Source organism: Buteo buteo, chromosome 9 (assembly GCF_964188355.1).
Source record: "Buteo buteo chromosome 9, bButBut1.hap1.1, whole genome shotgun sequence".
In the NCBI taxonomy this organism is placed as follows: Eukaryota; Metazoa; Chordata; class Aves; order Accipitriformes; family Accipitridae; genus Buteo; species Buteo buteo.
In genome coordinates, this window is record NC_134179.1 from 25,788,006 (window position 1) to 25,932,184 (window position 144,179).

A 144,179-nucleotide genomic window follows, 5' to 3' on the forward strand; every position below is an offset into this window, starting at 1 on the left:
GTTGGGTTTTGGTTTTGTTGTTTTTTGTTTTTTTTTTTTAAATTATCAAATTCAATGAGTTTTTGTTAAGTTCAGAATGCAAAAACGTTTTTTGTCAAAAAGAACTAAATTCATTTTAAAAGCCCACTGTTGACACAATTCCATGACACAATAGCTGTTTTTTAAAACAGATGTTTTGAAGTTATATAAAACATTAGAAATAGCCCAACTGTCCAGCATTTAATTTTAAGGATTTTCTTTTCTCCCTAGAACACATTTAGCATTACCAATTTATTACTACTTAGATCAACCACAACCCAACAGCCAAGAAAATGAAAGCTTAATTAGAATACCTCTGACATCTCACATTTGTTTTTCAAAATACCCAATGGTTAAACAAGCTTTCTGTTTGAAATATTGTTAAAATTATGCTGTGTGACAGTTATCAGCCGAATCCTGATAGACCACATTTTGGAACACTCCCAATCCATCCTTACATAAAATACCTTTTTTTTTTTTTACACATAAACTGAGCAAAAATTAATTTTGGCTTTCATCATTTAGTGCTGGCTAATATCAGCTGGGCAACAACAGTCCATTTTGAACTGACGGCATTATATTCCTTGCCTAACAGGTGTTGCTCCTTGCTCTCTGACCTACTGATCGCTTGTCTAGAGAAGGGATTTTGCTTTTCTTGGAGTCCAAGCTAATTTCGTTAGTAAAATCCCCCATTCTGAATCCACATTTTCTCTTGGGCAGGAGATTGAGTGTGATGTCAATGGAGGATGAGCACTTGCCTGCATTTCTGAGGGAAAAGCAATCCTCAAAAGATGCGAGTCAAACACCTTCTCCTGCACCCAAGACCCGAGAGGAAGGACCAACACTCCTAGCAAGCAATCGGGCTGCCGAGGTCACACAGCCACCCCTGTCCAAACGATCATAAATGGCCTATTTCCAGTCCCCAGCCAGTGCTTGCAAACGGCAAGAGGCAATTTCAAGTTCACCCTGTGGGAGAGCCAGCACAGCTGTAGGTTTTATCTCTTGCAGGGTGCTGGAGACTGTCTGACGATAGCCCGGCAGGCGTGAGGCAGCCTGCTGAGCATCTCTGCTACTCGAAGCACTCACAGAATTGTTTTTCCCTCTTGTGCCCCACGTTTATGCCTCTCCCCACAGATGATCAAGGACATAAGCTCCTCTGGGAAGCAACTGCTTGTAGAGAACTCACAAGAAATGAAGGTTTCCTGGGGTACCCACCCACTTCTGTTGGTCTCCTGTCAGGTACAGGCTGGTGTGTTTTGAGGCACTGTATGACTGTTCAGTGTGTCCCACAGTAATTTCAGATGTGAACGAGTCAGTATCTAATTATAGGTATAGTAGTATTTTTAATATCTTTCCTGTACTCAACAAGCTTTTTTTTTTTGTTAAAACCATCAGTTGTGATTTCTAGACTCATTTACCTGCCTACAGATTTAGCTGAACAGAGGAAGTCATTCAGCATAATCATCTACATCTTTCACACAGAAGTTACAAAAGACTGCCTCAGAAATGGCGTTAAAGTCAGTAACGTGCACAGATGGATCCAAGGGACAGTGCGGTGTCGCTGACGTTCAAGGGAATGGCCAGCACACTTTGATGAGATCAGGAGGAGCCTGACCATCGCCTGGGCTGGAGGAGAAGCTAGCTCTCGGTCTTGTTGGAGCTACTGCCAGTTGCTTTAGACTCAGAGAGCTGAACAGGTCTACTTCTGTGCCTGTCTGCTACCTTCTTACAGCGAGAAAAAGCCCTGTCAGCAATGACACATGCCTCAGCCTTCTCAAGGCACAGTTTTCAGTGCCTTTCAGTGGCTTCTGAGCCACATCCTGTACATTACTATTTTGACTACAGTACCCCTGAAGAGCAAGATATTGATGCACTTTCAGAAAAGGCAAGGAAAGCCAAGAGAAGTGAAGCCTTTTGCAAACCAGCTGCAATAATCAATACTAGCTCACCTGCTCCCTCCAGCCTTTAAGAAACTAGTAGGAAATAGATTAACCCCTTTCATCTAAGAGCTGTAATACCCGCTCGTGTGTGTTCTTACACACAGAGTGTGATTAAGCTCAAACACATAAATCTTGTTAGCAGAATGTAAGATCCTTTCACCTCCTGAAGCAGCATTCTTCTCTTACTTCTCTTTGGACAGATCCCTGTCTCATCACAGAAAAGGGAGTGGGAAACAGAAGGCTGAAAAATAGCTAAGCTATCAGGTGAGATTTAACTCAAGGTGCTGGGGTATAAAGAAGGGAAGAAGAGACTACAGTCTTCCTCCTGTCCCTTCATTGACCTTAAAATACTCTTGCAGTAGCCAGGCAGACAGGAGAAGTCACCTATTTTCCACAAGAAAGAGATATAGTTTATTTAATCTCTTCATATGTAAACTATCCCATACCTCCAGTCCTACAACTTGTTTTCTTTTGTCTGATTTAACTAGTTTTACTGTACTGTTTTCAAGATAGGATGAGCAGTGGATAAAAACCTGCAAGTTACTGGTACACCAAGTATAAAGCACAGATCTGTACATCACTTAAACACAGCTCTCCAGTAAAACCTCATTTTTATCTAGAGATGGTCCAGGCTTCCAGAATTCAGGCTCTTATAAAGCTAAGCTTCTTAAAATACAGGAGCTCTTGTTTGGCTCATAAAGGGTGATTTTTTTCTCTCTTAGCTATTAATCCTATGGTTGTAGATATTTAACACCACTTCTTGGAGAAAAATCAGTCAGCAGAAATCAATCTGTACAAGCCACAGCTATAAAACCAAAGATAAACTGGAACCACACATGCACAAATGACTTGAGTAATCCTAACCACTTGCTTCTCTTGGAATTAAGACTATAAAGGCCACTAGAGAAGGGTAAGGTTATCATCTACAGTGGTGAACCTGAACGTTCGCATGGGGAACTGCAACACACATCTAAGTTTTGGACTTTAATCACAAATCCCAACAGCATTCGAAGCTTCTCTACAGAATGAGCTACTTCCTTTAACCATTTCCATTCCTAATTAACAGGCAAAAAGAATTTGTCAAGTTGTGGAAATCATAAGCAAAGCCAAGCACTAGGGTACAGATCGCAGCATTGTCTGAAACAGTCCGGCATGAGATTGGAAATTGGAGATGAAAAGATAAGGATGAGCCTTTAGACTACATGAACGTGACACTCCTTCATATACTGTAGTTCTCCTTATGCCAATATCCCTTTTTATTTATTTCTATGTTAGATTTACTCTTCTCTCCTTGACAATGGCAGAGAGCCAGGAAATACCACGTAAAACCACCAAGCTCAGCCCTCCCATATACTTCCACTCTTATTACTGAAGCTTAATGCCTTCTCTGGTAAACACACAGATTATCGCCACCAAAATGCAATTCGATCCTGCTGAGTATATAGACACATACTAGATAATACAAAATACTACATGCACAAAATTGTCAAGTTTTCAGAGGGTTCAAAAATCATTGTATTTTACAATATTTTTCCCCACTGTTCTTCTCATCTCTACCGTTGCACGAACACATTTTTTTCTTCTTTGAATCATTTAGCTAATCAAAGACAATTGTCTGTGAGTTCTTACTGCATTTGGGTAACATACAGCCATCATTTCAAGTGCAATCTATAAACTTCCCAGGACACAGACATCATGGAGTATATCCACAAGGCGATTAGCCTATTTATTATGTGCACACTGCATGCCTTACACATGAAATAATCTGATACCTCAGTATGCTATTTAACACTTCAGCTAATACTTACCGGCTGTGTCTGTGCAATAGATCAGCCTCTTCCCAGATCCAAAGTGTACCTTAAATCACCTTGTGTCAATACCAAAACAACTCAGCACTGCTCAACTTGAAGCCATGCAATTCACTTCTGTCCTTCACAAATTATGACTGGTGCTCAAACACTATGTATTCATGCAGGAATAAAAGTGGTTATTCAGGCTTTGTTTCTATTAAAATAAGCTGAGCAAGTTGCTTCTGCTGGCCCAGTTTTCAGGGGGAGTGAATTGCAGACAGCACTCTCCCACCTCCCCTCGAATCCAGGAGCAGCATCCACACACGGACCTCAAGTTTTAGAGCCCTGGGTGTACGCTGACCTCAGGAAGCCTTCTCAAGGATTCACTGTGGGTATGCAAGGAGGAAAGGAAGTGGATTATTAGTGCTGGTATATTGCCTGCCTTCTGGATGGTTTTAACATGATAAAATATGTCTGGGCATCAATGTGGTCCCTGAACTCCAGCTCAATGGCTTAACTTCAAAGCCTATACTGTGACCCTTTTTATCCTTTTATTCTGTATTTCCCAGAACAACATCTTGATCACAAGGGATGTTTCGTACATTTCAGTGCTCTAGTAACTGTGAAAGAAAACATACTGAAATTTGCTTAAAGGGAGGCCTGAAGCTACTTCTTAAAATGTAGATCTATTTATTAGGAAAAATATGATCAAATGGAAGATGAAAGAAAAGCAAATTAAAGCAGGTGTGTCAACGCAGACCAAGCAACTTATGCAACTATTAGAAAACATGAAAAGGGGGAAATTTGCAAGGTCGCATCATAAGAAATGTAGTTGCTATAGCCATATACCAACTCCAGTAGGATCTAAGGCTATGTCTGCATTAGCAAGTAATGCAACCCACTACGAGCAGGTCTGTTACATGAAAATGTCAGTATTGAGAAAAACTTGTCTACGCTATTCACATTTCAGGTTTTTTCTTTTTAATACTGGATTAGCTTTACTTGCATTAGATATTCTGATGAAGCACATCTTCCAGGGCAGCTTCATCCAGAAGAAATCCAGTTCCAAGACTGTGTCACAATACAGACAAAAGCACACTAAGAGAAATGATTGAGAGATTTGTTTCAAAATCACATGCCTTACCTGAACAAACACCGTAAGCATGCCTTAAATATATCAGAATTCTTCTATTTTTGCAGTACAGCATTCAGGCTCATTTCCTTTTCCTCAGAGTAAGTATATATTGCAGTATCCATTGCATTCTTTCTTCTGTATAGATCTATAAGACAGAGACTGGACTCTGTGGGCCAGAAGTTTAAAGGTTTCTCTAACTGCAGAAGAATGTGGTTAGGGAAACCTCCACTAAGAACACAGGGCAGAATTTAAGATGGAGATTCGTAAATTAACATTCTACTACTTCCAAAATTCAGGATGTTCCTTCCTATCCTTATGGGTTTCTTGCAAAAATTGCTAAACTCTCCCATGTGGTAAAGAGGAACATGCTACATTTCTTGAACGTGTTGATTAAACAATTAATTTTCCATTTTGTGTTTTCTGTGCTTCTTCATTTGTTGTAGAGTACAGATTTTTAAACAGTGAGTGAAACACCAATTTATAAAAATCCCACTGAAGTGCAGTGACAAGTGAAATCTTTGTCCTGTGCAAAGCCAGGTAATGCCCAAATAGCATGTTAGGTGGGCACAGATCATTAGAGAGCAGTGCCCTAGAACAGAATGCAGTCAGAGACTGCTGAAACAGTAGATGTAATCCACTAAGGATAAAATTGTACCCACTAACACACCACAGTGAAAACAAAAGGTGTTTTGCTTCATGTTTTGCAAAGGTCCAGCTATAAGTTAGCCTTTCAATGCTGCTGCCACAGAGTTCAGAAAGGAACTGAACAAGAGATCCCAAAGGGACGGGCACAGCACAGATCCTGTAAGATGTTAGAATTTGAGTCTGTGAAGTCCTGCTGTAAGACTGCTTTCCATGGCACTTGGGTCCTGGTATAATCCGTTCTTATTCTAGCACCAGATCAAGCACTCAGGGCAACCACAGTATTTTCAGGACTGCATCGGCTCCCAGCTGGCAACCCAGGCTTCTTCTGTTGGAAGAAAGTACCCCAAAGGGACTCCTCTACCTATCACTTCACTTTGGAGAAATGAGCAGGAGCAGTGCTATGACAGTTCTGCACCTCATATATTTTTTTCCATTGTTAGCAAAATACTGCTAGGCTGAATTAAACCAACTTTTATGCAGTCTCACACTGAAAGAGGTGAAAATGGAAGCTCTAAGCCTTCGGTGAAAGGCACAGCTGTCCCTTCCATGCTGGTATTGCTGACTGTCAACAAAAACCTGAAATTATGTCCAGCTAAAGCCTCAGGAATGTGCAAACAGATTCCCTTCTCCTTGAACAACCATTAGACAAAACCAACATAAGCCCCTTGACACTTTTCTAAACCTTCTTTGGAATCAAAACCAGTAGTAGTCAGATTTTAATTTTTTTTAAAGGGCAACTGAATGCCAGTTATACAGATTTTCCAAAACACTTGCATCAGCGAACTTAAATAAGATGAAAACGACATGGACAGTTACCTAAAGAGAAGCTGGCATTGGTACTCCTGAAAGTCACGCAAAATCACTGATGCATAAGAGTAGTTTGTCAAAAGAGTTAACTGAGACACAGTACTTGGTGCTACTCAAGAACATTCAGGGTATGAAGAACACTCCTTACCACCGGCCAGCTCCCACAGGATCTGGGAGTTTTGCTGTGGATTTAAATGGGAGCAGACTCTATCCTTACACACTTGGTTTTGGAGGCAACATTTGCAGCAGAGAACAAGAGCACAAAGATGGCGTAGGTTCCTCAGAAGATCTGCTGAGCTCTGCAATGCCTTGCTCGGTTTTATACTCGAGGGATATAAAAAAAGAAATCGCGTGTGATGCTTTTAACAGCAGCAGGGGACCCACCACGCACACCCATTCAACAGCTATGGTTTACAAGCTCATTCCCACTGGATACCATCCCTGCCCGTGCCGGAGGCAGTTTGCCATTTGAGCTGCTCCCACAGCCCACTCCAGCTGCCACCTTCCCTGCTCCCTCTGCCTCCTTTGTGCTTGGATATGTGGCTGTCACGGCAGGAGTGCTCCAGTCTACAGGTGGGAAAAGGGAACGGGAGCCACTCCAGATACTGGCACACGAGCTGAGCATCTCTGCCAAAAACCCCATCCTGCCTTTTGTGTTAATCGGTCCCTCGACTGCTCAGGTAGGACTCTGGCGCATGGTGGCCGTCAAGCACAAAGGAAGACAGAAACACCAAAGACACCTGGGGAATTACCCCGATGAGTATAGCAAGGACTGTCTCAAGAGCACGCTATCAACTTAAGACCTGAAAGTAAATTAACATGCGCCTTTGTAAAACCCAATTCCAGCGTTAACTACGGAGAAAGGAAAAAGAGGAAGCAACATTACAGAACTACCCAGTCCTCTCCCTCCAGTTCAGCACCGGAGGCCAGAAACACGAACGCTAAATGAAGGCACCGCCGTCTAACACGAACGGCACACCGCGCCCCGGCCCCGGCCCCGGCCCCGGCCCGACCGGCGGCGGCAGGAGCCGCCTCCCGCCCGGGCCGCCTGCGCGGACTCCGGCCGCACGCAGGCAGAGGGAGCACGGCACGGCTCGGCACGGCTCGGCACGGCTCGGCACGGCACAGCACGGCTCGGCACGGCTCGGCACGGCTCGGCGGGCCGGGCCAGCCCTGCCTGCCCCGGCCGTCCGCCGTGCCAGGACAACCGAGCGCGGAGACGACCCCCAGGGACCCGCGGCGCGGGGGGCCCGGCTCCCAACCCCCTGCCCGGGAGGGACGCGCATCCCCCGCGGGGCCGGGACAGAGACCGGGGCCGTGACCGGCGGGCAGCGCCGCCACCTACCTGCGTGCGCCGCGGGGGGCGGCGGCAGGAGCGGCAGGAGCAGCGGCAGGACCGGCAGCCAGGCCGCCCCCCGCCGCGGCCAGCCGGCCCCCATGGGGGCTCACATCCCCCGGCCCGGGCTCGCCCCGCTCGCCAGCGCCGCCGCGCAGGTGGAAGGAGCCGAGCGGCGGGCGGGGCGCGCAGGGGAGGGGAGGAGGAGCCGGGGGGGTGGGGGGGGTGTGTGCGGCTACATCTTGGGGAGGGGGGGAGGAGCCGGGCGGGGTTAGATGCCTGACTTTTCCCATTACTTTGCGTTAAATAGTGCGTTTGAACGCGGGACAGAGGGGTCTCCAGCCTTGGAGAGACTCAAAATCCACTGAGCACCCTGCTTCACCCCACCCTGGTTGGACTAGAGGGTCTGCAGAGGTGCGTTCCCACCTCAGCAGCTCCGGCAGTGTGAGAAATAACACGCTTCTGCTGCGAGCAGAGCTCTCGCTGAGTTCGTGCGCAGCTGCTCGGTGCAACTGTCAGTGAGAGCAGGAGGAGGTGAGGGAACCCGGGGGGAGCGCGCTGTGCTCCTGGGGTGCTGCAGGCTGAATGCTTGGGGGGGCTCCAGCAGGTACAAGGGCTGGGGCATGAGCCCTTCTCCTTCCCTCAGAGGGACCCCTGCCAGCTCCTCTCCTGCCACCTGACCTGATTCGCTGTCCTCCCGGTTGATTCGTTCCCTTCCACCTTATCTCCTCCATCCTGGCACCCTTTTGCCGGTTTTTGGCTTCTCAGTCCTTTCATCGCCATTTCCCTCCCTGCCATTTCCCTCTCAGGCTTTTCTGCGTAAAAGGAAGATCACGCAAGCAAGAGCTGATACCTGACTGCTGCGTATCAATCCACTTCGAAGTGACGGTCAGTATGGATTGTGTTGACTAGTAAAATGAGAGGCTGTGTCTGGAAATTAATGTCTTGCTTGTTTATCTAATTCCACTTTGCAGAGGAAGATTAGAAACTAAAAACCTGCATACATTAAATGTATGACACCTGTTAGTCTAGTGGAGCTCCTGATGGACCTCTCTCCCCAGTTGCCGTTTCCATGTGTTCCACACTAGTTTCTGTCCCAATTAGCTGTCTCTGTTGCTCCGTGTCTCCTCCCTCCAGCTCCTGCGGGTTTGCCCCCTGTGCCATCTGCATGAGAAACAGGGCACTTGGTGCCCTTGTCCAGATACAAAGGCCCACTCTGTGGGTGTGCTGAGAAAATGAGGTTTCTAGCCTCAATTCTGGCTCCGTGGACAAAAAATAGCTTCCCAAACTTCAAAGCCACGGTCACAAGGCAAGTAATCCTGCTCACTCATGGGCTTAAATATACACGCAGTGATGAGAGGACCTGTAGCGAGTTCAGGTACTCAAATGGGCAATGTCTGTCCTGTCAATGAATTTTCGCCAGATTTTTCACAGAGATCAAAAAGGTACTTTGATGAAAGATCACGCTGCTTTCTCTAACTGGAAAGTTTTCCGCATTCAGTTGAAACTTCTTGAACTCTGTGGGTAAACATTGTCGGCATTTTAAGCAGAAGTGGGGGGAGGAGACCTTCTGGTGTTTTTTTATTCCCCCACCCCTGTTCTTGGAAATGTCCCAGCTGACTTGGCTTAAAGCCTGAGGAAGACTTAAGCCTGGCTTCTAGACTGCAAACCTTGTCACAAGTGGTTAAAGTATGTCAGTGTTATAAAGAGTGAAACTAGCCCCTCAATTTCAGTGTCTCCTTTTCCATTTTCTTTTTTTTCTTGAAGAAAAAAAAACCCAACACATTTGCATATCTTTCCTTCCTGCCAGAATTTGGCACTGCCCATATGCTTTGCTATCACCTCTAATCTAATCTCTAAGAATCTAATTTTAGTGGGACAGGATCTCTCTCATTTACATGACAGCAAATTTGCATTAGCTCTTAACTTCTGTAGATTTACTCCAGATTGATTGTATAAGAGAGTGGTTAAGAGCAGAATTTAACTGCTATCCAAAGCGGCTAAAAGACTGATTTGGTTGAATAATTTTTTCTTTATTATAAAACATAGTTCAAGAAGTGAAGTTGTACATACAATGGAAAAAGTCAGAATACCATTTACAATTATGTTAATTTTGCAAAAAAATCCAATCCTTGATAAGTTGATTTATACTCCTTTTTAGCTGTTGGGGCTATGAGATGGTGTCAGGATTAGCTCCTGCCTTTGTCAAACAAGCCTGGGAAAGAGATGATAATCTTTCCTGATAAGATGCTGTGTGGCAAGTATTAAGGAGCAACTTGCTTCTCCAGGGAACTTGCTGGCAGGCTTGGGCTATTCCTTTGCTTCTTCACCCAACCTCCTTAGGCCCAGAAGCCCAGTAGAAGGGAGGGGATGCTAAGCGTGACAGGGTTGGGGCTGTTAACTGGCTCAGATGCACCAGTTTGGGACTGCAAGGGTCCTTTTTTATTTTTTACCTTTCCTTGACCATGAGAGATGCAGTTGAAATCAAGTCATAGTCATGCTTTTCAGCCATCTCCCTCTCATTCTGAGTACTGCTCATGTTTCTAAGAAATATGTTTACTTTATGGAACAGTGCACATGTATGCTTGTATCCATGAATGCACACAGCTTTTAGCTTCAACACTATCTGTAATCCTATGCTCCTTTCTCAGTCTAAGTTGCTGTTGACTTCTGGTGGAAATTCTCCTGAGTGAGGCATGCAGTGTTTATGCCCAACGATGGTGGTACATTGACTACACTTGGGTGGTGACTATTATTGGGTGTGTTAACGGACGAAAAGTGAGTTAGGTGGACTGCATAGATATTACTGCAGATCATGCTTATTGTCCACAAGCAATAAAAAACCCTGTTTGGACAAAACGGAATTTGATTTTAGTTTAGAACATCAGGCTGCTGACACATTCCCCCTGAATCTGTGCCTGCTATTAGTGAAGACAAAAACTTTTCTGATACTTTTACTCCCACCAATAAAGAGAGCAATTGCCTCAGAAAATGATAGCCTATACTTTCCTCTGTAAATAGTTTAAATCAGGAGTGTAAATAAAAGACTCATTTCAATGCAGATAGTATCAGACATTGCCGAATGTATTCGTAAAGAACGATGTAAACATGAGGAGGGAACTGGGAAGTTCAGAGATGTGGCCATGATCCAATACAGCTTTGCAAAACTGATCCTTCTATGGAAATACTTAAATGGTTGTAATTAAACATGCAGGGAGCCTGCCCTGGGCAATTTTTAAATTATAGATGGAAAAGACAAACTTACACTGTTACTCAGAAAACATTTCAGGAAATTTTTGCCTTTGCATTAATTCAATAAAACAGTAGCAGCTTAATATTCTTCAGTGGAACTTCAACAAAAAGTGCTTGAAAATATTAAAAGATGCTATCAGACTTACGTTTTGAAATCCAGATGTAGAATGAGAAAGGTGTTGTTTGTGTTTTGTGCTCACTATAGGAACAGACCTGTGTGCCTTGTGTATCCTGAATGCCAGCCACCTTGCAGTCATGAGCAAGAATTTTTTTGGTTTAACCAATTGATTTAGGGTTAGATCGGGATGCTTTTGTTTTGGTAATGTACAGCCTTCTGCCTTTCATGTTTGCAGCCTCCTTTGCATACTCATCAGTTCTGTGCTGTTGAACCTTTATTCTGCCAGCCAGGTTAAAACTCAGGTGCAGGCTGCTAGGTTTTGCCAGTGCAATCAAGAGGCAATGGTCTTGCTGTTCAGCTCAGTAGAAGATAGATGGGAAATAAGTGCATACTGTCCACATCAACGGGAAGACTGCCCGACTTTGCTATGCTCCATGCTGTTATTTAAAAAATTGTAACATGACAGTATCCAAAGGAAAATACAAACAGAACTCATTCATTTGTGATTCTTCCTTTCTGGTTATGAAATTCAGTCACATTTTGAAAACAAAAGAAATACAACAATAAGTTCAATAGCATTTTTTCCTTATCTGATATGTGAATCTGTCCAAGCTTTCAAAGAGAAAGCTGAGGAGGGCAAAATAAAATTGTTTTGAGTAGTAGTGAAAAGAGTTTTGATTAATGACTCATGTTCCTCCAGACAGAGTTTATAGGTTATTCCTCATGCTACTAGTTTCAATGTAACAACAGTTATTCATCTTCCCCATAAAGTACCTCTTGTGAAAGAGCTTCTTCATCACCTTGTTTCCTAAGATATTTTTGTCATTTACTATAAAAGACTGTATAAATGTTCATGATTTCCAAGGTATGCAAAATGGCAGTTATTTTCAGTCATAAGCTGAAAACAAAGGATCAGATGTTTTATTTCACTAAGAGCTTCGGTAAGAGATCAACAGCTCGTTTAAACAGTGCTCTTCTCCAGAACTTCAGAAAAAGAAACATCTCAGAAAGTTCTGCTATTGCTCACAGTGAACTGAAACACCTTAAAAATTGCTTGTTGCATCTTCCATTGTTCTTTGTAGATTGATTGACTGAACAAAACAAGTAATCTTAAACTCATAAGTAAAACAAATCAGCATCAATCAAAAATCATTCATACACACAGCCGTAATTAGAAATACACCTTTACAGAGCATTCCCTAAAGCACAAGTTCAGGTGAATAAGTACATATTCTAAACCCTGAAGGTCATTAAACTGTGGATCTTTTGCAAATGCTTTGCCTCTTGCCTCTTACAAGCTGTTGCTAAAAAATGCAAAATTGACCAAGGACAAAGTTCTGATATCCAAGCTCCAGCATGTGTGTGGATCCTTTGCATATAGGTTCTCTTCAGTGAAAAGGGTGGAAATGGAGATAGACCTCCTTGTCCACCCCACCCTCTTCCACAGCAGCCAGAGTGGCAGTACTATCTGTGCCAGATACATGTGCCAGATCTCTGTGCCAAATCTCCGTGCCACTAGCTGTCCCACCTGCAGCTGACCCTCATGTCCCCCACGTCATGGCTGAGTTGAAGCAAGTCTTCCTCAGGAGACTCTCTTCACTGTTGCCGGCCAGTGCATACATAGCTATACACACACTCTGCTCTGGATTTTATCAATAAGGAAATTCCAAAGTAAGTGGTCTTGTCCCAGCAAAATGCCTCAGACTGCTGAATCTACCATGCTGCCAATAATCACTCTAAAAATAAACTGCTTATTGTAAGAACTAAGAGCAGGAAAGCATGGTAAGCCTCCCAGTGACCACTCTTGTTAGTACCTTTACCAGAGTTGTTCCCTGTCTCTAATTCAACTAAGACTAATTATGATTCACCGTCATATTACATCAGGTGTTATATGTAGGAGAATACGGCATGTGGTCTTGATTTGACTCCACCTACTGATATTACCAAAACCTGTAAAGTTAAACATTGCAATAAGGGAAGTGAAAATCATTCTTCCACCCTCAAAAGTCACAGCTGCAGAGCTATTTTGAATGGTGTATTTACAAATCCTGATTTGCATAGTCCATACAGCAGGCCCAAGCACTGCCTACAGCTAAGAGCACTCCTCCTGTTTCGTAAAACCAAATCCAATGTGAGTTCACCGAGACGGAAAAATCTAACCTAGACAGAGAAGTAATAATCATAACAACACTATCCCCAGCTAAGCTTGACCCAGGGCACTCACTGAAGCACAAAGAGCTCTGAGAAGTGTTTGAGGCCAACAGTGTGCAATATGAAGTGTGCCTCTGCATGAAGATCCTCTGCTGGTGGAAATCAGTTAATGCCTCCTCAAGAGAAAAACAACTGACATCCTTCCTGAAGAGACTTAATTTATCCTGTCCTCAGAAAACAACACCCAGAATATCAGAAGGTTTCACCCAAGGATTAAGTGGGGCAGCCTGAATGGATTGACCAGGAATTGCCTATCACTCTGCTGTCTTTTGGGGAAGGGTTAGCAGAGGAAAATAATGATTCAGTAAGTCATTTGTATGTGTAGGTCTCACTGAGCTGGTCAAGCCATTTTCTGTCTTTCATCCCCTTCTCTTTATTAATTTATTGGATAGCTAAGCAGTATGGTGAGACATAGCAAGAGAAATCCTGCTGTGCAAAGGAGAAAGGATCTGACGTGACTCCCAGGAGGTCTCTCATGAACCTTCAGAAAACCAGGATCATGGTATGCTAAAAAAATGTGCCTGTCCTGCAAACCAGACTTCTTAACTTGTTTATCAGAAACATTTATAACCTTAAGATACAGCCCTGTAGAACAGAAATGTGTCTAGGAAACACCTGAAACAGGAGGGAAACATATTCCTGCCTGGGTCCCCAGAGTAAAGCCTGCCCTTCATACTACAGCACCTGGCCCAGAAACTGCGGTCAGGTGTCTCGGTTATGTCCCCTGCTGCTATATGTATCATTCCTGGCCTGAGAAGTAGTATAATGATGCAATCTCAGCTGGGTTTAGGTCAGACATCTGTATTTGTGCGTGTGCTGACCAATGATTTTTGAGCAGCTGCAGGTTTTTTAAGGCTGGTTGGTGGAGGCACTACCATATTTGGATGGCTAACATGCCTTTAAAAAGTCTGATTTTAAGTCACCTGTTCAAGTGTTCATGTTTTGACAACACCACCTATTTTAGGTGTCTTCCTAAAATGGAGGCCTCCAATTCACTTTGGAAGGTCTTGTTGTTATTAGTGCCCTTGCTCGGGTGGCTAGAAAGCCACACATAATTATTAATGTAGGTGTCCAGAGTCAGTCATATCTTAAGAATCGGAGAAGCCTGAATCTGGATAACTTATATTGTCAGGGCTCTTCATTGCATGTGCAATAAGGCTGGAGCCACCACGCACAGGGCAGGGTTCACTGCAGACACGTAGATCGAATGGCCATCACACAGGTAGGCATGGCACGTCCAGAATTGTACTTAAAGTGTGCTTGCTGTGGAGATCACCTTTCAGACTGTGGCCTAACTTGGCCTGGTTAGCACAGGGAGCACTGCCATCTAGAAATTACATGTGCAAAAATATGGGCATACGCAAGAAACCATGAATAAAGAAGCCATGAATTTAAAGGTTTTGCCATAATGTAATCAATGCAGATGTTATATTGCTCTGTTACATCCCCTTAGGAACTGATATGTTATGGTAATGTAACAAAGAAAAAGAAAAACTTTGCAAATACTTAATAAATCATAAGAGACAGTTGAAACAGTCATTCAAATGAATGGAGAAGGCTTAGTTCCATATAAATAATGAATGGCTTCCCTTGTTTTGAACTCCTGAAAGAGATGGCATGTATGTAAGAGGGAGTGGTGACACTGTAGCAGAGTTTTGTTAAGGAAGGAGAGATGCCCGAAGGCAGGGGTTTTGTCCTAATGGTGGGAAAAAGTGCTTCCAAGTGGAGCAGGAGCACGCACGGCTGATGTGACATGGTACTTCCCATCAGCTGCTTTGAGCTGCAGCACGCCCCTGAAATGCAGTTGTTGGCATTAAAGGGTAGCTGGATGCTCTTTGCTAGAGGACGTGCCATGGCTGGCCGCTGCACAGCACCTGACCTGAGTCAGTGGGGTTTGGTGGTTTGTGGTAAAAGTCTGAGGGTGCCTGAGACTCAGTAGAGGCAGAAGATCTTTGGCACTGCAATACTGAGGGCTGCCGTACCACAGCGAGCAGTTCAGGAGGGTGGATGTCCCCCCAGGTCCCTTCGTCCCCTCTGAGTGAGTGGCAGTGTGGCGAGTACCCCAGCTGAGGTTCACAGCAGCTGGAGAGGGCCCTAGGAGGTGGGCTGATGGGTTTGCCATGGATGCTGAGTGCCTCTGCACCACGAGTCTGGCCTCTCTCAGGGTTAGGGGTGAGCTGTGCATCTCCACTCTACAGGTGCAGTGAGGCCAGACCCTCCGGGGTAATGGTCAATACAACATTGACCGTCGAAACATACACATCCTGCTAAGAGCCTTTGGCACCTGCACAGACATTCGTTCCTGGGTAAAGGAGTTTAAGTCCCTCACGTCTTAAGTGGATACGGTCCTTCCAGGATCAAGTGGTAAAGGTGGTTATTGCCACCATTTCCATGTTTAATTGAACTCCGCATGGAGTGTCACAGAATCAGAAGTGTTGGTTAGAAGAGTTAGATCATAGAATCATAGGATCGTTTAGGTTGGAAAAGACCCTTGAGACCGTTGAGTCCAACCGTAAACCTAACACTGCCAAGTCCACCACTAAACCATGTAATCAAACCGCCTGCCTTGGCATGGTCCAACCTCCCAGGTTTGGCATGGTTTGAACACCCTTTGTTGCTCCTCCTAAGCACACCTTCCCAAGAGTCTTGGGTAAGAAACGTGCGCTTGGGCGTCACCTGTCAGCAAAGGCAGGGATAGAACTGGACAGCTTCAAATGTCTTGTCATCCTGTGCAAGTCAGGCTGACTTGTTTTTCTGATTTGTTTTCCTGAATATATGCTGCTCCTTGGTCACCAGGTGGGAGTTTTGGCTGGCCTGTGGACAGCTGTAGTTGGAAGTAAGTACTAACAAACATCTGCAGAGGAAATGGGAGTAGGTCATTCATGAGGAGCAGCAGTAAAAAGGAAAGATTAAAAAGGATGTTGGAATACAGTCCTTGGCTGGAACAGGGTTACCAGGAGAAGGGTTTCCTGCATTGCTGCAGCAAAAAGGAACCAGGGAGACTCTGAGGTCTCTCAGCATCATCTGGAGGATGTAAAAGAACAGATAACAATGTGTTTTGTGCTGGTTCCTGCAAAGTGTGATACAAAGCCAAGTACCCTGATGGCTACCTCTCCTGCAATGTAGACTTTCTGACATTACTAAGTCCAGCCTGTATTTGCTGTGTCTGGAGGTAATGGGAGGGTAGGGCATTCAAAGTAACTGGATGAGTGCTAATTGGCCTAGAGTTTTAATAAAATAATTCCTTGGATTTTTCTTTCATTATTTTTTTTCTTTCCTGTCAAACTCCCCGACTGCAATAAGGCTTTGCTTCCAATATTCCAGTAATGCTTTGGATCCCTTTTAAGGAGATGATTTGCTCTTTCATCTGGTGAAATCCCTCGTGAACCCTGCGGGTGGATGTCTCAAGCCAGTCACACCTATGACTATGTCTCTTAGGAACAGGACATGACACACTACTTCTTGAAGACAGCTGCTAATTTGCAAAGATATTGGCAATGATCATAGGCATCTTACTGTGGACAAACAAGGGAATTAGAATAAATTAATAGATTAATTAATAGTCTGTATCCTACTGCCACTGCATGCAATAATTTTTACTATGATGCAAGCAAGTCCCTTGAAACCCGTGGAAGTGGAGAGTGATTTTAAAGCTCACAGAAGCAGCAGCACAGTGAAAGTATGCATATGGAGAAGTTTAACACTGCAAGAGTTTAATGAGGCTACCCATTAGAAATTAGGTATATGAATCACAGCCTTGTTTTTCAGAGGCTAGAGGATAAGTTTGTGTCTGTAGTAGTAACAGCAATAACCTAAACAGAATTTTAGCTTCCATTAGAGTTGTTCAGAAAATGAGCAGTTATCATAGCTTCTTATTAAAGTTTCTGTTGATTTTATCCTCTCTGCTAACTTCAGTATCAGACTGCTAACCCTTGAAATGAAGTTTTTACAAGTATTTTGTTGCTGTAGGAAATTGAAAAAAAATGAATAGCCTATGAAGAAGCCATAATGGTATAATTTTGAAAGCATTGGCTGTAACTCAGACTGTTAACTTCTGCAGGAAACAAGCATAATTCCTACTCTATTTCCATACAGTGGTAAAGAAATCAATATGACCACACAAATGCCTGATAGCATGAATCCTTTTTCATTATACATTCTATTAAATCTGATTTTTAAAATGTCGACAATTCACTCTCTGCAGGAAACTGCAACTTCTGCATTACATTTATCAACATCAGTGTCATATAAAACACATTAGAGCATCTTAGCTTTAGAAAAATAAGTGCTGAATTTTTATTTGCTACAAAAATCTCAAAGACTTTAAAGATAAATTTTATTTGTGTTTGCTCACTATACCAGCTGTAATTAAAAAAATGAATAGAAGAATATCTGTCTTCATTGCCCTAGAGTGGTGTTATTTAGGGAAGTTGTACTCAAAAGACATCATCTTACATTGAAAATGAAATACTAAGCAAAGAGGAAGTACACAGCCAAAGTTGAAGTTGCAACTCTGACTAAGATTAGTCTCAAAAATCAATGTCCAATTAGCCAACTGATGAGGATGTGCAAGCCCTTTGCAGGTCTCAGTAGTGTCCTGACAAATAGATGGCAACATTCATCTCACTGAAAAGCAAGAATTACCTAAATGTAGAGAATGGATTTGTGGTCTAAGTTGGCTTCTCTTCTTTGCTGTTATGATATGAAGAACTACCCTTTCATTTGTTTATTTCTTTTTTCTTTTCCACATAAAGGGTCCTTTGGTTTGTGAGTAATAAGCCTCCTGCTCTTAAGAGCTTACACCCCAGTTTGAGAGGTATTCCTGATTTCTGCTGGACTTGCCAAAAGCCAGTTAATATTGTTGAGTTCACATCTGCCTTAATGTGTGCATTTGACTTTATAACGAAACGGTTTTTACCTGTTACCCACTCTGCCACCATAGGCAATTTCTAGGCTTCTGCAGCTGTTTGGCGCTCAGTTCATGTAGAGTTGGCTCACATGGCTCTTTAGTCCATGAAGAGGTGTTGAAAGTCCTCCTGATGATCCCCCATTATGCTGTTTTATCGGTTATTTTCATCCCATAAAATATTTATTCAGCTGAAAGTGGAAATGTAGTTAAAAATCTTTTATAAGGGCACAGCAGGACTCCATCATTTGCTTTTTCTTTAGGAGGCTCATGCCATGACATTTCCTCCACATGTACTTTTTTCTGGGATGGAATCACTTTCTCAGCCAGAAGGAGTCTTAGAGTAAAGGTTGGAGTCTCTTACCTCGCTTAGATAGATATGTCTTCTCAGGATGGGCTTCTAGTATACAAAGTTTTTTCTCTATCATACACTTGCTTCTTTCCCTCTCTTTCTGAAATGTCCAAATGAACTGAAAAAATTTACCTGACTAGCAACTGGATGTCACCGTTTTTCTCACAATATCCACTGCACCTTTTGACTGTAATGTTGTAACTCTTGTGGATGGCCAACAAACCCATAATGTGAGCTTCAAGTCAAGGCAGACTGAGATACTGCATCTCCAGCAATGAGGTCCTTGGGGACTCACTTTGAAATTAAACTAAAGTAATTTTCAATATGGAATTGTTTTATTGTGTGGGTGCATCTGCACATAAACTTTACATTGGGTTCTGAGCAGCATATAAAGGCTTGCAAGAGATAAATTAGTCTAAGTAAAGCACTCATCATTAATCAGGGTACTAAACAAGCATGAGCGCTAGAGAATGAACACAGCTGCCACTTCATTTATCTTGCTGTCAGAAGGTAACTCTCCTACAGAGAGAAGCTCAGAAGTGGTGGCTTAGGGTCTTTTGTGTCTCTCAGCTTGCAGAGAATAGATATGCTTATACATAATAAATACATATCTACATTACAGGCGTATATGTTTTTATATACACAGACAAATACACCATATATAAGAACGTTTTTTACTGGTGTGTGTATACTGAGGTATGTGTTCTCAATAGTCCTAAACTCTAGTTTTGAGCTGAAAAGTGAGAGGTATGGCTGTTTATTTCAAAGGAAAAAAATTACTGCTTATTTCTGTTCACACTGAGTGTTCTGACTCAATAACAGAAATCTTGGCTACAGTCTTACTGTAGAGTTATCTTCTGTGATAACTTTCATCAATATCCCCCCTCATGAAGATGTGATCTGTGTGTAACTGATAGTAAATCAGAAAGTCTTAGCTTTCATTTCAGAGTGAATATGTGATGCTGGAATGTAATAAAACCTATTTCATCATTTGCTCTGGGGGAAAAACAGATAAGCAAAGTACAAGTTACTGGAAGTCTCCAAGTGTTATTTTTATAGTAACTTCTCCATGTCAAAGGATATTTTGAAGACAAGCTAACCAATGGCTTGTCAGATACTAAGTTTATAGGGGAACAGACTCCAGTGGCTGGTCTTCCTTAATCTGACCTCTTGCATGAAAGCAATAAATCAGCTAGCCTTCCATGTCTCGTATTGTCCCGAGCTCTTGGGAAAAGGATGATTGAATAGGAAGAATTAGTGCTGCTGCATAGGGTTTAGCATAATGGATAGATCATTAAGCTTTTAAGTCTGGTATCCTGGCTTCTGCACTGGCCTGCCATGGCTGCTTCAAGTAAGCAAAAATCTCCATACATAGCAGGGATAGTTTGTGCAGGGAAGGGGAAAGAGTACCTGGACCAGAATCATGAGAACGGATTGTCTGTGAGGCCGGGTGGCACTGCAGCTGCAGCGGGACAGCAGTATAAAGTACACAGGCCTCAGGAACAGACAGAGGGGCATGACACATGTATGTCCTCAGTGCAGTGGCTTACTCCACACTGCATAACCAGAGCTATGCACTCACTGTGACCAGGGTTGTGCTATCCCATGGTGGTATCTAGACCTATATCTGAGGTATCTGAGATACCTATAGCAATGTGCCTATGGGAATATGGAGCTCTGTCTGAGCTGCAGTACTCAGGTGGTTAGGTTTTGGGGGCATTTTCATGACTACCCTGCTAACAGCATCCAAACTAGCTAGTTTGAAGTCAGCGTAGGAGTGGACACCTAAACACTGATGCAGAACCTGCACTCATTTTGATGGCAGTGTTGACTGCGGTCTCCAGTTGATTTGAACAAAGATGTGTGCTTCAGGTGTGTAATTTGCTGTACCTCAGCCAAGAACCTGCAGGAGAAAAATACATCACCACTTAAGAGGACAGAGGTATTAATATGCAACACTCTGGTAGCTGATAACTTTAGATACTCAGGTTATCGTGCCCTTGAGTATCCAGGTACAGGTAGATATGACACGTGTTATAGGGAGACGTGAAGTCTCTTTTGCAGTGGTGGCTGAAGGCCAGGCAGGGTACCCTCAGTGCCTAAAATGTACTTGCTGCCCTGATTTAGGTAACTACATCCTGCCCCAGATGTATGTTTTCAGTGGAGTCCTATTAAAATTGGAATGAAATGTCAGAATTAAATGAAACTTGTAGTCTCCTGTGTGATGTTTGGTCTGGAAGAGGCTGCTCAATGGTACAACTTCAACTCCATTTGATTTGAACTTACCTCATAGGATGTGTTTCAACACTTGAAAACCTATGTCAGAGGACTCAGCTTGACAGGACTTCCCACAAGAGAAAAGATCTAGAGGTAGACAAAGCTAGATGGGTGACACATAATCAGATCAACCCCAAAAGTACCCATTAGCTAAGCATAATCTTCATTTCTGGTAATTTTGATGAAACCACACTGAAAGCATGTGTCCATAATGTAGTTCATCTCTATAAAATCTTAGACGTTATGGGCCAGGAGCTTTAATTCATGTTTAGCAACACCCCACACTGATCATTACAATGCTTTGTATGTCATCTTGCCATCTGCCTACAGAAAGAAATTACAGTCCCATTGCATTATACTGTTGGGACCATGCTAAAATGTAAGAAAATACCTGAGGATTTTTCTGCTTGATTGATGCTGTGATGTCTTGTCAAATAACAATAAAGGTAGTGAGCATGTCAGTTTGAGCTGACTTACTCCTCACATTCACAATCTCAAGGAAATCTTGTTGTTGCAATATTTTGTACTTCCTCCTATCTTACTGCGTGTTACTGACAAGTGGCAATAGCACAAGAGGTCGGAGGGACAGGGTGACCTTAAAGGAACTGAGAATAGATGTAAACTTGTTTCCAGCTGCGGCGACACCTCCTTCCAGCAAATCACATGGCAAAGTGGGGAATTTACAGAGGGACCAAAGCTGGAGACTGCCTACTTCAGAGGTGATCAAGTATCCAGTCAGCTACTTGGTTGCCTGGATTGTGTGCTTGTTCACAAACCTCTGTAAAAAAACTCTAGGCATACATTAGATGGAGGTTTCTCTTTAAAAAATTGGCTTATTCACATCTAAACCTGCCCTCCTGGTGTTTTATTATTATTGCTTCTATATGGTCCCCTGAGCTTCGTTATCATCAAACAGCAGGTATACTGTCACTTGCCTGTTGCCTCACAAATCTCACCTCAAGAAACCTTCAGTGATAGGTACTATTTCTGTACTACACTCAAGTCATGTGCTTAATGGTCGGGTTTTGCTGCTGTGGAAATTTTTTTATCATTTTTACTAATAGCGTAAAACCAAATCGTTTAAATAGCAATGAACATCTTAAGCATCCGAGTTTCTACAAGTTATCTTCTGTCACCGGCATATGTACTCATAGTGTAAGAGGTTTCACCCTTGGGAAATCAGATTTTCAGCTTCTACACCTGCTTTGTGGACTGTTAGTGTCAGTGTAGCTGGGGGGGAGTCAAGGACCCATGTTCGTCACATAAATAAAACTGAAAAAAAAATCAGAGTGTAGCTATATGAGGAAACTTGACAGGTTTAAAATTCACAGGTCACCCACTGAAACTTCCTCGCATGGGCAAGGTATGAGTGTCAAGAAACCAGAGGACTGTCCCATTTGTCACACCCCAAGGTCTGCAGTCAGCCAGGCAGGGGGGATGTCCGCTGTAGTCCCCCTTCCCAGGAGATGCAGAAGTTCAAGAGGAAAGTGAGGCTTTCTACCTTTTGGGGTTTCTTTGGAAAGATCATGGGTACTGTATCTAATGGCCAGATTTGAATGCTCACTGAATTTTCAAAGCGGGTTCTCATTTTCAAGTGATATGTTTTTCAAGGCTAACACTTAAATGTAGCCATACCGCAAATTGCAAGATGCTCTTAGGTGGTCTGCTTTAGAGCAATGGGGGGTGTGTTGTCTCCCCTGGGGACACCTAGCCTCCTCCTGTCTGCCTCCTGCAGAGGATTGCTAGTCAGCACAAGGCTTGTGTAAGCCTTTATCTAAAAAAAAATCTTCTGCACTTTTGCCAGGGCTCCATGGGGTAGGGACACAAATAGGATTAATGCATTGCAACATTCAGCATTGTAATACTTAATTTCTAGGCATCGTGCCTAGCACAGTGCACAATCTCAGGCGAAGTGCCCGACTTGCTGGGGCGAAGTCTCGCTGCTGTTACCATCTCTTTCTTATTGCCATACTCCCATGCTGGAATTTTTCTGTGTCTTGCCTCTCTTGTAATCTGGCCTGTTGATACTCCCTGAGTGCTGCATTCTTGCCCTGCCCTTGCCTCCCTGGTGTGCTGGAGAGCCTGGATGGAGCTTGAGGCTGTCCCTGCTGCAAGCTGTTGAGAAGGAAAGGCAGCAGCGCAGGGCCCTCATCTCACCCCTGCGGTCTGCAGGGCCAAGAGTCCATGGATGCTGCTCGGATGCTGCTGCTCCCCTATGGGTGCAGGCTTTAGCACAGCCGGAGAGGAGCTGCTGCACTGCTGACTGCTCATCCCTCCGTGGCTACTTGGGAGGTAAAGATGGGTGTCATCGAAATCAGGCTACTGGCACCGTGGTGTGTGCCGGGTGGGCTGCCCTGGTCCCTGCTGGGCTCCCCCAGGGAGCAGCTCACACATGCAGCATTTGAATGCGCTCCTCTGCGACGTGTGAGATTGGGCTGTGCTCACCAGGGAGCCATATGTTGCTTGGGAGGGCTTTCACTAGTCTCTGCAGTAACATAAAATACCAAAATAATTACTAGTGCAAGGGAGCGGAGCACTGCATGAGCAGCAGAAGCACTGGGCTGTGAAATAGCTTTCTTCAACTTTTTCGTCTCTGGCCAAGGAAGTTGTAAGTATATTAAAGAAATACTGATTTAAACCTTCTCACCTCAGGTGTACTTTGAGTGTTTTACAGGTAATGCCTTTTATTTTTCTTGTGAGTAAGCTTCAAGCCATTTGCTATTTATGCTGTATTTATGCTGACAACTGACATTTATGCCAGGACAGAAAGGAGAATTATACATGAGGCAGTGGTAGGGATGTGAAAGAACTTTGTCAGGTGCCAGCAGCCATAGAAAAATTATTCCTTTTACTATAGGTAATAATACTACATGTGGTTCACTTTCAGAAAACATTTCCCCAATAAGCAGAACAGGCATTGCCTGCTCATTTCTGTAGACTGCAGTTTTCTAACAGAAAGTCACAGCTCTTCTGTAGCCATACGCTTCTCTGTGCCCGAGGACCCAAATACTGTGCGAGGTAACAGTGAATAACAAAGCTAAAATCGCTTCGACATAAAGTTCAGCAGAGTAAAAACTGCTGCTGCTTCATGCAATTAATTTACTATATAATAGTGCCATTGGTAGGAATCTGTTTTTAATTACAACAGAGGTTAAAAGGTCAGGACATAGTGGTTAAAACATCTCAAGCTGTAGATTAAGAATCCACATTTTTGTTGACCTGAGAAGCAAATGAGTGGGCATTATCTGCTGAAGGAGAAAACACACTTTTTTGTTCAGTGAAAATGTTTTGCTGCTTGTTTAATATTTTCTTCTAAGTAGCAAAAAAAAAAAAAGGGATGCATCTTTAGTCATTCAGGGTGGACTCAGAGGAGGGAGCGTCATTTCTGGTGCTGAGCCAGCCATTCTGTAGTTTTCTGCTTCTGAAATGCAGCATGCCAGAATGGGTATTTCCCCTTAAAATGACTTCACACTTACAATTCAGGCTGACCTTTAACCACTGAGTCTGTTGACTGTGATATAAACTCCATCATTATCTTTATTGCAGAGGAAGACTTTTTTTCAAATTTGGCATTCATATATTACTTTTTGATAATTATTTTTGAGTGATAGGCAGTGTCACTAGACTAGCAGTCTAGTATTTGAGATCCTCAGACCAGAGAAAACAAGGTCCAGTTCCTTGCACTGCCCATAATCTTTCCGTGTAATCTTAGCAAATCCCTTCGTTCAAAGGTGGTTGGGTGCCTGTGTATCTTTACAAACACCTCTGAATCTCTTTATAGATCAGATTAGAACCCTTCCCTATTTCACTGGTATACTGCAAAGATAAATACATTAAAGGCTTTAAGATACTTTGAAACTAGGGGTATTTACATAATTCCTGTTGAAGTCAATGGTCTGTGAGTAGTGTCCTTCACGGCAACATGTTTCCTTTTACCAGAAGCTCTGCTAGCTGGCTTGCTGTTTAAATGGCTGTGGTCCCTGTGGTCATACAAAGAGGCTCCATGTTTGAAACTTTTCTCATAACCCAGAAAGAGAGTTACAACTGTTACTGTGCACCAAGTAACTACAGAAGTCTTCCAGGTTGTGCAGCTGATGGCTGGTAGAACTGTGGTTGGTCAGCCCTGGTTCACATCACACTTTACCTGCCCTACCACAACTGTTCTCTGGTTAGGATGAGTTGTAGCTCTCTGGCACTAAGTCTGATTCTCCTAACTCCATGGATTGAAAGGCTTCCTAAGCCCACGCTAGAGGAAAAAATTAGTACCAGAAGTCATTAGAGGGAGGTGACAGTATTTTATTATGAATGGCCTAGGGCATTTGCTGGGAAGACAAAGGGGGAGGTCCACCCAGTGATGAAATTACATTGGGAAAGAGAGGTACACAGTGACCATGCTCACAATATGTTTTCTGATTCGAAAAGGCTAAAATTGTTAAAACTGCGATTCTGAGCTCTGCAGGCTGGGGAGGTCCTGCCTGACTGCCTGTCACCATGGTCAAGAGGACTTTCAGTCCAGATGGCTTATTCATTGCCACAATTCTGGGAATTATTTTGTCTGTACTCTTTCCCCCCCCCAAAATGTCATGGCTCAGGGCACAGCTTGTGCCTGAACTTTTTTCCCAAAGCACCAATGATATGGGAAAGATTATTCAACTGAGTCAGGGATAATTTTTTTTTAAAACAAATAGCTTTCTGGCTGGCTGAAAGCTCAGAGGTTGGAAGCCTCCAAATGCACATCTGCAGCTGTAGGGGGTGTAGGGTTTTCTGCTCTGTCTTCAAAGACAGGGAGGCAATCTTCTCTGCCTCTCTGTAACTGGACGAGACTTTTCACTATGAGAAGATGTCGAAACGACTCAGTTGTTCCAGATACCATGGCTGGAAGCATTGGAAGGATCCAGTCACAAGGTCTTGCTTATATATTTTCTCAGGTTCCCTGTCCCTGTCCTCAGTCTGGGACTGAAGACCCCGGACTTCTCTTTGCTCGTCAACCAAGAGGGAGAGGAGTAGCAGAGTAGTTTATGGTCACAGAAGTGATTAAGGCATTGCATTACTTGTGTCTTACCACAATATGTCAGTATAATCCCATGTATGGTTCAGCCAGACTGTTTATAGTTCCCTGGTTTATTTAGAAAATATTGCCTTGGGATTTGGGATTTTGCTGTTCTTTTCAGCTTTGGTTGTTTTTTTTTCCATCTGTGGAGAAATAGCTGTGTGCACTGAGTAGAAATGTACATCTTCTGAGACAATAAAAGCAGATCTGTTTCAGGAACAAAAACCCTACTTGAATTTGTCTCATTCTCAGTGGTTTTTTTAATGCTTTTCTTTAAACAAATAAAGGGAGTGCAAACATTCCTTAAAGCCTCAGTTCTGAAATGCACTTTTCCAGGCACAGCTCATGCCATGATATATAAGCTTTGCAAATACAAAGAACTTATACCTATGACTGTGGTTTGATTTTTTTTTTTTCCTTTTATTTTTGAAATTGGGATTCTCTTTATCAAGAAATTCTGATTTTTCTATAGCAGTGAAACATTCACATCTGGTGTTTTTATGCAGACCATGGCTAAGATGCTGTCTCTAAGCAAGCGCATGCAGATGGCCTGTGTCACAGTGTGAAGTTAGTCATCGGGTTGTGAAAGCTGGTTCAGATTTTGGCACAGCCTATAGCAAGTGAAGAGTCTGTCCCCAGTTGTGCTCCGCAGCCTCTCTGCAATAGCTGCAATACCACCCCAGACTTACAGTCATCCACACCCATTACATCCAGTACCACTGACTAGTACCTGCTCAGTCCTTACCTAGAAGCTGTTCTTGCCACATGAATAAATTGCTCACAAGGGTTAAGTACGCAGCCCCCTGAGTAATGACAGCGAATGCAAGATGGCCAAGAGGGAAGAGTGAACCTCTCACTCTTTTTTGCTCTTGGCCATTAGGAAACTGTAAATAGCTCCAGGGAATTCTGTGTTCTCCATACCCCAAGGATGGCCTAGGACTTGCACTTACTGGACTGGCTGACCCTCTGTCAGTGAGCTTGTCCCTGTTCTTCTACAGCTAATCAAAATGCTTCAAGGCTGGTAGGAACATAATCTGCAGAAGGCCTTGATAAGTGTCTCAAAACCCTTTTCTACTTAAGAACTATCACTATTAATATAGTATATTCATTAATACAAGCAGCTAGTTTCTGTGTTCTGTTGTGCCTGCTTGTAGGTTGCCCTAGGGATATGGATTTAACAACTTCCAGTCCCTTCATTTGGCCCACTGCCTGGTCTGACTTTACTCTTCATCTTGGTCAAGTCTTGAAATTCATTAGAAATACTAACAGTGGCATTTGGATTGTAAATATGTCATGGTTTAGCCCCAGCCAGCAACTAAGCACCACGCAGCTGCTCACTCACTCCTCCCCATCCAGTGGGATGGGGGAGAAAATCGGGAAAAGAAGTAAAACTCGTGGGTTGAGATAAGAATGGTTTAATAGAACAGAAAAGAAGAAACTAATAATGATAATGATAACACTAATAAAATGACAACAGTAGTAATAAAAGGATTGGAATGTACAAATGATGCGCAGGGCAATTGCTCACCACCCGCCGACCGACACCCAGCCAGTCCCCGAGCGGCGATTCCCTGCCCCCACTTCCCAGTTCCTAAACTAGATGGGACCTCACATGGTATGGAATACACCGTTGGCCAGTTTGGGTCAGGTGCCCTGGCTGGGCATGAGAAGCTGAAAAATCCTTGACTATAGTCTAAACACTACTGAGCAACAACTGAAAACATCAGTGTTATCAACATTCTTCTCATACTGAACCCAAAACATAGCACTGTACCAGCTACTAGGAAGACAGTTAACTCTATCCCAGCTGAAACCAGGACAAAATACTAAAAAGATTATTTTAATCTTGCTTGTTTATGGAGGCGCACCCTGTTCTGCATTATTCACCAGCTAAAATGAAATGCAGAGTGGTGAGTTAATACTCAGTTTGCTACACGTAAACCTCAGTAAGCTGCCTGGACCCCTGTGATTACACAGCAGAAGTTTCTTGGGCATTGTTTATGCTGTTTTCTTCTTTTCTAGCCAGTGCAGCAAGGCAACGAGGTGTTGTGAGGTATAATTTGTGAAACTTGCACGAAGTGAGCAGGAGCAGAGCCCCTGTAGCAGAGAAGAGGCCTGAACCGAGGTGGGGGAGATTCTTTGGTTTTATGTCAATGTAATGCTGATAGGCCAGTCTCTATTAGTGAAATCACAGGGGTGTCATTAATAAGAAGCAGAGGGTAATTGGAGCAACCTCAACTTCTGACACGAGCGTTCCTCTTAGGATTGAAGGCTGTGGAGAGCAATGTCCTTTTTCTTTCCTCCTGCCTCAGGTCATGGGTGTATTCTGTATTCCAGGAAGGGTTATTGAATCGTTCTGCTTTCAGAGAAATAGCACCTCTCCGAAAGCATTCCCAAAGGTTACTGATTGCAGTATGAGCTCTGACTTGATGTGTTAAATAAAGACTGATCAGAGTTGTCAAGGAAAAATTTCCATTCCTCTCTGTCATGGTTTAGCCCCAGCCGGCAACTAAGCACCACGCAGCCACTCAGTCATTCCCCCCTGGTGGGATGGGGGAGAGAATCAGAAGAGTAAAAGTGAGAAAACTTGTGAGCTGAGATAAAGACAGTTTAATAGGTAAAGCAAAAGTCATGCGTGCAAGCAAAGTAAAACAAGGGATTCATTGAGCAGTTCCCATGGGCAGGCAGGTGTTCAGCCATCTCCAGGACAGCAGGGCTCCATCACACATAACGGTGACTTGGGAACAAAAACACCATCACTCCGAACGTCCCCCGTTCCCTCTTCTTCCCCCAGCTGTATATGCTGAGCAAGACATCATATGGCATGGAATATCCCTTTGGTCAGCTGTCCCAGCTGTGTCCCCTCCCAACCTCTTGTGCCCTCCCCAGCCTCCTCACTGGTGGGGTGGGGTGAGAGGCAGAAAAGCCCTTGGCTCTGGGTAAGCGCTGCTCAGCAGTACCGAAAACATCTTGGCATTACCAACACTGCTTCCAGCACAAATCCAGAGCATAGCCCTATACTAGCTACTGTGAAGAAAATTAACTATATCCCAGCCAAAACCAGCACACTGTCCTACTCCAGGAAATTGAGACTGGGATTAGAAATCCTAAAGCCTAGAAAATGAAGGACATGGGTTTTTTGCCACAAAGAATTTTTTTTTTTCACTAGAAAAACATAATGTTATGAAAGATATTTCAATAAGTTTTTTTTTCTTTCAGTAAAATCCAATTTTTTCATTAGAAACATTTGTCTGGAAGTGTTTTGATTGATTCTATTCACATGCCGTGCGGGGTCTTACAGAAAACCAGCTGAAGCTTCTCTGCTATTCAGTTTGCCATCCCTTGTTTGGTTCATTTCCCCACCTTACCCCGTAACATGACTGACTATCATTGGACCCTGAGAGGTCATGTTTCCGGACACAGCTCACCAGGTCTTGGGTTCACTGATGCACAGCTCTTTCCTTTGATCATGTTGATGGCCTAGCTCCAAAATGTTACATTCGCTACTTCATCTGGAAGTAGCAGGATGGGTTTTGCTGTACTTGTCAGTCATGGTAAAATGAACAACATAATGTTCCATTAGATGGCTCCTGGTAATATGAGTTGCGGCTTTCAACTGTCTTTAATATACAGCTGGTGTAAAAATTAGGAAAAAAAAACCCCTTTCCCAGTCTAAGCCATTTTTGCCAGCTTTACTCCAGCGTACCACAGGTACTGTGTCTGCACATGCTAAAGGTTTACACAGCTGCAGTAGCTCTCCCTTGTTTGTGGCTCTTTGCTTCTTTTTCATGGTGGTAGCACAGCCTGCAGAGCAAGGAGTTGCGTGCGTGGAACATATACAATAATATACAATATACAATAATAGATCTCCCTATGTCTCCGAGTTGGAATTCCTAGTCTTGGGGACGTCCTGCTCAGCACTTCCTATTGTTTCTGCTTGATCCCAGCCTCTTTTGTTTCAAAATTTGAGGACTCAAAGTACAGTATGCTTTATGTCATTGTGCCTCCTGTTCTTTCTAGAAATACACCTTTTTGTGGCCAACACCATTAAGGAACAACTTGGCAAGAGATGGTGGCCTTGTGCTCTCAGGGATGGCATTATACAAATACATCTTGTTGTGCAGCTGAAAAGTTTTAAGTTATTTAATCCTTTTCTGTACTTTTTGCATGATTTTGGGGGGTATTTATTGGAGTGGAGCAATATTTCAGCAGGTGAGAGAATCAGCTTCAAGAAGGTATTCAGAATGAACCTGCAATAAAGAGTACCAAACTGGGATCTCATTCAATTTCTGCAGTCTCTTCACATTCACTTTTCAGAGTTTCATTCTTCATACTCCATTTTCCACAAGATCATTCAAATGTAAAAGTGATCATTCAAATGTAAAAGTAATCATTCAAATGCAAATGGAAGGCCTTTGGCATTATTACAAAGGTGAAGGCACCCAAGGCACCCTGCAACTCCAATGTACACACCAAGATTTTCTCATCTGTGTTCCATCCCCATAACCAGATTTCCTCTTCAGATTTCTTAGTGTAACCCTATGAATCATATAAACATGACTTCAGGGTCCAGTTTATAGCTGGTAACTATCCCATTAGTACGTTACTGTAGCATTTCAGTGACTGGGGTAGAGCTTCAGTCACCTGAGCATAAATGTCTAGTGCCTGTCTGTGGAATGTCCCCTCATGGCTTCAGCTGCCACCCCGGGGAGGTGTAGGTCTCCTGCAGATCTCTTGCTGCACCTGCCAACCATGTGCAAATATTCTGGAAACTCAGAGGTATATTAAATGGCACTACACACCTGTGTTGAGGTGATTGAGTCCCACTGTGTGCCTATGCTTGTTTCTTGAACAGTTGCAATGAATAAGCCTTTCCAGTAATTGGTGCTGCTTCTTCCACTGATAGATTTCTCTGTCCAGGTTTTGAAATTCTCTTGGTAGTAGCTGTTGGCTTCTAAGATTGCTGCTGAAATAGTTGAAATGGCCTCTCTGAGCAGAATATATAAACATTGTGCCCTTATAGGTATATCCTCTCCTTGGCTATGGACATGTATAAAATAGTTGTGCTCCATATATATTTAGCAGTCCTTTTCCAAGGCAGAAACTACTTAGTGTCTGTGCCAGCAGCTATACTGTGTTGCTTATTTTGTAAGATTGTTGAAATATACATTTCTGCTCTGATGCTGCAGGTTCTTTTCTTCCCAGCCCCTCTCTGTGCATACTTTGTCTTCTATCCTTGTATTGGTCACCCTGCTGCTCTGCAGACCCCTTCTAATTCTTCACAGCTTATATCAGCCTTTTCCAGCTGTTTTTTCCCCAGGTTTATCTCCCTGATTCTCATTCCACTTGGGGCACAATTAGTGACTTCATGGACTCTGAAAGCGTTTAAGTTTCATTTAACAGAATCAACTCTATTGTTTTTGTTCTTACTGATATCTCTAGGAGCTATATTCTTTCCAATATAAAAAATTATAAGAAGAATTTAGCTCAGAAATAAGAGCTTAGCCCAAGCCTATAACAATCATGTGCTTGCCAGCTCTTAAAAAAACCCAGTGTCCCATAACAAGCAAAGTTAAAAAATACTTGCTCATCTGTTATTACAAAATGAAAAGCAAGAACTTATGGCTGTTTCTTGGAAATCAGTATGATTTATATGCTTTTTTTTTACCAAAAAAAAAAAAAAAAAAAGACTGTGCTGTGTCAGAATGACATTGCCTGAAAGAAATTAATTTAATGACAAATTTCCAATTGCTCTTTTGCAGGTACAGCAATTAGCACAATGGCTTTTCATTGTCACCCTATTCTTGTGCTCAAAAGTAAGGACATCTCTGAAGAGCCTGGTCCTCAGAATGTGAAACTATTGGGCTGCATTTTATCAGTATTGAAGGTATTTTAGGTATCAGTGTTGAGTCCCCACGGCCTTAGAAAAGAGCACAACATTAAAAAAATTAAAGTTGTTAGTGGTCTTCACTACTTACTTCAGATGATGGAGCCTTTTCAGGAATTCCCTTTTTGAACTTTCCTTGAAAGTGTCAGAGCTTCCCATTTTTCCCCATCTCAAGCCAAAATTCTGGCAGCAATGACTTCTTGAGCTGGGCCTTCAGTGGACTCAACATGTAAGACTTGCAGTAACACAGCCAGCGATTTCATCATTTGGGGAACTAAATTTTCAAGCGTTTTTTTTCCTTGGAAGCACTTCATAAACTTTATAAAAGATTCTGAAAGCAAGTTGCAAAGGAAACCGTAACTTCCCTGACGATGAACACTGGTGTAATTTCTTTCCCTCTGCTTCTCTGAAGAAGTACCCTGGTTTTGTGTTGTGTCCTTTGTGGCAAACTAACTCTCAGGAGTTTGGGTTTTATTTTCTTCTTTCTTCTTTTTTTTCTTATCAGGCAGATTTTACAGATTAATGTCTTTGATCATTGTAGCAACCACTGAAATCCATAGGAAATCCACTGAAAAATCACCTATTTATGGTAAATCCCCTGCAGTTCAGAATACTTGAGAACATCTGATAGATCTGTGGCAAAAGCCAAAGTCATTTCACAACAGCACCCCACCCCTGGGCCACAAGAGCTGTTCGTAGCTGAGATCAAGTAAATAAACCCCAAGACCATATCTGATTAGAACAGATATATGGGAGGTATGAACAGGACTGGCCAGATGCTAAACCATATGATAAACACTGAGGATCATGGCATCATATAAAACTGGGCATTTATATGGTACAGCTGGCTATGCATAATCTTCTCCTAATTTATAAGGCTGAAGCATCTGGTCCATTGCTGTTGCTCTATCAGCTTTTCCAGAGCCCTGTTCTTGAATTTCTGGTAGTTGGGTACTGCTTTTCCCAGTGCTGGTAAAACAGAAAGTTAAAGCCATTTACAGCGGGAGATAAGCTCTTACTCCATCCCACAGATAAGATAATGTTCAGCCACCGTCATGAAAGAAAGAAGGGTAGGCCCTCGTGGGATGGGCTCCACTTCACACGAAGATCAGTAACTGCAAACTCTAAAAGACATAATATCTCTTTCTCAGTGGCAGGACCCTCAGCTGCGACACAAGGACTTGGCCAGACGAGGCCACTGTGACAGGCTGTGCTCATGACTGCAGCCATCCCCTGGTGCTGCGAAGGCGAGGGCTTACGGAATAGGTTGCACAAGTCCTGCTTTTGTTACACTGCTTAGTCTTCCCCACCCAATGTTATACCCCTAGAAACCAGCATTTTTTTCTCTTTCCCAAAACAGAAGCTGGCATTTGGCACATTGTTAGAAAATGCTCTGTAAGTAACTAAAAAACCAAGACAAGGGTGTTTTCAGCTGGGCCTTGCAAACTTACGGCTGGAAAGAGTCAAACTGACAATGTAAAGGCGTCCTGCAGTGAGTGGTGTGCATGGGTGCTAACCACCATGGAGCCACGTGCCACCCCAGGCAGCTCTGGAGAGGTGGACACACAGCAGATGCTGTCCCAGCTTTGGCTGGGATAGAGTTAATTGTCTGCCTAGTAGCTGGTACAGTGCTATTGTTTTGAGTTCAGTATGAGAAGAATGTTGATAACACATTGATGTTTTCGGTTGTTGCTAAGTAACATCTAGTCTAAAGTCAAGGATTTTTCAGCTTCTGATGCCCAGCCAGCGAGAAGGCTGGAGGGGTACAAGAACTTGGGAGGGGACGCAGCCAGGACACCTGACCCAAACTGGCCAAAGGGGTATTCCATACCATGGGATGTCATGTCCAGTATGTAAACTGGGGGGATCACCACTCGGGAAGTAACTGGGCATTGGTCGGCAGGTGGTGAGCAATTGCATTGTCTATCACTTGTATATTCCAATCCTTCTATTATTCTTAATGTCATTTTATTATTGTTACCATTATCATTATTAGTTTCTTCTTTTCTCTTTTATTAAACTGTTCTTATCTCAACCCATGAGTTTTACTTTTCCAATTCTCTCCCCCATCCCTCTGGGGGGCGTGGAGCGAGCGAGCGTCTGTGTGGTGCTTAGTTACTGGTTGGGGTTAAACCACAGCAGATGGTCTCTTTGTGTCCACAAGGAGGAAGGGGAAGGAGGGCCAGAGCTCACTTTTCCAGGTATTTCCAAACGGCAAGGAAGCCCCAGCTGTAGTTCAGAGCCTGGCAGAACTGTTCCTCCATTCCCCCCCTCCCTCATGGAGATCTAAACAGCAGTGCAGCATACAGGCTAAGGCACCAGCAAAGTTGTTTTTAAAAACTACAGCATTACCAACACTATCTAGAAGCTGTGGGTGCAGGTCACCCAACTGGTATGCGCTACAGCAAAGTACCTCTCCCTGCAGGAGTCCCATCCTGCGAGCCCAGTGGAGCATGTCTCAGGAACGTGCCACTACCTCTGTGGAGAAAAAATACAGCACCAGTCGTTTTAACAAACCCTTCCCCAGTAAAATTACATGTCAGAGCAGAGCTGAAAGGAAATTTGCATTTCAAATGGAAAGAGAAAATTAGCTTTTGCAGAACATCATGAGGTTGGCAATAATAAATCCTGGTACCATCAGAATGGAAGGGGGTTGTTTCCTGCAACTCTTGCACTGCTTTCTGTAAGCCTGCGTGGTTGCTGAGGAAGTGAAACCTGGTTAGCAAACCTAACAGTGCAAGACTTCTTCAGATCTTTTATTGTTTTTCCCAGTATAAGTGCTACATATTTTGTATAATTTTATTAAATTAAATTGAAAAACTTCCAGGTTTCCAATGTTTCCATAGATCCATAGCATGGCTGTATTTCTAGCCAGGTCTGAACACTTCAGGCACACCTGTGGCTCTGCTGCTTCTTTTTTTTAATGTCTTCTTTAAGATTTGAGAGCCCTAAACAGTTTCATCCACTGCATCTGACATAGGTACAGTATCCAGCATTTTTGGAGTCTGTTGCCTGACTAGGGTTAGTAGCTGTTACCTTAATAAAGCTTTATCTTTGTGTAACAACGGCAACGTGCATTGCCCTAAGGAAAGAAGTGAATTTGAGAAAGAGCTTGAATTACTGCAGATACTGTTTTCAGGCTGCAGATTAAGTCACCACTGCTGAACTATAAGACAAGGCTATTTCTTAATTGTTTGCCTGGATGGTTTTACTGGGGTTCTGCCCAGCGCAAGAGGGGTGGCGGGGCAATGCTGATCTGAGACTTGTCATGGCTCTAGGTACTAATGCTGATCTGAGACTTGTCATGGCACTAGGTACTATACAGAGATTTAATAAGTCCCAAAGAAACTTGCCTAAATTAAGAAACTGTGCGATAGGGGTGGGGGAAAACAAGTGGAAGAAATGGAAGAGGAGCAAAAAAGGAAGTGTGGTTTTATGGACTAGATATGTCAAGGCAGCTAGATCCCTGCAAATCTAGTCATTCAAATATACCATGTGTTAGAATCAGATAGTGAAAATATTTATTGTGTAATGCTCTTTTTCATTTTGGTGAAGGTGAGAGAGACAAGCATTCACTTAAGCACAGCCTCCTCCCAGATGCCTACTGCCAGCAGCCTGATGCTGTGCTCAGCGGTGCTGCCTCCAGGTCAGGTGTTAGTGACAGGCTGTGAAAAATGCTTTGGATGTGGCTTAAATGAACTCAAGGTCTGTTACTTAAACTGAACCAATCCACCTTTGTGTATGTGAATTAAGGGAAAAATGGATAGTGATTATGTAGCAGGGAGCTTCATTTTTTCCCAGGGCTTGCTTTGCCCTCTTGTGTCTGGCCCACTCTTACCTCCTCTCATTTAAGTTGCAATAACAGAATGCAGTTAAGTATTAAGATTCATTAGTTACAGACCTTGCAGATGTGGAAAAGCCACTTCATCTCTCCATCCTGGGGTGGCTTAGTGGATATCTACCCAGACCTCACCCAGGAAATCTTTTCACTTACGAGATGAAGACTTGTAGAAGTAAAATCATTAGGAAGTCACAGGTTAGAGTCAGCATCCATTCATCATTTACTGTGAAATGGGTGAAATAGAGGTCTTTTTCATTTAACTGTCTGTCACTGACTGAAAGCAAGCATCTTTTCTATTTCAGTTTAAATGAGTTCCTGCCTAATCACATACTTGTTTCACTGTCGGAAATATTATGTTGAGGACACTATGAAGACATCGTGAGTGTGGGGTATGCTCCTGGACTACACAGTTCTTATTTTAAAGAAAGGACACTTTTCTCATCTTCTGTTGCAACTTTTGTTGTAGAAGAAAAAAAATATCTCAAACTTCTATTTTATAAATTGTATTTTAATTCCAAGGTTTAAAATAGAACACCCCTAGAAACAATCTTAAGGATATTTTCACAAGTGCTTTTGCCTTCTTTTTTTTTATTGCAGTACATGACTATTTCCTTTCTAAATGCAAATATATACCATTTAAAATTGTAATATAGGACATACAAAGCATCCTTGGCCTTTGTGTAGCATAAAATGATTATGATGAACCAAATCATTGAATGCAGCAAAGGATAATTTAAAAAGTATCCAAGTATGTATTCCAGACATAGACCACAGATGTTGATTTACAGCTGGATCTGTGATGGGAGGCATCTTCCACCATTATTCCTGTAACTGGGAAGAGAAAGAGGATTGCCGCTGGACTGCGTGTTTAAGGTGGATGGTATTCAATTTAACCGAAAATGCAACACATGCCATTTGACTGCATCCCTCCTGTACCTCTGCAGGTTGTTCAGCAGTCCAGCTCTGACCTGAGCTTCCAGCCTTTTGCAGTACTGGAAAGCAACCAAAAATGCAGGAAAATCACCTAGAAACTGACTCCTTCCTTAGCCTAAACCTGCTGACTAAGTTTCATGAGAGACCAGTGTTATGCATCATATTATGAAGCAGAAGAAAGAAAATCTTTCGCAGCTAGGGTACCAAGCTGAGAACAGACGCACAGGTTCAAATAATGATGCTTTGCCGGTTTTCCCCTGCTACCCCTAGAAAGGACCCAAATCTGAGTTTGCTAAGGCCAACAACACAGAAATCAGCTATGGCGTAGGTCTTTGTACACTCTGTGCCTTGGTACCTGCAAGGCAGGTTTGATAGTAAATCTCCCTGCTGGGCGTATGATATGTGAAGATAGTCTAATGATTGAGGTAAGTAAACAAACAGATTTTTCAGACCACCTGATTGAGCTAACTCTTGCATTTTGGCCCATGGAAACTCATACATTTGATAACTGATTTATTTCTAAACACATTACACCTGAAGAATGGCCATGAAAAGGACAGGTCCATTTGAATTAAATACATCACATAAATCCCTGAACAGAATTGCAGAGCTTGCAGCAGAATTGCAGAGCTTGCAGCAGAATTGCATGTTAATAATGTTGGAGATCACTCATTTTCCTAGTTAATTATTACTTGACAGTGATAAAAACTGATGAAAGCAATACTATGTATAACTGCCTAAAGAAAGGGAAGAGGGATATGTTTCTGAGGACCGTGCCAGCATACAAATAACTATCCACACCATTCCTCTAATCTCCTTAGCCATATCATTCCTACCTGGTGTGAAACTAGCTGAGACGATATAAGAACTCTGGCTAATATTGTCATATGGGATGGCAGTTTTTTGCCACTTTTTTTCTCCTTTTAGAGAGTATCTGCCTTTGATGAGGGGATAGTTCTTGACTTCCAGAGTCATCTCCAATTTCAGCTGGTGACTTACCTGTCTCAGAGGCGCAGCCCTGTCACTGCAGCACAGTGCATTGCCTGCTGCTGTAGGCGCTGCTGCGGTCCAGCATTGGCACGTACGTTTTAGCCACGACGCAGTAGCTGACTCCGGGCCTCAAATTTTCTATTTTAATAACCTTGTCTTTTCCTTCATACACCGGGACTCTGTGTTGCTTCAGACAGAGTGGAATAAAAACAGCCAGTCAAGCACATTGCCCTAGCAAGTGTGTCTGTGACTAAAGTTTGATAAGAACAGAGGATGCAGAGCAGCTCATGGACTTGCACAAAGCCAACAACATCAATAATTTATTTATGATTTTAAAAGAAAATTGCCTCCAAAATTCCCCTCCTGTCCTTTTTTTCTTTTATCTAGGCCTTAGTGTTTGAAATACTAAGTTGATGGGAAAGATAAAGGGAGGATTTACAACTCAATTCAAATTTGATTCCTGAAAAATAGGCCTACTTTGTTTTCAAATACTTACCCAGTTATTGACACCCTCACAATCCCAGAAGACAACTTCAACTGTAAAACAAGAATAGTGTGCCCATACTTTCCTGGTCTTTCAATGGTAAATGTTCATCTTCGAGTGTGCACTTACCTCGTCTAGCAAGTTGTTAATTATGAAGACCTGGTATAGCAGATCATAATAATTTGTCATCGGTATCTGGCTGCCTCTCTTCCTTTTATAAGGAGAACGTGGAGCCTGGAGCTTTAGTATTATGGATTTGTTGCTATGAATCACAATTACCGTCGGAGGTCCTATCATAGCTAAGGAAAAAACCCAAAGCTGTAAACACAATTGTGGTTTATTAATAAAGTTTCACAGAATGCGGTTTGAATCCATTCAACAATTTAATGTTCTTGTTTCCAACAATATATTATGCTGTATTTACTTTTAAATTGCCACTTTGTAAATCCTTACTTCTTGGTGTTATTACTTGGGTCATTTTGGGGGTGACATTTCCTGTGTTTGTAAATCTGTTTTTGAGCCAAACTTTCTGAAATCTCACAGACCTGCATGTTGCTGACTGCAGGCTAATCAAGCAAAATGCTTTGGATTCTTTGCTCCAATTTTTTTTCCGCCCCCATATGTTTGGACTGCATAAAACAGCTATTTGAACCATTTCTGTTATGCCAAGGACACAGCTTCAATCATTACTTTCAAATTTTTTGCAATCTGCTTGGTTAAACACAGCTAAGGGTTCAAGACAGTGCCTGCATATCTGTGCGTGCAGCCCCCGAGATGTGGGGAGACAGGACAGCAGCTGCCCCACGTGTCTCTCCAGGAGGAGGAGGTGGCACGTGGCAAGATGGGCTGTTGGTGCTGCAAGGTACTGCTTTATGTCAAAGCTTGTGGTTTCATCTGTACAGGAGGCTCAAGGTAGTTTGCACTTCAGGGCTGTGGAGTGACCTGCACTGACGTTCACTATTCAATTTTGCATTGACCAGTAAGTGAAAACTGATTAATTCATGGGAAACTTACTGGTAGGTACACTGGTACTGTTCAGTGTTTTGACAGTCCTCCAATTTCTAACATACTATGGCATTATGATGACTGTACTAACTAAAAGCTTTGCTCATGTCCTCTCTAAATACACTGCAGCCAGGAAAACACATAAAAGCGAGAAGAATGGTGGCCACACAGTTCTCAGCTCTCTTCTCCCTTTTCCCCCCAAGCAGAGAACATTTCCTTCTTTTCCACCTTGTGTTCAGTCCTTCCAGCAGCTCCGAAAAAAGCTGAAAATAATTTGTGTAGTTCCATGCCTTGAGGAAGAGGTTGAGTTAGAGGGAGCCAGGAACTTCTGATCTCCTAATTATTGATAAGTGGTCCGTAACTGGTTGTCTTTCAAGCGTGGGGAAAATTATTTTATCACAACCCTTCACCTGAGAGCTATTGACTGGCAACTTCTTTTGGTACAGCTTTGTGGCTAGAAAAAGATTACTCATGTTTGCAAATTGTGAGCAGAAATGATGTATTCCATGCCACAGAAAATCCAATTCCTTTCTCAGAGACCCATATGTTTGCACTTACTTTCTCGCCAGGGAGTGAATCTGCAGCTGAGGCTCCAGTCGGAATAGATGCCAGCTGACACGGCTTTCACTCTGCCGTAGTAAGGCTCCTGGATGTCAGAGGTCTCAGTTGTTAGGTCACAGACATAGTTTTGAATCCCCCAGCAGTCGTCTTTGTTTTGCCACGTGCTCTGCCCATACCTATGAAGAAAGAGGAGGAAGGATGTAAGCTTTAGCTATCGGCAGCTGGGTCCGTACAGATTTTTAACTTGTCTGTTTTAACTCGGTAGTAGTGACAAGTGTTCTGCTGTGGAATTTAACTCCCTTCAATTTGATGACAGGGAAGATTGATTTCATGGGCATTTGGGAGCTACAGGTTTCTGTCTTTTCTGAAAGAAGCCTAAAGCAGAGAAATGGGTCACCAGCCCTGTAGGAAGCCACCACATACTTGCCCCTTGGGAGAGGCAGGAGAGCTTTGGCTTAGCCAGTGTGTTCAACGACAGGCAGAATGCTGGCTTCTACCAGCTAATTTCTCAAAGGCAATAGTGATTTCAGGTGCTCACCAGGTGTGCCAGGGTCAGTAGCGTACCTCTTCTGAGGACCAGCCCCCAGTGCTGCCTCCAGTTTGCCATGTGAGGCACCCTATGGCGCTGTCGTGGGGAAGGTGGGCCACCAAAATACATTAAATGTCCTATTGCAGAAGTACCTGACCTAGGTGGACCTGCTTCAGGCGGGCAGTTGGACCCGGTGACCTCCAGAGGTCCCCTGCAAAGTACATTTTTCTGCAACTCCATGGTGCAATGAGGGTGCACAGCGCACTGCTGGAAGTGCTTGTTCCCTGCCTGCCTCGGGCTGTTCAGCTGCACCTTACGGGCTATTGCTAAGTGCAGCAACAACGGAGAGCTGGCAGCTGAGCAGGACATGGCAGTTCCCCAGCTGTGGGGAGAATATTCCGTGTCACCTGAGAAATCCCTTTGATGCCAAGCAGATGGGAGGCTGGAGTTCCCCTGGTACTTACACTTTATACTGCACAAAGTAGACTGCGTCTCTTGCCTCTCTGGCCCTCCCAGGCTGCCAATGCAAAGTGCTGTTGAAGTTTAACGAACGAAACTCTACCTTCTGCGGCTTAATTGAATCTTGCAGGTCTTGTTTTCCTAAAACTAAAATCGCTGCAAATAATAAAGAATGGTAACATAACGTATTTGTCAGAGACACTCCTCTGTATCGAAATGGGGGAGTATTGCTACAGCTCATTTGGTTTCACGACTAGCAGACTGCAGGCAAATTAACTTTCATGGATCTCATGTTCAAAACTTTCCAAGTCACAGTGACTAGAATTAGCAGTTACAGAATAAACACATTTAGTATTATGAAAGGAACACTTTTATGTGGTTTGGTTGTGGTTGGTTTGTTGGGTTTTTTCCTTAGTGAGTTTACTGCTGTGAAAGATGCCTGATGAACACCGCAGGAAACAAACCCTTCAGATCAATTCACAAAGCCTGCAGTAAGCAGCCCCATCGGTAGTTAAAGTTGAGTGCTCTTTCCTCCGCATCTCAGCTTTAACATGCAGAGATTATAGCTGTTTTAACTGTTGTCCCAGCTGTGTTTATCAGCTCTTGTCTAATAAAAAATAACGTGAGATTCACTGCTTTTCTGATCTGCACTACTGGAAAAAGCTGACTGACAATTTTCAAGATAATCTGTTTTCAAACTGTGATAGTTACTGATGGCAGAATCAGTTAATAACCTCTCCGAAGCACACAAATCCTAACATTTTTCTGGGTTTCGTGACCCAGATGACTGCAGCTTTATCCCTGGCATATCAGAGTCAGGTTAAGACTTGCACTAGTTGAACTGAAACTGGCAATACAGCCATGAATAAATTCAATGGGCAACATGCTTGTTTTATCTGCATTTCAGAACCTTGAAGGACAAAATAACAGACTAATTTGGAATTGACTGGACTTTTGAAACCTACCAAAAGATCCAGAGATTTCTTGACTCATCCAGAGATTCAATAACAGACCCAGTGCCACCCCCCCCCCCGCCCCCAGGAAAAGAGCAGAATGCCTTTACTTACTAGTTATCTCATCCTGAAGCAGGTGCATCAGTAAGCAGAGGGAGGAAAGCATGATCCCCCTCATGCTTAGGAGAGCAGCTCCATGACTGAAGAGCATTTCTCTTCCTCTTGGGCATGTCTTATGAGGAAGTAATTGTTAAACACTCCAGAGTTCCCCTTACTTTCAGCAGCTTCCAAAATCCCCGGTTTGGCTTTGGTTTAACTTAGCTGAAAACATATGAGTTGCTCTAAACTAATCATAAGCAATTGTTCTTACTTGGCAGCTGTGGTAACTCTGAAGTTTGGAACTAATTATGAAGCAAACCAACATGAAAAAGGTTCTTTTTTTTTAAGGCACTAATTCCCAAATGGTGTCTGGCAGTACTGCTTTATCCCATGAATTTGTCACACAAGCTTGCTTGCTTGCCATGCTAAGATTTTTATTTGTTTGTTTGTTTTTCAGCTCACTAGTCACTTAGAACTGAAGAACACAAGAAATTTTGCTGCAAACACGTAAAAGACCTACCCATGGGATGTCATCTGATTTGGTGGCCTGTCTTCGGGTCGAATGCAAGCGGACAGAGTTTGCAGGTGTGTTTGCGGCAGGATGTCATCTAGGAATACATCATCAGAGGAACAAGGGGCCGTGAAATCGCTGCCAGCCACGCTGCTGGGCAGCGCATCCACATCACGCTGGCTGCTGGAGAGATGCTGGGAGGCTGGGGCAGCTGCAGCACTGCCAGCCTCTGGGCAGGGAACAGGGAGGTGAGCCCAGCCCATCGGGCCAAAGTGCCACTCTGGGGTGGACTTTCAGACCGCCAGGAGTCATATGCCCCGACCGGTGCGGGTGTGCCACGATGCTGTATGCACAAACATTGGCGTCTGTTGCTGCTGTCTTCCAAATCCTGCCTTTCCAATAAGCGCATCCCTGCGAGCCTGACCCCAGCGCTAGGGGTGCTGGGGGTCCCCACCCAAAGCGATCTCTCTGCATGTTTCTAAATACTTTAATGCCATGTGTGCGCCTGCCCGGTGGGAGCCAGGTTTTGTGCTCCTGGGATGTATGCGAAGCTCAGCTGAGCCAGTCGCTGGTGGCGAATGTGGTGCCACTGGAGGCAGCTGGGAGCCTGCTGGCCCTCCTGCCCAGCCTTGCCCCTCACTCTTCCCTCCCCGAAAGCTCCCCGGTGCTGACGTCCACATGTACTTCACCGCTCATGCACCAGCACAGCTGGGCAAAAGTTAGGATGCATTCTCCTTTTGCAAGCTCATGTTGGCAAGCTGGAAGAGAAAATGCAAATTTTGTATGACAGCACAGCACTACATAACAACGCCCACCAAAGAAATAATGGATGTGAAAACTACCTGTCTGCAGAAACAAAAATTTGCCGAACAATCTTCTTTACTTTGAGAAAAGGTGGAAGCAAAACACCTGTCAGGTCAAAAAAGTGCAAGTTCTGGTTCAAATGAAGGTATTTTTTAATTTAAAGGCAACCGGTCACACTCAGCAAACTGGACAACATCTACTCAAGGAGGTGGCCTCGGTCAGATTCATGGGCACAGGCTACCAGTTCAGCTGATCACCTCTACCTCATTATCCAAGCACTGAACCTGCAGCAGATATATGAAAATGCTAGATGTGTAGCTTTGAATAATTAACTAGTTAATCCAGTTAAGGGAATTAAAGAAATGAGAAGAAATGCAGAAAAAAAAAACCCAAACAAAATGGAGATAGAAGGCAGAAAGGCCACCCTGCCATTGCCGGCTGGGAATTTGTTATCTATTCATTTCCCAAACACATTTTCAAAATCCAATGACCTTTAAGTAGTTCCCCACACCAAATGCAATTAGTATTTCATCATGTTATATAAGCTCAAGTGCAGGAATAGGGAACTTCTATAAACCAGACTGAAATGTCATCAAAGTTTAGTCACAGGTTGTGTGTTTGCTTACTTGAATTGTACCAACGCACCTTCCCGTACCCTGCGGAACGACCCATTGCCGGGAGCTGAAGCGTGGAGCTTTGCCAAAATTGCTTTTGATGGCGGTTCCTCCTACGAACACAGAGCTGAGGGCCAGCCTGCCCGGCGCCCATGGGTTTCGCTCAGAAAAGGCTGCTATGCCACACCTAGCCCATGGAAAAACTCAGGGGTTACCTGCGTGCTGCACCCTGATAGCGCTTTGTCTGCAATTGGGCTTGGCACTCTGAAGTAATCGGGAACTCTTCACATAATTTTTGTGATTACTGCAACAGCCGCTGGTAATCCCCAGGTTATCAGTATCCACAATGTTGTCCAATTTATCAACTTCAGTCATGCTTCTTCAGTGCTTTGTGTCATAAAAATAGCTACAGTCAAACAAGTATCAGCTACACACAGAGAGACATGTACATACATACACATCTTGAGTTTCATAGAATACATGTATAGTATGCTTGAAAGTGTAAGCAATTGAGGAACACTATAGGATGATGTGCACTGCAATGGTATTTAAAATACAAATGAGAACTTTTAAAAAACAATATTGTTTAAGCACACTCTGAGCCATATTTTATGAAGAAATGGAAAATGAAAATATATTACTTTTCCCCAGCAGAGTTCACATAGGTAGTTACGCTACTAGCTGATCCTAGCTTACACTGAAGCATCTTTTTAATCCAAACCTTTGTGAAGCAGCAGTACTGATGTTTCTGTGAACCAACATAGAACCATGGGCATGAGGATTTTTTCCATTCCTGGAATAAAAACCTATCTGAATGCTGGGTAAACAGATTTCTTTCTCTTGAGGACTGGATATTGCTACACAGAGGTGAAAGTCAAGCATATACTTGCTGGAAGCTACCTGACTTATCCAATCTGACTTGTTGGGTTTGTTTTTTTCTTTTTCCCTTGAATGAGTTGTTTCCCATCCATAAGAGGAGAAAATTTAACCCTGGAACTGCTTCTGCAGCACCACCTTTGGCTTTTCAGATGTGAGTCTCTGATATTTCCAGTGGATGTGAGGGTGGGTTTTGTTTACATGCCTGGGTGAGGGTGCAGGAAGATGAAGGAAGGGGAGAGACTCCCAAAGCATACAGAGAATACTTCCAGTAACTGGCAGAGGCCAGGCGAGTCTCTCTCACACGCGGCATTTCACACGAACTGACTATAAAAAAATGAGTGGTTCAGATTATTCTGGACCTGAAGACTATTCTCAATTGGAGCTGTAATTTTCAGTCTTGTAAGCAGCCAGCATGGACTCACAGAAAAACCTGTCTTGGGAGGGGGCTCTGGAGGTCATCCAGTCCACCCTAACGCTCAGAGCAGGGCTAACAGCAGTTTTAACCCACACTTAACCACTTTCAGTGCACATTTTTCCCCCATATATCTAAGTGGGATTCCCCCGCTGCAACTTATGACAGCTGCTTTTTGTGTTTTGACTGGGGGCCTTGGAGAGAAGTCTGTCTTTTCTGCAAATACTTATATAGTTGGCAACTGCAGTTAGATCCCCCCCCCAAGCCATTGCCTCTCCCAGCTGAAGGGACCCGGCTCCCCCAGCCCCTCTGGTGTGCCATGTGCGGCAGGGCAGCCCTTCGCCAGCTCAGTGGGGACCGGGAAAATGAATCACTAATACACACGCACACAAGAGAAAAAAGAAAACAAAGAAACCCCCCTCAGTCAGGCAGGAGGGACTTTTTGGACCTTTCCCCCCCTGCCCTTCAGGGAAGAGGCATTGCATCACACAGGTTCCTACAGACAAGTTTCTGAGGAAGCAAGGCTGACTTTCACTGCACAGTGTGTGCCTTCGCTGCTTCCTGCCCACAGGTATGAACTGTTCAACACTCACTGCTAAAGGGCTCCGGTCAACATTTTAAAGATTACGATTAGCAATTTCCAATGCTGTAGCTGCACCTCAATAGTGAGACATTTGAACATATTAAAGATGAAGATCTGCTGAAGGCTCACTGTGTAGCAAGTGATTATTTGCACATACAATATTTATTTAATGATGTGCAAGATACACATTGAATTGCACCAGAAAGTTAGTAACCAACACTAATGTCCTTTAGGAACTGTAGGTAATACGAAACCTCAAAATAGCTCAAAGCCTTTTATTTAAATGACAAGTTTCCTTAAAATTGTCAGGTTTTCTCATTTGCAAAGCTGTAGGATTTTTCTTTTTTTCCTACTGCTAAGGAGTGCTGTAGCTTGTTTAAGCCCACTGAGAAAAGACTTGCTTTTCTTTAGCTTGTGGGTGCCTCACCAAATCATCTACAGACAAAACCCCACCAGCTTACAGACACGTGGAATTAATATTCCATAGTTCATTGGTTTTGCTTAGGTAATCTTAATAGTATAGAAAAGGTGCCAGGTGATCACTTAGACAACAGAAACCACAGATAAGCCTGGAGAGGTACAACACAAACATTGCTCATGCTTTCTTGGTCCACCTACTAAAGCAAAGAAAGGAAGGCTCAAAGCCTGGCAGTGCCGATGCTCGCTCTCTCCGATACACCGCCACCAGAAGCAGCTGAGGCAATGCCTGAAATACTACCAATGTGGGTAGGATATGACCCTGCATTCATTTTATCGTAGGTGGTGGTTGGAAGTCTCTGTGACTGATCACCGAAGCCCTGTCCGGACCACAGACTGTGCTGGGCTGACTTACCACGCTGCACAAGAAGGGTGAGAATTTGGCAGCCATGCACTGCGGGAAGAGATGGAAGGAACTGGGATGCCTGCCTCCACAGCTGTAATCAAGGCTTGGGCTGCAGAAGGAGCAAACGCTTCTGGTAGCTACTTGGGGCAATAAAACCCAGAAAGATACAAGCTCCAAGGGTTGCCCTGGCCAAGGGAAAAAAGAAACAAAAAAGAGAAACTGCCTTTCACTCACTTCTTCTGCAAGTGGAAGTTTGTGGCTCAGTTCTGTGGTTGTCTTTCAAATTCTCAAGATCATCTCTGTATCATCCAATGAGTGCAAACTCTAGAACAGGAATCTGTTCTAACAACAATCTTCACCACCACCATCTCCAACTTACTATTGAATCTGTAAACATACTGTAATTTTATGAGCTTTTTTTTTTTTAAATACAATGCCTCAGATGTGTGTGGATACAGTCTCCTGGCGTTCAGGAATCAGCGTGCTGAGCTTTTCAGGACAGAATGCTCCACACTCAGCATAACTGGTTTTCACACTTCTCAGAGGTGTTAGTTTCGAGTTTACTGCAACATGACCATTTAACCAGAAAATTTAGATCACCCTGTGATACTTAACTTACCAAAAAGCTTTGTTCCATATTCTTTTTCTTACAGGAAATGAAATTTGGTGTATCTCAAGTAAAATTGCTAGTTTTGCTGCACAACCTGGAAGCAGTTGATAAAGTAATTCTTAGTAATTGATCACCCAGTCTTTTGTTCCAATTTCTATTCAGATTTGGCAGGGGGGGAAGCAGGTACTATACTAATACCTGATATAAGGCCAGACTGATTCCTGGGATGAACCCACATGGAAGAAGGGACTGAGGAATGGCAAAGGTGCTCCCTGCCTCTTTGCCTCCCGGCACCACCCTCTAGTCATTCAGGCAAGCTTTTGCAGCCCTTCCTTACCTGTTATAATTTATCTCACATTTAATCACATCTGCAGCAGATTGAAATTGTGGCTGTTGTCACAGGCCTCAGCTCTACCAAATCTGGTAGCAGAACGCACACACCGCTACATACAGTTCCCATCTTCCACGGTGGGACTGTGCATGCCCTTCACCCTTCCTACAATTAACCAAGCTGCTATTAACTTGCAAAGAACCCCCCCAAAACACTCAAACCCCCAAAATGTTAACACAAAACAGTCATACCCAGAAAGAAAATACAGTGTATTAGATTTTTATTCTTTTCACTCTGTATTTTCAGTCTGAAAGGATTCTATATACTCTTTGTGGAAAGGTATTTTTGAAGGGGCGTAAGTTGTTTAAGAAACCTTTCTGAGTCTGTGCTACTCAAGAGATGTCAACGCAGGAAAAAGCCGGATCGGACTTGACATTGCTTACTGCCCTACTGCACACATTGCAAATATTTGACAATTGTAGGATTAATTTTGCAGAACACAGTGAGCTGGCTGGCAGAACCGCCTTGCTTGCCTGCTCATCATTTCCTCTGCATGTAATGAATTTCCTCTTTTAAGCTGTGGCTGGACAGCAGAAAATAAAACTTCTTTGCCCCCAAATAAATGAAAAATTAGGTTTCAGCCTGATCAGCTACCCTGCAATTATCTGATTACACAAATGGGCAAGTTAGAAAACGTGGGAGTGAGAGGTGTGTTCAAATGAGATAACCCCAAAAATTCAGGAAAGAAAATTGGTTTGACTGTAAGTAATTCATAATGGGTTAATCAAAAACCTAATCTAATCTATTACTAAAACTCACAGAGTCTCTGTTACAAATTTAAATATAGTAATTAATGCAGACGTTATAAATTCAAGTTTTCCCATTTGTTCTGACTCTGCTCAACCTGCAGAGCCATTTCTAAGAAAATCTGAATTCTTAAGTTATGACTGCTCTTACTGGAATCAGCCCTACTCATAATCTTAAGAAGTTACTTGGAAGGAGTAAACTTATTGATCAGGAGTAGAAAATGTTTTTAAATTTCACATTCTAGATTTGACAGACAAGTGAAACCAAAATTCTTCTAACAGTAGCCTACATTCTTTTGGGTAAACTAGCGTGACACTTGAAGACAAATAGTTGATTTCCAAGATACATATAAGAATGCACATGCTCATTATTAAGAAGTAAACATCACACAAATAAGACCTCTGTGATCATTTAAACTTCAAATAATGTAATCAGTAGGAGTTTCAGGGAAGCTCAGCTTTCCTTGCTCTGTAGCAATTAATCCATTCAAATGGAGTGAACATTTAATCCTTGTCCATGATTTTTAAATAGAACATAAGGAGAGTCCCCAGGCTCAAGCAACAGAACCAGAGTGAAGTTATTGCAGGCTGCATCAATAGCACCAAAGGGCAAAAAAGAAATTGCAAAGTCGATGATGTAGCCAGAATCAGTGGATCAAAGAGCTCCTGTGTGTCAGCCCTCATCCCCCTCCAAGACCAACTACTGGAGTACAGAAAAGGCACCACCTCACATCTGTACCAGAGAGAGACTTCGTTCAAAACAAAGTGATGTAAATCATGTCCTCAAAGTCGGACTTCCACTGCTGCCTGGAGTGAGTGGTATTTCACCCAAAGGGTATCTCCACAAATGAGAAATGACCTTAGTTTAAAACTAATTCTACATGCTAATACATCTGGTAAGCAGAATACAGTAACTGGCTATATATAATTACACACACATAAATGCTATACTTATCTCCCACAGTGTTTTCTCTTCATTTTCAATAATGCTCAAGCATACAGTACATACGTAACATGAACTAAGCAAGCTTCAAAAGCAGATTTAGTCTTCAGAACAAAAGCTAACAGTAAGAAAAGGCGATCACACACAGTTGTCTTCTGAGCTTTTTTAAATTCAATATAAAAGCATTTAAAATTTACAGTATCTACAAGTAGTTTAGTTACAAATTTCAGACAAGAACCAAACTATGCTCAGCAGGCCCATTGTTCATAATTAAGTTTCTGAAGTCAGGAAGACTTGCATTAAATGTTAGAAAATACTTTCTAGGGGTAAAGAACTCCTAAAATAAATTGCCTGATGGGGTTATGGAGTCTTTAAACAAATGCATAGGAGAAATGATGCAGTTCTGGGTATCCTGGTTTCAGCTGGGATAGAATTAATTTTCTTCCTAGTAGCTGGTACAGTGCTATGTTTTGGATTTAGTGTGAGAATAATGTTGGTAACACACTGATTTTTTTAGTTGCACTAAGTAGCGCTTATCCCAAGTTACAGATTTTTCAGTTTCCCATGCTCTGCCAGCAAGCAGGTGCACAAGAAACTGGGAGGGAGCATGGCCAGGACAGCTGACCCAAACTACCCAAAGGGATGTTCCATACCATAGAACATCATGCTCAGTATATAAATTGAGGGGGAGTTGGCCGAGAGGGGCAGATCACTGCTTGGGGACTGGCTGAGCATCCGTCAGCAGGTGGTGAGCAATTGCATTGTGCGTAACTTGCCTCTTCTTGGATTTTACTTCTCCCTCTTTTTGCTATCTTCCTTTTCATTACAATTATTATTATATTTTATTTTAGTTACTAAACTGTTCTTATCTCAACCCACAAGTTTTACTTTTTTTCCCAATTCTCCTTCCCATTCTACCAGATGAGGGGGAAGGAGTGAGTGAGCGGCTGTGTGGTGCTTAGTTGCCAGCTGGGGTTAAAGCATGAGACTGGGGAGAAGAATGAACCATAAGACCCCTGGAGGTCCCACCTAGCCCAATGATTACATCCTTTTAGAGAAAAGAGAAAGTGTATTAATAAACAAGGGCTTCATAGTTAAAGGACTGAATTTTTAAAAACCACACTAAAGAAATCTGTGCAGGTCCGTTATAATAAAAAAGGTGTTTTGTGCTTGGTTTGTTGTTTTGGTTTTTTTAAAGACATGCTGAAAATATTAATTTGAACCAAGTGACATTCTAACTTTTTATTATCAGATCTGCAATTAGCAATAAAATATTGTGGTAATACTGCAAATTTCTGCTTTTACGCTTTTTCCACATAAATCAATAATGTAGCTTAAAAAAAAAAATCATTCTTGTCAAAGCTACTGACATCTGTGGAAACAAGACATCTTGTAGTGTCCCAGCTGCTTAGAACAGACATGCGTATTTGTCTGTAGTCCCTCACTAGTTAAGATTGCAGGAAAAGAAACTTGCATGAGAAAAGCTGTTTCTCTCAAGGCTAGAAATAACCAGGTGCTCTGAAGTGGTGACATGTAAACAGTTTAGTATTACTAAGTAAGAGCTATTAAATAATTTTGAACCTGTTAATGTTAGGTACTTTGATATCCTGTGTCAAGGTGCTACGCATGAATATCCAGAAGCTTAAGCAAAGTACTACTTCATCGCAAGAGTATTACTTTATTAATTTAAACTCATTCAGTAGTTAAGTGAAAATGCATAGATAAATACTACCTGGCAGCTTCCAAACCACAGGGCTCAGATATTTGGTACTACAGAACTGCAAAAGCAAGGCTAACCAGCTGTAGCTGGAAAGGCATTTCTATGTTCCCTATCGCAAGAAGTCATCACACTGCGGGCTGCTGGATCGTATCCTAGTAGGAATACCATCATGTACTTGCCGTGTTTTTAGGTTCTCTCAATACCACTACTAGCAACTGCTAGAAACAATACTGGGGGAAATAGAGCTTATTGACCCAGGGAACACATCTTGTCTCACTGTGGCCTCACGATTTCAGCTAGTCACAGGTAATAAAAGAATCCGGTGCTTTGCGCACCCTTAAACTTCTTTATTTCACAATTATAAAACCTGCAAGTTGGCCTGAGTAATTTAAACATCTAAACTATCCCTGTGCTATTGCCTACTTGTTAAGTACACAGCACACAGAAGACATACCTGCAGGGAGGGTGATAATTCAGTGGCTGTTGCAATTACAGTTCAGAAATTTTCATTAAAAAAAAATACATTTAACATTGTAAAAGTTACAAGAAGAGGTCAGTTGTGCACATACGTATGTTGTATAGCACAAAGCACTCATACTCCTATGCTTGATTTTCAGCTTACAGAGTAACAATGCCTTTCCATTATATGTAACTACCCACCATGCCAAATTTTTCCCATATGCTCATTTTATATTTCTGATCAATCTTAACATCCTTGTGCTTAACTATATCCTAGCACCTGGCTGGTCCCTCTTACTCACATAGGGCTCTATGTGACTTGAAAGATTCAGGACAATGTACAATGCAGTAGTATTGCAGGGGGAAGATAAAAGAATCTGAGACAGTCACTTGGTTTTAAAATGCATCTATCTGCCCCCACACAGGCAAAAAATAACATTCCTCTTCCAGTGTGGCAGCAAAGGAAAACCTTCCAGAACAGAAAACACTTAGTGATCTCTTAGGTTCACACAAATCTAAGAGGCTGAATCTTAGTTAATAATTTTCCTAACAGTGCCAGGGTTTCAACATGCACTGTTAATAATGTAAATATAACATTTCCAAGAAATTACATACTTCTGACAGAATAGCTTTGAGGCAGATATATTGAATATAATGACTACTATGGCTAATTCCTCATCTTCTTGGAGAACAGCAACATTATTTTTTTTTTGGACAAAACTGACAGAAGGAAAACAACCTACCAATTGCAAGAAGATGAAATACTCCAAGCTGTAGCAAAGCAGATACTCAGCAAATTGTCTGATCAGAAACTTCTTCTCCCAAAACAAGGTAAACCCAGTTTCCGATGCCTTATTTCTCCCTTCTGAGCCAAGTTTAACTTAAACACTTGCCTGACATTTATAAAGTCCAGAGGTATTTACTGCAGTTCATATTTATCAACAAACCTACAAAACCTGAAAGAAATTACATCAACTTCACGCTCTGCCCAAGTTGCAGCTGCTCATCTCCTTAGTAGACAGACTGCTAAAAGCACACTTCAGTGGTGAACCTATTATTAACTGAAAAGTCAGCTTAGTTGAAGTTTCAAAGTGTAAGCTAATTCTGATTTTCAAAAGCTTCTTGTAACACCAAAAGAGTTTTCTGCACTTCCACAATGGAGATATCTACACACTAGTGGATCCTAAGCAAAAAGTCACCAGCATTGCCTTCTAGGAACTCAACCAAGAACACAACATTGAAAAAGTTACTAGGGGGTCTCACTACATTTGAACATAATGCAGAAACAAATCAAAACCAGCTAATGCATACCAAAACCTTTCTAGTTGGGCTTTCCATTACACCATAACTACAAAATTCACCTATTTGATTGGGCTTTTCCTAACATTATCAAAACCCTGCTAACAAATCTGTTATCTTCCCATGAGTAAAGAAGGGAAAAATAGCTATTGTCTTTAAATCTTTGGGAATTGAGAATGTACCACTGGGGTTAATGTTTGACATCTGCAGGAATGAAAGTAGTCCAGAAACTATTGTATAAACTAACTTTATCTTAGGAATACTCATGCCACTGAGAAGCGTAAGGACAGAAGTACTATGATACTGGTTTTCCTTTAAAACCACCTGCTATAAATTGCAAACATTTCTGATAATCCTGTAAAATATATCTTTAAAAACAAAGTATTTGTTTTGTATAAACACTGTATACAGACAACCTTGTGTCTGTAAAACAACTTTTTTTCTGAACTAAGCTTCATTAGGAACTATTGTAAACGTTTCCTACAAACAGAAAATACCCATCAAATCTTGACTAAAGGGAAATAACTGGATTGCAGGCATTAGAGTCAAAAGTTTTTAAATATAAAAAATAAAATCCTCATCCTTCAGTTTTCAAAACTACCATCTCATGCTACAAAATTCAAAGGGCTGTCAGATGACAATAACTTATGAACTACAACTTACCACACTACTTCTCTGTTGTCTTCAGATGTATTTTTAGAGGGAGGTAATTTGGTGTAGTTCCTGAGCTATGCCATAAAAAGGGGAAAAATGGTAGTCATTTTCAACCTGCTAGAAAACATGTTTGAACGAAGTCCTGTTGATTTCTATTGTTCTAAGAATTAGGATAAAAATGCTCTGGAGGAAAGCAGGCTTTTGAATTTTGAAAATATTTTTAAAAGAATTTATGCAACCACCCATTATACACATTTTTTTTCCAATGACGATCAGCCAGCATGCTAATACAGGAGTTATCCAGAATGTGACATGGTTACTCAACATACCTAGGTGATCCAAACAGATGTAGCTACACAAAAATAACAGCACTTTTAAAAATAGCTTTTTTAGTCACAGCACTTAAGTTATAAAGGACAAAGTCTATAATTTTCTCACCGAAATGTACAAAGTAACCATCCTGGAAGTACATACTTCTATTGCAGAAAAGACTCTAAATAACTGGTTCTTGGCCATGGAGTCAAATTCTTAAGATATACAGGAAAACGTTACAGCCATATTCTTACTTAAAAGAAATAGCAGCATTTCGTTTAATACAAAAATACTCTTCAAAAGAAAAAGACAAGCAAGATAATATCTCCAATAAAGGCAAAAACTCTCAAAATATTTCTGGCACATCTCTATTGTAACCAAGTGAAGGACTTAAGCATTATGTTCATCGAATTAATTTTAAAAAGGATTTGAAACAGAAGGGAATAATGATACAGCTGCTGTTTTATACTCCTTCATGAAGTCTGTTCTCCATAGAGTACTGTTAAAAAAGAGCTCTATTTCAAATAGGAAATAGCAAGTTATGTCATATACACAAACACTTCTAAAGTGGTTATTATGAAATTTCCCCCCACTTTTTATGCTGTTCTCAGGCACTACTTTCAGTTCCATTTCAAGATCCTACTGTACTAAGTTGTGTACTAGTTACTCTGGTTGGATCAGAAAAGTACAACTTATAGACGTTCGTAATACAACACAGACTTTCCATAATCTTCAGTAATGCTGTTCTTCCTCAGTTCTGGTTAAACACTTCAGCTATCCTGGTTAGTCAGTCGGCCTGTAAGCAATCACAGGCTGTTCTTCACCAACATCTATCAACATATCTAATGGAACATGAGGCTTGTCATAGCCAGAAAACTTGAGACAGCTGCTTGGCACAACTGTTTGTTTTATTTCTGTGGCAGAAACCTCTGGACCTGAAGAGTTACTGCATATATCCATTTGGCTACTGTCAGAAATGAAATAACTCTCTTTTACTTTGTGATTCTGTTCGTCATCAGAAGATACCTCCTCTGTGCTTTCCTGCACAGACACCTCTTCTGCTTTGGCTGGTGCCTCTGGGGGAAGAACAGAAGATGCTCCTTCACTGGAATTCTCAGGACTAACAATGTCTTCTTTTGGCTCTACCGCCAGTGAGGTTACTTCATTCGCTGGCAACTCTGACTGGCTTGGCGTGAAGCTCATTACAGATATGTATTTTGCCTCCGATTTTGATTCCAGAATGCTGTCTGTATTCAGGTTTCTTATCACACTGACCTTAAATGGGAAAAAAAAAAAAAAAATCACTTTTTGTTCCATATAATCTACTAATTTATTGGCTTCATCTTCTGCCAAAGTTCAGAGGTTAAAAAAAAAAAAGATGCAAGTTCATAATACAAATTTAATGTCATTACAACCAATCCCACCAGAAATTAGCAAAATTAGAATCTGCAACGTCATTAGCCTATATCTATGATTTCAACTGTTTTATTAATGCTTTTATGCAAGCTTTCAAAAATGCTTTCTATGTGCAAACATATTTACAAGGACCAAATCCATTTCATGTCACCCACCGTATTTAAGTAATTTGAAGTTTGCAATGTAGAGGAAAACAGCGAAAGAAGAAAAAACTGTAATACTCTTCAACTAGCTGGGGAAACCTTTCATATTCCTTAGCTAATGAGTGTAATTTGCAAGGACTGTAATATTTTGTGGCAACTGTCTCAACTGGGAGTGAAGTGAACTTTGGAAAGATCTTTAAAATGACAAGAAAACCTTTATGTATACCCAGCAGTCATATCTATGCTAAAGTCTTCCTAGTTATTTCTCCTGTGTCACTAACATTGAAGTTTCACTTCAAGCATCTCAAGTAACAAGGGTAATTAAGATACGGTTGCTATTTAAAGAGAAGTATTTACCATAGTTAAGTTAATATTTTTCTTTGGTGCACATTATCTAATACCATCAAACTGACAGCCAGTGTGCTTAAGCTGGATGTCAGCAGTATTTCCTGGCATGTGTAGGTGCTCACATATCTTCCTGTCTCCAACGACAGCACCTGAACTTTTAGGTCTTTCACTGTCTCAACAGACTAGGGAGATACACCAGTGGAAACCAGGCTCAAGTATACATACAAATAACATATCCCAAGGAATCCGTAACAGTTAGGGTAATCAACAGTTTCTTTAACTTTCTTTTCTAACGGCTTGTCCACCTACGAATTCCCAGTGATTTTCATGTGCACATTTTCTGGAGGAGAGTTTGAGAAGTCCATTTCAAATCTTACTAGGACCTTGACAAAACCTGCATGGTTCCACGACATATTAATGCTGTGTAAACGTATAAATAGGAGACTATGTTACTGCCCTACAGACACTCACAGGAAAAAAAAAAATCTGCACAAAAGCTAATGAAGCAGCTTCTCTCTTGTAAGATGACAATTATTTGTGGCAAATATCAGTCGAAATTTACAGGAACAATTACAATTTCTCCAAATTGAAAATATATGCTGTATAAAGAAAAAAGCCAGAGTCACAAAGAAAATCCTGAAGTGTTTTGTGAATATTGTCCTGGTTTCAGCTGGGATAGAGTTAACTGTCTTCCTAGTATCCATAAGTGTTCTATAGATACAGTGAGAGAACTGAGCCTTATCGTTCCTGTCAGGCTCAGAAAAAGCACCAGCAGACAGCAGAAAAGTTGACTTAAGTATGAGCTAAAAAATGGAAGTTGATGCTTTTCAATGAGTCTTTCTCTTACAGAGTGGGTGTTTTCTACCCACTAAAATATTTGCCACCATTTAAAGGTAAGAGGCACTGAAAAAAAACCCAGTGAAGTTAAAGCAGAGGAAGATGCTCACAGCATACCAGTTAATTAAGGCCAGGGTCCTTTTAAAGTGGATAAGACCTTATCACAAATCTTACGACAAAAATCTAGTACAGGACAAATCACACACAGGACAAATTGGAATGACTGAAGATGGTGCGTGGAAGCAGACGGCCTCTTGAAATACTTTTTGTGAGGTAAATGAAAGAAAATGAACAGCTCTGTACAGCTAAGCTGCTGAAACATGAGATTCCTGTGATGCAGCAGAAGACTAGCACAATGAAGTCTTGTAAAGGAATCTGTCCCATTTCACTAGATGCATATTCCTGGTAGGATCCTACTATGAATAAGGATGTTTAAAACATTTAAATGCACATTTTCTCTAATGAAGGCAATCATTCAATGCCCATACTGAAAGACAGTTGCACTGTGGAAGTAGGACCTGTACATGACTGACGTTATTCTTGGGAGTCACGAACAGCATAGAAAAGACAATTTAAAAATTCTTGAGATCTAAATGGCAATGGATTTTTTTTTTCTTTGGGTACATGAGACTCAGCAAAGGCAGCTGCTTGATGGTTACTGTTTCTTATTTTTCCTTCTGTTGGAGAATTCCAACTTGCCAAAAGTCATTCAAATGATGTTTTAGCATCTACTTAAAGCCACCAGGAAGCAGATCACTGGAAGGCAGCAGTCCTAAGGCAGGACACCTTGCCTAGCCTTTCAACAGATGAAAAAAAACTCCCTAGATATTTCATTTTCAGACAAGCTCAAGTAAAGTACAACGGTCATAACCTGTTGTCGTGGTTTAACCCCAGCCAGCAACTAAGCACCACGCAGCTGCTCACTCACTCCCCCCCATCCAGTGGGATGGGGGAGAAAATCCAGAAAAAGAAGCAAAACCAGCGGGTTGAGATAAGAACGGTTTAACAGAACAGAAAAGAAGAAACTAATAATGATAATGATAACACTAATAAAATGACAACAGTAATAATGAAAGGACTGGAATGTACAAATGATGCGCAGGGCAATTGCTCACCACCCGCTGACCGACATCCAGCTAGTCCTCGAGCGGCAATTCCCTGCCCCCACTTCCCAGTTCCTATACTGGATTTGACGCCCCATGGTATGGAATACACCGTTGGCCACTTTGGGTCAGGTGCCCTGGCTGTGTCCTGTGCCAACTTCTTGTGCCCCTCCAGCTTTCTTGCTGGCTGGGCATGAGAAGCTGAAAAATCCTTGATTTTAGCCTAAACACTACTGAGCAACAACTGAAAACATCAGTGTTATCAACATTCTTTGCACACTGAACTCAAAACATAGCACTGTACCAGCTACTAGGAAGACAGTTAACTCTATCCCAGCTGAAACCAGGACACCTGTGAGGAGAGAAATATCTAGTACACATTCAAAGGTCAGTGACAGGCTCTCAGCTCCAAGAAGTCTACAGAGATAACTTCATATCATTAAATTTATTATTCATATTAATCATTTGCATTATTTATTCATTACTTTAAATGATTAATCATAAAAATAATTAATCATAAGTTACTAATTATTCATTTTAAATTCCCACATTATTCATATCACCTGTACTGAAACTACCCTTATGAGCTCTGCAATTTTTATTTTTCACTAGAGATTTCAATGGAAATGGACAGAATCACAGAATATTCTGAATTGGAAGGGACCCATGAGGATCATAAGAGTCTAACTCCTGACTCCACTCAGGGCAACCCTGAAGTTAAACCATGCAGCTGAGAGCATGGTCCAAATGCTTCTTGAACACTGACAGGCTCAGGGCTGTGACCACTTCCCTGGGGAACTTGTCTCAGTGCTTGACCACCCAGGTAACAATCTTTGTAAGAAGTTACAGGTTTCATTCAGCTCCTGAGCAACAAAGCATGATGTGGCATGTGAACCAGACTGTGGAACACTGGAACCTAGGAATCACGAGATCACATATAACCCAGTAAATTGAGAATATGGGCACACAAATGAGTTTCTACAAGGTGAGCTAAAGTGTGAACTTGGATCATGCATCAGGAAGCTCACAGGAGTTAAGCAGCACACATTCTATTTGTGCAACATTCTTTTTCCTGATCCCTTAGATGCAATACCACAGTGGTACTGGGAAGCCAGAATAACTATGGATCCATTGAGCATAGCACTGTCATTCTGGATGAGCTGTCTTTTGCTATAGGAATGGTCTTCACAAGAATTACTGCGTGTACATAGGACATAATGTTACATGTTCAGACAGTTACATACTGGTGTGAAGATGAAAAAATCTCCAGTGTCTCACTTTTTCTACAGGCCTGTGTGTTTTGATATTGGGCTCTAGCTGCAGATTCCGTCAGACAGGTTTCTCCCATCTGATTTTTTAAAGTCTACAGTGTGCATGGCTATCTCTGAACTAGTCTCATGGCTCTTTCACAGTCCATGGCAAGAAACAAGCATTTTAGAGAGTGTTTTGTCTGACCAGAAGTACGTACTATTTTAGAATGAGATGAATCATCTTGTGCTGCACAAGTTGACGGACTAGATTGCTGCTTACTACAAAGGGACCTTGCTAGCATCACTGGCTTGGATATCTCCATTTAGTCAGTGCAATCTCACCTCCTAATATTCTATTCCAAAGAAAGCAAGCTCCAGGGGATCTTAGGCGTTGAGCTACCCCTGCACCATGAAGGAGTGTCGTGGTTTAACCCCAGCCAGCAACTAAGCACCACGCAGCCGCTCACTCACTCCCCCCCCATCCAGTGGGATGGGGGAGAAAATCAGGAAAAGGAGTAAAACTCCTGGGTTGAGATAAGAACGGTTTAATAGAACAGAAAAGAAGAAACTAATAATGATAATGATAACACTAATAAAATGACAACAGTAAGTAATAAAAGGATTGAAATGTACAAATGATGCGCAGGGCAATTGCTCACCACCCGCCGACCGACACCCAGCCAGTCCCCGAGCGGCGAATCCCTGCCCCCCCCTTCCCAGTTCCTGAACTAGATGGGACATCACCCATGGAGTCTAGATGGAATACACCGTTGGCCAGTTTGGGTCAGGTGCCCTGGCTGGGCATGAGAAGCTGAAAAATCCTTGACCATAGTCTAAACACTACTGAGCAACAACTGAAAACATCAGTGTTATCAACATTCTTCACATACTGAACTCAAAACATAGCACTGTACCAGCTACTAGGAAGACAGTTAACTCCATCCCGGCTGAAACCATGACAAGGAGTCACTTCAAAGGGTCTTGAAGTTGCAGAACATGGAATTGAAGATCATTGCCTCTTCTTTCTAGAAGTCTTATGAGACTTCCTGCATCCGCTGAGAAGATACACTCTTGATATGATTACCATTTACTACTGCCTCACATGGCAGTTCTTGAAAACTGTTTCAACTGCTGCTGATTGTTCAGTTGCTGTGACTAATGAGACACCAGGAGAACATTACAACAGTATTTGTCAGATACTCCGCTCTTGCCTGATGTGAAAGCAAGGAGTGCGGCTGCTCTATGGAACATCCACTCTGTTTCCTAAGGACAGTTACAAGGAGTTTTTAAGGTAGCGCAGCTGCTGACCTCTCCCCCCCGTGACTGCGCAGTGTGAGTACAGATCTCCTCTAGTTGTTCTTCCCTCTTCCTACAGCACTATTACTCCCCCTCTCCCCTTACTCTGCACATCACTTCAAGAACATTGTAGCACTTAGCAGTATCACAATATTACCACCTAATGCAGGACTCTCACAGGTGTCGAGTGACAGGACAAGAAGAAATGGGCACAAACTGAAATATGTGGAATTTTATCTGAATGTAAGAAAACTATTTGTACTGTGAGGGTGGTTAAACACTGGAATAGGTTGCCCAGAGCAGCTGTGGAGTCTCCTTCCTTTGAGGTATTCAAAACCTGACTGGACAAAGTCCTGGGCAACCTGCTCTCACTGACCCTGTTTGAGCAAAAGGGTTGAACTAGACGATCTCAAAAAGTTTCTTCTAACCTCAGCGATTCTGTGGTTCTGTGTCTCTGCTGCTAGAACGAATACAAACCTGTCTATGTACACACACATGGAGTTTTTAAGAACTAAGTTCTCAAGCTAGACCAACTACTGCTACTTCAGTTAAAAGAGACTGAAGTCTAGCCCTAAAACAAACACAAGGCATCTGGTTGCAGAGGCTGTCAGAGTATTAGACTGGTATAAATCCTAAACATCTATGAGACCATGGTAAAAGAAAATGAGAAAGGCATAAAGATGTTCTAGTTATAAAAGTTACCTAGTTGGATATTAAAAAACTGACACAGATAAGAAGTCTGAACTTACCAAAGACTTAGGCAGCTTTATGTTCTTCTTCCTTAGTTTCTTGCAGCCACAACATACTGTCAACATTAGACTCAGGCTCAGAGTAACACCACACAGAATGATGATATATTGCATGCCTAAGAAGTCAGAGCAAAAACTGTTAGGAAGTTTGGAAAGATAAACAACTGCTGTATCAGTTAGAGTAACTTCAGAAACCATAATAGAATCATAGAATGGTTTGGGTTGGAAGGGACCCTAAAGATCATTTAGTCACAACCCCCCTGCCATGGGCAGGGCCACCTTCCACTAGACCAGGTTGCTCAAAGTCCCATCCAACCTGGCCTTGAACACTCCGAGGGATGGGGCATCCACAACTTCTCTGGGCAACCTCTTCCAGTGCCTCACCACCCTCCTAGTGAAGAATTTCTTCCTTACATCTAATCTAAACCTACTCTCTTTCAGTTTAAAGCCATTATCCCTTGTCCCATCACTACATGCCCTTGTAAAAAGTCCCTCCCCAGCTTTCCTGTAGGCCCCCTTTAGGTACTGGAAGGCTGCTATAAGGTCTCCCTGGTGCCTTCTCTTCTCCAGGCTGAACAACCCCAACTCTCTCAGCCTGTCTTCATAGGAGAGGTGCTCCAGCCCCCTGATCATCCTTGTGGCCCTCCTCTGGACTCCATCCAACAGGTCCATGCCCTTCTTATGCTGGGGCCCCCAGAGCTGAACGCAGTACTCCAGGTGGGGTCTCACAAGAGCACAGTAGAGGGGCAGAATCACCTCCCTCAACTTGTTGGCCACACTTCTCTTGATGTGGCCCAGAATGAGACCGGCTTTCTGGGCTGCAAAGGCACATTGCTTGGTCATGTTGAGCTTCTCGTCAACCAACACCCCCAAGTCCTTCTCCTCAGGGCTGCTCTCAATTCACTCATCACCCAGCCTGTTTTTATGCTTGGGATTGCCCTGACCCATGTGCAGGACCTTGCACTTGGCCTTGTTGAACTTCATGAGGTTTGCATAGACCCACCTCTCAAGCCTGTCAAGGTCCCTCTGGATGGCATCCCACCCCTCCAGCATGTTGACCGCACCACACAGCTTGGTGTCGTCGGCAAACTTGCCGAGGGTGCAGTCAGTCCCACTGTCCATGTTGCCAACAAAGATGTTTAACAGCGCTGGTCCTAATACTGACCCCTGAGGAATGCCACTCATCACTGTCTCCACTTGGCCAGCAAGCCATTGACCGCAACTCTATGAGTGTGACCATCCAGCCAATTCCTTATCCACCCACTGGTCCATCCATCAAATCCATGTCTCTCCAATTTAGAGACAAGGATGTTGTGCAGGACAGCATCAAATGCTTTGCACAAGTCCAGGTAGATAATGTCAGTTGCTCTTCCCTTATCCACCAATGCTGTAACGCCATTGTAAAAGGCCACCAAATTTGTCAGGCATGATTTGGCCTTAGTGAAGCCATGTTGGCTGTCACCAATCACCTCCTCATAGCTCAGAATGCTTAGCTGTCATGTGTGAATTTGTCAATTTACTACCACCTTTTTTCACTCAAGAAAACTTAATTTATAGAGCATTATATCAAGTAAATAAAAATTAGAATAACAGAAGATTTTCAATTTATATAAACATAATCATGTTTTTATAGAGGTAAAGGAATTTCATAACTAATTTTTTGTTTATTAGAGATGACAGATGGGGATGAACAGATTTGTACATTTTTCATGCAGTAGCATACTAACTGATAATAATTACACATAGTCTGTGTACAATAAAATTAAAATGTGAAATATTCCAAAACATAGAATTGTTAACTATTACTAGTAAGATTCTACTAGTCTGACTCTCCTTAATGTCTTCCCCCTCAACCATACCACTGCTCTTGTGCATAAAAGAATGAACACAACTGCTTCTATTAATTTTATTTCTTTTCTCTAGTGAAATTCTGGGCCATAATGAAGTAACATTAAAAAGTTTGTAGGAGGTTATCAGAGATCTGAAGTTGGGTCGCCAGCTGCCTTTGTTCTCTTTAATTAAGAAAAAGACATCAATACCTCAATTTTATGACCACACGTTTATAGTTCCTTGAAACTTAAGAAAGTCTATATACATTTTCCTCAGTGATGAGACTGAGGAAAACATCATTTGTTAGAAAAGAGAGACAATGCTTCTGAAAACCATGTAACTCGGTGAATGATCCATTTGTCATTTGTTAATTACACCAATGATCAGATGCAATGGAAACAGATTTTGTAATACCAATGAAGCAGGAAAAGCATGCAAAAAGAAGTCAGGCTTACTTGAAAATAACACATGATCTTTAAAGGCCTTTAGAACTGGGACAGTGCATTTGGAAAAGAATGACCATACTTTCCCCTTTTTCATATTCTCCCATAGGCATCCAAGTCATCCCATTGCTATATCAGCAGCCAAAGACTTAGCTAGAACAGATCGCTGGTCAGACTCAGTATGTTTTTACTAAAGTTTTAGAATCCTCTTACTCAATGTCTGCTTGAGAGGAACATGAATGCAGCTTTCTTCTGATGGGGTGCCAACCATCAGACTGCCATAGAAATTTCCCTTTGCTGAAACGCAGTAAGTGGAACCTTCAGCAGGAACTGGAATGTTGAGGCTACATTCATATATTGTACAGTTGTCTTCAGTGAACTCTTCCTTACTCTGCAAAAAATGAAAGTCACATTATATCATTTGACTCAATACAACAATATAAATGTTCCAGTATCTTCCAACAGTTCCAAAAATGTTAAAACACTATTAGATGTGCCTCCTACATCATCTATATGCCTTGCAAAAGCTGTGTGATCTTCAGCTATCGGCTTATGAGCTACCTTAAGATGGTGTATTTGATCAGACCATGGTGCTTTCAGCTAAAAATACATGCTGTTCGTAGTCTACATTTGCATTCTTAATTCACTTATAAAACTTCTACCTAGATGCATATGAAAAAGTAACTGTAAATAAACATACATACTATTATCTTCCTCAAGTTCACCCTCCATGATTGCTAAACAAAGTGGTATCAATACCTTGAAAGGTTATCTTGAAAGGTAACCTTCTTAAATGAAAGGTCTATCCAGACAAGTGAAAGGGGCACAAGTAAAGTTACCAATGTTTTAGCATGTATGCAGAAACAATATCATGGGATCAAGTAACTCCATCTTGTGTACAGCTAATGCAATAATCTCATTTTTGTTACAGGGCGCCCATTTGGACAACTAAAATCCAGACCTGCCAGTCACATATCTCACTGTGACACACTTGACATTTTAGGGCTTCAGTGGTCCTATGTTACATTCAACTGTTTTCTTAGTATCTGTTGGTTCTGTGCGTCACAGGAGTGAACTCCTTGTTTATGCATTTAAGATAAACAAGTATTTTTAATTTGGAGTTTTCATTTTGGAACTTACCTGATTTTTACTATCCCAAAAAGTCACCACGTACACGGGCTCTGAATAAATCTCTTCCATCCAAGGAACGAGCTCCACAGATGGGAATGCAGGATAGTAAATATCAACCATGATTTTATCACCATGCCTTGAGAGATTCAGTTTTGGTGGTCCTATTTTTCCTGCAACACATTGTACCTTTGCTATTAGGCCAAAGCTTTTAACATAAAATATGCTATTTATAGTTAGCTTTCCAAAATTCATCAGAGATTTGAGAAGAATTACATGTTTATTTCAATGCAGTTAATATTGCACAGCTGTGACACTTAAAAGTCACGGAGGCATTTGGATACATTCATGAATCTGCTTCTAAAATGGAAACAGAGATTCTCTGCGCAGAATTTCACTGTTAAGCAATTCAACTTTTCCATACACACAAGGCCATAAAAATTCAGCTCACTGACAACAGAAAAAACTTACAAAGCAATTAAACATATAGCTGTGAACGAGAACAGAACACAAAATACTGCTGACTAGATCCCACAATAAATCACACTTAGCTAAAAACAATACTGTACTGAAACAAAGGCTATCTGAAAATCTGAACAAATCTCATTGAGAGCAACCGTACTTAGGAAGCCTGATTTCCCATGGCAATGGCCTATGTGAATTTTTGGCATCTAATGATGTGACTAAACATATGAGTTTTTTGTTCAACGGGAAAACCATTTTGTCTGTCTCCTCCATACATGGCTACCAATTTTCTGCAAATTGTCAAACTCAACATTATTACCGTGACTTCTGTCCCTTTGTCAAACACTAGAAACCAGCCACTGATTCCAAGTCATGGGATTATTGGGTGGGGAGGGAATCATAGCAGAAAAAGGAGTCCACTTCTTCAGCTGCAGCAATGCAGAAATCCAGCTCTATCTAAAGCATAGTCCAAGTCAGGTAGAATCTCATGGGCAATGTCCTGCTGGAAAGCCATATGTTGAGAATGAAGCAAGTATGAGAGGAAGTCTCTCAGTCTTTCCTCCCTCTGTTGTGTCTGCTTTGCACTGCCCATCATGCAATGCTGGGGCCTGCCCCACTGTTTTAAACAGGTTGGCCTGGAGTCTAGACACACAATTTACTTTTACATATTGATACGACGTGAAAAACTGTGATTTCTCCTGAAGCAGCCCAGAGGATTTCCATGAAGAATGAGCGTTAGTTATCCAGCTACAGTGGACTCCCATAGCTTCTAGATAGTATCTAGACATCCAAAGCTGTCAGTACATGGGATTATAGTGTCGAGCAAGGCATCACCAACCACCTGAATACTACTTCAGTGATGCCTAAAGGTCCACAGCTTCCAGTGGCAGTTTCCTACCCTAAATTGGTGTCTGGGATACCAGGCAAGAATATGGGAAGGATGTACAGAGTGCACCATCAGCATCACTTTCTTGCCTTTAGAATTTTTGAAGAAAATATTTAGATACCACAGTGACAGGGCTAACAAGTTCCTACAGAGACAGAACTACGGAAGTTCCTAATAAACAAGCATCATGCTTCATTTCATCCTGGACTCCTGACTTTATAATATTCCCAAATAAGACACAATAATACAACAGAAAGGGTAATTACTAACTTTTTTAATTTTGGGGAAAAATTACAAGGTTTAGTTTATGATGGAACTTACCATGCTTTTGCAAAATAAACTCATTTGTCTCAACAGACTCAGACTGTTGTGACCCAACAACAGCTTTCACTCGAAGCCAGTGAGACACAAAAGGGTCACGTATTTCCCTTGAGACATCACAAAAATGAGCTGAAATGTTCACACAAGTTGAGACGATGTTATAGTAACCTAAGCTGTAAAACAGATCAAGTAACAGTTAATACAATTTCAACTGCACAAGATTCTACAATACACTGCCTGTGACAAAACATCTGTGAGGGTGACTGAGCGCTGGCACAGGTTTCTCAGGGAGGTTGTAGAATCTCCATCCCTGGAAATATTCAAAAGCCATCTGGACATGGTCCTGGGCAACCTGCTCTAGGTGATCCTTTTGAGCAGGGTGGTTGGACCAGATAACCTCCAGAGGTCCCCACCAAGCTCAACCATTCTGTTATTTGACAAATCTTGCCTTAATTTACACCTAGCAACATTCACCCTACATGACTTCACCACATAGAAACAAAAGAATTTACCATGGACTGAATGCTTTTATATGCTTGTAGAGAATATCAGGTATGGGAAATGACAAAAGAGTAAGAACTTACTTGTAAGGTTTGATTTCCACAATAAAATGAGGAGTTTCAGACATAGGTGGGTACTGCCAATGCAAGATAGTTTTGAAATTTTCGGATGTTATGGCAGTCTGTGTTGGTGAAGGCACTAGAAGAAATAGAACAAGTGCACTTTGATTAACAGACCTAGGAAAAAAATAAGAACAGCCAAATACATTTCTAAATTATTTGGAAAAGGCAACATGCTAGATATTACTGGAAAAATTAGACATAAAAATTGCAAATACTTGCACCCAAATGGACTAGTTTGTCACCAGTACAAGCACATGAGCCCTGCAAGCCGATTTATTATTCTTCTCTCCTATAGAGACAGCTTTCTTCCTGTTTGCAACCCAGAATCTCAGATAGCCTATGCCCATTGAAAGCAAGTCCATCAGGTAGCCCGTATCAGGTTATAAGCTGTGATGATTATACTCCTATGTTGGTACTATACAGATATACCAGCAAGACAGATAGTATGAATTTACTGAAGTTCCAGATTGGCCCAGCTCCTGTAGTTTTCTCTTGCTTCTCAGAAACTGAATGGGGCGGGGGGGGGGGGGGGGGGGAGAATACCAAAGCTGCAGTATCATAGAATCATAAAATCATTTAGGTTGAAAAAGACCTTTAAGATCACTGAGTGCAACCATCAACCCAACACCCCCACGCTCACTAAACCATGTCCTAAGTGACACATCTACACATCTTGTAAATACCTCCAGGGATGGTGACTCAACCACTTCCCTGGGCAGCCTGTTCCAATGCCTGACAACCCTTTCAGTGAAGAAATTTTTCCTAATATCCAATCTAAACCTCTCCTGGCGCAACTTGAGGCCATTTCCTCTCATCCTATCTCCAGCCACATGACAGAAGAGACCAGCACCCACCTCACTACAACCCCCCTTCAGGTAGTTGTAGAGGTTGATAAGGTCTCCCCTCAGCCTCCTTTTCTCCAGGCTATACAGCCCCAGCTCCCTCAGCTGCTCCTCATAAGACTTGTGCTCCAGGCCCCTCACCAACTTCGTTGCCCTTCTCTGGACACGCTACAGCACCTCAATGTCTTTCCTCTAGTGAGGGGCCCAAAACTGAACACAGCATTCAAGGTGCGACCTCACCAGTGCCAAATACAGGGGAACAATCACCTCCCTGCTCCTGCTGGCCACACTATTTCTTATGCAGGCTGGGATGCCGTTGGCCTTCTTGGCCACCTGGGCACACTGCTGGCTCATATTCAGCCGGCTGTCAACCAGGTCTTTTTCTGCCAGGCAGCTTTCCAGCCACTCTTCCCCAAGCCCGTAGTGATGCATGGGGTTGTTGTGACCAAAGTGCAGGACCCAGCACTTGGCCTTGTTGAACCTCATACAACTGGCCTTGGCCCATCGATCCAGCCTGTCCAGATCCCTCTGTAGAGCCTTCTTACCCTCAAGCAGATCAACACTCCTGCCCAACTTGGTGTCATCTGCAAACTTGCTGAGGGTGCACTTGATCCCCTCATCCAGATTATTGATAAAGATATTAAACAGAACTGGCCCCAGTACTGAGCCCTGGGGAACACCACTTGTGACCAGCTGCCAACTGGATTTAACTCCATTCACCACAACCCTCTGGGCTCATCCATCCATCCAGTTTTTTACACAGCGAAGAGTACACTTGTCTAAGCCATGAGCCGCCAGCTTCTCAAGGAGTATGCCATGAGAGACAGCGTCAAAGGCCTTGCTGAAGTCCAGGTAGACAACACCCAGAGCCTTTCCCTCATCCACTAGGCGGGTCACCTGGTCACAGAAGGAGTTCAGGTTGGTCAAGCAGGACCTGCCTTTCATGAACCCATGCTGACTGGGCCTGATCCCCTGCTTGTCCTGCACGTGTTGTGTGAGCACACTCGAGATGAACTGTTCCATAATCTTCCCTGGTACCGCGGTCAGGCTGACAGGCCTGTAGTTCCCTGGATCCTCCCTCCAGCCCTTCTTGTAAATGGACGTCACATTGGCAAGACTCCAGTCATTTGGGTCCTCCCCTGTTGACCAGGATTGCTGAGAAATGATGGAGAGTGGCTTGGCGAGCACCTCCGCCAGCTCCCTCGGTACTCTTGGATGGATCCCATCTGGTACCACGGACTTTTGAGTGTCCAGGTGGTGTAGACAGTCATTAACTTGCTTCCTCCTGTATTATGGGGTGTATATTCTGCTCTCCATCCCTGTCTTCCAGCTCAGGGGGCCGAGTACCCTGAGGGTAACTGGTTTCACTACAAAAGACTGAGGCAAAGAAGGCATTAAGTACCTCAGCCTTTTCCTCACCTTTGGTGGCAATGTTCCTCTCTGCATCCACTAAAGGATAGATATTCTCCTTGGCTCTCTTTTTATTGTTAACATATTTGTAAAAACATTTTTTGTTGTCTTTTACAATAGTGGCCAGATTGAGTTCTAGCTGAGCTTTTGCCTAATTTCCTCTCTGCATGACCTAACAAGATCCCTGTACTCCTCCCAAGTTGCCCGCCCTTTCTTCCAGGGATGATAAACTCTCCTTTTTTTCTTGACTCCTAGCAAAAGCTCCCTGTTCAGCCAGGTTGGCCATCTTCCTCAGCGGTTCGTCTTGCAGCACATGGGAATAGTCTGGTCCTGAGCCATTAAGATTTCCTTCTTAAAGGATGTCCATCCTTCCTGGACCCCTTTGCCCTTCAGGACTGTCTCCCAAGGGACACTCTCAACCAGTGTCCTGAAAAGGCCAAAGTTAGCCCTCCGGAAGTCCATAGTGGTGGTTTTGCTGACCACCTTCCTTGCCTCACCAAGAATCGAGAATTCTATCATTTCACGGTCGCTAGGCCCGAGGCGGCCTCCAACCATCACACCTCCCACCAGTCCTTCCCTGTTTGTAAACCGTAGATCTAGCAAGGCCCCTCCCCTGGTTGGCTCACCCACCAGCTGTGTCAGGAAGTTCTCTTCCACACACTCCAGGAACCTCCTAGACTGTTTGCTCTCTGCTGTGTTGTATTTCCAGCGGACGTCAGGAAAGTTGAAGTCCCCCAGGAGAACAAGGGCACACGATGGTGAGACTACTGCCAGCTGCTTGTAGAATGTTTAATCTGCCTCTTCAACCCGGCTGGGCGGTCTATAACAGACTCCCACAGTATCTGCCTTGTTGGCCTTCCCCCTCATCCTTACCCATAAGCACTTGACCTTACCATCACAATCATGGAGCTCTGTACCATCAAAATACTCCCTAACATAGAGAGCCACCCCACCACCTCTCCTTCCTTGCCTGTCCCTTCTGAAGAGCTTATAGCCCTCCATTGCAGCACTCCAGTTGTGGGAGTCGTCCCACCATATTTCTGTGACAGCGACCAAGTCATAGCTATCCTGCTGCACAATGGCTGTTTGGTAGCCATTGTTCTGTTCCTGTTTATTGCCCATGCTGTGTGCATTGGCGTAGATGCACTTGAGCTGGGCTATTGGATCCACCCCCAACATTGGCATGCTGCCCCCAGGCTAATCTCTGGTGAGCCTAGTTTTATCCCCTTCCCCCTTCAAACCTGGTTTAAAGCCCTCTCTGTGAGGCCCGCCAACTCATGAGCAAGAATCCTTTTCCCTCTTTGAGATAGCTGGACTCCATCTGTCACCAGCAAGCCTGGTGCCATGTAAACTTCCCCATGATCAAAAACCCCAAAATTCCATGGATGGCACCAGCCTCTGAGCCATGTATTAATCAGGTGTGTTTTCCTGTTCCTTTCAGTATATTACCCTGCCACAGAAGGGATCGAGGAAAACATTACCTGTGCTCCTGATCTTTCCACTAATCGCCCCAGTGCCCCGAAGTCCCTTTTGATTGCCTTTGGATTTCTCCCTGCAATCTCATCACTGCCAACCTGCATAACTAATAGCAGGTAATAATCAGAGGGCCTAACCAGACCGGGGAGTTTCCTAGTAATGTCTTTTACCCAGGCCCCAGGGAGGCAGCAGACTTCCCTGCAGGATGGGTCAGGTCTGCATATTGGGCCCTCCGTCCCCCTCAGAAGGGAATTGCTTACAACAATTACCCTCCTTTTTGTCTTAACAGAGGCTGTCGGAATGTATGAGGCTGGCTGACTCAGCCCATCCCCCTGGATGGGCCTTCATCTACATCCTGATCTTCTGATCTGGGTCTGTGCTCCAGGGGAGCCCTACTGAATCCCTACTGTCTCCTGACTCAGCCTTGCCAAAAGACAACAGGCATGCTGGGGAAAGCCTGGATTCAACGTGAATTTCTGACAATGCCATTTTTACCACTCCAGCAGTATTTTTAGAAAGCTGTGATACTAATAATAAACTACTAACATTTGTAAGGAATTTGAACACTGAAGCTGTAATGTAGTTCCATATGCAGGAAAGCATTTGAAGTACGTTTAAGTAAACACCATCAGAGGTAACATAGTAAGCAATACAAAAATAAAAAGCAGCACTGATAATTTCCTCATACAGCAAGCTTCTGTTCTAAGCACCAACAGTGACAAGGATACTGGGGGAGCAGCTGCAGGGGAAGGAAAATTACATGATCCTGTAACTATTGAAGGCTGTCACATGGCATTCAGAGGGACAAAAAAAATGAAGGTCACTCAATTGATTTTAATTGTTACTTCTTAGCTTCTCAATGTCTGGTTTGGCATCCTTAATATTGTCTTAATATAGCTTTTGTGAAACGTTGACAGGTAACTCATAATTGACCTGTTCTAGACTGCTGCTTGTTCACAGAGCAAGTGCTTCAACTTCACTCTGTGATACACTGAGGGAAAGTAAACAATTTTCACATCTTGAGAACAAGACCACAAAGACAACACTCTACAGAAAGTAATACACAGAGGCTGAGATAAGCTATTAACCACGAAGATTTGATAGATGTAACATACATCACTCTGCAAATGGTGCTGTGGTTTAGTTATGTTTTAATATGTACAGAAGTGGTATTTCAGTTATTGGAAAAAAGGAACACAATCATCAAATTCTCAACCACAAGAAAAAAAGGTGACAAGTTGGCAGAGGAGGTGTCAAAGAACACAAATGTTACTTCAAATATTTAGTTTTAAGGCACAGTGTAGCAAGTCTTAACAACATTTCACTTGTGTACTATTATACAAATAAAATTATGCTTAACAAAAGAGCGGAAAATTAAATCCTAGAATGTATCTGAACTGCCAGTAGAAGCTACATGGCTTTTACTTATGCAGTTACATACCACTTTGCTTTCTCTTCCCTCATTCTTCCTCCCATCCCCACATTTTAATTTTGTACAGAGACAGTTGCTACCCTTGATTTCAAAGGAGCAAACTTTAAACTACTCAGGGAGCTCCTTAGCAGTGTTCCCCAGGAATCTGGTCTTGAGGGCTTAGGCGTCCATGAGTGCTGGTCAGCTTTTAAGAACCACCTTTAGAAGCATAGGAGCAGGCAATCCTGTGGCTTTGTAAGTCAAGCAAGAGGGGCAGACCAGCTTGGCTGAACAAGGAACTCCCTGTAGAGCTCAGAAGGAAAAAGAAATTGAATGATGTCTGGAACCAAGGTCAGGCTTTGTGGGAGGATTAGAGTCATGGTTCGCAGGGAGAAGACACAAAAGGCCAAAGCTGAACTAGAGTTGAAAGTGGCCAGTGTTGTTCCAGATAACAGGAAGGGCTTTTTTAAGTATGTTAGTAGCAAGTGGAGGTCCAAGGAAAACATTGGACCAATACTTGCTGAAGATGGTCACCTGACTAATAGGGATGAAGAAAAAGCAGAATCATTCAATGTGGGGTTTTTTTGTTTGGTTGGTTGGGGTTTTTTTGCCTCAGTCTTTAATAATACTGATAGACCTTGGGATGCCTGGTCCTCTGAGTCAGAGGACCCCAAGTGCAGGAACAGTGACTTACCATTTGTGGACACTGAAACTGTAAGCGGCCAGCTGTGTCAGCTGAATGTTCACAAGTCCATGCAGCCCGATGGGATTCACCCCAGAGCACTGAAGGAGCCAGCAGATGTTACAGTAGGACCCCTCTTGATCACCTACCAAAGGTCTGGGGAGGTCCCTGCTGACTGGAAAGGACTATTCCAATTTACAAAAAGGGTGTGAGGGAAGACCCAGGAGACTACAGACCTGTTAGTCTAACCTCAGTACCTGGAAAAATTACGGAGATCATACTGGGTGCTATTGAAAGACATTTAAAGAACAACATGATCATCACACACAGTCATCATGGGTTTACAAAGGCAAAGTCCTGTTTAATCAATTTAATATCCTTTTATGATAAGGTCACCTGCCTAGTGGATGAAGGGAAGGCAGTGGATGTAGTTTTGCTGGATTGTTCTAAGGCTTTTGATACTGTCCCTCACAGCATTCTTCTGGACAAATTGTCCAGCTGTGAGATGAGCAGGTACCTGGTGATCTGGGTGAAGAACTGGCTGAATGGCAGGGCTTGAAGGGTTGTAGTGAATGAGGCTACATCTGGGTGGTGACCGCTCATCAGCGGTGTTCCTCAGGGCTCAATTCTAGGGCCTGCTCTGTTCAGTACTTTTACCAATGATCTGGATGCAGGAGTTGAACGCACCATTAGCAAATTTGCTGATGATACTAAACTGGGAGGTGCTGTTGACTCTCTCAAGATATGAGACACCTTGCAGAGGGATCTAGATAGATTGGAGTATTGGGCAGTAATTAACGGGATGAAATTTAACAAGTCCAAATGCTGGATTCTGCACCTGGGACAGAGTAACACTGGGCACAAGTATAAATCAGGAGAGGAGTGGCACAGGAATGTAATACTCTGAAGTACTTGTGAGTGCTGAGCAATCAACTAGAACTAAAAAGAATCTGCCAAGTCACTCCTCCACAGCTCCATAAAAGACTACTCAAACTAATTCTCTGCTCTTCCATCTAGAGATGATTTTTAACATGCTCCAGCTCTGAGACTACAAAGTACCTAGCAGAAAACAAGCTTTCCTCATGAAAAGACAACTTTCTTCACAAATTATAGCACCATATAAATCACCCTACCAGCCACCAAGAACGTCACCACCACCATGTCAAGATCTCCGATAGCACTGCAAGTTGTCCTTGATCACTTACAGGAACGAGTTTACACATACCATCAGCTCATTGTTTTCATCCTCGCTTTTAACAACTTTGCTTTCAGTGATCAAGTTAGTCAAGCACTATCTCCGTCTCTGATCTTTCACTCCATATCCTCAAGACAAACCTAAAGGACACCTTTCAGCATGAGCTCAGAAGCTAAAAGTCATAACTCTACTTAGGAACAAAAGCCAGTAAAGAAACAGGTTTATAGCACACCTCCTCTCACCTCATTAACCTCTCCATGTTTCACAGAGGAATAATTATCTCCCTCTCTTTTTCTAAGGGTTGACACCTTACTACTCCTTCTACCACTTCCCTTACTCTCTACAGGCACCAGTCATCTTGTCTCTCAAGTGCTCTAATGGATATGTAGTAAAGTCATTTGTAAATTGTTCTCAGCTTGTATTTATTTTTGAGGTTTGCTGGTTCTACTTTAAAGTCAAAGAAAGCCTGAAAGCTCATCGCCCTTCCCTAATTACACTGGTTATTTTCATGGTAGACTATCTCTGCCTGCAGATCTTGCCTAACCAATTTGAGTGGCCAAGGACCTTGTTCTTCAGGTCATTTAGCAATAGTACACAGAACCTTAGCACAAGTGACAGCAGCTGAAGATGCAGAAATGAGTGCTCAGCACTGCAATAGTTCAGACCAAAGGATCTCAAAACAGGCATGGAAAATGGATCAGCTTGTGATCACCCACGGAAAGTCTACTTTTAGCACCTTGGTCAGACAAGTGCCTTTCTTCAGGTTTGTTATCTCCCTTGCATGCCCCTCCTCAATCAATCAAATGGTCTTCCTTATCCAGCTCACAGCCCCTTTACTCAGGCTGTCTATCTGACTTCTAATGATTTCTCCTCCAGCCAGTGCAGAGGCAGAGCCTTGGGACACCCCAGACTCGTTTCACTGCAGCATCAATATTACAGACCATAGAGAACACTGCAGATTTTCAGTGTGATAACATCTAATCTTCATAGATGCTATTTCTGCATATTGCCAGTTAATATGCCATAATACTTTATGTGAATACTGTTTTACTTAACCCACAATGAAGCATTAATTTTTTAAACATGTACTCCTGTTCTATGTTGTTTAGCAGGCACAACTGGAGGAAGATGACAGTGGCTAGTGCCGCAATGGTACTCTTTAAACATAAAATTCCTTCTAATTTATAATAAACATAAATGCAGAAACACTCAAAGTGTAAATTCAAACAGTGAGAAACTAAGTGTGGAAAAAGTGAAAAGAAAATTGATCAGCAAATGATGTTGTGATGCATGATACAGGACACTCAAGTTCTGGTTTGCCTCCAGTTCAAATGCAGCAATTTCCATCTGCAGTTAGCTCTGTTCACCTTGCCTTGTAAGACAGCAATACTGACAGAAAGGTCAGCAAGAACAATTTTTTTCACAGAAATACAGAAATTGAATTGTGTATGTGCACTGTGGAACATAAGAGGAACTTCAGACAGCAGCTCTATGTCCAGAGAATAAAGCAATAAAAGGCAAAGGTAGTCCAGCCAGATTTACATTTTTTTAAGAGTACTAGAAGAAACCAGGTGTGCCTGAATTTTGAGGATAAAGAACTGGAACACTGGAAAGCAAGGCTAGGAGTAAGGGAGGGGTAAAAGCAAACACAAGCATGATCACAGGGTGACGCAGAAGTTGAGCATTTAATAAAGAATAGACACGGGAAAGCAACCACACAGTTTATCTGAGCAAACTCACACTTGCATCAGTTTATAACCAACATACATAATAACTCAGACAGAAATGTGAATATTTATTTGTTCATATACAAACAATGCAGACTAACTACTGCTGCCATATTGGTGGCAAAGACCTCAGCAGGTGTGACCACTGTGGTGTGTGTTTATATACATATATAATCAAATATCTTCTCAATGTGCAATTATCTTAACTAATGTATTTAAGTTTTGGAGACATTTACATCTTAAGCAAACCTGCATAGCGAACAGGAAGGAAATACATGTGGGAGGAAATTGAAAACCAAATGCTACCAGAAGACTTTTGCTTTACTGCAAATATCTGGTGCTTGGTTTCAGGCAGCTAAGTAACAAGGGGTTTTTTGGGGGTTTTTTTTTTTTTTTTCAAAGTAACAGGAACAAGTGTACCTAGTTGTATCTTCTAAGACTAAGGAAGATAACTCATAGAACTAATCCACTAGTTGCACACAATATATGATAATAGTTCTGCTTCAAAAGCATCCATCAAACCAGAAAATGTTTGTTTGTATCTACAAGTCTAACTTGTTTTGTACATTTACTTCCCCAAATCCAAACCACCACACTACACATCTTTCACAAATCTCAGCAGACACATGCACACCAAGAAAGATTTCTATAGTAGTCTGGTTTCAAGCTATCTTGTTCACTATATAAATGCTCCTGAACAATACTACCTATGGAAAGTACTCGTGAAATACAAGTTTGAAGCAGCCATATATTCAATAAAATCTATTTTTAAAGCATATACAGAAGGACTTAATATTTTTTTATACATGTCCCACCTGTTCACTGAGTCTCAGCAATGCATCACCCAACAGCAAAAATTAAATCAATGAACTGGAGAATGGGACACTTCAGAGATGTAAAAACAAGACAGCCTTTAAAATGATGTTTGTATCGTGCAACACCAAAGTTCCTTCCCTCATTCTGGCAGAGGGCACGAGGCATTACTGTACACACAGAGGCATTTGTCACCACTGTTCACAGAAGTGGAATTTAACTGCAAGTGCAATAATGCATGTAACAGAACAGGGCCAGGTGAGTCCACAATGCAGACTCTATGGTACAGCTATGTGAGACAACAGTGACTTAAAGAACCAGAGTTCATTCAAGTTGCATGGGCCTATTAAACATTATTTGGGCACTGAAATACAGATTAAAAGCACAAATTGAAAACTTAGAAAGAAACTGTGACAAAACAAGTAAAAACATCTTTTGAAAGTCTGCTCCTTTTTTGGATTTCCATGAAAAACAAACAAATCCTTATAATCCCCAAGTGATACATCATAGGAAAACAGTTTTAAGCCATTTCAATAGGCCAAGCGGGACAACAGTTTGAACTTTGCTTTGGATTCATGCCAAGTGGGTAACTCTTCATTTAGCCTGTTAAAAAACAGTCAAATACAATGCTAACAAATCAGTCCCTTGTGGGTCCCTGACTGGGAAAATGGTGCACCTTCCTTATGCCAGCCCCATGGTCCATCTGAGCTCATATATCCACTTCAACTACACCCAGAAAGAGTAGGAGCTTTGGTGACTTCACAAGTGTAAGAAAGTGATTCTCCTTAGCTTTCACCACCACTGAAAGAGAAGACAAGGGAATAAAGATCAGCTAAATCTGCACTACCTGAGAATGTGTATTGCTGCAGAGTCCTGCAGAAGCAATGAAAAAAAAAAAAACAAACCGCAAAAGGCAAAAAGAAAAAAAAGAAATAAAGAAAGTGGCAAAAAGGCAGCCAGCAGCCTGAAAAATGGATTCAGAGAGCAGCAAGTCTGTGCTAAGGGTGAAAAACAGCACATAAAAATAATTGAATCTGTTTCTGAATGCGGCAACTGAATCAAGTGCTCAAGCTCTCTGTGCAAGATTCCCTTTATTTCACAAAATAATCAAACTTATATATGTTTCAACAAAGATCTAGAAAGAACTAACGGCATACAGCCAATACTACTAACACAGGAGGGCATATCTGGCTCAGCTGGGATGTTTGCCAGTCCTCAGAACAGTTAAAGATAAAAACATTCCATACACATACTCATGACTGTCTTCAGCCACATCTTACCAGGCCTACACAAGGCCATCCTCCAACCTGACCTTGTAAAACTAGTTCTTCAAAGGCTTGGCAAACATGCAGCACAACGAATTCTAACGGTCACTCTTGAAAAATGCCAGGTGTTCCAAGCTGCTCCCACACTGAACACTGCATTTCCTTCTAGAATGGTCCTCTTTAATCATTTAGAGTCTCACTTCAATCTGTTCTGAATCAAACCAAATTGCCCTGTATTAAAGCAGAGTACAGCCATCTGGGGGCTAGAAGAGAGCTAGGAGCACTGCCCAAAACTGCAGGATGGAATTTCAGCAGGAAGGGGTCAGTGCTTAGCACAGGCTGCAAGAGCACCAAGCTTGTGCCATGGGGAGAAATGGGAAATGACGGTCAGAGGTGGGGCTCTGTCCCCTGCTGCGTTCCCCTTCAGGGCAGCACACCTGGGTTAGCATGCATCCATCTCTACTGTGCACTTCTGGCAGGCCAGGCACTAGAGATCAACAGCCCAGTTCCTGGTCTTGTCAGCCTGCTGGAGGGGAGACTGCCTGTAGGCTGGTTTTGGCCAGGAGCTTGACAGATCAGCAAACACCAAGCAGCAAGGTGATGAAGAATTTTGTTCCTGCTACCCGCCCAGCCTTCTTCCAAGTGGCACCAGCCACATAGCATATGTGGAAAGATTTGCATGTGCTTGCCTTCACCCACTTACATTTATCCCTCTGAAAGAAACGCAGGACGTACACTTCTCTTGTAATGTTGCTCTTATACCTTGATGGTACTTCCTTAAAGTTATTAAAAACAAGCTTAAATTAGTGCAAGTAACAGCAATTCTATGCACAAAGTTCTACCAGAAGTTCTCAAAAGATCTTAAATTCATAAAGGAAACCACATTCAATTTACAAACAAAGGGAGTATGAAAATCAAGGGTAAAATTTAAAGCTATTATTTTTTTAAATATTTAGTAAAATGAACTTAAATGATTTCACAGGAATCAGGAATAAACACTATACACAGTATTTAGTGCATTTTTACAGCTTCTATTTACAACAGGTTTTTATTTTCTCAGTGCTCAGAGGTTTGACACTTCCACAGAGCTTTTAAAATCAGTGTTTATGATAAAAATCTCTGCAAGGTGGTATGCTGTACCGAGAGGAGCGGAAGACCTGGATCACCATCTTAAACTACAGTAACTTGCACAAGATGGACATTTTAAAAACTGCTGTAATAGAAGCTAAATATTGTTTTATCTATTTTATGACTATTCTTCCCTTTTGTTGTAGCTGAGAAGTCATTATAACAGATGATATCTAAATACAGCACTTTCTATCATCCAATTTGTTTTTTGTTTGCAGCTGGACAGACAACTGCTATGACTGCCAATAATCTGAACCATAAAAGAACAAATCAAGACCACCAAGATCATCACACACAACAGGAAGACAGCTGCAAAAATGAAGTACACGTATCACCTTGGAAATCTTGCTTTCAGTGTGCAATAAGCACCTGAACCATCACAGTCTCCCAATCTTCTGCTACTATAATCTTGACCAGGGACCTCCTCTTCCAGATACTTAAATGCAGACTGAGAGTTCCCATCAACAAGGCCCTGCTCCACTGATGAGTCACAGGCCTATCAATGCAGACATGTTTAAGCACCCAGCTTTAGGAAACGCTGGGGGCGTTTAGCTATTCGGTTGTCTGGCTTTTCTAAGGAAAATTGTGTCCTACAACAGAAGACCAAGATGACTGGGCATTTCCTCATTACACACTCAGCCTCGAGATACCTATTACATGCTTGGCACACTGAAAGACCTACTAAGACTTAAGAAAAAAAAAAATCACTATCATTGCAAGGGAAAGCATCATAAACATGCTTCAGAATTCCCCTTCTACATTCATCCTTCCACTGTAAGCCAGCATGTCTGCTTGCATCAATGTAATAATGAAGTAAGGACATGGTATTAGTTCATCATTACAGATATAACCAGCATTTTCATTCAGCTAATACACAGCAATATCTATTAGAACTCCCTTCATCATGTTTTTGTTCACTAAAAAACCTAAGTTTTTGCTTAAATTATGAAGTCTCTGAAGGGTATGGTTATACAGGCCGTGGCCAACCTGAGAGCAAGTCACCAGAAAAACTCTGCCTGTGTTTCCAAAACCCAACTCAGAAGTATATTCTGCTCCTTTCACCTGAGGGTTTGCTGCACTCACGTGCAGAAAAATGAGCTTTTTGCTTCTAGGCAGCCTGCCACATCAACTACACCACAGCACCATTCTGTAGTCTTACACAGAGGTAACTGCTGTGCTGGACTATGGCAGGTTTGTTTTATGCTAAGTGATTTACTGGTATTGTGTTTTTACCTTAAAATTGCTTAATGCCATGTAGAAGTAGCATATTCTATCGGCAATAAAAGCATGCCCTTAAAAGAGGTGAAGTCAGATCTCAAGAGACAGTATTTAACACAACAAGCCTCCTTACTGCTGAAATGTGAAAAAAGGGAGTTTCCCTGCAAGGTTTACTGGTTAATAATCAGCCACCAAGTCAAACAAACTGGACCCTCAAGTTGTAAACTACCAAGGGACAAGTCAGCAGGCAGATTACCATTTTTACTGCTCCTAGTCCACATCAGGTAAACCTAAGTAGTTTTCCAAAATCCCATACGGCGCGGCCCATCCCCAAGGGCAACCAAGTTCAGTCACTCCACCTGGCCATGGATCTAAACTACAAGAAGTCTTAGTGAATCTGCATTATGCATTTGCAGAATCCGAGGCGCCTGGGCACATCATCAGTGTTTCTGTGACCAGCTGCAAGCAGCATTTTAGGTAAACTGATCTTGCTTTGTTGATAAAGCTCAGGAGAGTACTGCTGCATTTATCTAACGTGTGGACATGCTTCCTATTTCAAGCCCTTTCATAAAGGGCATAACATGCAACACCCTGTATACTGCTCACAATATTGTTAAAAATTAAATCCGCATTCTCTTTCGACCCGAGCTATTAGAGAGCAATCTCTGGTTTTAATGAACTGTTCCAGTTTGAAGTGAAACTTGTAAACCAGACTGAGCATTTCTTTCATGATTTACTTGCACCAACTCTTTCCAAACAGAGACAAGACTGTTCTTTGCTGGCAGGCCACCCTCCTCCCCATCAGTGCTTGGCTGAAATGTGTCCCCACACCTGTGGTCAAGGCCATGATCCTGACACCTCGTTTGGACTTCCCAGTCTTGCACTTCCCCATCTTTGCATTGCAATTCCCCGTTTCTCTGCTTTTTTGAACATACGCGTTTATAAAGTACAGCGGAATAGGCCTGTTTGATGCACACCCTGCTCTTGCTTTACGTGACGAAATGTGCAAACACCTAAAATAACGGCTGGTATCAGCCACTCTTACCGTAAATGACTGTCACCATTTATTACAGCTGTGATAAAGCCAGGGGTTATGCCCATAACAGTAACCGGACAGCAGAGATACGTCTCCAAATGCGCTGACAGTGTGGTGCTACCAGAACTAGTTAGCACGCCACTAGATCACTTCCACTGCAAAGTTTAATCTCGCAACCCAAGAGAGAGTTCAACCGGTACCGGGTCACGTCGGCGGGACGACGCAGCACAGGCCCGGGGGCTGGGGGGGGGGGTTGGGGTACGAAGCTGAACGAAGCGGGACTCGGTTCCCTCGCCGCCGCCCTGCTGCTCGCCCTCCAGGGGGCAAGGCGGGCCCCACCGCTTCCCCTCCGGCTCCCTGTGCCTACGGAGGGCGGCGGCAGGGACGCGAGGCCGGGGGACACACCGCGGCCCCGGCGGCGCTCGCTCGCTAACGACTCCGGGAAAGGGCGAAACACCGGCGGCGGCGGCGCCGCCAGCTCCGGGCCCACCGCCCCGCTCCGCGCTCCTCAGGGGACCCGGGCAGGGGGGTGGATGGCCTGCCTGCCTGCCCGGCCCGGCCCGGCCCGTCCCATCCCGGCCCGGCCCGTTACCTGCGGGCGGCCGGTCCCCGCGGGAGGCCGCGCTCCGGCGGGGTGCCAGCAGCGCCGCGAGCGCCAGGAGAGCCAGCAGCGCCCGCATGGAGTCCGGCGGCGGTCGGGGACGCGCACGCGGGGGCCAGCCAAGCTCCGGCTCACTCTCCTCTCGGCTCAACTCGGCCCGGCTGCGCTCCGCTCCGCTCCGGCGCCTGCGCGCCGCGCTCCCCGCGCTCCCCGCGGGCACGGCCGGGAAGGGGCGGGCGGCCCCGCCCCGCGGCGGGAAGGAGGGCGGGCGGGGCGGGGCGGGGCGGGGGCGGCGCGGCGGGTCACTGCCGGGCAGCGGCGGGTTTGCCGGGCGGACGGGCGCGCCGGGGCGGCGCCGCCTGGGGGGCGCCCGGGCAGGGGAGGCGGCAGCGGCACCCGGGCGGGGGAGGAGGCCGGAGCCAGGGGGGCGGCGGGGGTAAAGGGGACGTTCGCCTCCGCCGTGCCCCGGCCTTGTTAATTTTGTGGGTTTGGTTTTAAGTGCCGGTACCGTGTCATCCCTGTCAGCCCCAGCCGCTGAAAAAGCATCCTCCTCCTCCTGCTTGTCATGTTGGGAGTTCTGCTCCCTCCCCGTTTCTCAAAAGACGCAAAGCGTTCGTCCTGTGGAGTTTTTCAGAAACGGTGCTTTGAATTCAGAGACGTAGAGGAATCCTAATTTATGCTGAGAGATTGTATTCCTTCGTGCAAGCAACCTAAATTTATATCCACTTCAAAGAATCACGTGAAATGCTGCCAAGCAAGATGGAGATCGCGGCTGGTTCCACCCTCCTGTTCCTATGCCTCCCACCCAGTGTCCCAGTGCCAGATGGTTCTGCACCTTAACCATTCAACCTCGAGGCCACCCTGGGCCAGATGAGGAGAAGGACACAGAAGAAACCTCTTCTGCCACGCACTTCCCCAGCTGTAAGGCGGATGTAGCAGCTTTTTAAGCTCCTGTCCGAGGTTCTACAAATCACACTTTAGACCTAAAATGGAGGCAGCTTGAGGGTTCCTTCTTCCCAGGCTTTCAAAGAGACAGAAAGGAGGAAACAAAGCTGCTTGCTAAAGCCATTATTCTTCCCCTTTCTCACGCCTCTCCTGGAAAACATAACTTCAGCTGCTCCCTCACTGTTTATTTCCTAGCCCACTTCCTGGAGAAAGGTGTGGAGAAGGAATTGCTTTTCTTGCAATCTGCATTTGCAAAACTGAGGAGACAGCACGATTTTCTGCGCAAGAGGGAATGAGTAGCGAGGAGAGGGGAGACTGCAATCTGGCACTGGGTGCTGAAGAAAACACCTCACTGGTACGGCCTCAGAAATTGTGGTGTCCCCACAGGTGATGAAGTGGTGCTGTGGGGTGTAGGGTCAGTGCGGGTTAGAGAGCCAACATCTGCTCCCAGCTGCGCTAAGGCTGAAGAAAATGGATTGTGAAACTACACTCACATTGTGTAGCAATACTATACTCACAGACTGGCCTTTGTGATTAATGGGAGTGCAGTAACGAGCTTCACAACCAACAAGTGCTTAACTGTCTTGTTTGAAATATTGGCCACTCACTGGCATGTGGATTTTAACTTCCTGAATGGCAAGATGCTTGCATGGCATTTTCTGACATATAACACATTTTCTAGCACGTGACAACAGGACGAGAGGAAAGGACCTCAAGCTACACCAGGGAAGGTTTAGATTGGTTATTAGGAAAAAATTCTTCACCAAAAGGGTTGTCAAGCATTGGAACAGGCTGCCCTGGGAAGTGGTTGAGTCACCGTCCCTGGAGGTATTTAAAAGACTTGTAGATATGGCACTTAAGGGCATGGTTTAGTGGTGGGCTTGGCAGTGTTACATTAATGGTTGGACTTGATCTTAAGGGTCTTTTCCCAACGTAAAGAATTCTATGATTCTACGACTGAAATGGTATTTTACAAAAGTAAGTGAGAACAAGGAATCACCAGCCCTGGATAGATGTTAGGTATTCTGACAGTCCTATCAAGGGCTGACAGTGTGCCTAAGGTAGGTGTCACATCAGCAGAGCTTAATAAGGTTGTTTTTTATAATGACAATACAGCAGAGACTTAAAAGAACATTATGAAAGGTGAAAACAATGAATAAAAATTAAGTCAGCTCTCCACAGAGAAATTATGGAAATGTAATTCCGGTTATGAGAGCTGTCCCCGGCACACCTTCTGCCTGTGCCACCAGAACCCCTGTACACACTGCCCAGCAGGAGCTGCTCTCACTGTGCAGCCAGTGAAGTCCATCCCCACCAAAACATTACAAACTTTTCCTTGTCTTGAATTGTTACACACTGGAAAAGAAAAAGAAAAAAAATTGGCCATTATCATGTAAAGCATCTTGTAACTTCCTCCTTTGCACCTCTTTTCATGTTTTCAGCACAAGTGGTGGTCACATGCCTCTCTGTGAGAAAGGTCTTGACAAGATAAACAACTTCTCAGATTGTGGGACAAGTTTCCGCAGCCTTTTGCTTGCTTGTTTGCTTGTTTGTTTTTTAGTTATCGCTTAGTGATAGCTATCTTTAGTGTCACAGAGTTGTGCCTTCACGTGCATGTGCAGTAGCGCTCCTTGGGGTTTTGCTGTCATTGCAGAAGTAGGTACAGCACCATCACCTCACGTGGTCTGAAATGCCTACTCCTCTGATTCATCATGACAGTCATTGCAGTTCCCTACGTGCTTTCTCACAAGGCAGGCTACCTTCCGGACTTTCAGGGTTTTGGCTTTAAAATACTGCCCGAGGTCCTTTGAAAAACTAAGGTAGATTAGTGTCGGAACAAGTTTGGAGTCTGTATGAGGCTGTATAAGAATACTCTTAGGAAAGGCTTGTTTCAAAGGTAGCACCAACTTTTCTTTCAATGCTATCACAAAGAGAAATCACAGACACAAAGAAGTTATCTTTAACCAGAGCTGTTCCCCAGTGATTAAAAGCACTAGCTGTCTTCACCTTCAAAAGGTACAAATAGTCAGACACCACTCCCCCCCCCCCCCCAAAAAAAAAGGTGCTCATTAGTGATCATTTAGTTTCTATATGTCCCATGAATCTGTCAGGAAGTTCAGTGATCTTCTCATTCAGACCTATGGTAAAAATACAAATTTTGATCTTCAGGAGTGTCACTCCTAACTCTCTAGAAGTCATTTCAAATTTCTGCCCATTTTGATTCTCCTCAGCTACCCATTCTTTCCAAATTCACAGTTCCAGGAACCAGAGAACTGAAGCAATGAGATGTGAAGCAGTCTAAGCTGTGCTTTTATCAGAGACTTCTATCACTTGTTCCAGAAGAGAAACAAAATGTCCCACTACCTAGGAAATTATCTATATCCTAGGATTAAAGGTCTTTTAAATGCTTGTGCTACATAACCAGTAATTACCCTTCCACTGAATCCTGAAGGAAGTAGATAAATAATGCACCATGGAAATCATGGTATCACCAAATGCTGTTATTGGTCTATCGGCAGCTGATGAGGGTGGTCACCTCTCCACTAGAGCATCAGCAATGAGCACTACTTAGAAGTCAACCACCAAATCAAAGACAACAGGTTTAGTTGAGGTGAGTTGTTTGTTTTAGGTTTTTTTTTTCTCCTAATACTGTAGTCTTTCGTGCTTTGTACGTGAAGTTATAGTACAAACCTTACTGTGTGTTAGTGAAGTTGCTGGTTCCATCCTCAGATACAGGTCTGAATAAAAGGCCAACCACCTTGCTTGGCAAAAATAGTACTGTTACAGAAAACTAGTCTTTTGGTTAGGAGGTGTATTGGGTTTGCGTGGCAAGGTTTTGGTAGTGGGTGGGGCTACAGAGGTGGCTTCTGTGAGAAGCTGCTAGAAGCTTTCCCCATGTCCGACAGAGCCAATGCCAGCCGGCTCCAAGACAGACCCACCACTGGCTGAGGCCAAGCCCATCAGTGATGATGGTAGCACATCTGGGATAACGTATTTAAGAAGAGGGAAGGAAGAACCTGCGCAACAGCAACTGCAGCTGAAGAGAGGAGTGAGAATATGTGAGAGAAACAACCCTGCAGACACCAAGGTCAGAGAAGAAGGAGGGGGAGGAGATGCTCCAGGCACCGGAGCAGAGATTTCCCCCACAGCCCGTGGGGAAGACCCTGGTGAAGCAGGCTGTCCCCCTGCAGTGCAGGGAGGTCCACAGTGGAGCAGATCTCCACCTGCAGCCCAGGGAGGACCCCACGCCAGAGCAGGGGGATGCCCGAAGGAGGCTGTGACCCCGTGGGAAGCCCGTGCTGGAGCAGGCTCCTGGCAGGACCTGCGGCTCCGTGGAGAGAGGAGCCCACGCTGGAGCAGGTTTTCTGGCAGGACTTGTGACCCTGCGGGGGACCCACGCTGGAGCAGTGTGTGCTAGAAGGACTGCAGCCCGTGGAAGGGACCCGCACTTTGTACATGAAGTTATATTATAAACCTTACTGTGTGTTAGTGTAGTTGCTGGTCCTACTTGAGCAGTTTGTGAGGAACTGCAGACTGTGGGAAGGACCCACGTTGGAGAAGTTCGTGGAGGCCTGTCTCCCATGGGAGGTACCCCACGCTGGAGCAGGGGAAGAGTGTGAGGAGTCCTCCCCCTGAGGAGGAAGAAGTGGCAGAGCCAACGTGTGATGAACTGATCACAACCCCCATTCCCCGTAACCCTGCACTACTGCGGGGGGAAGGAGGGAGAGAATTCAGGGGTAAAGTTAAGCCCGGGAAGAAGGGAGTGGTGTGAGGAAGGTGTTTTAAGATCTAGTTTTTATTTTTGATTACCCTCCTCTGATTTGATTGGTAATAAATTAAACTAATTTACCCAAGTTGGGTCTGTTTTGCCCGTGATAGTAATTGGTGAATGATCTCTCCCTGTCCTTATATTGACCCAGGAGCCTTTCATTATATTTTCTCTGCCCTGTCCAGCCAAGGAGGGGAGTAATAGAGTGGCTTTGGGAGCCAACTGGCACCCAGCCAGGATCAACCCACCACAAGGGGTAAGGAAGGGATATCTAAGCATGTTCTTCCCTGAGCATGGGAAGGACAAGCATGATAAACAAAATCATGGTGCAGTCAAGAGCTCTGCGCAATGCCATTGTGAACTTCTGTATATTTACATCTGACCTAGACCTCATAAGAGTTAAAGTGTAAACCAGAAAGATCGTATCTTCTACAACTTTCTGGAAAAGGATACCATTAATCTAGGTGCAAAAATATCTTCTGATAAAGAGTCCTGCCTCATAAACCAGGCTAGCACCATAATCAGTCTCAGAAGAAAAAATGTTGGGTCCTTTGTTCTCTTGCACTAATCCAATGTCTCTGTCTGATGTGGAAAGTCCCATGCAAAATAATTGCCAAATATTAGCTGTGTTTTAGAGATACTGCATATAGTGCCTTTAAAGACGCATAATTATTCTATTATGCAAATCGATCTTATACAGACCACACTGTTGTTTGACAGACTACTAGGGACAGACAAAAGAATGGAAATTGGCTATTCTGTTGAATGTTATGAATTTCTAAAAAGCATTTTCATGGCGTGAACAAAGTATCACAATGGGAGATACTGCAATTCTGCATGGTACCCAGTGATTAAAAATTCATGGCAGAACCATCATGTGTAATCAGCATAAGCATTAATCAATTCAATCCAAATTAAGTATCATTTCTTGTAAAGCTATGTAGGGACTATTCAAAAGCAGAGAGGAATTATAAATGATGGGGTGGTCTGAGAATGGGTACACATACTTTCAACAGTACATGTAATACAGAATAAGATATTTTATGAAAAAAAAAGTTAGAACCTAACTTTAAGGTATTTTTTTGTCCTGGTTTCAGCTGGGATAGAGTTAAGTGTCTTCCTAGTAGCTGGTACAGTGCTATGTTTTGAGTTCAGTATGAGAAGAATGTTGATAACACTGATTTTTTCAGTTGTTGCTCAGTAATGTTTAGACTATAGTGAAGGATTTTTCAGCTTCTCATGCCCAGCCAGTGAGAAAGCTGGAGGGGCACAAGAAGTTGGCACAGGACACAGCCAGGGCACCTGACCCAAAGTGGCCAACAGTGTATTCCATACCATGGGATGTCACATCTGGTATAGGAACTGGGAAGTGGGGGCGGGGAATCGCCGCTCGGGGACTGGCTGGGTGTTGGTCGGCGGGTGGTGAGCAATTGCCCTGCGCATCATTTGTACATTCCAATCCTTTTATTACTACTGTTGTCATTTTATTAGTGTTATCATTATCATTATTAGTTTCTTCTTTTCTGTTCTATTAAACCGTTCTTATCTCAACCCAGGAGTTTTACTTCTTTTCCCGATTTTCTCCCGCATCCCACTGGATGGGGGGGGAGTGAGTGAGCGGCTGCGTGGTGCTTAGTTTCTGGCTGGGGTTAAACCATGACATTTTTAATCCTCATGATTGGGTAGATTCTAAATGAAATTTGTGTATGCTTATAATAGTTGTTGTGATCATACTGATACTCTTATTTCATTGGACACCCTCTTATTTTCATTTTAAAGTAATCTGAGAAACATTTCCCACTGAGAGAAAGGTATGTTATTGTCGTGGTTTAACCCCAGCCAGAAACTAAGCACCACGCAGCCGCTCACTCACTCCCCCCCATCCAGCGGGATGGGGGAGAAAATCGGGAAAAGAAGTAAAAGTCGTGGGTTGAGATAAGAACGGTTTAATAGAACAGAAAAGAAGAAACTAATAATGATAATGATAACACTAATAAAATGACAACAGCAGTAATAAAGGATTGGAATGTACAAATGATGCGCAGGGCAATTGCTCACCACCCGCCGACCAACACCCAGCCAGTCCCCGAGCGGCGATTCCCTGCCCCCACTTCCACCAGTTCCTAAACTAGATGGGACGTCCCATGGTATGGAATACACCGTTGGCCAGTTTGGGTCAGGTGCCCTGGCTGGGCATGAGAAGCTGAAAAATCCTTGACTATAGTCTAAACACTACTGAGCAACAACTGAAAACATCAGTGTTATCAACATTCTTCTCATACTGAACTCAAAACATAGCACTGTCCCAGCTGCTAGGAAGACACTTAACTCTATCCCAGCTGAAACCAGGACAGATGTCTTGGAGAAATCTCAGAGACTAGTTTTCAAATAATTTTTTTAACTTCTTTTACATTTGCACCCACCTTGCCAAATTTATCAACAATCCTTTGTTACCTTAACCCTTTTTTAGATATAATTTCTTTGTTTTATGGTTCTGTCATTTAAAAAGAAGTATGGCACATTTGTAAATTAGTGGTGGGTCAGGAAACTGGCACATCAGCTGAAGCCAGAACAAACACTTTGTCTTTATTCTATACAATAATTTATTGTGTTGGGAAACTTGCTGGTATTGATCTGTATGCTAATTAACAAGATTGTGGACAATGGTATCAGATTTTTTTTTTATCAGGTACCAGGCTAATCAACTGTAAGTGTGTTGAATCTAGCAGAGAGGGGGAAATATCAATTCCAGCATTTGAGGAAGCAGAAAGATGCCTTCTGCAGCATTGCACTGGACTGCTCACCTCTGTCTCAAGAGGACAAATACAGTCAGGAACAGGTGCTGAAAGGAGCTATTCCCATCAACAGTTGAAAGTGGGTATCCTCTCTTCCGAGAAGAGCCTAAAAATGCTTGTCTTGTCTAGTCTGGTAAAAGAAAAGGCTGAAAGGGGAACTTCTCTCTGTAAATATGTTCACAGTTTAAGCAGTCTCAGGTTTTTAAACCAAAAGATAAAGTTTACACAAAATCACAAAGTAGAAAATGTTCCTGCCTGAATTGAGGCTCAAAATTAGAAGAAGGTTTCTAATTTTCACAAGGTTAGAGGTTGGAATGGTTTTCTGGTAAGATTAATGAGAATAAAAATGTGCTTAGTTTTAATAAAGGATGTGGTCATTTAAGAAAGAAATTACATAACAAGACTACCTGCTATAGCAGTGAAAAGTACTCTGGTAATCTATCTGGATTACTAGTGAACTGAAGAATGTATATAAATATTAGGTGCTGAGAATATTTTATTTTAGAGCATATTTTTCTTATGACGTATGTTATTGATATCCTCTCAACCTTTTTTTTAAGGTTTTGTAGGACAAAAATCAAACTATACCTCCATTAGAGAAAAAAAATCTTCTGACAATACTTTAAAATAGTACTGCCAAAAGGGGAATAAAACCTGGTGAAAAGAGGAAAAAAAAACCTGCTTGATTTCATAAGGAATCTTTCTGATTTCTATTGACCATGGGTTTCATTTGTAGCAGAGCTACTGACAGACTAGGCAGTTCAAAGACCTGGCACAATTCTGACCATAGTAAGATTAATAAATGAATGCATACATCCACTGTATTAACTTCAGTCTCAGAAATTAGTTGTTAAAAAGAAAAATGTGCAGAATGTTTTAGACTTTGTAAGACAAAATTAATTCACTTTCATAGTACACAAGGCTGATCCATAACAAACTTCATAGCATACTGTAGAACGTAAGTAAAGAATAATGATATGCAGCAAACAGGCAGCTAACCAACCAATTAGTAGTTTGTGTGATTCTATTTTCCTGAATTTTTGCTGAAAATAAACTTTTCTGCAGTTCTTTATGTTTTCCATGAAAAACAGCATAAAACGTGTGGTGGTTTTCTGTTACTGGGGGGAGAGCCAAGGAGTTCAAAATCACCCATATGTCAGGAAACAGGGAGGATCTCTGAAATTATGTGTAAAGATAAAATCAGATAAAATCACTCCACTGAAATGTGTAAAGCTGTGAGGAACATATGGGTATGGTTTGTCCAGAATATACAGGCACAGTTTTTTATTGTTTTTTCTCTAAACTACTGATGTTCAGCTGCAGAGCTAATAATCAGTTTCCCAGGTAAGACAGCAGGAGACAGAGATCACAGAGGGCTGTATGTGTACTGCAGATTTAAAAGCACCAGGGTGTGATAGGCGAAACCATGACTTTTGCATTCCAGTGCATTGTATTTGGTAGAACAAACTTCTATAGATAGAACAATGGACTTGAAAACCATGTTGGAGAGCAGCTGACCACACACATGGACTATTTCACAATTTGGTTCCCTAACCACCCTGTTCACAAAGCAAAACAGGATGCTGTCATTTGGGCAAATCTTTGAACCTACACAGTGAATACGTGTGAGACAAAACTACTGACAATCACATCAGAAAATCACGTACTGCTCTTTGTTCTCATCCAAGGTATATATTTTTATGGAAGTCAACCAGGAAAAAAATAATCTTTCAGATATCTTAGATAAGAAATGCACCTTTGAGCTTGTTGTTTCAGTACAAGTATTCAGTATATGGGTACGTGTTTCTGTAAAGACATGTGCGGGTCCACAAGCATACAGAACGAGTTGTAGAAAAGCAATCATTCTTGGCCTGATGATCCTAATTCGGGTCATTTTCTTTCTCTATAACTGTCCGCTGAATAAAAAGGGAAGATGAACATGGAAAAACTGCAAGTCATATGCACAAATCGCTGATTCCTCCTGCTGTCTGGAAGGGAAGCAAGTTGTTAAGGAACGTTAAGGGAGTGGCCACCTCCTTCAGATAAGATGCTGCCTTCAACAGCACCCACAGGTAGGGCTCATGTAAAATACAGACAGCCAAGTTCCCCCCTCTTGGGCTGGCAGAGGCTAAGGTCACTAGTGCAGGCACACACATCACACTCTCTGGGTTCATAAGCACACGTGCATTCACGGATCCCTCGAGCACCAGCACGACCCCGCTGCCCACCCAGCACCCCTGCCTGCATCCCAGCCCCATGCCCGCCCCACAGGTCTCCCACTCGCCAGCTGCTCCAGCTTGAGGCTCACTGCAAACACCCCCACACTCATCCCACAGACACCCCATGTTCACAAGTGCCCCCAGGCATAACAGCACTGATCCTCTCCCCGCCTGATACCCCAGACCCAAGGCCCCCTTACTCACCGGCTGGTCCAGCTTAAAGTTTGTTGGAGAACACACAGACACACCCCACGCACACCCGTTTTGGGGGAGATACAGACACTCGCCCCCAGCAGCCGGCACCAGGCACTCAGGCTGCGACCCACACCCCTTCTCCAGCCACTGGCGCAGAGCCCCTCGTTCACCTCCCTCACCCCTGTGAAGGACAGGCTGTGGTGATCATGTGCAGGGCTCAGCCAGACAAACGCACTGACCAGAGCCGCTTTACATCTGACTGGCGCCCTTTATACCCTTTTTTGCTTACCCCCCTCTTTGTTCCTCCCTGCACCCCTTCTCTGTGTCCCCCAGGGGTTTGTACAGCTCTGCCCATTCCCGCACCCCTCCTGGCCCAGGTGTCCCCTGTCTTACAGTCCCAGCCGTTGCAAAGTCCAGGTTGATCTTCCTGGAAGATGTGCCTGTGGTTTCCTGGAAGTGATGGCAGTAGTTTCTTGATAGCCCATCAATTAGCGTGGTTGGGTTATGTCATTGTTTTGCCAGATCTGTGTCTCTGTCTATCTGTTTCTGGTTCCCACCTTTTCCCCTTGGTTTCCCAATTGTCAAGGTCCCCAACCAGATATGCTCACTGGAATAAACCTTGCCACATTCTCACTCACCCTCATCAATTAGTGTAGCTGACCAGGTTTGGTTCCCATCACTGCCTTCCTTACCATTTGTCAGTCAGGTTTGTGTCCCCATAGGTGGCGTTTATGGCTTCATCCTTTTCTTATTATCCCTTTTCTTCATTGAAGAAAGTCCTTGACCAGATGCCCTTAAAGGAGCAGACACTCTCCTCCCACTTACCCTTACACAAGGATCAGAGCATACATTGGCAGATCTCCAGGAGACAGAAAATAATTATATTTTCCATTTCTAAACTAAACTTTATTGTTGTTATTCTGGAGTGATCTTCACAATTACTATTTTCTGAGTACAAACTGAAGGAAAACCAGTATGGCCTGCTGAGTCAAGTGCTGTCATAGAAAAACTTCAGGTCCAGCTGGATGAAAGGGAACAATGTCCCAGCTTGCTTTTGTTTCTTTCCCATTAATTGTCTTAGATTGCAAATATGTGGTAGAAATGTGTATTTTTTGTGTCATAACTTTGGTCCACCCTTTAGGATAATTCCACGTGTGCTGGAGCCTACGCAGGGAAGGCAAGGTCCTTGCATCTTTTTAACAATTTAGGTTGGTGACTGCTTGCTCTAGCAAGGACGTACAGAGGTGGAAAGTGGAGAAAAAAGTCCGAGAATGAAAAACCACTGCAGATGCCACCTGTATTTACAGGAAATTGAGCCAGCCAACATTAGTTAAGACTGTCCAACAGAAAATTTGATCAGTTTCTCATGAGCTCTTGCTTGTGAACACCTTGTTTCCCAGCAAAGATGGGCCAGTTTGCCCACACTTAATTAATACAAAAGTTTGTTAACACAGAGAGAATTCCTCTGATTCCTCTGTGTGGTTTGTTCAGCTCAATTCAACTTCATGGTGCAGATAAACAGCAGTGAAAATGAAAAGGAAGATTCAAGCTCTCAGCTGGGGAGATCCAGGAGAATTTAACCTCAGAAAAGCATCTGACTTATCCAGTCTGGGACAAAACTTTAATAGGAACCAGAAATTAATCAAAAATAAGAAAAAGAAAAGGCATAACCTGGAAGTGTGGTTGATCTGTAGAGAATTTTGCTTTTCTGATACACCATATGCAAATGAAGACATCCGGATGGGACTGGCAATAAATGAAAATATGTAGGCACACAGCTACAGGTCAGGTGCATTTTGGTCTGTTGAAGGAGGCTGACGATGTTCAGACAGGCTTTGGAATTTGTAGCAAGCATAGTAGAGAACAAGAAAGTTTTAAGAGCATCCTTGGGGATATGCTGTTTCCACATATTTAGAAGATACAAGGCATAGCACTGATCATTGCTGGCTGAAAGGGGTGGCCGACTAGGTTGCTACCACACTGCCACCTGCTCTGCGAATAACTGGATAATAAGCATAACACTGCTACCAGTAAGAATGAGAGCCCAGGAGTCCCTTTTTCCTGAAGGAGCCTCATCACTGGCTTTCACAGCCAGGCTGCCTCTCTCCCTGGCCAGATGTAGCTTCAGCATGGGGAATGGGGAATGGGGAGTGCCACCCTCCCGAATCCTTCCGTGTAGATGCCCTATTTCTGTCTGGATTGGAGCCCCTCAGTCAACAACAAAAGTTTTGCTCAGAAAAATGTATAATGAAAGGCTAGGTGTGGCAGGATCTCCACACGTGAGTGCTCTTTTGGGTTTTGGCCTCTCTGCATAGCTGCATTTGTGCTATATGCAATCTGTCATTATTTCTTTTCCCTTCACTTTTTTGGTCCATACAAAATGTCACACTTTTGTACTTCAGTGGGAAGAGGGGCAGAACTGAGAGAGAAGGTATTTTAATTACTGAAACTGTGAAACTTCGCTGCAGCTGGTGGACATGACTGCAGTCCTGCACTGAGGGCATGCATGCTTTTTATAGCTGATACAGCAGGAGCTACTGCTCAAACACAGGCCATCATGCAAGTCAGAAGCTGAGCTTTGTGAATGTGGTAGCAAGGAACATGTGGCTATGAGCAGATATACCTGCAGAAACAATACTCGGAAGTACGTGGAGAACAGGAAGGAAAAGTAGAAAAAAACCCAAACTATGAACAGAAGAAAGAATTAGTAGGGAATAAAACAAAGAACAGGAATATTTTAGGAAGAACACTGCTTTGGAAAAAGCTTGAAGATAGTAGAAAAGACATTTCTCCTCCTTGTTTCTTTCTTACAATATTCAGGTTCTAGTAGAAAAGAAACCAAGACTCGGTCTCAATTTTTGCTCATAAAGGAAAACAAAATCACTGCAAGTTTCTGCAAGTTAGAATCAAAAGGAGTAATAGTATGTTCAGTAAATAACAGCAGATATGAGATAAACAATGAAGACCCAAGATAGCCCTTTCATACACAATGGATCTTGTTAATAATAAGTAAATGTGAACTTCCCTTTTACCTTACAGATCAAGGATGAAGTCTTTATTTTCATATCGGTGCCAAAACATCCATAATATTGTAATAAGAAAAAAAATGCTCTTTTAAAATTTTCTTCCTTTTTCTCCTAATGCTATGCATTTTGAGTAAAATTTAATAAATGTTAAGACATGTAATGAAAACCCAGTCAGATGTTAAACCATGACATAAAAGTACCCAAGAAGAGACTCCCTTTAAAAGGACCTTCTTTGTCAATGCAGACACATTGGGCCAAGGCTGAAGTTTATTAGCAGTTTTGGGCTGCAAAATGGTTCTTGTACTTCCTGTTAACTTTTGTAGCTTCTGGATGGAGGCCAAAAATGTGTCAGTCTTTTTTGATTTTTTTTTTTGTAGCCTACCATGTGCTGAGATGCTTCACTATGTTCTGCAAGCCCAGCCTTGATACACTGTCAATGCAGTGCATACACCAGAGTTTTGAAGAAGGGAGCATGAGGCATTTGAGTTGTGCCTGCTGTGGCTGGGAGGGGATTGTCTTTGACTGACAACACACGAATAAAATTGTAGGTTACAAAAATGTGGAGTGGGTCTAAAAGGCAGCCAGAAATAATTACTTAGTTTTTAAAGGCAGGGATGTAGTCCCAGAGAACTGTGTTCATTGCCAAGTCGTTGAATTATTTCAACCAAAGAGGAAGTGGATATTTTTTCCTCAAGACACGGAAATGATAGAGAAGTACTGCCTATCCAGTTGCTGCTGTTCTGGAAGATCAGTGACTTGGCTGGCAAAATGGAGTCAGGAATGTTATTCTTCGTGCTGACGCTTTAAGGTAGTAAGCAACTATTATGTTTCAAAGCATAAAAAGTAGATGATTAAAGTAGATGATTAACTTGCTCCTGTATTTAAATGAGTGATTCATGCCCCAAGAGCTGTGGTCTTGACATTTGTTGTTGGAAAGGGAGGCAAACAAGTAGAATTTAATGATTAAAACCAGCATACAGACTAACAGGTATTTGCAGAGGAAAATGAACATAAGGATACTAACTGCTTTTCTTTTTCTGTCTGAACATGACTGAGTGATCTGGTTTGCAGCCAAAATGTTCCTCACAACCTGACCATAACAAAGGCTTTGCTATGTGAATGTATCTTGGGGGACAAACAGAAGTGGGTAGATGAGGAGAGGGGGCCTCTGCATTTTCCTATGTGTCTCTGTGTGGCTGTTGTGACGATTGGGCAAAGTGTCTGCATTCTTTTCCTTATGAGCTTGACGAATGAGTCAGATTTCCTGTTAATTTTTCTAATCAGTGGCTGCCAGGCTTATGTACAATCTTCAGTACCAATGGAATTAAGTTAGAGGAAGCTGTAAAGAGACTGCTAGAAAACCAACAAGGAGTACAATAATACAAGAATGCCCAAGCCAGTGTCAGGTGCACAGTTTCAGAAGAATTAAGATAAAAACAGCTGGCAGTATATTGACTAAAACACTTCACCCTTCTAGGGGCAAGAGTGCAGAATAGGAACTTCTATGGGGTTTCATGAGCTGCCCAAGCGTGTCAGTAAAAAAGCTAACTTGCTGGTATGACCTGTAAAAAGAGAGATAGTATTGCAAGCCATAAGGTGGGTTTGGGTTGATTGGTTGGTTGTTTGGTTCGTTGGGGTTTTGTGCTTTGGTTGTGGTTTTTTTCCCCAGAGATGAGGAATGTCAGCCACAGTGTGGCAAGAAAACCTAAGGGAGAAGCCCTGTAGTTCTGTTTGTTGGTTTCATGCATTAGTCTTGCATGCTTTGTAACTTTAGGTGAAAGGATAAGTAATACTTTAATCTGGAGAAGTGGATAGCAAGTCCCTCTGTCATGGTTTAACCCCAGTCAGTAACTAAGCACCACGAAGCCGCTCACTCACTCCCCCCTGGTGGGATGGGGGAGAGAAGCAGAAGGGTAAAAGTGAGGAAATTCATGGGCTGAGATAAAGACAGTTTAATAGGTAAAGCAAAAGCCACGCATGCAAGCAAAGCAAAACAAGGGATTCATTGAGCACTTCCCATGGGCAGGCAGGCATTCAGCCATCTCCAGTAAAGCAGGGCTCCATCACACATAACGGTGACTTGGGAAGAAAACCACCATCACTCCGAAAGTCCCCCCTTTCTTCTTCTTCCCCCAGCTGTATATGCTAAGCATGACCTCATATGGTCTGGGATATCCCTTTAGTCAGTCGGGGTCAGCTGTCCCGGCTGTGTCCCCTCCCAACTCCTTGTGCCCCCCGCAGCCTCCTCGCTGGTGGGGTGGGGTGAGAACCAGAAAAGCCCTTGGCTCTGGGTAAGCGCTGCTCAGCAATACCGAAAACATCCCTGAGTTATCAACACTGTTTCCAGCACAAATCCAGAACACAGCCGCATACTAGCTACTGTGAAGAAAATTAACTCTGTCCCAGCCAAAACCAGCGCACTGTCTGAACAGCTGTGTCAAAGGTTTATGTGGAAATCCCTAGGTGAGTCTGACTGCAAAGGGAAGGGGTGGCTGGTGACTCTGGGACCTTCAAAGTCAGAGACTTTGAGATCACGTCCCAGGACAGGCACAGATTTATCAAGGATTACAAGGGCTTTTGCTCATCAGCTGTCATTTCACCTCACTTGATCTCCTCCTCTCCGTTGTGGTACAGGCAACTCATCTGCAGAGCACTGCTCTGCAGCCCCTCCAGCTTCCCTCCTGCTCCTCCACAGCTACCAGCCTGCACTGCAGCTTCTGCCACACCCACTCCCCACGGTTTCTCCCTTCTGCTCCTAAAGCCCATTGCTATGACATGGTGTGTCTTACAGGAAGGGAAAGGGGGATTTAAGACCCTCTTTTATCATTCATTAGTGGCTACAGTAAGCCTGTGGGAGATGCCCTAGGCCTGGCTGCTGTGAAGGTACACTTGGGAAGGCCTTCAGGAGCGAGACTGGAACAGCTAGCTCAGCAATCATGACAAACACAGTACTCCCATTCTTGTTTCCTCATATCCAAGGGGCTTGGGTGGTGACATCTGGAGCATGTTTGTTTTTAATCTCCTACTGTAGTTGTTTAGAGGTACCTGTGCTAAGGAATGTCAAGGTTGGGGAAACATAGCTGGAGTGCGAAACTGTACAGCTGAAGCATCTTTCCCCCACCCATGACTCTTCCACTGGGGCTGCTTTGCTGCTACAGCCATTTGTTCGAGGTCGTTCTGCTAACCAGCCACACACAACTAGATGCAAGTGCACAGGGAAGTCAAAACTGTTTGCCTTCTCAGCACTGAGACCCTGCGAATTAATGCATTGCCATGAAAGATTGTGAGTGTTACAGCAGTCTGTTCCCTTTAGTCTTAGAAGGACTCGTAAGCACTGCTGTGAAGTCTGCTGCTGCCGAGCATGACTGTGTGCTGAGCACATCATTATGTGGCTTTCTGCATTATCATCCTGTGCCTCCAGAGGCATCTGTCAGACTGAACTGGAGAACGGTTTGTATGAGATACCATACTTCGTGTGGGATTGAGGGAGTATGAAAAGCTGGAGTTCTAGTGTTGTAGCATTGGTAATACGTCTAAGCAGAAAAGAAATACCCTGATTTGGAGAGTAAAGGAGGTAGCAAAAAGAAGGAAAAAAGGAAAGCACAGGCCTAAGACTTAGGAGCTAGGGATCCTCTTCTGGTCCTGCTGCTGACCTTGTCAAATGACTTTTTACAGGTGACAGCTTCCAGCAGTACTTCAGTTTTCCCTCTTTCTAATGAGAGGAACTGATACGTGCTATTGTTAGCCCCTATGTCATACAAAATAACTGCGGAAGAAAACACATCTGTGTTTGGAAGGCAGTGAAAAAAACCACTGAATTACATTTCTGTCTACAGCTAGGTGCCCTTGAAGTTTGCATTAAAAGCACACGTGCCAGGAAAAATGGATGTAGCTACTTCATTAATGTGCATTTTTAACATTGTAAAATCTGCAAGTTAAGCACTGAAGGGCTTCTAAATCTAACACAAAGGGCTTTAGATCACATTTAAGTTGACTGTGTCATTACTTTAATGACATACAAACATTCTCAAGAAATAGTTTCTATTCTCAAAACAGGGACTGGAAGACTAATAAGATCCCATCTATATGGTCTTCTTAAGGTAGATGTATGTTTGGCTGAGATTACAGCAAGCCTATTTTATTTTTACTTCATATCGCTTGCTTTCTGTTTTGTGTAATTCAGAATATTATTAACATACATAAAGATAATTCGATAGGAGAGCAGTAAACAGTCAGTGGGTAAATTCATAGGTCTTCCATCCTGCCAGTGAGCACTCACAGATCAAAATGAGCTTTGCAGGTCTGACCTTTTGCCTTGCTAGCTTCTCCTTAAATTTAGTTACACTAGTTCCATCCAAAGTCAAAATGAAACTTTGTATGGGAAGAGACTGAGGCCGTCAGCTGGCTGCAGTTTGCATTTAGGAAAATCTAGAAGTGTTATCATTGAACTTATTGTTTGGGGCATATGCTCGTGGTGAGGATTTTTATTTAATTGAGGCCTTGGTACTACTTCTACCAAAATTGTACCCAAGTGTCTTTATACTTTTATTTTATAGGGAGGAAGAAAAAAAAAGTTTTCAAATTTAGGAAAAAAGTTATCAAAAAAGCACTTCCTCTCTGTCAAACCATGACTTCAGAAGGACAGCATGTTTGTGAGGAAGATGTCCAGCATGCTGTTAAAAGTAACAATATAAAAAATTTTCTTGCTTTTCCTTCAAATCAAGTACAGTTGGCAATGTGTATATCAAATTGTTTGTGGGGAAAAAGAGGTGTTGCTGTTGCACATGCTACCTGTTTAGCATCACATGGTGCTGGTAATGGATCGATGTGGAAAGATTTGCTGAGTTTCTGGTGAGGTACTTTGCCAGATACCACATTGTGTCATCAAGGAGAGGGTCTCTCTGTATATGCCCTATATCTAAATGAGTGCATATACCCTATTCTGAGCATCTACATACCCTATCCTAAGTGCCACTGGACTGGATGGACATTTGGTTTTACTTAGGATGCTACATCCCAATAGGAAGCTGTATGTCAGAGAATGGAATGCGTAAGCAGAAAAACATCAGACAAGTGTAGAAGGGATAATATGTTATAACCATTGATAAAATAATTGGGGTAGATACTTCAATGTTGTGACTATTTATGGTGCCAGAATCACTTAAAAATTGCAGAGCGTCCTGAAAAGAATAATTTGCAATTTGGAAATTCTTCCTGGTAAAAAGAAACCAAACCAAGTCGGTTAGTACAGTTTATCTGACAAGAAGGCAAATTGTGGTCTTGCTAGATGTGGAAGAGGTTTCTGGTAGAAGATAGATCTTCAGTCTAGGGGAAATGTTGTAAACAGATGCAATGCAAAAAAGGTATCTATATATTTTTAACAATATGTCCTCTCAGAACAAATTATGTAGGGAACTGATAGGATCTTTAGCACTTGATATTAAATCAAGAGCAAACATCCTTGTAGAAAATATGCCATAGCTTAACAGAAGTTCTAGGATTAATGGAGAAACTAAGAAGTGTAATGCAGAAATTAAGAAGTGCTTACACTGTACACAAAGATGGACTAGGTGATCACGATGGTCTCTTTGGATATTCAATTGTACAAGAGTACATAAGAGTCTGCAAAAATTACCAACTGTGGCTGGTAAGAGAATGCAAAAGGCTCTTGTTGTGCAAGAGTTCTTCATGACACAGAACATTTCAACTACCACTTCCCTGAAAGAGTTTTGAAATCCTTTTTCTATGTTATCTGCGGAACTGTAAAAATAGAAGAGACCTTCTGTTTCTAAATAAGCTGACATTACAGACTACAGGACATGCAAAAGACAAAAAAACCCTCAGAGATTTCATAAAATCCATTTCTTGCCCCTGGTAGTGCTGACTGTGTTGTGCTGCCTCTTTTTGACCCAAGATGCTGAACTTTGAATGCCAGGGGCTTCAAGTAGGAAGGAAAACTGACCACAGAGCAAGTTATTTTCCGGACAAGATCATGTTTATTTGCAATAATGTATCATAACTTGTTTGTTTTGGTTTGGTTTGGTTTTAACTTGGGATATAAAGAGCTGGAGATAACCTTCCTGTTTGTTGCTGGGGTTTTGTGTGTGTGCGGGTTTTTTTCCATTTGTTGTTAGAGAAATTGCAGTTGCCTCTTGAGACAAGGAGGGGTGCTATGGCAATGGAGAGATGTTTGATGATGCTAGTCAAATAGTCCCAGGTGATTTAGGTTGCTGCCATCAAGCAACTTGCTTTCAGGCTGTGCTAAGTACACCTTTTGTACTCTTTTTCTGCTGGGAGCGGTGCCTCATTGCCCAAGACTGTGGGAAGGTAGCTTGGGAGACATTGTCCTCATGCTAGCTCTGCAGAAACAGTGGACAACGCTAGTGACATCTGAAATGCTAGTATCACAGCTGTCCCTCAGGATGCTGTTTTGCTGTTAGCAGACCAAACTTATGCTGTGTCACTGCCTAACAGGAGTTCAACATCTGACTGACTTGGCTATGTGGCCCAGAGTTGTTTAGGCAGGTCTGAATGACTCAGGCAGCAGTTTATGGGGGTGTTTGACTATGGCAGAGACTGGTACCCTGAGGCTGCTGACATGCCTGTCTGCAGAAGATGACACTAGCTCTTTCCCTACTCAGGTGCCCTGGAACCACAGCACAAGCAGGCACTGCGTACTTGCTCACAGCCGTTGATAGTAAGTCCATAAACTGGACCTGGTGTTCAGTGAAAGCTGGCTAGAGATCCCTTTTTCTGCTAGCACAGTTATCTCAGGTGCTGTGAATGCCATTTGCAGCCCTTGCACAGCTGGGGGAACCGTGTTGAAGGGATATTGATGGTCCAGCTTGCTCCTGACACAGCTGCCATGACAGGATTTTGCACTCCAAATCTCTTCTCACAGAGTGAGAGGAGCTGGGTGTGATCGGCCTCTGGAGGGGGTGACTGTCCAGGGGGGCCACAGCTCTAAGGGGGGTGTCCTGTCACTGCAGGAGGGGCACTTGCTGCTGGTGCCGGGTGCCAAAAGTGCCTCTCATCTCCTGTACATGGCTGTTAATCTATCATACATGACAAAATGTTCTGGTCCCACCAAAGTGTGCTGGGCTCCCCTGTTATGCACAACATCTTGTTTACGGGCAGAGGGGAAACTCACCTTGTGCCATAAAGCCAATAATCTGTTGTTAGTATAAATCAAATCTCAGCAGTCTAATCCAAGAATTATTAGTAACTATTACAGAAAAGGAAAAAATATGTTCTTGCAGAAAAATGATTGATAATGATAACACAGTTAAAACCATTATACACACACTTCTTAGTTTCCACCCTTTTTCCCGATGTTTTGCTCACCCTTCCCCTGCTCCTCTGGCTCCTATGGTTGGTGGTTTGACTCGGGCGGTAGAGAAGCAGGTGTTAAGGAAAGTTGTCAGTGTCTGGTGTCCTTTACTGGAGGAATATGATGTTCATGATGATGGTTCTGCTTCCTCACTCAAGGATTCACTTTAGGTCCTTTTTATATGCTTACTAACATGCTTTTAAACCTTGCTTTTTCTCCCTGACCTGCAAATCCATGTTACATCTGAATGAGCTGTATCATGTGCCTTTTATGTATGTTAGGTACTATTTCTTTGTTCTCTTTGTTGCCCTACACCCAGTTTTGTCCAGATCTGCATTTCTTTAACTGGCTGTTTGCAAATTGTTTGTACCTCTGGGGTTTCCAGTGCCAGGCCTGTGCCAGGTCTCCAATAATCCCATGGCTGTACTCCTCGATACTGCATCCTGTGTCTCCACTTCTCAAGGCCTCTGTTACCATACTAAGCTGGTATTTCTCTACACCACACATTATGTTAGATTTGTAAAACCACAGCGGTACCAGAGAAAGATACATAAAAATTAAAAATATCAGCTATAGACAGATGGTGACTTAGAAAATCTAGAAAAATGCCCTCTTACTAGCAATGGCAATACAGGCAATGCAGGCTACATGGTTACACCCTTATCCAAAATTAGGTGGGGGTGAGGCCCATGGAGCGGAGGGTTCCTGGGCTGGAGTGGCTCCCTGGTGCTGCGTGGACTGGGCAAGGAAGCAAAGGGTTGCTTTGCCTGCCCTTTCCAAGGACCCAGGTCTCTGCCCGAGGGTCCAGAGGAGGCAGCTTGCTGCCCAGGCTCCCTGCCAGTCCAGCGCAGGCTCTGAGAGGATTGTGGCCTCCAACGTGCGGCTTTCTGCAACACGGACAGGGGAGTTACAGTCTGGCGATGGTGCTAAAGAGTGTTGATTAGGAAAGGTCTGATGCAATGAGGTGCAAAGCACCACAGGTAGCTGCACAGCCTAGGCGTGCTGCTGCTGAAGTGTAGCAGCATTTACAACTGGTTTGTAGCACCTGGGTCATGAAACGTAACCTGCTTTCCTGTGTTCCTACCAAATACAGAACAGGCATAGTCAGTGAGGTGTGATTCAACCCACAGCTGTGTATTTTTTCTTGCATGTAGTGTTTGAATAGTTGATTTGTAAATATGAATGCTTTGAAATTATCTACATCAGTATCTGGAGCTAATGAGTGAAGTCATGAGTTCAGAAACGTGAACTTTCCCTGTATTCTAACGGCACAAAATAATTTGCTGTTCAATTGCTTAGCCAGTTGTCATTTTCTAGTACCTCATTTCATGTGACTATTTCAGATAGTATTTTCTAATATTTAGAATTGAGAAATAACACTCACTCGTGATCTTATTTTCCTGACTCTGACTGCACTCTGCAGTGCACTTATTTAGCCATACTAACCTACTATATCCGCAACAAAAAGATTTCAAAAGTGATTATTATAGCCAAACTTGTCTGTGTAGTAATGTATGCATAGTGACTTACAGTCCTGGTGGCATTAAAGATTTTCAGCTAGATTCATGAACTTAGTCAGTTTCTCATTCTGCCATAGACCACTTCAGTCAGCATTATGTGCTTTAAGTATGCAGTTTAAATAGAAGAGCTGAGCAGGAGTCAGAGGAAATTTGGAAAATACTTGGGCAGGAGCAAGGCCTGGTTAACAAACAAGAGGTGGCAGCCAGGAGGCAAGATCTTGTTTTGGAGATGGAATCCAGTGTGAGAAAAACTCGGAGAGGACATCAGAAACAGTAGTATCTGTGCACACTCCCCTTTCCTTGCGAAACCTCGGCTGGAGTCTTGAGCTTCTCAGCAAAGCCAGGGTCAGAGCCAGGAGTAGGAACGTTTCACCAGTCTTCAGCCCAGTGGCCTCTGTTCAAGGTCCATTTAAGTCAATTGGTCCAGTGAAACTCTTCGGCATATTACAGCTTGTCTCAAAAATTATCTTCTCAGGTGTTGTTTATCTCTAAGTTGATCAATTTTGAAGCAACAGCTGTAATTATTTATTTGAATAACCCATATCATTATAGAGATAGGGCAGGGAAGAGCCTGGGATCAGATAAACCAGGAGGATGAGGGGTCTGTGAGAGACAAGGAGGAGCAGGGAGGTATCTTTATCCACAGCCCACTGAAACCTCCCTGACTCCTCCTGACCTACAAGCCCAGTCCTCCAAAGTTCATACTGGTTCCCATCAGCTTCCCAAAACCTGCCTGACCTCTCCCATCCCTCCCTTTCCTTACCCCAGGCGAGTTCCTACCCCACAGAACTGAAAGTGGAGTTCTGCCCACCCAGGACTAAGAGGGCATGAGCCGGTGCTGGAGTCTGGTCAGAAATTGCTTCGAAAAGCACGTCTGGCATGAATGGACTGTGGATACGGTGCTCATCACAGCCACGCACAGTGGCTTTACTGCTCACTGCGCAGTCTTCACCTCAGTTGACTCAAGTGTCTGGTGATGCAAAACTATGTCCAATAGAGAGGGAATGGCATCACAGCCACAAGACAGGTAATTTCATCTCTGCATACCTCTTCCCCATGTATCTTTATCCTCTGTCTTTTTTCCTCTCCAAGGCTGACCATGCTGTCTTGAAGTTTTTTTCTCTACTTCCAAATGGCAAGAACGTTTCCAATAAGCATTCTGCCTGGATGTCCACCTGTCTGAAATAGTTTATCACTCTGGATTAAACATTCAATGTACGTTCATGGAAACACCTCCAAACCAGGATTTCTCTGGTTTTAGAAACTAGTTTCTACTCCACCATTTCTTATTAAAAGTGTCTGCATTTACTAGGATAAAATACAAATCTTTCCCCCCTTCTTCACGATCAGGATCACACCACACAACCTTCCTTAGGAAATCCTAGCACAGCCCCTCATAACAGCACAACTCCTTTTCTGTGGCTTAAGTGCCATTCTAGCACCAGCTAACCATGGTAACAAGCAGTTTGGTCTGCCTATAGAGGTCTTGTTTTTTGAATTAAAAAAAGATACAACTGTTGCTTAAGTATTTCCTGTGACCTATGCTTCTCCTTCTGGCTCCAGGAAATGAAAATACGAATGTACTGGTCACTCTTCTAATATTGTTCTTCCTCGACCTCACAAACATATGATAGCCCTTTGAGAATAAGTATCTTTTTTTTGAGGAAGAACAGAAAAATTAACATTAGCAGAATAAGTATGGTTCAATATCAGGAAAATATGGAAATGAAATTGATACAGGCACCCAACACATTTAACATCAGAGTAGCTTCACTAAAAGGTGTAGGCTGCCAAGTTCCTGTGCTCTGGCAACTCTGATTAGTTTCTTATCATTCCAGCACAAATGTGGCATTTCCAGAAAGCAACGTACCCTTTGTTTAGAACTATAACATGATTCATGCTGAGCAGTGCCTGTTTTCCATCGTCTCTTGTGTGAAAGAAGAGGATTTCTGTTCTTGCAGGGACGTTGTTACAAAATCATTTGAGAGCCAGCTGAAGCATTTGACAAAATTGCCAGCTGTTCGTTATAACTTCTCATCTGGATGTTGCTCCCCACCCAACTGAGCTGCTGGAACAGATCTGACAGGTGTTCCCTACACCACAGAACTGGACATATTGGTGCCAGCTCCAATGGTGGTTTCAGTTAAGTAAGCTGAATTTCTCCAGGACCAGATTGGGGGTGCTCATACAGCCCAGTTTGTTCAGCTTCTCGAATTGGGGATTACATCTGAGTGAGGCGCAGTCAAACAACTTTCCTTTGAAGTTTCACTTAAAGCCTGGGTGTTGGGATCAGCTTTTGCAATCTTTGACATGAATGGGGAAATTTTGTTTAAAGGCCATCTGGTTCTGGCTCTTCTGTTGTTGAGAACAGCCAGAGATTTCATTAACAAATACAAAACCTGAGGGTGTAGAGAGCAACTGAGATTTCTGCATAAGCTTTGGCCTCTGCCTGGTCCTTCTATGCTACATCCAGATTTCACATGTCCATGCTCTGAGAAACAGCACAGTAGGGCCACTGTAGTCTGGCTGGCCCTGAGTCTGCATCTTCTCTGGTGTCTAATAAGGCTTTTCCTGCAACTGGAATAGTCAGAATGTGTACGTGTGTGTGTGTGCGTGCCTCTCCCTTTTCTCCAATTTCTGTTGGGTAACAAGGGTGGAGCCTGCACTGCAACTTTCCTTTCAGCAGGAGCTAGAATCTTTCTCTTTCTTCTAGCTCTGGCTTTTTATTTTCATGATATTTGTAAGAATTCAGATGGTATTTAATTGAAATTGTGCAATTCATTTGAAAGTTATTGGAAGGGAGGATGGCCAGTCATGCAGAAGTACACATGGGGGCCACTCATGCATGCACATACATACCCACCCACCCCCTCACCCGAATGGAAATGAGGCTATAAATAATTTTTTTTATCTGTAAAATGTGTTTGCAGCTATCACAACAATTTCAAGAGAAAAAAATAAACACACACACACAAGCGTATGGGCAAAAATACAGCTGTTTTTCTTTGCTGATCCTGAGTGAAGCGGCAAACCCAGAAATCAGTGCTAATACAAAAAATAAACATCCATTTAACCTTTTTTGTTGTTGTTTTTGTTCTGCTCATCTGGCATAAATTTAAAAAAAAAAATAAATCTTTTGGGGGCTGTGATTGTTTTAACCTGCCAGTAACCCCCTTGAGTTCATCAGAGCAAAAGACAGCGAAAGCCTGTTTATTGTCCAGCAGGCACCTACACATGTTGTAAGCGAAGTTCCATCTGGTCACAACATCGTGGATCATCTGGGTAACAGCCAGGCTTCATTTGCTTCATGTCCTGGACAGCATGGAGGCAGCCGAATAGGAATATTTAAATGACTGACCAACCGCAACCAAGTTTGCTCCTGAGAATTCGTCTAATAATGGCTCCTTGCTATGGAGCAGTAGTGGCTCTGTGAGTTGTTTTCTTTTTTAAGTGACTCAAGCTGGGCTCCGTGGAATGATTTAGGCTTTTTATTAGGTGCTGACAGTTTACTGGAGACACGGTCTGGCTCTTACCTTGGGAGATCTGGGGGTGGATGTTGACCATGCCTGCAATTCTTCCTGAAACATGTTTGCAAGAAAAACTTGAAGAAACCTGGACTGGATAGCACAGCTGTTATTCTCAGCCTGACAGGGTGCTTGTACGGGGTGTATTTCACAGTTATGTGGACTGCACGTAAACCACTACTATATCAGAATTTTCCAGGCATTTGAAATCATTCGCACCTGTTTTGCATGAGGGCAAAAGACAGAGAAAGCAGATGTACCCCTTAGTTCTCCTTAACCCATGACCTGAGCACCTCGGAGAGATTTTTGGCGGCCGGCACTGCTGTCGTGATGGCAGCGGTGGGTGGGCAGGGACCCCCAGGGAAGCACTGTCCCGGCTGCCAGAGCTTCCCCAGCTCCCCAGGCTGGGCCGGAGCAGCTTACTGCTGGCGGTGCTGCCTGCAGTCCCAGTGGGATGTGCTGCTGCCAGATGTGTGTTCCCCTTAGAAAACTCTGTCCTGCAGATCTAGAGGTGGGTGCTGGGCTATGAAAGGGTGGCACGCAGCTGCCTAACACAAAGACGTGCGGTTTCAGTAACAAATGTTGACAGAGGCAGTGCTTGCTAGGTGAGTAATACCCTTCTCCTGGGGCTAGGAGGATATGCAAATCCCGACATGCTGCATGAACGGTAATAAGTGCTTCCAAAAATTCAGCCTGCCTATAATTACTTTATTGGTGGTGCCCAAAGAAGCCTTTTTAAGCACAGCAAATCTTTTGAAGTTCTGTAGGTGGCTCGCTGCTTGTTTAAGATGATGAACTTATTCAATGAGTGATATGGAGAAGTGCCTGAATTTACCTTCGGAGGTGGTAGAGAGAGGTATTTCTTTCTGCTTTAAGATGTGGGCATCTTCTATAAAGATGTCATTCAGGTAAGATCCCGGAGTAAAAATTTTCCAGGAAAAATGGCTGAGATACCACAGTAACATCTGCAGGGATGGTGCATGGGCCGCTCCTTTCAGAAAATCCCCGGAAGAAAGTGTCCAGGTGAATTAGAGGAGTAAGTTCTCACACAATTTGCAGTTAGTTGCTGCAGAGGCCATAGAGTATTTGGGGGATTTCACTCATCCCGCAGCTGGGCATACCTGTGCTTACCTCCCTCCGTGGCCGGTCCTGGTGCGGCCAGGAGGGCAACAGAGAAAGGTGTGCTCAAAAGCTCACGAGGCGAGGTTTGAGACCTCTTTACGTCTATGTACCTCTCCTGCATGTAAAGGTTCTGAGGCAGGCGTGCAGGTGAACATCTTTCTTCAGCGAAGTAAGGTCAGTCAAGGCGGCCTCGTTACTCGCCGGGTAAAGTTGTGCCCCAGCCCAAGGAGGCGGGGGGTGCCGAGGTTTCGGTCGGTCTGGACAAACCGCCCCGAAGCCACGCTTTCTTTCCCGGCCGCGGCAATAGCCGCACAAATCCGCTTGGAGTCACTGTAGGACAGCGGCCGGCCGGGCGGCGGGGCCGGGGCCGGCGGGAGGGAGCGGCGGTCCCGGCCCGGCGGGGGCTGCCCGGCCCCGGGCTCCGGCCCCGGCATCACGCGAGGTGGGCCCGGGGCTGCCTCGTCGCGGTGACGGGCCGGTCGCCGACCCTCCTTTCCACATTTTCGCGAGGCGACGCGCTCGCGTTGCGAGAAACGCGGTGGCGAGCGCGGATCCTAACCCCGCGCGTTTTGCCGGGTGTTTGGGGAGCGTCTCTACGCGCCGCAAAGCGGCGTCAAAGCGAGGTGCTTGTTTGCTGGAAAACCCAGAAAATTGTTTCCCATCAGCTTGTGCGCTTCGGTGGGTGCGGGTGTGAGGTGCGCCGTCCCGCCGAGGGGAGCGGGTCGCTCCCACGCCCACGCGTGCCGGTAGACATGTGCTTCCGCAGGGCTGGAAGCTGTGGGAGAACAGGCAGCGCGACCGGGAAAAAAGCAGTTCTCCCAGTGGCAAATGAAGATCGCAAAAATGGACAGAGACGGGCAGAGCACGGCTATTGAGAAAAGTATTGGCCTCAGGTCGTTAAGCTATAAACAGCGAATGGTGTATTTTATTTGAAGAATTTTATTTGAAAACTTCCATCTCTTTTTCCACTACTGTTACACAGAAAGCCTCACGAATGCTGCAACGGTTAAGAGAGATGGAAACACCAAGCATCTTATACACAAGCCTCAATTGATACGAAGTATTTTTAGTGTGCTATTTAACAAGATGACATGCTATGTAACAAGCCAACATGAAACTAAGTCATTTACAACAGTACAGTTGGCAGAGAGGTAGAAAAGCATTCTAGCTGTAAGCAACAGTATTAAAAGTCTATTAAATTATCACCTCACAGTTTCAGTGACTAGTAATGGCTTGAATGGACATGAATCCGTTTCAATTCTGTAAAGAAATCTCATGTGTGTTTTGGAGACAGGATGATTTTTCCTGGGCAGGAACAGCATAGTCATGTCTGTGGCAAAACATTCTGGTATCCCCTATCCCTTCTCTACATTATCATTTGCAATCCAGATATTTAGACTAAGCCAAAGTATCGAATGAGATGTTTACGGTACCACTGTTGCCCCAGTTGTTACGTCTCTTTTTGTCTCAAGCATTCTTATTTCAAGGGTGATGTATTTGCTTCCGAACAATATCCTAAGCCACGAGACAAATGCATATTGAGTTTGTTTAGCAAAGGATCAAACCAGAATGCAGAACTGATGCTGAGCAGGCTGTGATCACAGCCTGCAATTCTTTGGGCAATTCCAGAGAGGCTGTGGCAATTGGTATTTAATAGCATTTGTCGGAAGGGTAAACAAGGTGTAAAATGCTGAATAGAAAGGAAGCTACTGCCATTAGCCTATTAATGGCAAAGCATATTTTGAAACTAACTTGAAAAATACACATCAGCCCTTGTCATTCTAAATAGACAATATATTGTAATTCTGCATAAGACTGGTGAAAGTATAAAATAAAATAGAAAAAATTTAACTTACCAAACCCCAAAATACTTTTAAACAATAATAATTACATAATTATATCCTCGCATATGTTTACTTTTCAGATTAACATTTTTTTATGTTTAGGAGTGATTCATTTATTTGAAATTGTTTTCAACACTGAAGTTTTAATGATTGTCATAACACTGATCTTGTCAGCAGAATATACTGAAAGAAACCAGAGGATTCTATCTTGAATATTTCTATAGATGTGCTTACTTACCACAGAATAGGACACCGGTATTTTGCAGTGCTCCAGGTGTAAAACAGCCTGCAGTGCTGTGCAGGAAGACATCAAAATGGAGACTTCCACAGCTTCTGGAGGAATCTGGAAACCTTTCCCACATAACTATTCAGGAAAAACGCCATGTTTTGCTCCTGCCTGGGAAGGATCTCAATCCAGCTCCCATAGACCTGAGTTTTAAGAATGCAAATGGCAATATTTAATTATATCACTTTTTTTCTTCAGCTATTTATTTGACCTGAATTATGCTTTCCATCTGAAACCTAATTTTTCTCTGCTGAATGGCATAATTTCCACTATCTGTATAATTAAAAATTAACAAATGCACACTTAAAGTTTCCACTGTGGCAAACGACACAGTGGTTTGGTTTAATTTGGTTTATTTACCTTCATTTTGTCTGCTCAATCCAGTCCCAGTTTACATGCTATCTCTTTCTACAGCAAACCCTCTTCTGATGTATTACATATATGGAGGTGGTATATAGTATTTGTAGTATTTAGACTTTTGTGGATTTCATAAAGAGCCTGAATGCAGAGTAGTTGAAGAATCTCAATATTCCCAAGAAATACAGGCCCAAGCAAATGTGAACATTCTCAATTTGAGCATTTTTACAATGAAGATAAACCCTTCAATAAACTTCCATAAACATGCAGTCACTTTTCTGAGAAGTGCTGTTGCAGAAACTATATTAACTGTAATTTAGGATTGTTTATACTATAAATGTGGTCATTTGGCTCTTTTTAGCAAGTGGTGACAGCTTAAAATTATCCAAATGAACTGTATCACAGCATTTTTCAAGGCAGTTGTTGCACTAATCTTTTTATTTGCTAGATAGAAAGTACTCAATGTTCAATAAAACACAACTTTAAGGAATTAATGAATTGATGAGTACTGTAAATACCTAAAAACTTCTCTTTAACATCACCAGAAGCACTCACTGACCTGGAAGGCAAAGAGCTAGGCCAGGTAATCTTTACTGTATGCTGCTGATACCTATTGCACCATGAAGGAGTCTTCAGCTCAAAGCCTGGAGTCTAGTAGCTGGCAATGAAAGCGCTCCAAATCCCAGGTAATTATGTTTTGCTCTTGTTTCTGTGATATTTCCTGCGTTAATTCACTGACATTAATCTGACCTGAAAATTACTACTAGATTTTAGGGGACATTTGAGCTGTTAATAATTTAATAAAGGGCAACCAATCCCTCATGTTACACTCCCTAGCAGAAACTTTCAGTAGCTTTTAAAGCGAAATATGCAACAACTGCCCAGGACATTCCTTCCCCCGGGGCACCTCTGGGGTGATCACTGAGCTGCTCTGCAGCAATGGGGCTGCTCCCTCCTCTTCGCAAGGAGAAGAGCACCTCAGGTGACCCCTCCCTGGAAGCAGAAGGAGGATTAATTAATTAAGAATTGGGAAGTGTCCCAAAAAGGGTGAGGATGCTGCTTTTGGCTTTTCACGGCCATATGAGAATGGAGGAGACTGAAACACAGCCCAGGGAGCCCCAGGAGAGGGCAGGTCTGTGGGTGCTGGTGGACATGTGCCACCGGCTCCCAGGCGGTTCTCCGTGCCCACTTTTGGCCTGCTTGGCATTGCCATGGAGAGAGGACACCTGAGCCTGGAGTGGGGTGCATGGACCAGTGGCTGTCCAATATGGCCTCTCAACAGGGACCCCCCAGCCCGGAGCACCTTTGTGGGACTTGGAGGAGCAAGCGTGTCTTGAATTTGGCAGAGGATGGATGTGTCCTGAGGAGGCCAACATTGTCGTGGCATTGCTAGAACATGTGCTCTGGCTATTGCTTCGTGGTGTACCACACATGAAGCAGGAATTACATTGCTCCCCTCTGCACAGCTTTGTAAAATGTTGTGGATAGTTCTGTTTGATATAATCTACTAAAGAAATCAAACATATTCCTATTTCCTAAAATATTAGCTAAATCTACACCCCGTCTCCTCGTAGTTCATGCTGCAGGTTAACGGTAAAATGTGACCTGATTCAGCTCTCCTAGTGATTCATGCAGATGTGTAGATGTGGCACTTAAGGACATGGTTTAGTGGTGGACTTGGCAGTGTTAGGTTTACAGCTGGACTTGATGATCCTAAAGATCTTGTCCAACCTAAATGATTCTATGATTATATGATTTGCCTGTGAAATCTCATGGTGCTTCTCCATGTTGAGCCGCTCAGAAAGGACAGGCTGAGCTTTAGAACAGTGGAATGAAAGCTGCCTGAGCCCATTGAGGCACAGGGCAAACCCCCATTTTGCTAGGGAATGTGTCCTTGTGCCTTAGCCCCTCAGCGTTGTTGTTGTTATACTTGCATTGGACCAAGAGTCCAGTTTTACACCACCTACCAGCAGGGCGGCACTTTGCCAAAGGCCCTTCAGAAAGCAGACTGGCTTGCCAAGAAAGACAGATACCTCTTCCTGAGATTTCCGTAAGGTAAAGACTCAGTCTAAGGATGTAATCCTGCACCCAATGGAACCAGGGACAAAAATCCCATTTGCCCCAGTAGGACTGGGTTAAGCTCACCAAGTGAAGATCTGGAGATTGGTCTCCCAGGGGCTAAGCAACTACTGTAGCCTGTGACTGCAGAGACAACAGCCCTGGCAACAGTGGGAATACTCACACTTCTGACAGAGCAACATCAGGGAGATTTTGTCCCCCAAAACATTCATTTTGCTTTGATTGCCTTAACTTTTAAAATATTTCCTCACCTATTTGGGGGCTCTTGTGGAAAAAAAATGAAAGAAAATGTGAAAAAATTAGAAAATTGAAAATTACCTCTAACAGAAAAATTGAAATTTTTAACTGGTAGGAAAGTATTTATAGTTTTCAGATGAAAACTAACCTGTTGCATGTCAGGTTTTTTTCATGTCTGCTTTATTTGCTTTACAGGTTTTAAAAATAAGAGTAATGATAATGATATTGATAATCTTATCTGAAAAAGATGACTCTTGCAGAGATTTTCAGTTAAACAAAACCAGCAAAATTTATTTTCTACTCAACTATCTTAAGGAATTGAAGTGACAATATAGATAGTTTATCTTTGGTAGCTCAAATTGTTAAAAGTGCTAAAACCCCTGGACTTGTTATCTCTACATAAAAATAATTTAAGAGACAAAAATGTCATTTATATTGCCATGTGGCAAAACCAAAGCTCATCAGACCAAGGCTCACTCTTGCCAGCTCTAGCATGAGATTGCTTCTTCTACCTTATATATGTGTGTATTGGCATGTATTACAAATACTAGGCTGCCATATGAATGTGCAAACTCACAGGATGATCATAAAGTCTGTGTCCCTCTTCAGTCTCTGACAGCCTTTCCCCGTGCCCTTCCCCACCCGGCTGCCACTCACTCGCTCTGCAGTCCTCTTTTCCAGCGCTGCCAGTCCTGTCATGTTAATGTTCCTCTTCAAAACCCTCACTCTGCGACCATGTGAGCACAGCAAAGCCTCAGCTGACCCTTCAAAATGAGATGGGATTTTCATGTCTCCAGAGGTGGTGAAAAGAAGCTGGAAAAGTTGACCCCTAAGTTCTGCCCACCAAAAAATCTCCCAGAGTTTTCATGGACTTTAAATGAAGCTCATAATGTTGCTCATTTTTAAGCATTTTGAAACGCCCATTATGGTTTGTTTTATTATTTTTTTTAAAACAGTTAATGGCCCAGGGTTGTTCTTTATTGTTTCTCTAAGACGCTGAGGACTCAAATGTTTGCTAATGAGCTACTCCTGTCTTTGCTTGGGATCAGTCCGACAGCTTTGTTCACATCTGCCTGGTACCATAAACTCTTTCATTGCTTTCTGTTATTCACCAGTGTGAGAGGTGAGGCAGATATTTTGCAGTTCTCCCTGCTTATTCATAAATATCTGACAGGCTAGCCCCTGCCTTTTCACCTGAAGATCCCAGAATTGTCTTATGGAGTCCAAACCATAACTTATCATAGATAGTAATAAATAGAAATCTCTGTCATTGGGGTGGGGGGAGACAAGAAAAACAGTGAAAACACCAGAGAAGGGAGGCTAAAAGCTCTGCAGATAACCTTTTTTGTTAACTCTGTGAGTATGAACACTACAGTAACTTGCTGACCTTGTTTTATACACCTTCCTGTAAGCCTCTGCAGTCAAATCTGGCAGAGACCAACAGCCAAAGCAATTGGTTTCAGCCTGGTCTTTTGAGCAGGCTGGGCAGAGGTGGCTGGCTGGGAGAGCACCCCTGGGAAGTTTTTTTAATCGGACAGTAACTGCATAAAGAGAAAGGACATTCCCAATAGTGCCAACAAATTGTAGCACCACTAAACAGTGATAAAACTGACTTCAGCAGTACTGATGTTGAATGGCACTGAAGGCATGGAAAGAGAATTTTCAGTATCTCACCCTTCCCTACTGATCTGAAGAGGCAGAGGAAAGAGGGGAGCATTAGGACGGGCATTTATCCTGCAGGGAAAGGAAAAGCCTCGGCTTCCTGTCAAAAGCCCCAGAAAGCTTGGCTATTTTGCTTAATGCCATTTCATACATTTTCGCTGCAGGGTAGGCTGAGCACTATTCCCATTTCATTGCCTGGGATAGGAGTTGATAAGTATCATGTCCCACAGACGCTGTGCACGGAGTGAGTCCTCACGCTGAGCTGGGAGCAGATCCCATGGCCGGGGGATGACATTGCCAGGGGCTGGGAGACAGCGGGGGCAGGCTGAGTCATTCCCTGTCTCCTCATCCTCCCGGGTTGTGTCTCCTGCTCGGGTTCCTTTCAGCCTTATTCATGAGCAGATCACTGAGGGAAGGGGACAGGGAAAGTTATTTGCATTCCAACATTACATTTAAAAGCTATAAATTACTGGCAACTATAAACAATCTCCCTGCTGACGGCACCGCTCATAAAAATCTGGGTTTGCGTATGTGTTGCATTCGCATGTGTGTGCGCATATTCAGCCTCGTGGGATTTTTCTCCTGGTTATGACAACAGTATTAATTATTCTGGGCTCTGAATGCAATGCCCAACGCAATGAAGATTTTTGCTGCTTTTTCTGGTTTGACATAGGTCTAGCTGAAAAGTAGAGTCATTCCCACTGCTTTGAGTTAAGTTTTGGCTTTAAACTGGGAGAAAAGATTGTGGAGGGCTTGGCTAAAAGCTAGACAAATGGCAAAAATGCTGTTGAACCAATGATATTTACTGTAGCCAGAAGGCTGTACACTCCAAATTACTGCTGAAGAGGAAAAAGCATTAGGCAGAGGGAAAAAGGAGGAGGAGGGCAAAACCACAATGTTTGCTACGGGTTCACAATCTGACTACTGAGTGCTTGGGACTGGGGTTTGCAAATGAAGGGAAAACTGCTCCATTTCTGTCACTGCTCTGCCCTAGCCTAAAGATGTGAATGTGAGAGTAAACTGAGAGTGGCGATCACGAGAGGTCTGTAACTCTGCTCTGCAAAAATCTGTCAGGTACGTATGAGCGGGTCAGAGCAATGCAGTGATCCTTTAGCCTGGTGGGTTTCTGGGATCTAGTGTGCTGTTCAAAGCTTGCTCAGGTCCTCAGTCTGATACATAATGGGAAGAATGAAATTCTGCTGGAAAAAATCAGTCTGAGTGTTTCATATGTATTTTATATATAGTCTCTTAGGTAAATGTACAATAATGAACTGCCAGATCTTTCCCTCATGGGATTTAAATCCTGACATTGTTTCATCTTGTAGATACATGTAATGTCCCCAGGACGGCAGAGTCCTCAGTCCTTGTGCTTGGGAGGTTTGAAGGCTTTGACTGTCACACTCTGTTTCTGCAGCAAGCAAAAAAAAAAAAGAGATAAATCTATTGCTGTTGCAACAGACTGAGCATCATCTGTGTACTTCCAGAGTGGGCTGCGTATGCTGGGGTGGCCTGACTGATGACCAGGGAAGGAAAAGTGTTGCAGCCCACCATTTCATAATTGGATAGGGAAAGGCAAGAGTGCTGCGAGTGTGCTGGAGGCATTCATGGCAAGAACCACAGTCTAGAATAGAGTTTGTGGCTCAGGAATAGCTATGGTCTAGGATGTTTTTTCCTGCGGTTTTAGCTAAGTGTGGTTAAAACTATCTCTAGAAAAACCACACATAAAACCCTCTCAGGCCAAGGTCACGGGATAAGGACAGAATTCTGCTATGAATAACACAATCTCCAAGCAGAGTTAGTATTTTCAGCCTTCAAATAAGAAGACTCTTTCTGTCTCCAGCTGACATTAGGTACAGTGTCGTGACTCCTCTGCTTCAGCGGCATGTCCCACGTGGGAAGACCGAGCATGCATGGCAGGTCCCAGCACTCATCTCCCAGCTAACAGGCAAGTTGCTAGTGAAAAGCCACCCGGGAGTTAGTGCCAATGCTGGACTGAAAATGAGTGTCCCCATCGCACCTTTGGAGCACCTCAGAGAGAAGAAGGGCCCAAGCACAGAGATGGGAAAAGTGAAAAGGTGGGGAGAAAGGGTGATGGAGAACGGGAGAGCATGTGCTGCCAGCAACGTGCCAGAGAAAAGGGCTTCCTTTGCAGAGGTCGCTCTCTAAATGCAGGGCATCACCCTTCCCCTGTGTCCTGGTCCCCTCTAAGGAGAAGATGGGCAGGAATTGCATGTGTTGTCTCACAGGCTATTTGGAGATGTGTTTTTTTTCCCTGGATCTTGCTCTCGTGGCCCACTAGCAACATTTGTTGGGTCATTTTCCACGCTTGCATTGGGCTACTAAACCTAGCGCTGGAGGCATGGTGAGATCGTGGCTGCCCTTTGCAGGGCTGATGCCATGTGCTGGGCATCCATCAGTTTCTCTCCAAAGAAGGAGGTATCTGCCTGGGCCACCTCCCCAGGAAAGGCCAGGCTTTCCTTACCACACAGGCTACGTTGAGGCCCAGGTAATTCATCTCATCGCAAGCCGAAATTTGGCCTGTATCACCTCAGGGCTGTTTCAGGGCTAATTTCACTGGCACCCCACCCCCCGTTTGAATTTCTGATGGTTTGAGGTAGCAGCATGACAGGAGCATGAGCTTGGACGCTGGGCATCTCCAGGTGGAAGCTACAGTTCATAGAGGATTTCCTCTCCCTATCCCTTCAGCCCTACAGGCCATTACTGGAGGAATGCAGCAAAGTGAGAGTCAAATGAGCAAAAGTGAGCCAGGCCTTTACTCAGGTGTCTGCCTGTGACATGGGTCTGTGACCTTTTCCTGAGATCACCCACTGCTGTGCTGCTGCTCTTTGCATCTACCCACCACATCAGACCAATTCTCCAGTGGGGTTATCAAGGTCTGATATGCCACGCTACGGATAAAAAATGCAATGCTGTGTGCGCGGGCAGATAAATGTCCCTACCCAGATCTGCGTCCAAAGGAAATGCTGGTGAGGAGTGTATGATGCTGTGGTGGCTCCCATGCCAGGTGGAAGGGGCTGGTTAAAAACCTGAAAAATCAGAAGCGGGTCCTGGCCAGCCCTTTGCGGGCGGTGAGGGGGAGAGAGCAGGCCCTATAGATCTCCATGAGAAGCGCCACTCGCTCGGCAGGGAGAGCAGAGCAGGCTACGCCTGCGGTTCACATCTCTTTGTCAATGGCATCCAGCCCCTGGCCTTGGGAACTGACTGGCGGCAGTTTGCAAATGTATGTGCTTGGCTGGGAGCCTGCAGTTCCCTTTGTCCCGGCGGCGCAGGGGGGCTAATAGGGAAGCCGGAGCGTGTCATCCCCGACTGCCAGAGCTTCCAAGCAGTAACATGACGGGCAACTTTTCAGACAATATCCAACATGAACATTCAAGGCTGAGCCTATTCTTCTTCTAGACACTGGTACTGACTGATTCCACATGCTGTTTTCCAGACTCTGTTGCCGTAACAAGCTCCAGTCCTGAATATGGACCATCCTGCCAGGGAAAAGTCCTATCTAATTCGAAAGGGTCAAAACCGTTTGGGATCATTAAAAGCTGAATGTCTTGGAACATCATGTATAATGCTGTAGACATAAGGAAATAAAGTATTTGTACAGAGTTTCGTATAAAATACACAAAATTAATTGTGTTTACTCCTCTCTGCTTTGCACATCCCTCTCCTGGTGCTTACATGCAACTTGCATGGATGTGTATGCAATTAAACTGTGCTGTGCTGCACCATGTTTTCAGGTCAAATAATTACAAGTTAGAGAGTGTTTGAGATAGGGGTGATAATGGGAGAGGAAACATGCACCTTCTCTTCACTCACAGGAAAATCTGAACCAGGTGGCTGTAGTGAAAAATCTTTTGGAGCTTCCATGAAAGTTCAAGCTTAAGGTGAGAAATTTTGTTTTTCTGGAAGGCTAATTCTTCTGAGATTTGCTAACGAGCAAAGGCAGTTAGTAGAGAGACCTTGTGTTTCCCGGATTTGATGCTGGATTCCACTGCTTACAGGTAGTTAAGCTTCAATATCACCCCTGCCTGCCCCTGTCATTGCTCCTCTTCCAAACTGCGTGCAGGTGGATTGCATGTCGTGAAAGCAAGGCAAATGAAAGCATTCATTAAGACACAGGTGGGTTGGAGACTTACAGATGAGCTGTATTTAGACTTACATCTAGACTTCTGATAAGTGCACAACTGCCACGGCTGACCTGATCCAGTGCTGGTGATGGTCCTGCTTTGAGTGGGGGACTGGACAACATGACCTCCAGGGATCCCTTCCAACCAGCATTGCTTTAGTCCATCAGTCCATGATACTTGACCTGGTAGAAGTACGCGCTGCCTACATTTGCATTAAGGTGCAATTCCCTTAAACCATCAGATAGTACTTGTAAATAGCTTGGAAGTTCTCCTGAGTTCTGTGCTTTCTTACCACTTCTTTCTTTATTGCCAGAAGCTAAACATAAAAGCATACCAGGACAATTTATAGATAAAAAGGGTCAGTGACCTGGGAGTGCTTTCTCCAGCTCTGCCCCTCGGCCTCCTGAAATGGGTCCAGCGGAGACTAGCCTGAAATTCACCATTGCTTCTCTGGAAAAAAGCTGCAATCTCATAACCCTGTCTGCAAATGCTGTCAGGTGACTGTGAAAGACAGACGTTTTTCAGTACTGCAGTTACAGCTCTGATTTCTTCTGCCAGAAACACAGTAGTGGTAACATTTGATTTGCAAATCTGGCATACAGGCATCAGCCTGGTTGAAAACAATCAACAGAAGCCATTTCCTCAGTGCAAGTAAATATATTGACATGTGTTGACAATAAACTGATTTTGTGCACTTTTGGAAAGGCAGACGGCAGCTCACATGTTTTAACTGCTTAGTTCCTCTAAAGCAGTATGCAGAAAAATATCTTTCATAGGCTATATAAGGCAGTTTGTCTTTCATATCTCTGGAGCAGTCATCATGTCCTCTAATTACAAGAATGTGATTTCTACAGAGTATTCATGCTGCATTGAGCACAACAATAATATGTAAAAAAGTATGTATAAAGCATATGTTTTAGGATATGTGATGGAGTTAGGGTTGTTAAATAATAATTTTTATCTTGTTACTTCAAGTTAAAATATATAAAAGTATTAGTAAAGGCTTAGAAACCGTTTGCTGTCTCTGACTCTAATGCATTTGTTCCTTCCCGAATGATTAAACGGCACAAACGTCCTTCCACTATTGTCAATAATCAAGAAATACGTGACTTTGTAATAACCGAGGCCCTGATCCAGTGAGGCCCTAAATCTCGTGTTTAATTATAGTGCTCTTGTGTTGAGACAGGCTGGCGGGCAGGCAGTCGCCGCAGCGTGGCACCGTATTCGGCTGGCAGCCCAAGCCGGTGAGAAGCGCCTGCTGTGCCCGGTCCTGCCAGCAAGCCCTGGCCGGGTAGCCCTGGCAGCAGGGCTGAGCCACTTGCCCTCAGGAACCAGACCCCCAAGCCCTGACTCCTGGGGTGGTGTCACTGCCCGAACTGCGGTACGGGGCCATGTACCCCCCAGGCCAGCAGACCCCCGTGCAAGCGCAGGCGCAGCCCCAGGGGAGATGCCAGCATTGCCCAGAGTGTCCATTGAGCCAGTGGGGGGATGAGCAAGGCTGGGCACCAAAACAGCCCCTCCTTTTCTCAGGGATGTTTTCAGACTGCAACCTGGCAGCAGCTTGCTGAAGGGAGAGCCGCCTCATTACAATCACAGAAAGACCAGCAAATAATAATAATAATAATAATAATAATAGTAATCTGGTCTAGTACTTCTCATCACTAGATCTCAAACTGAGTCTGCCCGCCCAAATGCCCACCTCCCTGAAGGACTGTCTTGCTGCCCTGAGAAATCGAAGAAAGAAGTACCGACCTAGAGCTACCGACCTGTCTGGCAGATTTAGGAAGCAGACCCTGAGAGAGTGGCTTGTGCTTGGTGGGTTTTCTGGTAGAGAGCTGAATAAGAAAAGGCTGCTGGATCCTGCCCAGGTCTCTGCTGGAGCTTCAGGGGCCGCTGTGGCCCTCCCAGGGGAAGCAGAGCTCCACTGCTCTAATTGCAGACTCTTCCACCAGCATCCACCTGTCAGCACAAGGTTGTGCCAGCACATCTATATTAAGTGGAAATTGGAACAAATCGCTAAAATAGCTCTTCTCTATTGTAGGGACGCTGTGTCCATGTGCCTTCGGGTTCCCAACTGCTGAGCTGGAGGGAGCATAATAGTGATTTTTATAGTGACACTTCTATTCAAATAATTATTTTTGAAACTAGCCGAAGCCTGGGAGAAACTTCTCTAGAAGGAGTCTTGATGACCTGCCACGACAATGGAGACAAGTCCTGGATCTGAAACTTAGACTTCAACTGGCCCAAAATCTGGCTGCAACTCTGAGGCTCTGTGGACATGAACATGTAGTAAACTGATGGGAAGAACTCTAACCTTGCAACCAAAGTGCCCCACCTCCGGTTTTGGGAAGTGTTTGAAGATGAGGGAAGCAGACTGAGCATGCAGTCATGTGTTAACTGAGAGAGGGAGTCCCTCTGCAAAGAGGGAGTGATCTGTCTCCATAATGATCATAGCGCTGCTTGCTTATAAGCAGATTTTCCAGTAAGTCCCATTTTCTCACTCCAGCTCTCATCAGGGTTCACAGCTTTGGATCTGCAAGAGACTCTCTTTTTTATGGCAGCATGGTAGTTTCTTCCCTCTTCTCTGCTCCAAAGAATGCAAAAATTTAGTCTCTAGAGTAAGACAGATTGGTTTTATCCACTTTCACGTCTCTGTTTTAAAATTTTCTTTATAACATGGACATTATAAACCTCTCAGTGAAATTCTCACTTGCAAAAAGATGCGATCCTACAACAGTCCTCTGCTGCAGCTGTTCCTGCACAGGCAAAGAGCTCCCCATGCAGCGGCTGCTGCACTTGAATGCACTTACCAAGACAAAGACCCAACGTCAGCCTCCGCTTTGGAAGTAAGGGATTTGGTGGCCACTATATCAGAGTCGTGTTTAAATATAAACAGTACCTTAAACACAAGCTCTTCACTCCTTCATAAGACCATTGTAATGGCAGCTTATGACACTGCTGCACAGAAGGGTAGCATTAACTCATGGAGATCTTTAGAAGATTTTTACCTCATCACCTAAATCCGTACTGACAAAGGCAGTCAAATCTGCACCCATTGTAATTGTATTTACTCCTCTAGCTGCTAATATGGCCTGGAGAGATCTGTGGAGAAAACAGACACTGAGTGTGCAGACAGGCTATTTGCTAAAGGCATTAATTTACTAATTAATGAAGTGTCAATGCAGCTATTTAGCATTACATTTAGGCTGTATTTAACTTTAAGCATGGGCTTCAGCCATTTGATGTCGAGGATGCTGCTAATGCTAAGTTGCCACCTGAAATAGTAGGGAGCAATTCTGCATTGCTTTCTCAGAGTACTGGCTTTGCACAGGCTACTGCCCTTTGAAGCCAAGAAGTGTTTTCTGTAACACCAGGATAAAAAAAGGCATCATATTTTTGAAAATTTAGACCCATATTGTCTTGGGCTGTATTTTACAAATAAGTTAAGAGAGATATTGTTCAGCACAGCTGAGTGGAAAATGTCCATTATTTTTCCTTGTTTTTTTCTTGTTCTTTCTCATTTCTGTCAAAATTTATGGTATTTTGTGTTTTTGTTGTCACTACAGAACTAAAACCGAAACAGTAAATGCCTCGGTTTTCAAAAAAAAAAAAAAAAGAAAAAAGAAAAAAAAGCAGTTACAGCTAAACATTTTGACTGTGGATTAAAAAAAAATCAGTTGACCAAAAAAAGGGAAAATCTTACAGAAATTATTTCCATTTTAACAGTTTGCACTTTCTTCCATTAAAAAAAATACTGAAAAAGATATTTTTCTGCAGTAAATTTATGTTTAAGAATCAGTTCTCATTTGAATTACTTTTTGAAAAAGGAAAAATTCAGCCAGCTCTCATTTCAAGCTGCCTGAGAACAAGATCCTCACAGAAGGGAAAAAAAGAAAAAAAAAAAGTGCCTTTGAAGCACCAAGCTGAGGGGAATAATGGCACTTCCAGTCATCTCTAAAGGTCTTCCCCAGAGATTATGCTTTAATTTAGGAGAATTTCACAGGGAGTATTCCCTCTCATCTTCTTGGGCATCTCCTTAAAACTACCCAGTTTATCTCATCTAATGGCACTCTGAAAATCATAATGTACTCACTGATGGCATCTTTTCCTTAGTACAACCCTGACCTGCCCTGGTGTACAAGAGATGTGCATGGCAGCCTGTTTAAAGACAGGGCTGGGCTGTAGCAAACAGTTAGAAAATTATGAACAGCACACTTTCTGCTCACATTTTAATGGAAAATAATTGTTGAAATGCTTCATTTGCCCAGACATATCCAAAGCATTTGTGCATTATTTTGGCTTATATCTGCCATTAAAATCATTGGCTTAAATGCTGCATAACTCACTAAAAAAAACCCCAAACAGTTAGAAACATTTAAAATACTTCACTGTGACTCTGTTTTGCTGTGGAAATAAGGGACAAAAATCTCCCCCAGGTGTATGAACTTGGTGTGATAAACCCAGAGCTCAACAGCCATTACAGTCAAGTGGAAATCATGGTATTTTTATAAAAAGGACCACAGCTTTTAACATAAATTCAGTTCTGTTATCATTTCCTCAGAGCTCATATTAAACAAAGAAACATGCTAATAACATTAGGCTGAGTTGGAATTTAGCATGGACTTGCTTTTATAAACAAAATGAAGAAAAAAGTCCTGAATTTTTATTTTTTTATAAGCGCTTAACTTTCCTGAATTACAGTGGTGGCTATTTTGTTTCAGTCCTGTTGGCAGACACATTTAGTGTTACCCACACTCCGTCTCAAACGATGCAAACGACTTTCCTGAGCTATTTGCAAAGTGCGTGAAACATTGCAAGTGATGGGGTTTTACTATCGGTATGATTGAATTCATTGCAGCACAAGAAAGCAACTAGTTATTTTACCGTGCCAGAAGATTGGTAACTATTTATTTACACATTTATTATCTGCTCCACTCTGAGAATAAAGAATGAGCCTGAACTACAAAAGCTGAGCCTGCATGAAGGCCCATCAGTCTCTCCACACTTCTGCTGTCAACCCTATTATGGAGGAAACATTATTCAAACTGCAGGCTCCAAACTCCCAGGTAACTAGAGACAGCAGGAAGCTCTGTTTGATATCAAGTATATTCTTTATCAACCTTTTTGTTGTGATGGGAAGAAATGATCGAACTTTACTTTCATCTTGCTCTGTCCTCACATCACCCAGTAGGTGAATTGCTTTATTGGTGAGCCTTGGCCAAAAGCTCTTTGATACAGGCTGCCCTTTGCAGCCATAAATTTTCCATCTTTCAGACAAGGTTTGAGACTTTCCCTGTCCTGCTATTCTGCCCCTAAGTGATTAGATGCTCTTTTCAAAATGAAAGATGAGCTTTCGGGGAAACTCTTGGCCCTCTCCTAGGTACTATAAAATAGCCATAATTTGATTTTCCTAGCACTGAGAAAAGTTGCGGGTTTCAGACCAGGGCCCATCACGTGGAAACAGGTTGGTGCTGAGCCTCACGCCAGCACAGCTGCTCCTCCTCAGAGGCACGGCCGAGCGGAGAAACCGGGGCGTGCTGGGCACGGCGTGCCGGCGGCCCCGCGCTGGCGGCCGAGCGGGAGCAGAAAGCACAGCGTCCCCTGGCCGGGACCTGCCCGCACTCCCAGCTCTTGCCCCTGCCTCTGCCCCATGCTGCCCTCACGCCCCGGGCCCGGCTCTGCTGCCCTGCCCCTCGTCCGGAGCCAACGGGGAGACCTCGATGAACAACTGCGCTACGTGGTGTTCGGCTGCTTCTGAAGCGTCCCGAGGCGGGGGTCTGCACCCAGCCCTCGCTGCCGACCCGTGGGAAGCAGACGGAGATGGCCCGGTGGTGCCTGCCGCTGGGAACGGCCACCAGCCAACAACCATCGTGTGCTGCACGCAAGGCTTCGAGGAGGAGGTCCCCAGTCCTGGCACAGAAACTTGCCACGTGGCCTTGAGCAAGTCTTTTAAACCCCCTCTCGCTCCAGCAGCAATGTGCAGGACTTCAAAGCTGCCAGCTGGAGCCCTGTGAGCCTGGACTCTTCATCCTCTGCTCCAATCTACCTCTGTGACATGGGGAATATGGCAACTAACCTCTTCTGCTGTCTGGAGGGGTCAACTACGTGGGCAGTGTCAGTACGGGAGCAGTCCCTGCTCCTTCAAGGGTTTGGACGTACGAACGCCGGGGATTGCTGAGGGTCATTTTCCAGGGACATCAAGAGAAGAACCAGTGAAGAGCTGATGGCATCCTGCCTTCACACTTAGATGCCTGCGATTTAATAAGGACAGCTGGGGAATTCTTTATTTATTTCCCTCCTGGAAAAGACCAATGAAAACGATTTTTCTCTGTCTTGCCAAAATATTTCTTTGACAGCTTTTGAGTTTTCATTAAAAATGAAAGCATAAAATGTTTTTGCCTGAAAACTAAGCATAAAAGCCTTTCAGATGACAATAATAATAATAATAATAATCTATGAACATTTCTGCTCAAACAGGAGTTTTGAAAAAAAGCGGTAGGCCAAGCACCAACTGTGTTCTGCCCCAGACTCTCATGAGCTGGAGAAGCCAACGCTGTGGCCTGACATCCAGGCTGCCATGTTATTTCTCTGTGGTTTCACCCTCGCTGTGACTCAGATGCTTGGTGGTGGCTGGGGACTATAAGCACTGGTAAGCAAGTGGGGAGGTCCTGAGTTAGGCCGTGTACTCCTCCGCTCCAGCGCTGGCTGTGCACTGTGCTGATCCCACCTAGAGCAGCCCAAAGTCTGCTTCCAATTATAGTGCCTGCCAGTCCTCCTGGAGGCCGTGAAGATGGGCAGGGATCAGTGAGCCAGAAATAAATATGTTCACACAGTCTTCCAGCGATGACACTGAAGAACTAGATGAGGGATGACAGAGGAGTTGACCCTCTGCCTCTGTGTTGCTGAAAGGTCCTCCTGGCACAGGGATCACGGAGCCGATTAATCAGGTTTTACCTGGTGGTGGTAAGGATGCTAGACCTTTACAGCTGAGTACATCTGTAAGAGGTAGAACTCAAACAGTGGTTTGAAATGGTGTAAATTTGCTGAAATATAAACCCCTCATGCTCAGGGAAGGTCAGTTCTTTGAAAAAAACTGAACTAAATGTGCCCTGACTGCTTTACGCTTGGGATGGCTACTGCTTTTAAAAAGAGGACCAGATTTTTTCCCTGCTCAGACCCCGTCAGCCGACAACTGAAATGCCTGCACAAGTTGCTCAGCTAACACCCGGACTCTCACACCGTGCCACTTCAGCCCCTTCTTCCCCCAGCTCCTGAGCACTGTTTCAGCTTCCCTGAAAGTGCGGATCATGCCCTCTGTCCCCATGAGATGCCAGTGTCCTGTCAAAATTAACCTATTAGTTGATTATTCGCTTTTGAATGGGAAACGAATAGGAATGTCATTCAGTGTTTCCAAGTCGGAGCGGCAGAAAGGATGCTTTCCGGATGAATGGAGGTCATTGTGCACTCTCTCTGGCATGGGGCTGAGCATACACATTGGGGACTTTAAAGTAATGCCCTTTGCTGTAAGGATAAGGGCCAGCCCCTTTGCTCAGGAGCGATGATGGAGACCATCGTTCTTTTAACATCTGTTTTTCCTAGAGGATGTGGTTCTGATCTTGGTTTTGGCAATTCGATGTCAAGACTAGTTCCAGTTAACTCGGGTGCTGGTGCTGGAGCAGAGTGGGGATGGAGGGGATCAAGCCCACCGACTGCCCGCTCAAGACCCCGGCTTTTTCGGCAGATAAACTGCTGCTCAGAGGAGGCTGGCTGTCAGCTGGCCATGCTCAGCCGGGCCAGCCGGGCTGACCCCAGGCGCGCTGCGAGGACCGGGGGCCAACAGGCTGCCTGGTGCCAGCGGCACCCGGGAGAAGTGGCTCCGGCCAGAGCCCTCAAGAATGGAGTGGGTCCTTCAAAAGGAGACCAACCTTCGACCCGCAGTCATCATTTTGGCCATCAGGTCAACAGTTGTTCCACAGAACATCGGCAATTGTCTTTCTCCTTGTGTCAGGAGGCTCTTGAAACATTATACGAGGATAATTAAGTGGTGAATAAGGGTCAGCGTGGACAAATAAATCAAACTGATAGTTTGAACACAGACCGATTGAGCAAAAACAAGGAATTGTGCCATGCCTGTTAGCGCTGCTCTTGATGTTAACTGACTTTGTTAACATTACATCCAAAGGCAGCAAGTGGGAAAGCTTTGTGAGGAATCAAAAGCTGAGCAAAGAGACATGGGCTTTAATTGTTCAGCTTTATTTTTGAAATAAAGACATGCAGTGCATCAATTTAGCTGACTTTAATGGACCACAAAACTGAACCTATTCTTTAAAATGCTAATTGAGTTTGAAGATTCTCGCCTCTTGCAGAAGAGGGATGCAAGAAATGCCAGTGCCACATTCAGATGTGTCGGGAGCTGTCGTACAGTTTCATTCAAAGCAAGTGGGTGAAGCGCATACCATCGGGTGAGAGGAATGTGTGCATATAACAGGATAATCTATCCACAGAGAAGGTAGCATCCAGGCAAATAACATGTCTTTATATACAGCCTCATACAGAGGAATATGTCTTTATATGTACAATAATATAAAATCGATGTGGGGGTCTTTAATACAAACACTGCATTGCAAACCTGCAAGGTACATGAAAGCTTTCACTCTCAAACCCACAAAAATAAAGGTCATTAACTTATTTTAAGGAGCCAAAAAGGGGCAGTCAGTCCTTAAAACAGTTTTTTAAGGGAACAAATGTGTCCACAAGTTCATGTGTTTCTAAGGAAAAAATGCAGTTGCACATGGGGATATAGAATATACATTTTACTCTGCCAGCACTGAAAAGAGCGCTGGGTACAAATCATACTAGTTCTGACTTCCAGGATCAAGGTGATGTATTTAAAGAAGGACACTCATCTTTCCACATGTGCTAGTAATGTTCTATGAAAAATTAATCAGTGGCTTTCCATGCTGCTATCTTTCCTTATCTACACACACAGCAATTGTTTAAGTAAACTACTGAAACTGGCAAAAATCAATTCTGAAGTTAAAAATGAAGATTGAAGGAACACAATTTTATTTTCTTTTGTTTATGTAACATTGATCCCCTCTAAAGTAGAGTTTGCAGCCAACATTAATAATGCCATTATTATTTTCTTTCTTACTTAAAAGGTACTGTGCATGGCACATCAGACACATAAAACATGTCTGCCTGAAATACTTTACAGTCTAGTTCAGACAAATTTAAAATATGGACCTAGTGTAATAAAGTTCACAGCTTTCATGCTACTGCGGTCTGTTATTTTTCCACTGCAGGTCATTATATAATATCTTTGCATGTATTTATTTCTGTGCTGCAGAAACTTTCCTTCTGACTGAGTTCCTACAAATTTATTATTGCTGGGCTTTCACACTGCAAGGCGCAGAATTACTTCTTAGGCAGGACGCTGTGAATGCTTCAACATAGGGAGCTGACACTTCACGTCGTAACTGGACCATACAAAGGCAAGTAAGTTATAAGAGGTAAATTTAATGATAAGCATGTAAAAAAATTCTATGGGAAATGTATCTGCACGGCTACATGAATTACGAGGGTTTGCCAAGAAAGGTGTAATGGATTATGGTGGAAGATGAAGGGGAGCTCCCACCATATCCAATCAGCCTTTTACTTAAAGGTCAGGACATTCTGTCTGGGTCCACTTGAGTTTTTGATTCTGCCGTTTCACTATTCAGTGGCACAATGTAACTGTCAGTCTCAACAACGGTTCCTCGAGCCACTGGCTCCACTGCTCACAGGGCAACACACAATATTTCACAGCCACAAAACAATTCACTGTCTGCATAGGCAAACCATATGATTTCCATGGGGAGCAATATTGACACACCCTACTGGGCGCTCTTAAGGGGACTCTTAAAAGAGTTACATCTTTAAAAAAAAAAAAGAAAAAAGGCCTATGGCTTTACTATTCTTCTCTATGACTAAGTTACCAAATAGCATTTTAATGTTTTGTCTCCATGAGATGAAGTTAAATGCAAATATTCTCTATGCCTTCTACCCCTTTTCTCATTTTACCAGAGGGAGACAGTTTTACTGCTATGCAAAGTCTTTCTGGCCAGTAAGTAGTAGCGTGATAGATACTAGGAAAAAATTTAGCACGTGAATGATAGTCTGTTTGGATTTTCCCCAGTGAGTATTTACCATGTTATATTATTCATTTCCAGCTCTAAGATAAATCCAGAGACTGGTACAAATTTATAAACACTGAGGACCTTGCTGACTGCGTGTGAAGCGCTACAGCACTGGGGCTCTGGTCTGCTTCTCATCTCCTTTGAAGGGAGTTACCTGCAGAAAGATTGCTGAGCACCGGGGGGATTTGCTGTGACACAGCAGAAGGGCTGCCCTGGAAGTCGAGAGGGAGGAACCAAAACATGGAAGTAAAGAGCAGAGGTAGCAAGAGACGAAGAGTCACTGCAGAAACCTGGGGGCCCAGCAGCCCTTCAGAAGACCTTTAACTGGACTTTAAGTTTTAAAGTCCTGTACCTCGCTTATGACAGGCTTAATGTATTAGGTAGCAGGGAGTGCCACGTGCTCCCGCCTGCAAGCAGACCACTACCCAGGCAGGTTTTCTACCCTACGCTTCTGACACCGCCGTATCTTTTCAGAAATGAATTTTCTCTCATTGTCCCCACAGCGCTCCCAGCTCTATTCAGATTATGCAGCCAACTGCAAAATGAAAACGGCGTCAGACCATTGTCAATGCCTCACTCTGGCCCCCGATTTCGGGGTAAGCAACATCCCGACGCCACAGAGAAAGGAGAGGGGCGAGGGCTGCCTCACTGAGACGCGGGCGCAGAGGGCTGTGTCGTCGCGGGGTGAGATCCTGGGTGCCGCACAGGCTGCGGCCACACTGCCGCCAAAGCAGTTCAAGGGCTGCGGGCTCGGTCCGATGCCAGGTCTGCTGCCCTGGGTGGGCCACCTTTGCGGTGCCTCTGTGGGCTACGGTGCTCGTGAGCGGCACAGAGAGACATTTCTTGCAAGAATTGCACTTGGGTACTAACCATGTCTCGGCAGGCACCTTTCCAACGTTTGCAAGCAGGATCTCTGTGCTAGCGTGGGCCACGGCGCAGCAGAGGCTGGCTGCCGCGCTGAGCAGTGCGGATGGAGTGGAGCGATGGCTGGGGCTGGCCATGCCCGTGCTAGCCGAGCACATTCCTGGGGCCTCTGAGATGCCTCCAGCAGGTTGCTCCACTCTCAACGCTGGGAAGCCACCTTGCCTAAAGGGCAGGTAACCCAGAGGACCTGGGACTGCTTTGGCCCCCAGTCCAGGATGATTTCCCCCTGCCAGCTGCGTCCCTGCTAGCTTAAACATCGTCTCTGCCACCTGGAGAGGGCACATTGTGCCACACAGCTCCATGAGCGGTGGCAATCCACAGCTCCTCTGAGGACATTTGGCTTTGCAAAAGCGTGGTCTGAGGCTTCAGCAAAGTCCTGACCCACTCGAGTACCCCCAGCTGCCAGCACTACACTATCCTATGGCTGAAAACCTTCCCACTGTTAAAAGGGGGGATGAAACAGACTGGCAGCTGCTAAGAGCCCAAGGGAGCCAGATTTGTTTTAAAAACATCATGTTCTGATGCTTCCAGAACAAAATACTGCAGGGTTGGGGTTTTTATTTCCCTCGCTGTTAAAGTTCTACATGGAGTTTTAGGATTTCCTGGGTTTGGGTTGCCTTTTTTTTTTTTCTCTAAAATTATTATAAAGCAGAAATTTTTTCTCCTGATGAGCTTTGCTTGCATTTCAGCCATCTGTTGCCTGGGCAGCCCCAGCCAGGGCTGGTGACGGCATGATATAATGGTCCCTTCTGGCCTTCAAAGCTCTGAAACTGGTGCAGCAGGATTCTGCTTAGCAGCAAGAGCAGGACAAACATATGGACCAAGCTCCACTGCTGCTTCTTTGGTCATGCTGGACTGTTGCTGGCCAGCACACGCTGGCCTTCCTTGGCGTCTCAATTCAAGCTATATATTGTGATAATTTTGCTTTGTCAAGCAGCAACTTGATCCCTAATGCTTGCAGCAAAAATGGGATTGCAGACACTAGGGCAACAAACCTGGTTTAATCATCTGCAGACATTTTTTCCCATGTTCCCTCACATGCAACGTACACTGAGGCACACCTTGGTACCTCCTTTCCCTCCCATCAGAAAGGCCTTGGCATGAAGGAAGAGACTTCTGCACGTGTTTTGCATTGACTTTCAGGTGAGATGCACTTAGTTTATAAGAAAAAATACATGTTCATTTTCCTTTGCAAGCTATGAAGGAATGTGAAAGTCAGGCTGACTTCACAGTTGCTGACAGATTTCTACCAGTACCACAGAAAAAGACCCTCCAAGCCACCTTTTCTCAGCACCTCTCTTGGATGCACAGAATCCCACCTCCTTTCCCTGGGCTGTGCTAGTTCTGAACCACAAGTGGGGGTAAAGTATTAGGACATCTTTCTGCTCAGTAAAATCAAGACTGTTTGCTATTTAAAAAGGGTACTTAATACTCATGTGCTACTGTCACGTGGGGAACATACAGTGTGTGGCTGGATGTAGCCCATGATTTCATCTCACCCAGCCCATCATCAGCTGACAGAAGCCCCTCCAATGACCACTGCCAGAACAGTGTAAGTTAGATTAGCCCACAGGCTGCTCTAAATTTAGCCCAGAGCTGAGACTTGGCAAGTCTTGGGGATGAGCAAGAGCATCTGAGATCTGTCAGTAACTCCCTAACACCTGCCTTTTTCCACTGTGTATAATTTGATCAGAGCAAAAAAATCTTGCTTTACTGTGCAGCCACCCAGGATTATAGTGTTTGTTATTGAGCAATCAAACACCGCTGTTGGCAGAGAATAGATGAGGTCAAATAGACCTTGAGGTCTGAGTCTTTGTAAAACTCCTTACCCCAATTATAATAAACTTGGGAATTCCCTGAGCTGCTTCTGCAATAGGAGGAAAAGAAAGAAAAGAAAAAAAAAATAGCATAATAAATAACACTAGAAGCTAAATACACATGTGTGAGCAGTGTAGTAAGGGCTGGGTTATTTATGAAAAGAAGCTAGCCGTAAATAGATTTGTTTCTTGTCAGGAAGGATATGGTCAAAATATCTCCGACAAGATGGGAAAACTTGCATGTGCAGCAGTCCATGACAAGCACATGTTGCGCCAGACAGCCCCGCACTGGAACAGTGCTTGCCTGATGGACATCCAGCGTCGGAGTGATTTGTGATGGTAACGGCTCTGTCTGTCTCCTTCGAGCCCAGGCAGCAAGAGACAGATAGTGGCTCCAAGTGCTGTGACTTATTTCTTGTGGGCTGGGAGCTGCTCAGCCATGCTCGCTTGGCCTGAGGGCTCTCCTCCCACTCAGGTGGGTCCCATGGTTTTGCCTGGCAGAAGAGGAAGGTGATGCCTGTAAATCTGGATTAAAATTGCCCTAACAGATCTGAGAGGCTACAATAACACAGATGCTGTGAGCCTTCCTTCAGATAGCAATTACCTAAGCTTTCCTTGATTAGCAGGCAGCCATCAGTCCCAAAGGGCATCAAGCCTTCCATGTATTTTTGGTGTGAATATGGCCCTGTGACCACAGTCCTGAGGCACCTCACAACCAGCTGTGTGTTTTTCCTTGCAGCTTCCCTGCGATGGGGTAGGACTTTTCTTTCTGGTTCACAGGCTGAGAAACCAGGGCTATCTATGCCTACACTACCAGCTAGCTGCAGCGTTGACTCCCAGGTTCCCCTGTTGCTGACATCTCTGGAAGAGACGCTCAGAGTTTTTGCCTGATTTCCATGTCTGTCCACACATCCTTGATGATTTCAGTGTATGTGTGTGCATTAAATCCTCATGCATACCCAGGTTCCCCCAGCTTAGCTTTTGCTAAGTGGCCAAGCATGGGGTCTCCACTCCTGGGTTGGCATCCTAATCCCCTGCTTTAAGATAGTGCCCTCCATCCCATGATATAATTTGTGCTTTGTCCCCTGGCAGAGCAAAGAGGAGCAGCATTGCAGTGTATGTCCTGTGTGGAGGGAGAGTCCCAGGGACCTGCCCCATAAGGACAGAACTCTTCAGCCCTAACCAGATTCGGGGTATTTTTGTGGATGTGCAATATGCTGTGCCCTGCGCAGCTTTGGAGTATGCTGGATGTGTGATTTCAGACGTACTTTGAATTATTAATCAAAGAACAAAGAACGGCTCCAAGCTGCAGCCCCCCCAACAGACAGTTGAAGGGAGCTCTGCCATTAACTTCCCTGAGAGAAGAATTGGGCACGAAGTGCATGTATCTGTTTTCATCATAATTTTTAAATGCACGTTGATACTCTACGCTATGGAGTCCTTGCTGTGTATGTGTTGGTGATGGATTTCCTCAGCACATTTGGGCTTCACAGTGTCACAGATACCCAGGAATGATGAAAAAGTATAGGCTAGATACATGGCAATGATCTTTTTAAAGCCATATTCATGTTAGTTCTCCCCATGCCTTCCTCCAGCAAGATGACAGAAGCAATCATAAACTAGGCAGTTTATTTCCCCCTTTGTGTGCCTATTCATTAAAACCAGCCAAGCCTTTAAAAAATGCTCTAAAAACCTGTGAATGGCAGGGGTGAGAGGGTGGGAGGTAAGACGAGGGGGAGAGGAGGGGTAGAAAACTCCATAGGAGAAAAGCACCAGTTCTTCCCCATAGCTTTGTGTGTTTCAGCCTCAGGGATACGGGAAACTCTTTCATTTATACTCCAAAGCCAGGTAAGTGGGGGAGCTGCCATGCAGCAGGCTAGTCACTGGTCAGCACTGCACTTCAGCTGGCACTGTATCTCAGGTATTAGCTCTGGGAAGGTTGAAACACCAAAGAATACCGGATTTAAAAAAGTGGTTTATCTCACACCTGTATTCCCCTCCCCAGCACACTCTTAACACTTCCATGAAAGTAAGATGTGGTGATGCATTATGTTGATCTGGAAAAATTGAAAGGTCTGATTTGCCATATCAGATATATAATTTGGTTTTGATTATTTCTGTGCTGAATCAAAGATATATATGTTTGCTCTGTCCTTTTGATTTAAAGATATGATTTTTATATACACCAAGGACACATTAGACCACTCTGAAAGCACAAAGGGGCCTTAATATGTGAGTAAATTATTTTTTATACCCACTTTAAGGTCTATTTATTCTAATTGAGCAAAACCCTAACTGTACTGGAAATCAGTGGGAATTCTGCCATTGACCTCAGAGGCTCCGGGATTTTGCCCAAGTGCAGTGTAAAATGATTTATATGGAAGTGGCCACCAGCCTTTTTTCTAGAAATTGTGATCTAAAGGTTCAAAAATCCCCTTTTACTGCAGAAACAAAGCAGATGTGTGCTTTATTCTTTTTATGCAGTGCTGGAGTATTCACTGTTTTCTGCTTAAAAAAAAAAAAAAATCAATTAAGCTTCAGAGTATTAGCAGACTCCCTGGTTGCCCAGGGAGGTGCAGGGAGGGTGGGAGGCGAGAGAAGCTTGTTTGCCGCTTGCATTGGAAGGCGCTTAGTGTACAACACCGTACAGGAGAGATTTAAAAAAAAGAAAAAAAAGAAGTTAAATTTAGCCCGTAACATGGTACAGGAGAGAATGTCTCCCTGGGGCGCCCCTATGCCAGGCTACAGAGTGCCATCCCTGGGCTCTAACAGATGCCCAGCAGAGAAGCTCCAGGCCCTAAACCTCACTGTAGTCTCTTGTGTTAATGAGGACTCTTGATGCAGTTTAAGGTACACTGGTGAGCGGCCCTAAATCAGAGCTCATCCTGCTCAGGAAACGTCCCGGCGGCTGCGGAGGCGGGTCTGTTTGCGTTCCAGATGTGGTGCCTCCAGCCAGCCTCTGACCAGCATTCATTTCTGCACTCCACAGCTGGTCCATGTAAATGTGCCATATTGCAGCCCATCTGCTCAGAGAGTGCACAGTGGCACATCTCTCTCTGACAGTGGACCATTTTATTGAACGCTATAAATATTGAAATTCATAGGCATGAAGCAGCAGATTTTTAATGTTACTTAGAGAGACATTTGAGCCACAACCTTTGGCAGCAGCACACGCTGCTAGTATCTCAGTACACTGCACGCCATTTGGTTCAGACTCATGAACAACTTTTCCAGAGATTTCATGGCTCTCCAATCCCAGGTAAAATGGAGTACAGACCCTGTGGGATGATATTTAGTGTGAATGTCACCCTGCATACAATGTGCATTTGGGATATGGACTTTCCAGCCCTGTGCTGTGTTAAACCATATGTTAATGTTTTCATACTCAGAAAAGATTAGATCGGGGACCAATAAAGTTTCAAAACTACAAATAATAGGCTAACTGAAATGAAATGTGAGGTATTCCTAAGCCTGAGTGTTGTTTTTTTTCTCCCAAAGTCTCTGCAGGTTTTGTTTTTTAAATGGCAACACTGTATTTTGCAACAAGAAACTGGCATATTCATATTTTATAAACTAATACATGTAAATTTTGTATTAGCGAGTAAACATCTCTATTAATTTGAAATTCATGGCATCTGATCTGGAAAAGAAGCAAAACACCACTTTGCGGTTTTCTGTTTGTCAAGTAGTCCCTAGTAAGCGTTCAGTGAGCTGGAAAGAGCCAAACCCCAAACTGGGATAAATGTATATATTATTTCTGACGGATTTTTTTTTCCTCTTGCCAAGCCAGCAGTTCCTACAGAGCATCAGGAAGCAGCCTTTTCCCTTTTGGAATCAAAAAGAATTTTTCCATCTACATTAATTAGAGAAGGATCAGGCCCTTAATGAGAGAAACTGCATTAAAAAGGGAGAACATATTTGAAATTCTCTAAAATGCTTTGAAAAAATCATGTTTATTTTTATGTGGGGTGTTGAGCCTGCCATGACATTCGTGATGTTTTCCACTCCTGGAGCTGTTCAGGCAGTAAATAACATCGCACTCGGCGGGCGGTAGCTCGGGGAATGAGATGGGGTGTTTGTTTTATTCAGAGGTGTGTATCCCAGCTCCTGCGACAAGCAGGCTAAAAAGTTTTCTGAGCATGTGGAGTAAAGTGGGGACTGGAAAAAAAAAGCAAAGCAAAAAAGATCTGCTGAGGATATTGTCTTGGCACGTACGTTTCTCGAAACTGCACTGCTTTTTAAGTTCGCTTCATTATCTCTTTTTCAGTTGCTCCATTGTCTTCATTATAATTTAAAAAGAGGGAGGAAAGATGGCATCTTTAATAGCAAAGTCGTACCGTTTGGACAATAAGCTGTGTCACTGCTCAAGCCGGTCCCCCAGTTCCCAATCAGCAGTGTTATGTAAGGTGGCAGGTTAATAAATGCGACACACTGAAATCATTTGTACCAGATTATCTCTCCTTCCAAACTCTGACAGATGCTAAGTCCAGCTGGTAAAAAAAGTTTATAGGCGAGTTGGATCTGGGGCCTTCACACACTCCACAATGTTGGCTACCAATGCTTGTTTTAATGAGTCACGAATTGCCTGTTTATCTTCTGCTCCCTGCTGTTTCTGCATTTTCTCTTCCAGAACAATCCTAGAAACACATGCTGCTACAGACGCTGGAGCAATGTGTGTAGACATTTGAGCCAAATTATTATAAAGAACTCTTTCTTCTCGGATATTAAAAAAAAAAAAAGGCGAGAATTTCACATTGCCTAGCAAATCGTTATCTCAGATGTTCGCTGTGACATGCTCAATATGGCCTACCAGAGAAAGTTGGAGACATTTGAAACCTTAACAACTACACAAAATGACACTGTAATTGGCGGGTTTTGTTGTTCATGTTCTGGCTCTGTGAAAACTGCTCTAAACACTTTGTTTAATGATGTTACATTATGACAACACATGGCTTCTATAGAGAAAGTCATCACGTTGAACATGCGACATCACAGGAAGGGGAGCGGGGGGCCAGCGGGTGCTGGGGAGAGGGGCAGGGTGCCCACGTGTGCCAGCACACACGCGTGCATACTTGGGGAAAGGGGCAGCCCAGCGCTGATGCGCTCCCATGGATGGGCTCCTCTACCCATCCCAATGGCTTAAAGTCAGCTGCGATGACTTTCCAGAAGAGGTGCTGGCCGTGGGGTGCGTGGGGGCACTGACCCCCTGCGATGCGGCAGCCTCCACCCTCTGACTCCTGCTGCCGTGGTCGTAGCCCAGTTATTTGGACAGGCCGGGCTGACTCGACAGAGCAATGCCCTGACACAGGGGGTTCTCTGCGCAGAGACACGTGCCCTGCCACCCAGCTGGGCTGGGAGCAGCCATGGTCCAGACCTGAGACCATCTGTGCCAGAGACAGCCATCTTCAGAGCAAGCCACCACGTGACGTTTCCATGTGGGTCGTGTTGCCCCGCAACATAACCTGAGGATGTTTGAGTGCCATGATCCTGTTTGAAAGAGATTCCCCTTGTACCCTCTGAAATAATGTGCACGCGTGGCACGGGATGCAGGTGCAAGACAGCCCCACGTCCACAGAGATGCCCTGTGTAACTGTACGGGGAGCCCCAGGACAACCCTGGCCTGACCCCCCCCCAGCACAGGCAGGGGCACTGCTCTCCTCATGCAGGGTGCTGAGGTGCTGGATCCCTCTGATCCTGCACGAGACCTTCTGCCCAAGGGGATGCAGGCTCTCCATGCAGTGCCAAGGGGTGCAGGCAGGAGGGCAACGGCACAGGGTATGTCCAGGAGGGCTGGCTGGGCTTCGGGTAGATTCTTGAGGAGCAGAAATGGACATATAAGCATTGTTCATCACACATTGTAAGACGGTCCTGCACGGCCTCCATTTTGTCTGTGTGTGCTGAGCACACAGGGGCAAACTCACCACATCTGATGCCTTTGTGGAAAGGAGGACCGGTGCTGTGAATCTCGGCACAGCCTCAGCCTCCTTCTGCATGCTGAAAACAGCTGGGTAGAGCATCTCTCCGGTGGCACAGGAAACTTTCTCTAGCTGCAGCCGCTGTGTTTAGCATGGCTTTGCGAGGGGCTGCAGCAGCGGCTCCCCCGTTTGCAGGTTTCCCAAGGTTTCTTTGTGTGTCGGCTGCCCGACTGAATGGCCTCCCTGACATCCTCAGAAAGAAAACAGTGAGGAACCCATTTTTGCCAGCGCTTCTGGTTAGTAATAGAATGTTTCAAATTTGTCTATTCTTTGCACATGGGAAACTGTATGGTCATTTGGCAGATGTTGAAACTCACCGATTTTATATCCAGCAGCTTGGAAAAACAATGGATGTCATACTCTGTTTAACAAAATATATGTTAGGCAGAGTGCATCTTCTGTGCTAGCAAGTGAATCTTACTCCTACCAATCACTCACTGTCACGAAGCTGAAGGAACCACCGTAATGCCATAAGATGATTTGTTTGCAGTTCTAGCTTTCACCCTAAATGGTGCAGCTCTCCCATACAGCCAGGATACAGTTATTGCCAATGCTGCCTTACATCTGCCTTCTCTTTTTATTTAGCTGGTTTAGTAATATGCTAATGACAGGAAGAAAACATACATATAAAATATTGTAAACATCAAGACATGGAAGGAGAAGGTAAATTTGGCTCCCAACCATGAAATCTTATTCTGCAGTTGCCTTCTTAATGGCATCTCTTGAGGTCAGTGGCTTTGAATTCTCCCAATTGTATAGGGTCACTCTGGCAGCATTGACCAAGTAGAAAAGATTCAGCCAGGGGAAACAATGGCAGAAGTCACCCTTTAAATGTCCTGCCTTCTATATCATGCAATTGATTCCAAGGCTCCCCACCACGATGTCACTGTTTGACCAGTTTGCTTTAAAACAGCTTAATTAGCTGAAAGGAAAGCTATGTCTGAGCATGTTTGTGAGAAAAAAACAAAAAGCTCTCGCCTTTCAGAAAGCTCATGCTCTGTCTTGTCGGAAATCTCTGGTTCTGAAATGAAACAACATTCCTTTCATACAGAGTTAAGTCCCTGACAACAAATTTTCCCGGATTGGGGAAACAACCCGTTGTGCTGCGCGCTGATGTCAGCGGAGCCCATTTGGTTTGGTTTGGGGGCCTGCGTGCTCTGCACCTCCGTTAACTGCAGGGACACCGTGGGAGGAGATCGTGGGAGCTGTAAGAAGCTCCATTGCTCCTGGTCTGAGAGGCAGTCAAGACTGACTGCTTCAGTGCTTTGGTGCCACTTGTCTATTAACATCCAGGCCATCAGCTGGAGAGGGTTTGAATTTGCAGGAAGGAACAACAGAGGCCTTTAAGTGCTTAAGCCCAACTTGTCTTACAGAGTTCTTCGTTTTCCCAAACCCCAGGCTCAAGCAAGCCCAGAAAGTCAGGGGGCAGAGAACCGACAGGAACAGGAGGCGAGGCACCTGGTGTCCGTCAGGAAGAAACTGAAACCGCAGGTCCCAGTACCGCCTTCCTTGACCTAACCCACAGAAAGCGGTGCAGCCTCAGGGCCTGGAGGCATCAAAGTACTCAACGCTCCAAGTAATGCAGCTGGGGAAGTAAAACACACAGAGGGACGTGCCACACTGCCTTTGGTTTCCTCGTTTGCTCTCTGACCTGCAGTGTTTGCGGTGAGAAGGTCAAATTGCAGCCTTTGGCCCACTGCATGTTCTTTCCAGCAACCAAACTTCTCCAGAAGCAAAGAACATGAGCACTGGGGGTCTTTACTCTGTGATGGTTGTGGCAGCTTGTTGGCATTGCCAGGCTACTGAGCTGCTGTGTAAGAACTGCTGCCCCTCCTGAGCGGCAGAGAGAGGTTTGAGTAATTTGCCCAAGGCTTTAGGAAGAATCGGTTTCAAAGCTGGATCTGCTATGCAAAAAATAAAGGCAAAGTTTTTCTGTTTGGTCTATTAATCCATGGTTCCTTGTCAGGCCTTTTTGCATGTGTATTTGCATGGTGTGCCTAGCCCCAGTACTGATGGAAAATATGGGAACCCAGCGTCAGAGGTACATGGGGGAGTGAAGCACATAAAGCCAGAGCAAATCACGGAAAGAACCATTTAGACAGAGAATAGGATTATGTTAACATGCTCTCTGAGACTGCCTGCACATTGTGATTTTATGCATGTATGTAGCCATACCAGGTTCAGTGAAATTATGCACTAAATGGATTTATGAAAGGGAGTAAAACTTTGCAGAATCAAGGTCTTAGTGTATTTTGTAACATTTTGGCAGCCTTTCATCCCTGTCATTCATTTTCCTGTTCATTTATGAGAAATTTCAGTCTATTGCAGCTCATTTGTTCATGTCCAGAAGAGAAAAAGTATTTTAAAATCATTTTGCTTTCACTGCATGAAGGATTCTGGCTGGGAAATGAAGTAAAGGTATGCCTCCCTGCTGAATTAAAAGCTTTAGTTAAAATATTTTCTTTGTAAATATTTTTTTTCCAAAAACCCCAAACATCTTTTAATTCATGTGCTCATATTTGAAACAATATCCTGCTAACGATGAGATGTTTATCAGTGCTTTTTCCCTTCTCGGCTTTACAGAAAGGTGAAGGAAAGGATGATTAAACCAGAAACAAAGTCAGTAATTAGCAGTATAAATCTCTCAGTGATTTCAGTAGGTCACGAAATTAACTGGTACAGGCTTCGGACACATCTGCTCTTTTGGCAAGTGGTGCCCTCCGTGAGCCTGCTCATTGGCTCGCACTAACCATATGATGGGTCTCGGGGAACTTATTTGCGCTCCCTAAGCTAAACACAGCGCAGCAATGAAACCCTACGTTTTCTAAAATGCTGAAGCACGTACGAGGGCTGAGCATTCCTGGTAACCGAGAGGCAGCCTCACACAGTTCTGAAGCGCTGTGTTATCGCCCTGCGACCCCTGAGGGAGGGGGGACTTGAGAGTTTATTATGTGTGGCCGAATGCTGCTTTGCAAGGCTCAGGTTCAGGAAATTATTTGAAGGTTTAGGGAAGAGGAACCCGGCTGCCATGCCGCAGGCTGCTATCAGGAAGCGGGCTATGCCCACAAGCCAGTGAGAACAGCCCCAGCACCAGAGTTACTGCTCGGTGTTCATCTTGGCCACAGCTTCACTCTCCTGGTGGCAGAACAGCAGCGAAGGAAGAGGCTTAAAGCACCAGAAATAGGGAAAGGGGGGGGAAGGGAGGAAACCAACAGTTGTGCCTCCTTTCAGCCTCAAAATGTAAGGGAGGAATGCAATGTTGCATTTCATGTCAGACCAGAGGTCAAGTGCCTGCTGCAAACCCGTCTCTGGGCTGCTTGTCTCAAGTAAGCCATTTACCTCTCTGCCTGTCAACAGGCAGGTAAAATGGCAATAAAATCTGTCAGTCCGCTGTGCACTTGTCTTTCTCTAGCTATTCTTATAGATGTAACTCACAGGTTCTCAAGTGACAAATCAGCCCACTTTGGAGGATGAAAACTCGGAGCTGCTGTTCCAAGGGATTGCACTTGAGACTCCCTTTTCTCACTATTTCATCATAACTTAGAATTATGACTGGGCTGTGCGGCAGCATACAGCAGCAGCAGTGCTATCTGAAACCACCAGAGCAAGGAGAGCTGACTCTGCCTGGGCTGGCTCCTAATTCATAAAGAAATTCAGCTGGAAACATTGACATTCTCATTTTTGTGTAGAAATCCCAGAGGTCCATCAATTATGAAATTCATGGCTGTAACTCCAAATACATGTACTTTCTATGCAGAAACCCTAGACCTAGACCTAGGCTGGGCTCCTGTATCTTGGGAAGACTTTTAGGGAGCACAGTGTAGCAGTAAGTGGGCACATGCAACTCTTTGAAACCCAATAATGTTTGTTCGCTTTCTAGTTTCATTGCAAACCTCTGACTCCTAAGGCCATCAGTGCAAAGGCTGGCTGTGGGACCAGAGAGGGGCTAACAGATTTTGCTCAAAGCAAAGCATGCCAGTGCTAGGCAAGTGGCCATTCTTTGGGTATTTGCACGAGGGGGAATGTCGAGCAGATTCCTAAAAGCAGGGCTGGTCACTAGCTGTGGTCTGCAGAGGGAAGTCTGCAGAGCCATTGTGGCACCAACTCTGTCTCATTCCAGAAGGAAAGGAAAAAGAGAACTGAATCAAAAAGATCTACTCTTTCTCAAAGCTCTCCCCCTGGTCACAAGTGGTGTTCTCCAGGTCTCAGTATTGAGGCCAGTTCTGTTTAAGACATTTATCAATGATCTGGATGAGGGGATTGAGTGCACCCTCAGCAAGTTTGCAGATGACACCAAGTTGGGAGGCAGGGTTGATCTGCTTGAGGGTAGGAAGGCTCTACAGAGGGATCTGGACAGGCTGGATCGATGGGCTGAGGCCAGTTGTATGAGGTTCAACAAGGCCAAGTGCCGGGTCCTGCACTTGGGTCACAACAGCCCCATGCATCGCTACAGGCTTGGGGAGGAGTGGCTGGAAAGCTGCCCGGAGGAAAAAGACCTGGGGGTGCTGGTTGACAGCCGGCTGAATATGAGCCAGCAGTGTGCCCAGGTGGCCAAGAAGGCCAACGGCATCCTGGCCTGTATCAGAAATAGTGTGGCCAGCAGGAGCAGGGAGGTGATTGTTCCCCTGTACTCGGCACTGGTGAGGCCACACCTCGAGTCCTGTGTTCAGTTTTGGGCCCCTCACTACAGGAAAGACATTGAGGTGCTGTAGCGTGTCCAGAGAAGGGCAACCAAGTTGGTGAGGGGCCTGGAGCACAAGTCTTATGAGGAGCAGCTGAAGCAACTGGGGTTGTTTAGCCTGGAGGAAAGGAGGCTGAGGGGAGACCTTATTGCTCTCTACAGCTACCTGAAAGGAGGTTGTAGCAAGGTGGGTGCTGGTCTCTTCTGTCAGGTGGCTGGAGATAGGACGAGAGGAAATGGCCTCAAGTTGCACCAGGGGAGGTTTAGATTGGATATTAGGAAAAATTTCTTTACTGAAAGGGTTGTCAGACATTGGAACAGGCTGCCCAGGGTTGAGTCACCATCCCTGGAAGTGTTTAAGAGACGTGTAGATGTGGCGCTTAGGGACATGCTTTAGAGGTCCACTTGACAGTATTAGGTTAATGGTTGCACTCAATGATCTTAAAGGTCTTTTCCAACTTAAACAATTCTATTTTATCATTTCATTTGAGCTTTCTCCCTTCCTTTCTCTCTTTCTCCCATTTGTTCTTCCTCCCCACATAAAGCAATATAAAGATGGGACAATAGCAGAGCTGGAATGGTCCTGTGTCCCACTACCATTACTTCCCTGGTCTTTGGTATGCTTTAGAGTCTAGGGCATAAAAGCTGTCAATGTTAGGGAACTCTATGCAAGTTTAGTGTATCTACACCTCAGCACCTCTGTGTGACAGGATGTTTGGCTTTATATAAGAAGTGTTTGGTTAAATGTGTATTTAAAACATGTATTTTGACACTGTTCTTAAAAGCTTTCTGCATCCAGTATGTAGCTTCCTGGTATGAGGACTCACCTACATATTATAGCCAAAGATGGGGAAATTATTACCCTGAGCCAAATATACTCCTCTATAACAGACAAACTGGGCTTCCAAATCTGCTTTGTGTATTTTCACATGTAAATATCTCCTACTATTCAGATTGATCTTTGAACTGTATCAATACAAAGTAGTTGGTGATAGCCTTTTAATTCCTGGTTAACATTTTACTCCACAGTCTCATGTTGACTTTACTGGGCTGAGGCACTGGATGCTATACCGTACTCTGTGAGGATAATACAGAGTGATCATATGGTCACCAGGCTCCCCATTTTTGTTAACAGTCCTGGTTGTTACTGCACCAGTGAAAGGCAGTTGACTGATTTGGGTGAAGTTTATTGAATTGCAGCTTTCCAGGGCACAGGGCAGCCAAGCCACAGTGAGCTGGGAGGATTAGCAAGCTTGAACAGATGAGAGCTTTCATCAGCACTGTGGTGAGGAGGCATGGATGCAATATCTTGGCTTGGAGTACACTGAGATGCTCAGATATGTTTGGGGATTGTGTTATACCGTACAGCGTCACTGCCCTCAACTCTCCTGCACTGACTCAGCAGTAGCCTGCGAGCTGGAAAATCATCCAGTTCCCTTTTATGGCCCTGTAATACCTTTAAAGCTCCTCCAAGGGCCTTAAAAGACTAAGAAAGTCCCAGGAAATACTGTTTTGCTGACAAGCTGTACTGCTGTGTTCTTTTGGTCTTGCCACCAGGTCTCAAAAATCACTTGATCACTGGAGAGACACAAATAAGACCATTGGAAGTGACTTGGAGAGCTCCCTGATAAAGTGTAAGTATTTGGATTATTTTTCTGTCTTGGAGCTCTGGTAAACAAGATCTAAATGAAGTCTTTATACCAAAGCACAGTATTTCTTTCCCAAGGCCATTTGGCACTTTACAGATTTCATTGTGGGGGAGGAAAGTTGCCTGTTTAACCATCTGCAGTGCTGCTGAGACTCCCCACGCCGTTTCCAATGGGCTCGAGGGCAGAGCCCAGAGCGCTGTGGGCTGCCGCTTGGGTCCCTGCTCACCATTGCTGCCACTCAGCTGCTCTTGACAGTGAATGTGGGTCCCTAACCAGCCTCTGAAAGCACACAGTTTTAGGGATACAGGTTTTAAACTCCATCATGTTGCTGTGCCTGTGGGAGGTTTGCACCCTCTTCTCCAGCCAGCCCCCCCGGCTCACTCAGATAGCAAAGTAGGAGCCAGTTTGTGTTTTCAAGGTACCTTGTAGTGCCTGCAGCCCCCTGTGCCCCCGCAGAGGCACGAGGTGCCCTCTCCCACTCTGCCCCTCGCTTCACAAGACCTGGACACGAAGATGGTGACCACTCCAATGCGCCCCGCGTGGTTCAAAGGGAGGCGGTTCGCAGGGGAGCTGATTTTCTTTCTCTTGCACCGCGGCCATTGTGCGAATGTCAAAGGAGCATCCCTCTCATCTCTCAGATTGATGGCATCGTCGAGGACTTCCAGCATAGACAAGATAAACTAAAGGCTTCTGCAGACAGGTATGTAACTGTGGAGACAGCAGTGCTGCAGAAGAGGCCTCCGATCAGGGGAATGTTTGTCCCACAGTCGACTCTCTGGCATAGCGGTCACCTTTGACATGACTTGCTGAATAGGAGTTTGTTTTCTAATTTCCATGGTTCAGCCATAGGCCACGCAAAGTAAATACAAGTAAACGGGCAACAGTGGGTTCAAAGGACTATAAGACAAGTATTTGCCCCCTTG

At 43.8% G+C, this 144,179-nt stretch overlaps 3 protein-coding genes across 5 annotated transcripts in view; all 3 read right to left on the reverse strand.

Moving 5' to 3' along the window:
- Nucleotides 1-7,793, reverse strand: part of IL20RA (interleukin 20 receptor subunit alpha) — a 26,613-nt gene extending 18,820 nt beyond the window's left edge. Inside the window, exon 1 of the mRNA XM_075036795.1 lies at nucleotides 7,681-7,793. Within this exon, the coding sequence (XP_074892896.1) occupies nucleotides 7,681-7,774 (94 nt within the window). The 5' untranslated portion in view covers nucleotides 7,775-7,793. The remainder of the gene's footprint in view (nucleotides 1-7,680) is intronic.
- A 28,347-nt stretch (nucleotides 7,794-36,140) lies between these two features.
- On the reverse strand, nucleotides 36,141-41,752 carry IL22RA2 (interleukin 22 receptor subunit alpha 2). 3 transcript variants are annotated; one of them, XM_075035804.1, is made up of 6 exons: nucleotides 41,594-41,722; nucleotides 40,532-40,682; nucleotides 39,536-39,714; nucleotides 38,102-38,271; nucleotides 37,498-37,675; nucleotides 36,141-36,396 (listed from the first exon to the last, which is right to left on the reverse strand). In XM_075035804.1, exons 1-5 carry the CDS (start codon nucleotides 41,688-41,690, stop codon nucleotides 37,520-37,522), a joined length of 753 nt encoding a protein of 250 aa, XP_074891905.1. In that variant the 5' UTR covers nucleotides 41,691-41,722; the 3' UTR covers nucleotides 36,141-36,396; nucleotides 37,498-37,519. The 3 variants fall into 3 exon arrangements, with proteins under 3 accessions (XP_074891905.1, XP_074891906.1, XP_074891903.1); XM_075035805.1 differs by having other exon boundaries at nucleotides 36,141-37,675; nucleotides 40,532-40,673; nucleotides 41,594-41,752; XM_075035802.1 differs by having other exon boundaries at nucleotides 36,141-37,675.
- Nucleotides 41,753-53,225: 11,473 nt separating this feature from the next.
- Nucleotides 53,226-81,189, reverse strand: IFNGR1 (interferon gamma receptor 1). The gene is made up of 7 exons (XM_075035801.1): nucleotides 80,972-81,189; nucleotides 66,138-66,252; nucleotides 65,554-65,726; nucleotides 63,894-64,054; nucleotides 62,967-63,144; nucleotides 60,481-60,596; nucleotides 53,226-54,613 (listed from the first exon to the last, which is right to left on the reverse strand). The coding sequence occupies exons 1-7, from the start codon at nucleotides 81,057-81,059 to the stop codon at nucleotides 54,122-54,124; spliced, it is 1,323 nt and encodes a 440-aa protein (XP_074891902.1). The 5' UTR covers nucleotides 81,060-81,189; the 3' UTR covers nucleotides 53,226-54,121.
- Nucleotides 81,190-144,179: the final 62,990 nt, after the last annotated feature.

Coding starts and splice junctions, on each gene's coding strand:
- IFNGR1 (XM_075035801.1), bottom strand. CDS start 81,059: ATGCGGGCGCTGCTGGCTCTCCTGGCGCTCGCGGCGCTGCTGGCACCC. Junction 65,727..66,137: donor GTGGAAATCAAACCTTACAA/GTAAGTTCTTAC, acceptor TCTGTTTTACAG/CTTAGGTTACTATAACATCG. Junction 60,597..62,966: donor TCCTCTCAAGCAGACATTGA/GTAAGAGGATTC, acceptor CTGACTTCTTAG/GCATGCAATATATCATCATT.
- IL22RA2 (XM_075035804.1), bottom strand. CDS start 41,690: ATGCTCTTCAGTCATGGAGCTGCTCTCCTAAGCATGAGGGGGATCATG. Junction 40,683..41,593: donor GCTTCAGGATGAGATAACTA/GTAAGTAAAGGC, acceptor TATTATTTGCAG/CGATTTTAGTTTTAGGAAAA. Junction 38,272..39,535: donor ATTCACTCCCTGGCGAGAAA/GTAAGTGCAAAC, acceptor TTTTTTCCTTAG/CTATGATAGGACCTCCGACG.